Genomic DNA, 144,179 nt, shown 5'->3' on the forward strand with positions numbered 1-144,179 from the left:
GGCACATCTACAAAGGAGGTGGTGTTTGTAGGGTTGAGATGGGTTTGGGTCCCTCTCGGGAAAATGGAATGCCTATTTTCTATTGTGCCGGATGTAAATTCTTGGTGGTTGGCACATTTGAGCAAGGGTGAAGAAGTTAGAGTTGAAATGGAGTTGGTCGAAATGATGCTGGCGTCGGTCTACTGACCGGACGCTGGGTCACTCAGCGACCGGACGCTGAAAGGCTACGTCCGGTCGAGCTGTCAGACGGCACAGTGGCTAGGGTTGAGCACCGGACGCTGGTCTGTGTCCGATCAAGGTGGACCGGACGTGTCCGGTCGAAAAAATATGCCTCAGGGAGCGTACTACAAACGATCGGACGCTGGGGCTTCAGCGTCCGGTCAGTTTTACCGGAGCGTCCGGTCAGCTTCGTAGCCGTTGAAATCTGACGAACAACGTTTGAAGCCAGTGACGCGTGGCGTCCATCGGGCGACCGGACGCTGAGGGCTAGCGTCTGGTCAGTGTGACCGGAGCATCCGGTCAGAGTGCGTTTTGCCTAGTGAAGGGGTATAACGGCTCTATTTGATTGGGACTCTATTTATAGCCCCATGGCCGGCTCAAGGGGTCTCTCTTGCACATTTTCATTGACATAGCAACCTTGTGAGCTTAGCCAAAGCCCTCCCACTCATCTCCATCATTGATCCATCATCATTGTGAGATTGGGAGAGAATCCAAGTGCATTGCTTGAGTGATTGCATCTAGAGGCACTTGGTATTCGTGTTGCGCTGCGGATTTTGCTTGTTTCTCTTGGTGGTTGCCACCACCTAGACGGCTCGGTGCAGCGGTGGAGGATTGGCACGAGTTGGTGATTGTTCGTGGCCATCTCCGGTGATTGTAAGGGGAGTTGTACCTTCCCCGGTGGAGTGCCGAAAGGTAACTCTAGTAAATTGCTCGTGTCATTGAGTTACCTCACTTGTGGGTCGGTTCTTGCGGTGTCCTATCGTGTGGACGAGGTTTGTGAAACACCTCTTAGCCACCGAACCACCAAGTGTTGGTCGACACAACGGGGACTAGCGTGTTGGCAAGCACGTGAACCTCGGGAGAAAAATCGGTTGTCTCTTGTCATTTGGCATTCTCCCGATGATTGGCTATATATTCATCTTGTGATTGGTTCATCCCCTACACGGCGGTATAATCACCCTACTCACCTATTTACATTCTTGCAAACTAGTTGATACAAGCTCTTTAGTGTAATTAGAATTGAGAGCTTGCTTTATTATTGTCATTCATCTAATTGAGCTCTTTAGAGTAGCAAGATTGAGAGCTCTTAGTGAGTAGTTACATAGCAAGTTTGGGTGCCTAAGTAATCATTACAACTAGAATTGTCGGATAGGTGGCTTGCAACCCTTGTAGAGCTAGAGCAAGTTTGCATTACGCTATTTGTCATACTAATCAAATTGCTCTAGTTGATTTATAGATTTTTAAATAGGCTATTCACCCCCCTCTAGCCATATTAGGACCTTTCAGAGTCGTCGGGGCTCACGCTGCCCTCCATGTGCAAGGGTGGTGGTGGTGCGGCAGCGAACCGACTGCCGCGCTCCTTCAACCCGTCGTCGTCGGAGCCGGGATTCGAGCCGGTGTCGCCGGCCAACTCGCCTCCACGCCGCGTCCCCAAGCAGATGCAGCACCCGCATTACGCCGCGTATAGGCTCACGGGCTACTCCTCGAGCTAGACGTGCCGACGTCCACGCCGAGCAGGGCAACGGTGCAAGTGCAGGCTACGGCAGCGGTGCGCGAGTAGGGCGGTGGCGCTCGAGCAGCACGACACGTGTGACGCGCGAGCTGGGCGACGACGCGAGCAGCATAGCTGGCCAGTTGCCGATGAGCCATGGCCGTGAGGATGGAGAGGGAGGGATTGAGTCGATGACATGTGGGCCTCACATGTCACTGAGATGGAGGTTGCGTGTCAAAACCGCTCAACGTCGGTCAAAACAGCCTCACCCCCGCCCAGGTGTTAAAAGTGCATGGTTTTGACAGTTGGGGTACCGGTACTAGACGGTTTTGTAGTTGAGGGTTAAAATTAGACCGACACAATAGTTGAGGGGCCAAAAGTGGACTTAATCCTTATAAAAAATAAGGGTTATGTACCGAGGCTTGCCTTGGGCAGGCGCGGTGTCAGCTGAATCAGTCGTCGGTGGCTCTGGGACCTCCCCCCTCACGAGGATCTCCTCGTATTCTTCGACGATCTCCTCGAACTCGTGATCGTCTGTGGTCACTACCTCCATCAACTCGTTCTCTACATGCATGCGATGATGATGCAACACTTAGCATTTAGGCAACAATAACTCTTAAAATAAGAATACGCATACTAAACTACTAAGCTAGCTCTAATGACTAAGATACTAAGCTAACTATCATCTTCATCAAGCAAAGTGTTGGGTTCAACTAACAAACCCATAGCTTGGCAAATTAAGGATATATCTTTATTTCTACTAGTGATTTAATGTATATTAAGACAAAGATCATTTAACTACCCTAATACTTAGTCTATTCTAAGGCAACAAAAATTACAGTGAGCAAATAATAATACAATGAAGCTACTATAAAAATTTCAGGACTAAACCTATCACTAATTTACCACAAAAATTTCTACAATAATTAACTTAATATTATGAAGCACTTTCAAATGATTTAATAGCTCCTAGTGTCAACACATATAAACATGAACTAAATACACCAACAGATAGATCACAATTTTATTAACCTAACAAATTTTGTTTCGTAATTTTTGGACACCCACACGAATTTATATTAATTACCAAAGATCAGCTCAAAAATTAAATTAGAAAACCATTTACTAATTCCTTATGAAAAAGAAAACTAAATCTCCCGCGTGGCCCACATAGGCGGCCCACGCGATGCAACGTGCGCGCGCAGCGGCCCACTTCCACGGCCCACGCGCGAGGCACCCGCTCGCTGGCGCTTTTGCAACCACGTCCTCGGTTTCCTCCCGAATCACACTGAAGTTCTAATACTATTTCCCCCACTCACAGACCTTTTCACTTAACCCCTTGACCTTTCCCTAATTCACCTACGCGCACCCCTAGCGACTCAGCGCATGGCGGCGCAGCGGGCGGTGAGACGGCGCGACCGCGCCAGCCACCAGAGGCTCGCGCTGGCCCGTCGGTCGGGCCGACCTTCAACTATGGTCCAACCTCCTACACTAAGCAGCAACGCGGGGCGGCAGGACACGCTGGAGCGAGCTGCAGTGACGCGCGGCCATCCGCTACGGCAACGCACCCGCTTCGGTGAGCTAGGGATGCTACGAACCTAATTGGCAAGCGAGTGAGCATCAGGAGACTACTGTGGACCAGGATGAGGTGACGGTTGGGGTGGAGGATGGCGGAGAAGGGGTGGCCACGTGCGGCCGAGCAATGCGACGGCGCACCACTGTGGCACGGTCACGTCAGCGGTGACGGGAAGGCAGTAGCGGTTCCTCTAGCGTGCGCAAGGTGGAGAGGGAGGCAAGGCGAAGCTAGTAGTGTAGGTGAATTGGCTCGGGGTGGTGGTAGGAGGGCTGCCCTCGACCACGGCCAATCGCGGCGGGGAAAGCTCCAAATTGGAGTTTAGCAGTGCGTGCTCTATGGCTAGGTGGGGTTGGACAGCTGGAGAACTCACTAGTGGGGCCATAGATGGGCGGAATTGATTGGAGATGACCTCTCGCTGTCTAATGTGCTGGCGCGGCTCCGACGGCGGCAACAGAGGGAAAGAGGGAGACGGGTCCGAGCTTTGGCCGTCCTCACCTTGGTAGCTAGCGGTCGGCTAGACTCACGATTGTGTCTGCGCACTCGCTACGCGACACGCGACCAGACCACGTGTGCACACAGGGAGGCAAGTGGGGGCGCGGCCTGTGCGGCCATAGCGCCATTAAGGTGAGGCGATGACGCGAGCGCATCCGGGACAGCCCATGTGCACGCGGTGGCAGAGAGAGCGGCAGCAGCGTAGCATGACATCGTGGTGGCATCGGTAGCGGCAACGCGAGGCAGGGCAGCAGTGCGTGGATGCGACAATGAGGTGATGGCACCGACAGTGGCTTCGTCGCGCGGGGCGGGGCAGGTGGCAGCAGTAACGGCTCCACGCAGTGGGGCCAGCGACGACTGTTCCACCGCTAGGCCAGAGGCAGCCACGACCAGCCACACGTGACTATCGCGGTGACCCCGAGTGCCTGAGCTTGGTGACCGCGTCCACTCGACGAGCCAGTCCGAGAACGTGCTGTGCACAAAATTTAAAGCGCATATAAACGGTTGCTTCTGGACCTAAACCATCTTTACCATGCTCAAGATGGCATATGAGGCTACCAAACCAAGCTAAAACATGACACCTTTCCTAAACCTGATTTTACAAAAGAAATTTCTAAACATTGCATTGTCTTGCTACCTATGAACTTGAAAATATTCTAAGTATTTGAGCTAAACTTGATTCCAAGTTGCATTTCTAGGCTAATAGAAATGTTGGTTAGCAATGTTAATTTTCCACGGCAAAAATTTCATTGTCATCTACAAAGTTCATATTCCAAACTTTATTTAAGCACCACATATATGTTCTATAGCATTTTTGTTCAATAAAAATTAGTTTTAAACCCTACTTGATACATATGAGTTATGGAATAGCTTATCATTTAACATTTTTATTGATCATCTAAAGTTACAAAAATGTTATCTACATATTCCATCACATGTATTATCACATAAACATGATGCTCATGACATAGTTTGGTAATTTATTTAGGACGTAACACCGAGGGTCTTACAGGCAATATATATTTTAAGACTTTGAGGATCTACTTGGTGAGACCTTCAGACAATTTTGAGACCCGTAATTCTTGGTATAGGGCGTTCGTCCACACCGGACGCTCCCGATGGTGGGTCGCTCATGCCAGCCCAACTACCGCCTCTAAAAAGCAGGCTAAAGCGGTGGCCGGTGTGGCCTTATCCATTCGAGCGAGCTAGCCTCATCCATTATTCACTGAGCCAAGAGGTGGGCGAGATTCTGCTAAAAAAGGAGGTGGGTGAGATACTGACCTAGCTCACTGGAGCAGCAACTGTGGCAAATCGGAGATTCGGTGGCAATGGCGTGGGGTCAGCGATGCAGCCGCAGAGGCAACATCATCCACCTTGCGCACGACAGCGCATCTCCATTCCCCAGCGTCGCGATGACAGGGATAGATCTAGTGGCTGCCCTCAGGCAACCACTGAGCTTCTAGAGTCTGGTTGCCGGCTTGTGGCCCTTCGGTGCTCTTGCGGCCCGCATCTTCGACGACCACTGCGCTTCCCACGTTCGACTGCCAGCTGCCGGCGCGCAAGCAAGGCGATAACAGTTCCGAGGCCCGCGCGCATGGGAGGAAACGGTGGCTCCAGAGGCCCACGTGCGAGCGGGGCATGTGGAGTGTGGGAGACAGGCACGGCGACGGAGACTCACCGTGCCGCGTGGGAGGGAGGCGAGGGTGGCTATCGCGTGGAGCTGCTAATCCGCAACGGCCTTCCTCTCCACCGGAGCGACGATCTCCGCGCCATCGACGAGCTCTACACCGGTGAACTCCATGCGCCAACGAGCTTCCATTCCGAAACAACAACGAAATATTGCGCTCAAAGCCCATGTTGTAAGCGTATGTTTCAAGTGTTTTATATGTATGTAGCAGGTGCTTCATGCGGATGTTGCAATAGTAGATCAAGATGTTGCATATGTTGTAATAGTTGTACACGTATGTTGCAAGCTTCTGTTTCTAATGTTTCATCTGTGTTTTTTTCAGACATATGTTACAAGTGTGTTTATTCGGATGTTGCATATGCTTCACGCATATGTTTTATCTGGATGTTGCGTGTGATTTACGATGGTTTTCAAGTGATTTTCATGTGTTTTTGCGAGTGTTTCAGATGCATGTTTCAAGTTTTTCATTTGTCTTCAGACGTATGTTGCAATTGTTGCATCTGGATATTTTGAAAGTAGACCGAGTGCATCTCCTTTCTCGCATTCTGTTGTCCACCTCGTTGTCTCCTCCTCCTCCTCCCGGCGTCAGTTGGGCATCCGCCGCCCCGACCCCTCTTTCTCGATGCTAGTGATGTTCGGAGAGGCACGAACCCCACATGGGCGTGTGAAACTACGCGGGAAACGGCTGTAGGCGTGGACGTCCGTACGTCCTGTCCGTCTGGACTTCCGGGCGCTAGCCAGCACCTCTTGTGAACTGCTGGTAAATTATACTCATCTAGATTTGCCGCGCACTTTGCACCTTTGTCGATGGAACTGTAACACAAATATATCTCATGGTTTTGTACCCTACTACTTAATTTCAGCTCTATCGTTCCATGGTTTTTTTGGTGGCATTTATTTTATTTTGTTTAATTTACAAAGAGATGAAGAAAAAAATCGATCATACAGGCGCTCTGTTCATGTACGCACGACATTTAAAAAAAAACAAGCTTATGCAAGATATGCTGCCGCTCTGACACGCATCGCCGCCGTCCCCAGCGACCCGTGCACGACGTCGATCGCTCAAGGGCTCAAGGCGCGGGCCTGGAGACGCCAGCGTGGCAGCGTCAGCGTGCACAAACACAGCGAGGCGAATGGACTGGCCGGCGCTAGTCCCGTCTCGCCGTGCGCCGCTCCGCTAGCCATGGAGCTGCCCAAGTTCGTGTCCCGCATGCAGCCGTGCCAACGCTCCATGGATCAGGATAAACCATGGCAGTGATTTGTAGTATTGACCCCAGCCCGGCCCAGTCCAGCAGTGAACATCTACACTTCTTATAGGAGGAGAAGAAATAAAACCCTCGCCTAAACCTGCCAATTAGGTTCCGATGATGGCCGCCGGCGCGGTTCCTGTGCCGGTGCGCGGCGGATCCTCCCTCCGCGTCCATCCCTCCTCTTCCTCTGCCAATGCCGCCGCCTCGTCCTCGTCCTCTTCGGCGCGCCCCATCTTCCGCGTCTTCTGCAAGGGTATGGTGATCAACGACGACGACGAGGTCGTAGGCCTTGCTGACGAGGACCCCGGCTGGGTGCCGGTGCTGGCGGTGGCCGTATCTGGACCGCAGGGAAAGGTTGTGCTCAGGGGGCACAAGCCCGTGCTGGGGTTCGTGGTCGGGCATGATGACGAAGATGGCCAGGTGCTGCTAGAGGCGATGGCGCTCGTGGAGGGCCTCCACACCTCGATCAGACTGGGCATCGCCAGCGTCGAGGCCATCACCGATCACAGGCTACTGCACAACTATATACGTTTTTTTACATTGATTGGCTCTGAAAGCCATTGTTTGAACATTACAAGCTTTCCTTGGCGCACACATCGCGCTGCCTGAGCAAACTGAAAAGTAATAACTAAACAAACATAACATAACGAGCGTAGGTTGTTACATTGCGTTTGAAAAGATCGAGCACCAGGTTGTTGCGATGTGTCTATCGTCAGGTTTTAGCCACGCTCCCCAAATGTATGCTGCCGATTTGTATGCTGAAAGGGCACCCGTGAGAGCATTTGCTGCTTCCTTGCGATAGGCCACAACTATGTACGTCATTGTTGATTGTTTATCTCATCTCAAATGAAATGCAAGATCAAAGACCGCTGTGCACTTGCAGAATCAGATATTGATCGTATCTGCATGCTTTCATATATGTTTATTATTATGGTGCTTCTCATTGTTTGTTGCAGTATGTTTAAATTCATAGCTTTTATTATTGGAACCTCAGATAAAATTTCAGTATCTAACTAACAGAGCCCGATTAATACATCACAGTTAGTTACATGCCAAGTTCACTGCTGGTTTTTGCATTGGTGTCCTGTGCACAGATCATTTTCTTTCTTGTTTTAGTCAGTCAGTCAGTCATCAGTTGTGATTTGATAGATGTAAATTCCATTGCTGATATCAGCCTGATGATTGGTATCTCGTATCTCCCTAAACAGATGTGTGCTCCGCACAAAAATACAGTTAAAGCATTCTTGCAAACATTCCTGACACCATCTTGATTATTGCAGATGCTTGGGCTTTCACGTCCAACGGGGGAGAAGCTTGCAGATATGATCAGTCAGGCTCTATCAGTGCGGAAGCAATTCGAGCAATGTGAAATATCACTCGCTAAGCAAGGCCAAGTCGGCAATGTGGTGAAGCTGGCAAAAGAGGGACTAGATGTTGAGATCGCCAGATATCTTGCTACCAAGGATAAAAGAGAGAGTTGCAAGATCTGCTTCGATGGCGTTGACACTACAAGAATCCATGCGGTTGAAGGCTGTTCGCATCGTTTTTGCCTCCCCTGCATGAAGAAGCACATGGAAGTTATGCTACTCCGTGGAATGGCCCCACGTTGCCCACAACTTGGTTGCACCACCAAGCTGACCGTGGAGGAGGGTTCAATAGTATTGTTACGGAACCGTCACGGCTTTTGGGGATGATGGCGCAGCGCGTGAAGGAAGAACATATCCATCCAAGGCCTTGATGTCCTTGAGCGAAGTGCAAGCGGGATCATCGTGCTCAGAATACATGGCTCATAATAACGCTGCGACATTGAGAAAGTGCGTCAAGTGTGGAAGGTGGCATGGCATGAGAGGATGAGCTGCCTTGAGTACCAGAGGTGCTACCCCCATGGTGGTCCTGAAGGTGAAAGGTTGCAGAAGCTTGCGAGGCAGCGGCAGTGGAAGCAGTGGGAGAGATGCAACCACATGATCGAACTCGCAATGGGTTGCGCATACATAACCTGCGTGTAAGTTACAAGCACAGTGTCTTTTGTACCCGATCTTTTGTTTGCACTTGCATACACACACACACACACACATATATATATATATATATATATATATATATATATATATATATATATATATATATATATAATGATATATCTTGTGTCGTAATATAAACATCAAGTGTGTGGTTGTAGGTGTGGTAATCATTTATGCTACATATGTGGGAAGACATTGACGGATGATGGTGATAACATTTATGCTACCTCTAGGTGCAGATCAGTGGGTATAACTTGACTTAGACAATAGTGATACCTTGTTAAATACCTCATCGAAAGGCAGTCGTGGCCATGGCGCCGCCGCCGAGGTAGCAACGACGTGGAGGTGCGGTCCAGTGGTAGCGGCGAAGGCGATGGCGCTTCCCGTCGCTCACAGCACACCCTCTCGATCGGTCTAGGGTTAGGACATCGGTGGGGCGCTGGCGGCTGTGGTTAACCCCGTACCTTGCACCCCGGCCACCACCTTTCTCTTTATAGTGCTGCACGACGGGGGCCCATTAGCCAGGAGAACGGCTGGGTGCCCCCGATCAAAGCGCGGATCAAGAGCCCAATTGGCTGTTGGGCCAACTAGTGGAGATCAATCTAACATTCTCCCCCTTGATCTCACCTTATGACTTAAACTTAACTTACTTTATTTTTTTTCCATTCCATCGCAGATCAGTGCATAGAGCGTGCCTCATCGTCACGATCAGTTGCCATTAGATTAAACAGCTACAATGCACCTCTCTGTTTTGAAATAGATTCTCAACTAGGCCCTTAGTATCTAGAAATCATAGGTTTTCCCGTAAACTCATGTCGACTATGTGTTCTCTAAACGCACTGGGTGATTAGTCTTTGGTAAGCGGATCCGCAAGTACTTGCTTGGTACTTATATGCTCAATGCTTTCAAAATGACTCTAGATTTTCTCCTTTACAACATATAACTTAATGTCAATATGTTTGCCAGTACACTTGACCTGTTATCTTAAGAGTTAACTACTTTAAATGGTTATTGCTGTTGTCTACCATTGTTAAATCTGGGTACATATTCCCTTAACCACTTTTGCCTGTTCCTGATGCCTCACGACAAGTTATACTATGGTATGCATCATTGATGACACCATAACTGTTTTATTGGAGCTTTTCCACAATAATACTCTAACTGTGAGTGTTAGCAACTACTGTAGATTTCACTACACATCTCGTCAAAACTTAACATTTGTACTCACAACTATTTGAGAGTACTTATTCTTTCTTACTCAGCATGATGCCTATGATACTTTGCAAAAATTGCAAGATATTCTTAACTCCATTCCAGTGATCTATATCTAGACTGGACTTCTGCCAAAATATCCCGGATACGTAAGCTACGTCAGGGTAAGTTCTTACTTGTACATTCATTAAGCTTCCAATAGCTGAAGCATATGGAACCATGTTCATTTGATCGATCTCATATCGGTTCCTGGAACACTGAAAGTTCCCAAATCTATTACTCTTGACTATAGGAGCAGTCATAGATTTACTCGCATGCATACTTTTTTTCTTTAGAATCTTTTCAAAGTATGCCTTTGTGATAGTCCTAATACTCATTTTCATCTATCTCGGTGAATTTTAATTCTTAAAACCAATGAAGCTTCACCAAGATCATTCACATTAAAACTTGAGGACAAAGACTTCTTGTTCTCCAATGGTAGATTAACATTGCTACTAGTGAGTAGGATGTCATCTATACATAGGATGTGGAAAAAGAATTTTTCATTCTTGAACTTCGCATAAACGCTAATGTCATTCTCATTTTCTTTAAACCCAAACTTTCTTATCGTTTCATCAACTTCAAATACTACTGTCTAGAGACTTGTTTTAACCCATAAATGGATTTCTACAGGCGGCTTTCCATACGTTCTTTTTCTTCCACGATAAAACCTTTGGGTTGTGCCATGTAAACGTTTTCATACAAATCCTCGTTGAGGAATACCGTCTTTACATCCATCTGATGTAACTCTAAATCGTAATGTGCTAATAACACCATTATGATTCTAAACGAATCCTTGCATGAGACTGGAGAGAAAACTCTCATTGTAATCTACAAGTCATGCTTTATATCTTTTCACATTCCCTTTGAAGTCATATTTTGTCTTATAGACCCTTTCACTGCCTATTGTTTTGGCTCAATTAGGAATTTCTTCTAAGTCCCAAACATCATTGGTATTCATCGAATTCATTTCAACTTCCATAGTTTCTTGCCATTCAAATGAGTAAACGCTTCTCATGGCTTCTTCAAATAAGGTGGGATCACCCTCCATTTGAATTTCTTCACTAACATAGACTTTATAGTCATCAGAAAACTGGTTTACTAATTCTTTGAGACCATCTAGGGCCTCAGCTATTGGTACTTTCATGTGGGGCTGTTGTTGCTCTTCATTATCAAGAGGCAATTGATTCTACAGGCTCCTGTATCACAAGATCCTTGTTTATATTATTCATCTTCTTCGAAGAGCCAACAACAGGTGTTGTATAAGTCATACAACATCAACAGGTATCGAGAAATTCGTTGTTTTGAATCACTGAAGTGGGCACACAGTCCCGCTTTTCTTCAAATCATAGGTCTCAACATATCGTGCTCCCCTAGATCGTCCCATCTTTTATAAAGATAGTGTATCTTCCAATTTTTTATTTGGGTTTAATCTGTTAAAACATTATATGACGCTTTAAGCACCGCTTTAATATCTTTGATGGTGACTACACTATCTTCCTCTCAGAACTTAAAAAAATCCAGGAATTTAGTTGTTTCTCTGCTTAGGGGTATCATTGTTTTGGCCGACGATCACATTCATCAAAATATTTATCTCACTCAGTTTCTTATAAAATTTGTATCTCACTCTTAATAAAGAGTACACATTCATCAACATTGTTATCTCACTCTTAATGAAGAGTAATTTCTTAATTGATATTAATTCTTACTCTTAATTCATCTCACAATTCTCCCCCTCAAAATATGGCATGAACTATACTGCCATAATTTTGAGAACTATTTAAAAAACTATGAACAATGAGACACTTCTGACTTACTTCATTCACATGATTATGACATGCAAATAAAGTTATTTCTAGTACACTTTCCTCATTCCACTTCAAGAACTCGACAAGGTCTTTTATTAACTGTACTTTTGTAAATCACGCTTGCATCTTTTTCTTGTCCTTTGATTAGTATTGACCATGACGGTGCATTTCTATTATGCCTTGGTCAATACTAGGATAGCATAAGAGCTACCTAAACTTCTCTCGCTATGGGCGATACAAAAACATATGAGTCATCATAAAACTTCTCCCGCCATGCAGGATTGACTAGCATAAGTACTATACCAAACTTCTCCCCATGCAGGATAAATCTATATACAAATTACCGTAACGAAAAATTTAGTCATGATGGCTAAAACATTCACTTATACCTCATTTTCCAATTAAATCTTCCTGTTGGTTCTAATTTAATCAGAAAATTAGTAAACTAACAAAAAATTATCCTGAACTGACTTGACTCAAGCCTTTTCATTCACATACCCCAGCATTACAGCCCGTTGGCATGCAGCCGAGTGATCTCGTCGGTTAAAAAATAAAACTTATAAGATGCATCTGCATCAATTCTACATCAACATTGGGCAGAAAATAGAATTAATACATAAAACTCATAAATTAACTTGAAAGACATATAACTACTCTTCAAAATTAAATTCTCCCGTTGGTTCGAATTTAATTAGAAGATAATCAACATCATTGCAGCGAAACACGATAATAAAATACATTCTATTAGTTCAGGAGCATTTCTTGGTCCTTATCTACCCTCTGAAAAATAGACCACGTTGATGTAAAATTTATCAGAGATTTAAACCTCAAACTTAAACTCATTATAATATTATCATCATCAATGTTGGTTAGAAAATGACAATACCATAATCTGACTTAAACAAAATTGAACTACTCCTCCAATTTAAATTAGAGGATAAACATAATTATAATTTACTGAACCAAAGTCAACTGTTCTTCAAATTAAATTCTTCCGTTGGTTCGAATTTAACTAGAAGATAATAAACATAAAATTTACAGCGGAAACATGAAAAATTGTTTATCTACTTTTTAGAAGCATTTTACTATACTCATTACTCTCTGAAAAAATTATTCCGTTGGTTCAAATTTTGACAGAGATTTAAACTAAAAAATTGCTTCTGAAAATAATAAAACAAAACTCAGTGTGTATAGTTCACTTGGCCCAGCCCGGTGAAACAGTCCGTGGCCCATCTGTTATGCGTCTGCGCGCTCGCGGCCCAGTGGTGGCAAAACCGGCCCGCGGTGGCCGCTCACGCCGCGCTCCCCCGCGCCCAGGCCGCAACTTGGGCTTGGGCCAGGAATTCCCATTCCCACCTGGGCTGCTTTCGGTCTGAGCTCTGCCGACCATCGGATGTCATCGGACGGTTCGCCGTGCATTTCGTCCGATCAAAATCGCGCTGCGGCCGCTTGCGCCCTAACCCTAACTTCATTTGCGTTCTCTCCCGTCTCCTCTCCTCTCCTCGCCGCGGCGGAAAAAAGAGGGATAGCAGAGTGGTGCCGCCGTCGGTCCCCTCGCCGGCGAGCGCGCTCGCCCAAGGCTGAGCGTGCCACCGTCGAGCGGTCTGGGCGACGGTCCCCTTGACCCCGCGCGGCTCCACTCCCCGAACCCTAACTACATTTCTTTTCTTCTCCTTCTCCCTCTACGCCACCCACTGTAGCCGCCGCAGCCGCTCACACCTGGGAAAACTCCGACGGCGCGGAAGGTGACGGCGCCACCGTGGTACCCCTCGCCGGCACATGCGTGCGGCCGGAGCTGCGCGCGGCGCCATCGAGCGGCTCTGCGGTGGTGCCTTATGGCCCGAGGCGGAAAACGAACGGCGGCGAGACTTTGCTCTTCCCGCGCGGTGTGCAGACGACGACCAGTGGTGGCGACGGGACGGCCGGGCCCTAGGTAGGAACCCCTTCTATCCGTTCCCTTCTTCTTTCTCAGCTTTTCTTCCCGCGCTGCGTCCAATCGACGGACGGCGGTGGTGACGGGACAGCCGGGCCCCAGGTGGGAACCCCCCTCTCCATCCTTGCTTCTCTCTCTAGTGTTAGGGTTAGGGTTAGTGTTAGGGTTAGGGTTGGGGTTTCTGATCCGATTTGAATCACTTCTTTCTTGATTTCTTTCATGTTTTCTACCCCAAACTGGATCTACTCACTAGAACATGGTTCTGATACCATTGATAACATTTGTACTACCTCTAGGTGTAGATCAGTGGGTAGAACTTGACTTAGACAATACCTTGTTAAGTACCTCATCGAGAGGCAGTCGCGGCCATGGCGCCGCCGATAAGGTAGCAGCAACGTGGAGGCGTGGTCCAATGGCGGCGGCGAAGGCGATGGTGCTTCCCGTCACTCACAGCACACCCTCTCGATCGGTCTAGGGTTAGGACATCGGTGGGGCGCTGACGGCTGCAGTTAACCTCGTACCTTGCGCCTCGGCCCCCACCTTTCTCTTTATAGCGTCGTGCAACAGGGGCCGATCAGTCAGGAGAACGGCTGGCGTCCCCGACCAGGGCGCGGATCAAGGGTCCAATTAGCCGTTGGGCCAACTGGTAGAGATCAATCTAACAGATGCATGTGCCTGTACCGAATTAGCACGCAGTAGAGGACGAGGCTGTTTTCCACTACTAGCATGTTGGGGAGGCATGCGTCGCTAGTTTCCTTGGAATGAATTAATTTAATTATTTCAGTTGTACTCCGATCCATTAGCTAAGAATAGGATGCTTGGTGCCGGTAGATTTTGAGCTGGTAGTTGAGCTACTAAGACCTGTATGCACATTGAGTTTGAAGCGGAGCAGGAATGACTTCTTCCATAATATAGTATCGATTTTGCGTTGCTTGCTCCAACAGATTGCATTGATTGGTATGTATGGAGACATTATTGAAATGACAGCTGATGTTGAGAGAACCAAATTGAAGTTACTGTGCCACATCACTACTGTGCATACATGGGTAGGGTTATATGGGTGAAAATGAAACTACTCCCGAGTCCCAAGTTACTACTGCTGCTTATGTACGTGTAGCTGACCCTGACAAAGGGGGCACGGCCGGTGACATTGTCGTTCACTGATCTTGCAGCAGTAGCAGTTGTTGGAGTTAGAGGAGGTGAAGCGAAGACACCTGCAAACCTGAGGGGCTCCTGCATCGTCGACAGCTCTTCCTAAAGAGTCGGATGGTGCCGGTGATGCATCGGCATCGGCATCGGCTGGCCACCAGCACCACCTCGTAGGCGTCGGCGGTGCGGACTTCCTGAGCCAGGGCGTGCAGGAGTAGCAGCAGAGCCACTGCATGCAATCGGTGAGGTCCGGCTTGCCGCAGCAGGCGCGGTTCTCGGGGAGACCAAAACTCCTGCGCATCTGGATCCTCCAGAAGCCGCCGTAGAGCGGGCCGAGCACGCAGAGGAAGATGCCGGCCAGCCCCAGCGCGTCCCTCCACGCTGACGGCCGCCAGGTCGAAGATGAAGAAGGGCGCCAGGCAAAAGAGCACGAAGGTGGCAACATGCACGTACATGTTGCCCAAGCCGAGCCTGCTCATGTTCCAGCCGAACACGCAGCAGCTGCAGAACACCGACAGGTAGGCCAGCAACATGTCGTCCCACATATCCTGGAACAGCCCACCGACCCACTGCGGCTCAGGGGAGCTGCCAGTCTCGCCATGGTCTTGTCGTGGCGCCAACGAGTACCTCCTCTGAGTCTCGGGCGTTTTCCGTTGGAGCTGTGACTCTTTGTCTACCTCTGGTTGGGCCTCGTAGTCTTTCCCAAGAGGGCTGCTGCATGTTGTCTAAACTCACAGGTACATGCATTGCTTGTATCCAAATTGCGGTGCAGACATCTATTATTTAAAAAAAGTTTCTCCAATCCAATTAATATAAGGCTTCGTTTCCATTTGATTTAGAATTGTCGTGCACTGCACCCTTGTCAATAAAACTGTAAAACAAATTATATTTATATCTTTTGTACTCTTAAATTTCAGCTTTATCTCATGGTGGGTGGTTTTTTTTTTGGCAGATATCTCTTTTTTGGTTGTATTTATTAATTTGTTTTTTAATGTCCTATAACTAAAAAGAATAAAACATGGACATTTTTTGATGTGACATTTATTTTGGTTCGTCCGTCTGCCCCCACGCCTACAATCCCGCACCCATCGCTCCCTCAGTCTGCCTTCCCCTGCGATCCCCTGCCGCTCGCCGCGCGACCGCGTCCACGCCGCAGAAGGAAAGCCCGATCCGTACGATCACCGTGAGTTACCGAGCCGACGGCTCCCCCTCCTCTCTCTCCTTCTCCCTCCCTCTCCCTCTCTCTCCTGGAGCGGCGGCGCCCTCGGCACGCGGTGCGTGGACAGCCGGTGACCGTCGCCGCGGCTGCGCTGCATCCTCATGGTAGTCCGCGGCCGTTTGACGAAACCCTAACTGCCTCTTCCTCGCCGCCGCCGATAGCGGCTCAGCTCGGTGGAAGCAGAGCCGTCGACGGCGCTCCCTGGCTAGACCTCGCCCTTGCCTATCTGCTCATCTCCACCCGTCCTTCCCGCTGCAACTACCTCTATTCTATGATTGCCGTGGATTGATGTGGGCTGCCTCATTTCAGATTTCTTGCGTAGGGTTTATGGATTGATATATGGGTTGCTCTACTTTGGCATTTTCCCCTTTGATTTTGGGTTTCTATATTTGATTTGTGATTCAAATTCACGGATCTGGTGTATGTACCTAGAGATTTAGCCATTTAGGCCTTCAGATGTGGAGCGTCATGTCCTTATCTACATTTTTTTGTTTTGCTTCATTTCCTAATCCTATTCCCGTTTGATTTATCCAGATTTTTTCTGGCTGCGGATGGATGGACCTGAGGTCTCATCTTTGCCTTTCTGATTTTATCATTGGATCAGGATTTTTTTTTCTTGTGCTCATGTTCATGTTGTACTATTTCAGTTTCCTTGCTTCCTAATATTTTTTTCTTCTTTTCTCTTGGTAACTGCACTTCTTGATTTCCTTTTGTTGTGCAAGGTACAAACTTAAACTATGCGTTCCTCTGTACAAATTGACCTACGCTAAAAAATCTGGGACTAAAAGGTAATCCATTGATAGTTGCATTGAATTGAGGTTACCAGTTTTTAGTTACAACACAAGTCACTGTCTTAGCTTACTTTTCTAGAAATTGTGCTTTTGGGTTCAGCAAGTTGAAAAAGCTTAGGATTGATGTTAGTTAACTGAAATTTGTTATGCGGAGAAGGCAACATGCTTCCTTTTATTTCTACACTTCACTCATGAAGTAATGCAGGTAATTGTTTTTTCATGTCTAAGTTTGATTGCAGGAAAGGGATAGAGTTTACATCCTCCTCACAATATTGAAGCCCTTTTATGCTCTCAACAATTTAACCGTATCTTATCTGCTGCTAATTCAGGGTCATTTCGGTGCGTAGGTGATTGAAAAATTCTTTTCTCCTTACTTTAGCTCCATGAATATTATCTGAAAGGTACCGTATTTACTCCTTCATTACAATCAAGGGATTTCATAGCATATTCACTCTTTTCTTACTCGAGGATTAGAAGTAATGATCCATATCAATTGACATTAAGAGATAAGATAGTGTCCATCCATAAATTAATATTTGTAAGCATGCACAGGCAAGCTATTTGTACACATAATTGTTTTAACTATTTTTCATACAACACTTTTTTTAACAGCATGTTGTTACATTTAGGTCTGCAAGAGTGTTGATATATTTTGTAGAACTTTCTCTAGAGTCAATTTGGCTGAGTATATTACCTTAGGTACCATTAGGTTGTGATAAAAATGATATGCTTCTTGTGATTGCTTTTCATTTGATGCTAGCAAATTTAATTTAACCAAATCAGTCTTCATCTATTGCAGGGGTGCATGTGTGATGATTAATGCTAGAATGATTTTTGTGATCCTACCCTGTGCTCCTGGAGGTAATGGTCCTTCCATTAATTTGTGATGTTTCATAAGTCAGTTCTCTCCTGTCTCCTACTACAATAGACCTTTCTCCAATTATAAAAAATGATGATAGGCTTCAAATCATATATTTGTTTACTTTATGGAAACAGAAGAACAGAAGCCTATGGTACTTATCAATTTGAACATGCTCACGCACAGTTTGTCCAGTATTCAGTTTGATTAGTAGCAGCTCCTTTTTATTTTTTCTCAGTATATTTAGTTTGTTCTTTTGGATTAGGATACAGAGCATTGATAAGGTTTCATATGGGTGTCTTTGCTTCTTCAGGCAGCGCACTATATCATTTGTAGATCTTTTTGCAGATTTCAGATAAAGGTACATATTCTCAATTTACCGTTCTTTAAGTTTTGTCAGCCTCATTGAACCATACTTATGTGCTTTTATGAGCCACAAAAAGTGTAAATCTCTGTGCTGTTTTTTTATATATTGTGCTAGGTAAGTTGCAGAGCTATCCCATTAGATGATCAAATGAGCAATTATTGTGTAGACTGCTATTAAGAAATTTTCCATGCTCCAATTACAATGTCTCTTTACCCAATGGAGCGACTGAGCAAAATTTGAATACCATTTTTACAGCTTCCTTCTCTAGCCTTGCCGATGCTACTGGATGCTTCAGGGTTCCTTGCTGGTGGTTGTGCTGCTGTTACCATGGTTAGAAGAATAGATAGAGCACTGCAATTTGTGCACTCATGATACTCTTTCAGGATTTCAGATTTTTTTTCCCAATTTTCCTTCGGTCTCTGTTTTCTTAAGTGAGGCTCATCTCCGCTTTCTCGTCTCTCCAGACATTGTAGTTCTAAACATTGTTTTCTCATCTCTCGAGACAACCTATCTTAGTATTCACAGAGAACTTTCGTAGGCTAAAAAATCTGACCCTCTGTGTTATTAATTAGGAAGCTAAAACTTAAAAGGCAATAATAATGAACGGGGTACCTGCTGAAAGAAAGAACAAGAGACAATGTAGGGTGTATACTTCATTCTTAAACTGTAGAGGTCTGTACTGAACAATATTGGTGCCTACTGTACGGTGTATACTTCATTCTTATTTTTAAACTGTGCGTGAAAGAAAGAACAAGAGACACTGTAGTTCGATTTCTGTAATTTTCCTCCTTTATTCTGTCTGTTTCCTCCTGATTTAGCCTAGTTCAGCTCCATAGAGTTTCCCTATCTTCTGCATTGCCCTGAACTCACCAGGTCATATTTTCTGCTGCCTGTGTCAGCTGGTGCTCCATCTGTTTGTTTCCTGCTGAGGTTGCCACCTTTTCCCTTTTTTACTTTCCGATTCCTATTTTTGTGTTCGTTCAGTTAGTTCCATGTTTCCATATTTTTATAATGTGTATATTCCACTACTACAAAAAGGATTTGTAGCAATGCCTCCCTTTTTTTTTTGTAGGAGTGGCTCTATACAAATGGTGCCCAAACGAGCCGCCGCCCTTACGAATGGCTCGATTTATAGGGTCGGATTTGATTGAGCCGCCCCTACAAATAGACGTCGAATAGTAAAAATTAAGCTATAAAATTCAAATTTTTTCAAACGACCTCGGATGGAGAAATAACAAAAATAAAAGTTGTAGATCTCGAAAAGTTATGGAATTTTGTTGTTTATAACTTTTTGATTGGAAATCATTTACTGTTTCAAAATAATGTTTAAAATTTAATTTTGAAATTATTGAAGAACTCTAATTTCTCTTTTTAATCTCTGGCTATAACTTCTAACTAGACAACAGCCTACGGGATATAATGGGCCGGTCAAACCTACCATTTGGTGGAAAGACTGTTGTCCTTGGTGAGGATTTCAGACAGGTCCTCCCTGTTGTGCGGAAAGGATCCAGAGCTCAAATAGTTGATGCTTCTCAACGAAGGTCATATCTTTGGGAATCCATGCGCCACCTAAAGCTCGTCCGCAACATGAGGGCTCAGAGTGACTCGTGGTTTGCAGATTATCTATTGCGCATTGTTGGTGGAACGAAAGAGGTTAACGGAGATGGTAATGTACGTATTCCAGACGAGATATGTGTCCTGTACTCTGGCGATGCCGAGAAAGATCTTCATACATTGATCAGACATCATCTTTCCAGATCTAAATGTAAACATGGCGGACAAAGACTACATCACCACCAGAGCGATTTTATCTACACGTAACGATTGGGTGGACATGATCAATATAAAAATGATTGATATGTTCCAGGGCGGCGAGATGGTGTATCACAATTTTGACTCCGCGGTAGATGATCCACATAACTACTATCCATTGGAGTTCCTTAACAGTTTGACCCCCAACGGGCTGCCTCCACACGTCTTGAAGCTCAAGCTCGGGTATCATGTCATATTGCTTAGGAATATTGACTACCAATGGGCTATGCAACGGTACAAGGCTGGTGGTGCGGGGGTTTCGAAGAAATACAATCGACGCTGAAATCGTGGTGGGGCAGCATGCTGGGAAGCGGATATTCCTTCCTCGAATACCGCTATGCCCGTCTGATGATGAGATGTTCACGTTCCAGTTTAAGAGGAAGCAGTTTTCTATCGGGCTGAGCTTTGCCATGACTGTCAACAAGTCACAAGGCCAAACTATCCCGAACATGGGTATGTACCTACCCGCACCGGTGTTCTATCACGGTCAGTTGTACATTGCAATGTCTAGAGCCATGTCAAGAACCAATATTAAGATCCTTACCCTCCCGCCTGATGCGGAGGCACAAGAGGAGGAGGCCAAAAAGACAGAAGAAAAATGCTAAAAAGAATGCCGAGAAAAAAAAAGAATGCATCAAATAAAAAAGATAAGGATAAGAAGACACCAATAGCGGATGGAACTTTCACGAAGAATATTGTATTTAAGGAGGTTCTAACGCCATAGGCGAGGTAACAGAACATTACTAACGTATACAATGCATTTTTTTCCTAGGTGTTTTTAAATGATTTATCAGACTCTATATGGAGATATTGTATATACACTTGTGTGATGGCATAATAAAAATTGAACATGTGTTATATTATTGTTATAAAAATGACACTTTGAGTGTTTTGTTCATAATATTTCGTTTTGTAACCATTCATAACTATTACACATGTATGTTCTCAAAACCATGAGTTTTATCGACTTTCCCCACTTTTCTCATGTGCCAATGTATGATCAACCGAATTAGCACATCCATAATTACAAACATAAATTAGTTGAATAAAACCAACGAAGCAAGTTAGCGATAATAATGAAAAATAGTGCTAAACAACACCATACCAGTGGTCGTGGGATGGTACGATCGTAGTGGCGTTGGTTCCGCGCATTCAGGAGGATAGCTCCTTTGTATTTTTCATTGTTGCACCAGGGTCATTAGTTTGTGAGCACGAAAGAAATGGATATTAGAGATTTCTTTCTGCCAATATAAAACATTATCTTATCCACATCACGAAAAGGTCTATAAAGTAGCGTTTGTGAGCGTGCGACGCCACGCACTCCGTGACTATGTTAAATTCATAAACTTTGCTTTTTAGATTAAATGTTATTTTAACATGGATATTTAATTTTTACAGTATTATTATTTTATTGTACGATCCTATGTTTTTAGTACCAGACGTTAGCTATTCTGTGCCGACGCACGGACAAGGACAAGAAGGAAACAAAAAAATCGAGCACGCAGGCGCTCTTTTTTGGCATTGGCGCTGCACGCGGCGGTCTGCGCATACCGCCGTGGCCGGGCATTGATTGAGCCCCGACCCCCGGATCGGAGCCTGCCTTTTCTTTTCCTATAAACAGAATGTGATCTAAATGTTCACCGTAGCAGTGATTTTTTGTATTGACCCGGCCCGGCCCAGTCCAGCGGTGAGAGGAGGAAATAAATTATAGAAAACCCTCGCCTTTGCCCTCTGATGATGTCCGCCAGCGAGCGGCGACGACCAACCCGGGGCGGTGCCGGTGCCGGTGCCGGTGCGCGGCCGAGCCTTCCTCCACATCCATCCCTCTTCCGCCTCGGCGCGCCCCATCTTCCACGTCTACTGCAAGAGACGCGTGGTGATCACCGAAGGGGACTCCGATCCGGCACGCCGGTGCTGGCTGCTGAGGGGGCACAAACCCGTGGAGGATTCGGCACCGGATCTAGAAGAGTATTTTCGAGTTGCTGCAGGCGCCGGATCTACGAATACAAGTTTCTCCCGCGTGGTGTCCAATGCGCTGCGCTAACCAGAAATGGAAGTTGCGGGACAATGATTAGATAAATTTCCTAAAATAGACTGTGCTTCCGGAAGCCAAAAATAGTGCACATCCGTGTGAATGAGTTGCCTCTCCACACGGGTACAATGATTACACACGGGTGAAATGAAACTACTCCCAAGTCCCAGAAGTTGCTACTGCTACCTATGTACGTGTAGCTGACACTGACGAAGGGGGCACGGTGACGCCGTCATCCAGTGACCTTACAGCAGCAGCTGTTGGAGTTAGAGGCAGCGAAGCGAAGACGCCTGCAAACCTGAGGGGCTCCTGCATCGTCGATAGCTCTTCCTGCAGAGTTGGATGGTGCCGGTGTTGCAGCGTGTCCTGCACCACCAGCACCACCTCGTAGGCGTCGGCGGTGCGGACTTCCTGAGCCAGGGTGCAGGAGTAGCAGCAGAGCCACTGCATGCAGTCGGTGAGGTCCGGCTTGCCGCAGCAGGCGCGGTTCTCGGGGAGACCAAACCTCCTGCGCATCTGGATCCTCCAGAAGCCGCCGTAGAGCAGGCCGAGCACGCAGAGGAAGATGCCGGCCAGCCCCAGCGCGTCTCTAACTGCCTCATCGTCCACGCTGATGGCCGCCAGGTCGAAGATGAAGAAGGGCGCCAGGCACAAGAGCACGAAGGTGGCGATGTGGACGTACATGTTGCCCAAGCCGAGCCTGCTCATGTTCCACCCGAACACGCAGCAGCTGCAGAACACTGACAGGTACGCCAGCGACATGTCGTCCCACATATCCTCCAACAGCCCGCCGACCCACTGCGGCGAGCTGCCGGCGGACTCGCCATGGCCTTGTCGTGGCACCAATGAGTACCTCCTCTCAGTCTCGGGCGTTTTCTGTTGGAGCTGTGACTCTTCGTCTACCTCCGGTGGGACTTGTGCCTCGTAGTCTTTGCCAAGAGGGCTGAGGTTGTTGTACAGCCCAGCGACGGCCGGCGCGCAGATGGCAACCGATATGGTGAGGGCCACTCCGATCACCGGACGCTGTGGCCGTCGGTAGCCAAGGTTGAGGCCGCAAAGCGCATACTGGGCGAAGCAGTTCAAGTGGAGCAGCAGGATGACAACCATCATATGCTTCCTCTCGTTGGGCTTGCAGGTGCCGTCCTTGCAGTATACTTGCCGGAGCTGATGCATGTCGCCGGCTCTCCACCGGCACAGCAAGGCGAGGTGGTAGAACCTCATCGGGTGCTGGTAGAGGCACATGAGGGTGAAGAGCGCGTTCAGGATCTGGTTGTTCACCTCGAACCACGTGTCTCGCTGCGGCTTGTTTGGCAGCACGCGGTTGAGCATCCCCGTCATCACCATGAAGAGGATGGCGCCTGAGACGCCCACGGCGAGGATCCAGACGAACAGAGCCATGTTCATGGGGTTCCGAATCCATTCCTTGGACTTGTCCCACAGAGAGCCCCAGTCGATCTTCTTCACAAACGGCACCCTGAAACGTCGACTTGAAGAAGAAGAAGATGATGGTCTCTGAGTCTGAGATGATGCTAACGACGAGCGGAAAGACGACCCATTATTTCTGTGCCCATCTCCAAGCATTTGTCGGGTGGAGGAAGAGGAGGGTGATGAGGTGGACTGCCAACCGGACTCGGATCCTGCATCGTAGTAGTACTTGTATGCATCGGAGACTGAATCCTGCATGTGGTCAAATGGGTTGTGCCCATTTCCATTGTCATAACTGACATTACTGGGTTTATCCGGTAATCCTGCTGTATGTTGTTGGCGTGAATGATCAACACTGTCACCAAGTTTATGTCTGGGATCATCGGTGACACCACCCAAAACGACCATCTCGTACCAGCTAACTGATGAGGAGGAGCTCCGATGAATGGAAGCAGCAGCTGCTCCTAGCCTCCCTCAATCTAAAAGTAAAATGCCAAATAATGAATAATCAGTGCCAGTACAGCAGAGTACAGGAAAGCACTAGTACTAGGTAACTTGTCAATTTGTAGAACTTGATCTGAATCGAGTTTCGTGAAACGAAATGGCCAACGGTGCATCATGATGTTACAAGACATTCACTTTGTAATTCTCTGTTTTCGTGGTGTGTGCAGTTAGCCAGTTACTACATGATTAAGGATTAACGCAATTATTAAAAACCAATAGTTGAATGATGGCAGACATTAAAAAACACCTTCCTTTTCAATTCGTGGTGGATGAGAAAATTTTGCACAAGAAGAAAAAGACACGGCCAATTCTGCTCAGAGGGAGGAGTTGCTTGATTGATGAACATATATATGCAGTATATATAATAACTGAATTAAGCACACGGATTCCATTCAGCAGTTCAGTTTTACGCTAAGACAAGAACTATTATGCTAATTTTCTTGGTAATATCTAGTAGTTACGAACTATACTCCTACATAAATAAATAGATTTTATTTATAGGAGAAGAAGAAGCAAGCTTAAGGGATTTGGGATGGAAGAAGAAGCAAGCTTAAGGGATAAGGGATTTATAGGAGAAGAAGAAGCAAGCTTAAGGGATAAGGGATTTATAGGAGAAGAAGAAGCAAGCTTATACCATAAATCAGGAGGGGCAATTCCTCAAGACCTCTCAAGGGTAGGAATTATTTACTCACCTAGCTTGATGGAAGGGATTTGGGATGGACGGAGCTGAGCACGCCAGGGCCCAGGCCCCCGGAGCGAAGCGTAGCCTAGCTGCAGGGGAACCCAATCCAAATCCGAGTCGACGGAGACGCAGGGAGGAAAGGATGCAGTGGAGCTGGATCGCCTTCTCGCCTCCATCTAACTAGAATCGGAAATGGAATTTGGGAGGCGGCCAGAGGCCAGAGCTAGTTTTCCGAGAGAGAGCTGATGGCAATTGGCAAACAAGAAAGGTTGCTTGGACGCCTCACCTCCGTCGACAAGTTCAAGGTCAATCTTGTTGGGCTGCGCCTTCGACCGAGTCCACCTGGAATCAATTTTGGCTTTTTCATTCAAACAAAACCAGCCAGCGGCTTTTAAAATGGCTTTGCCTTTCCCCGTTGCCTTGCGTCCTACAAGTCGGGTCAATTTAATTTGCAAAAAAAAAAGGTTAGTATGATCAAAAGAGGTTTCACTACAGTACACTAGTGCTAGTATATTTTTTTATTAGCAAAGTTCAGAAGATAGAATATTATGGTCATGGAAGGCTACAATTAGAAATTCACTCCAATTCCTCCTTATTTATTCCCCTTGTTATTCATTTTCTCCAACAGATAACAGTGCAAGGACTGTCTTCAACATTACATTTTTTTTATTTGTTCTACTTATCACTTTATTAGTCTGTTTCAACCACCAAAAACAATCAGGTCAAAGCCATTGGTAACCAGGGCAAGTACAGCAGCAAATTTACATCAGGTTTAACAAGGCATGCTATGGATCATCCTTAAACAACAAACAAGAAGCGAGCTGTCCTGTCCAGCAAAAGAACAGCAGCTCCAGCAGTGCCTCTATCCTCTAGTCCTTTTCTCGTCTACTGTACTATACAGCCATCTCAAGGCCTACGGGGATGGAAATTCGGCAAATTTCCATCGGAGGGGGAAATATGACAACCTAAAAATTGGATTCACAAGGAAGGTGGCAGATGTTCTATTGCTTCACTGCAATATGGACGGAACATTTCCTGTTGTGTGGTTTCAGTTTCTTTGCACCATACATGTATGACAACCTAAAAATTGGATTCACAAGGAAGATGGCAGGTGTTCTGTTGCTTCTCTGCACTAAATTTCCTGTTGTCTGGTTTCAGTTTCTTTGCACCATACATGTTAACCAGGTGAAAGGTAGGTTATCCTCTGGAACCCACCATGGTTTTCTTCTCCTCTATTGATTCTCTGGACTTGCTCTCATCTTCGATCATCGCCTTCTTGGCAAGCTCGTAGCCTGCAAAGTTCATTGCGCCAAGAGGGGCAATCCAGAAGAAGTGGGGGATCGCGCCCTTAAAAAGCCCAAGTGGACCCTCATTTCTAAGGATGGAGAAGACTATCATCTGCATAGACACTGGTGTGCCTGGAGGGGCAGTCATCATCCGCGTCTTCATCACGTCAAATGGAGTGGTCACTATTGCCGCAAGTCCTCCAGACAATGCTCCCACTGCCACTGTTTCCCATGCATCCAAGTCTCTCTTCAAAACATGCTGTGCTGCCTGCAAAACCAAGGCGGACATCATTAAGCCCTTGTTTAGTTGGATCCCAAAATCCAAAAAGTTGCTACAGTATCTGTCACATCGAATGTTTACGGCTCGTGCATGGAGCATTAAATGTAGACGAAAAGAAAAACTAATTGCACAGTTTGGTGGGAAATTGCGAGACGAACGTTTTAAGCCTAATTAGTCAATGTTTGGACACTATTTACCAAATAAAAACGAAGGTGCTACAGTAGCCCCAAAATCCAAATTTCGCGAACTAAACAAGGGCTAAATATGTCAATAAGCAAGGCATAGTGGTACTGACATGACAGATACAGCTATTATTTACAAATTATGACAATCAAAACCACTAGTGGCACTAGTAAGTGGTAACTGACTAAATGAGTGAAAATTTCTACCCCTAACGCAGCTCCATTTGGTACCAACTTTCATGTGTAACAAAGAAATAAATCAAGCCGCAGGTATTTACATAGGGTGAATTGGATTCTTGCTCTTACAATTTTCAGAAGTTGGAGATTTGTCCTTATAATTCGAGGAATTGGAGATTTGCCCTTCATATTCTTGCCCTCCCTGAGCTTTGGCCTTTTCTACGTATGAAGCCTTCTTGGACCCACTTGCAACACTTGTATGTCTGTATTGGACCAAAATGCCCCCCTGGACAAGAGGAAAAGGGAGAGGCGAACGGCTGAAGCCACATCCATCCATCTCCCGTGCTTTTCCCTTCTCCCTCCCGTGTTCTCTCTCCCTCCCGTCTCTCTCCCTCCTGTGTTCTTCCCCTTTCTTCCTCAACAAACCCTAGAACTGGAGAGTGGAGACAGCGGGCGATTGGAAGCCGACGCGCGACGATAGGATCTGCGGCTGCGACGAACCCTAACCACCCGTGCGTGTCCAGTGGTGGCGATGGAGGCGCCCTGATGGAGGGACCGGAGTCGGGCGCGCCGATTTGCCGCACTGGTGCGGCAACGATGGAGAACACTGCTCCTAGGTAATCTTTCCTCCTCCTTTCCCTTGTTTAATTGTGGTGACCACAGTTCCCTTGATTTGGTGGAATCGTTTAGCTGTGCATGTATACACTTTGATTTGGAGTTTGATTTACTGCATGGTAGGGATGGGATGTTTGTGCTAGAGGTTAAAGTCCAAGGTTTTGCTTCCAAAGATTCTGCTAGTAGGAAATGTTACACAAAAGGCCATGCGTTTAAGTGGGTTGTGGAGTATGGGTCAATGTTACTGGACTTACTGTTGAAAAATCTGGCAACTGAATTGAATCTGAGCAGTAACCAGACACCCACTGTTTGGTTCTTTGACAAAAGATTGAATGAGTATGCCAGAATAGTGGGTGAGATTCAAATGCTAGATTTGTTTGAAATGTATAAGGAGGAGATGAGCTGTGAGGTTGTGGTAGGTGTATTCGATAGGTCAATTTGTGTGGAAGCTGAATTTGATGCCATGGAGCCTATATGTGTGGTTCCTCATGATGATGCAAATGTTCAATTAGAGGCAGAGGCAGCTGCCAACATGTCTAAAGAACCCACTAATGCTGCTCCTGATAATCCAGAGGCAGCTGTTGATGTCGAGCCAGATAGAGAACCCGATATATTCGATAGGTCAATTTGTGTGGAAGCTGAATTTGATGTCATTGAGCCTATATGTGTGGTTCCTCATGATGATGCAAATGTTCAATTAGAGGCAGAGGCAGCTGCCAACATGTGTAAAGAACCCACTAATGCTGCTCCTGATAATCCAGAGGCAGCTGTTGATGTCGAGCCAGATAGAGAACCCGATATATTTGATAATGCTGAGGAATATGTGGGTGTTGATGATGAGGCCATGTATGGGATTGTGCCGGTTGCTCCTCAATTTGCAAAGCCAACTGACAATTCTAACACTAATGTTAGGGCTGAGCCAACTTATGCTGAGCCATCTGATCCATTCTTCCATGTTAGGTAGAGGCAGAGGTGGATGATGCTGACCCTCTCGAGGTCCAAGTACTGCATGATCCAAACAACCCAAAAATAGAGGTGGGGGCGTTGTTTCCTGATATAGTTGCATTCAGAAAAGCAATAAGGCACTATGCTGTGAACAAGGGGTTTGAGCTTGTTGCTGGGTACAAATCAGATAAGTCAAGATTCACAGCTAGGTGTGCTGCTGAGAGATGCCCTTGGAGAATACATGCTTCCACCATTTTTTATAAGAAAACTGTACAGGTACATTCTTTGTAGTTGTTGTTTTGTATTTGATAAATGTTCTTGTTTATATTTGCAAAAACATTACCATGTCTATCTGTCTTTCTGTAGATCAAAAAGCTTCCTTCAGATCACGATTGTCCTACCACCAAGCTTAGAGTAGGGAGAATGGCTTCCCAGGGCTGGTGTGCAGATAGACTTGGAGATTGGGGAAAGAAGAATCCAACAAAGAGAGCAAAGGAAGCAAAAGAGAAATTGGAGGGTGACTTTGGAATTAAACTAAAGTACTCAAAAGCTTGGTCTGGATTGAAGGTCGCCTTGGATAAAGTTCATGGTACGTATGAAGAGAGCTTCCAACTTCTTTTCAATTGGGCTGCTCAACTAAAACAAAGTTCACCTGGAAGTCATGTAGACATAGAGTTAGAGAAGATTGGTAAAAAATATAGGTTCAAGAGGGTTTTTGTTGCTTTGAAGCCATGCATTGATGGATTCCTAGCTGGTTGTAGACCTTTCATTGGTGTAGATGCATCTTTTTTGCATGGAAAGTACACTGGACAGTTGGCTGCAGCAACAGGTGTTGATGGGCACAACTGGCTATTTTTGACTCAGAGACTGAGGATAACTGGACCTGGTTCCTAAAAAATCTGCACAAAGTCATAGAAGACCCACCAGAACTAGTTTTGTGTTCAGATGCTTGTAAAGGACTAGAGAAAACTATGGGGGCTGTTTTTCCACAAGCTGAAAACAGGGAGTGCATGAGGCACATGTACAGCAACTTCATGAAACACTTCTCAGGGGATGTTTTCACTGACCATCTCTACCCTGCAGCTAAGAGCTATACTGACTATATGTTTAAGTGGCATATGAACAAAATTTTTTAGTATGCTCCAGCTGCACTTAAGTACCTTGACCAGCATCATGGTAGAATTTGGTACAGAAGTGCCTTTTCTGAAGAGAGCAAATGTGATTATTTGACTAACAATGTTTCTGAGAGTTTCAATTCTCAGATCAAGCACTTGAAAGGTCTTCTCATCCATGAGTTAGTAGACAGGTTAAGGGAGCTGATAATGGAGAAAAGGTATATTAGAAGGAAGATTGGACAACAGCTGCAAGATGGGATCCTACCAGGTATTTTGAAGGAACTGAATCTTATAAGCACCAATCTGAAGGTTGTCAAGGTGAAAGTTAGTGATGATGACTTTGCTGAGGTGACACTACTTGATGATTGGAACAACCAGAGAAGACATACTGTGGATCTAAAAAATCAGAATTGTTCATGTAGAGAATGGCTGGTAACTGGCAAGCCATGCAAGCATGCCTTGGCATGGATACTGTCTAATAGAGGAATGCAAATAGCTGACTTCGTGCATGAGTGTTACTCAGTTGCTAAGTTTAGAGCTGCCTATGAAGGAAGGGTTGAACCAATGACAGACAGGTCCCAGTGGCCAGAAGTTGATCTTGGGTTCAAGGTTCACCCACCGTTGTTGGGAAGACCAGCAGGTCGGCCAAAGGTGCAAAGGGTTAGGAGTTATCTAGAGAACAATCCCAACAAGAAGAAAGTGAGATGCAAACGGTGTGGAGGTTTTGGACACTTCGAGAAGACCTGCAAGCTTGACATGGTTGGAGAGGATGATGAACTTGCTAGACCCAACAAAAGGCAAGATTTTATTTGAATTATTTACTGTTATATGCATTTTACTAGTACTGTGGTTTAATGAAAAGTGCATTTACAGGAAGAGGACAGATGATGATGCTGGACCATCCAAAACTGATGATGCTGGACCATCCAAAGGGAATAAAAAGAAGGCTTCAAAGAAAAAGACAACTTCTAAGAAGAAAAAAACACCGTTGAAGAAGCAGAAGAAGGATGCTGCTGCTCCTTCAGCAAAGGTTATGAGAAGCCTGATAGACATGTTCTGTGGAGGACACTGAGACTGATGGTGCATTTCCAGATATTTTGTGACCTTTGTTTTGTAATATAATGTTAGTGAATTGTCAACTACATGCCTTTGATGGCAGCAAACTGTGAACTGTGTGCGATCTGTGATGGAAGTGAACAAGTAATATAATGTTAGTGAATTGTCAACTACATGCCTTTGATGGCAGCAAACTGTGAATTGTGTGCGATCTATGATAGAAGTGAACAAGTTGAAATGCTTATGTGAATGGGTGAATTGGATTCTTGCCCTTACAATTTTCAGTAGAAGTGCCCAATGTAGATGTGTATACTGTCTAGGAATGTAATATAGTAAAAAAATATACAAAAGTGGACAGCAATGTGCCTGTGTCTTCCTTTTTATTGATAAGCATATGCTGAAGCTTATAGGGTGTGTAAATTTTGTAAATGCACTGATCACAGGTAGCTCAGATGGTGGGAATGCCTGGAAGCCTCGCTGTGACCAGAACCCTTCGATCGGCTTCTACGACCAATTTGAATGACCTGATCACAGGTACGTACACATAGTTTGCTTACAGTATTTCCTTTCATCCCTGTGTTAGTTGTTGAACTGCATTTCACAATTATGAATTCAGAATGGGAGATGAGAACTATGGTTGCAAAAAGCAACCAGTGTCCAGGTCATTCAAATTGGAGATGACAAGAGCATTGCTCAATTAGATGATAGAATGACAAGAGCAAAGCTCAATTATATGACAGCATACACCACCAGATTGCTTGTTATGGTCGGCAAGACCTATGCTAGGAGAAGTGCCAAGACCTATCAGACCTAAGCATTGGCAAGACCTAAGAATTGGCTACAGCCTCAAGAGCCTAAGCTCTAACATTGCTCAAATAGATAACAGAATGGCAGCAAGGCTGCAAATTCCAAACTCAATTATTAGCAAATAGCTATTGTCATACATCTGATAGGCAAAAGCCACACACACGGCTACATCACTTCCAAATTGTGCTCAGAATACAACCAATGACTACACCTACACACACGGCTACAATAATGACATAGTCCTTCTTTAGAATCTCTACTTGCACCTTCAACTTCGAGACATCATTCACAGCATTGTCAAGTTTTGCCTTTATTTTATCGAAATCTTCCTTGAACTCTAGAATAGGGTCGACAGACCCATGTCCACCATCTGCACAACTGGGAAGGATCGCCTTCTTCCACCAAATTGGATGCTGCTCTGGATTACGTAGGACATCTTCATACTGCGTCTCGGACATGATGATGCTGCATGTAGTTGGGTCATCCTGCAACCGATGAAACCATACCTTCATGACCACCATCCAAAAGCACAAAATTGAACAAAAAAATTTGACTTACTTTGATGTTGTTCGGACACTTGACGAAGGTCTGGCCAAAAGTGGCCTGCTGCTTGCTTCGGATCCGTACTAATTTCACCTTGCAGTGTGGGCAGTCCACGAGTGGGGCGAAAGCCGAGCTCTGGATGCCCCCCGAGCTGGAGCCAGCAGCACCTCCTCCCATATACTGACTGCCACTCATCTGGGCAACAACAGGCACCATATGCACATGACAAAGACAGGCGGGCGTCAACGGCGATAAGAAGCAGATGCGCCAAAGGTCGGGCCACGACGACAATGGGGTGTACCAGGGAAAAAAGGAGAAGAATGGGGCACCTCCAATCGCCGTTGCCTTCAATCGCCGGCGTCGCCTTCAATCTGCGCGGCCACCGCCTCTCGCCGCTCGGCCGCCTCCAATCGCCGCGCGCCGACCTCAAGGAGCCGCGCGCCCAGCTCCAATCGCCGCGCGCGCCCACCGCCTATTCCCCGCGCGCGTGCCTCCAGTCGCCCGTGCGCGCCCCCGCCTCGACCAGTCACCTCCAGTCACCCGAGCGCTAGCCTCCAATCGATGGCTAGGGTTCTTCGATTGAGGTAACGAGGAAGAACATGGGAGAGAGAAACCGGTGAGGGAGATAGAGAGAAGACCGTGGGTTCAATACCCGTTCGGTTGAGTTAAAGATTGATGGGACCCAGGGGCATTTTGGTCCAATACAAAAATACAAGTGCTGCAAGTGGGTCCAAGAAGGCTTCATACGTAGAAAAGGGCAAAGCTCAAGGAGGGCAAGAATATGAAGGGCAAATCTCCAATTCCTCGAATTGTAAGGACAAATCTCCAACTTCTGAAAATTGTAAGGGCAAGAATCCAATTCACCCATTTACATATGCAAGTAACAAACTTCCATTAGGCTACCTTTCTAGAGTCAGAGGAATGGTAAATTTTTTGGGGGGTTTTCCAAACTGTAGAACTGATAGTAAGCTCAAAATCAGCCAAAGGTAGTATCTGACTTGTTAACAACATAGGGATTTGAGAATGCCACTTGAAGGTCTGGTGAAAACATAGAATCAATAAAAAACTGAGGATACCTTCTTAGCTTCCGCATAGAGGCACATTCCAGCGACATAGAACGGAACCTCGCGACAGAGTGTGGCCCTAGTGCCACGAAAAAATCCCTTTGGGCCATCTTGTCACATGGTGCCAACAATTGCCTCCCCTACATTGTTGAAGATTCCAGCTTGCAAACGCTGCTTAAGAACCTCACAAAGTATACCAGTCCCTAGGACTGTGCTGCAGAAGGAAGCCATTGATTGCACCTATGGAACAAAAAGCCAATCATCAAGCAATTCCACAAAGCACAATAATTATTGCGGAGACCAGAAAGTTTCTGTTACAAATACTAAGTTCTGTTCTATCATGAGATTTATAAGGTGCTCCAGGTCCCTTTATTATAGAGAATATAGAGTTTGCACAAGTACTGGAGTAGTAAATCGTACCTGAATCTCTGGAAGTGTCGGAGCGACATTAATTAATACAAGCTTGCTTGCTTCAAAGATTCCTGTCCTCAAACCATGGCTGCAAATGACAGGATTTGAGTTTTGTAGCCTACAAAGAATTTTGCATATAAACCAATTAAATAGCACAGACCTTGAAAACTGGCCGAGAATTGCTGGGATAGAACCTCGATACAATCCCTGAAGCCCAATTTGTGGAAGCTTTGAAATGATCTCTGGGAATGAGAGTGTAGATGCTTGGACACGTGTCTGATACAGCAAAAAAGATAAAGAATTGAATTTGGGTATTTTGGTCAGTAGACTGAACTGTTATCTTAAACTAATCCATGAGGTTACAGATAATGCCTTGGCAAACCACATGCTTATTGATTTGTGATGGGCAATCATAGTCATGTGCTTTATTGAATCACTTGTTTGAACTAAAACGGTATAAACAAGCATGGTACTGTACCTTCATTGAATCAATAGGATGCAGCAGAGAGGTAGAGAGCGCACTTGCAAGACCTCCAGCTAAAGCAGACTTCAAAACACTTCTTGTGGATATTTCTATAGGTGGGGGAACAGCAACAATAGTAGCAGCTTCAAACAAGATGTTCCTGAATGCATTTGTAAGTGAAGAAAAGGTAAGATGGAAAAGAGAGCACCATATAATGTTGAAAGATAGTCAGAATTGGTGATAGTTGCAGAGTCACAATTCACTAAAGCCAATTCAAGCACAAGTTTCTTCTAACAGGATACATCAGACATACCGAGGATCATCCTCAAGGCGTTCTGAAGGAAGTAGAAGCATGAAGTTCCGGAAATGGCCATAGATTGATGCTTCTGAATCAGAATTTAGATACCGTAGCATGGCAATGGCATTATCTTCATTGGCCGGAAGTCCAGCACCTTTCAAGGAAGTCAAAATTTGATTCTTGTGAAGTGTTCCAGACTTGCTCAAACACAACGTGGTATATGCTTGGAGAATGGTTGCCTCCTTCTGTTCCATCAAGGATAAAAATTGCTTCCACCCAATTGATTTCGAAAAGAAGTTGCTTCTTGTATGGCGGAACAATTCTCTAGCATACCTCCTTGGAAACCGCCTCTTCCTCATTGCAATTTCGAGATCTTCTAGAGTGACTTGGCCATCACCATCTCTATCTAACTGTTCAAAGAATCGCTTTCCTGCAGCAGCAGAACATCAGCTACAAATATCACCTTATGATCTAGCTAATACATAAAAAGAGCAACCTTTTCATAAGTATCACTATGTTATGCAGAATGCTGAATTGCTGAGGCACCGATTAGAGCCATAGTTTGAAAATCCTATGATGGATATAGACCATAGCCTGACCAAAAGTGTACTAACAGGAAAAATAACAGATGGATCAATTAAAATGTCTGATAGGCATATCTTTGATAGTAGCTCACCTAAATTTTCTAGATACAGTGGTACAATAATGGATAACATCAGTACAGATTTTAGAATCTGCATATTTGAATAAGTCTAGTGATTAAATTATGCACAATATAAGAACTTCGACATAAAAACTGGCATTTCAGCCTTCTACAGAGGACTGACGGTCACTGACCTAATTTGGTGATTCCCCCGACTGGTGCCATATGGTAAAATCGATGCATGATTGGCAATTGCAGACCATGAGCCTACATACTGAAATGAGGACACCTATCTGTTCGAAAATGAAAAATGATGTTACCTTCAATTTCTGCATATCTGAAGAAATCTTGCACTGAGAAAAGCTTCTTCTTGTCAGGATGTGCATCTGCCAATGTTGATGATCTGCTCACCAGCTGCGGGACTAATTCAATGAGTTCTGTCAGTAAAACTGCCGACAACGTAGACCGCAGACGCTCCACATTCGACAAAGGAATGTTAAGCAGCCAGGCAGGCAATCTCTGTGCTGGTTGCTGTGTACCACTAGCATTGTCCACTGCCTCGCTGTCCCCAATTCCACCACAATCCTCCTGGTCGCTGTCCCCAATTCCACCACCATCCTCCTGGTCGCTTACTGGTGCTGGTGCAGGGACAGGGGACGCACCACCCATGATCCTTGCTCGTGGCGGCGGTGGCCCAACCTTTGCAAAGCCCAGGTTGGAAAGGAACCCATCGAAATCGGCCCTCTTCCCATCGATTATCTTCCTGAGAACCACAAATTGCTCGAGCTGTCGGGTAGCCAAACCAAATTCTTCACCTTTCTGCCTGCAGGCATCCTCCAGCAAGTGCAGGTTGTGGGCGAAGGCGTCGAACGCAATGCAGAGCAGGAGCTCCAGTTGCTGCTGCGGGGTGGCGCCATTGCTGTGATCCCAGTGGAGCGGCAGGGATTGTTTGCCTCCCCGCCGCTTGGGCTTGAAGCACCTGGCGAATGACTTGAGGGGCTTGTGGAGGAAGTTGGTGACGACGACGTGGAGGTGGAGTAGGCAGTCGGCCTCGGGTTCCTTGGGGATGGGATTGGGACCGGAATGGGATCCGGGGATGTGGATGACGGGAAGGTGAAGGTGCGCGATGGCGCCACGGGTGGCTGCGAGGAAGGCTTCTAAGGGGCGGTCGGGCGCCATGGGCATCAGGGACAGGCACTAGGTGGTGGTTGCTGTCCGGTGGCGGTGGACTCCGGCGAGCGGCGAGGAAGGCATAGCAGCAACCAGCAAGGCGAGTGAGGCTCGCCTCACTCAGAGGAGTTCTGAGTGGGCGACAGCCGGGTTCTTCTTCCAGTGAGGGAGACGAGAGTAGCGAGCGGTGGGCAGGCGGCGGTGGAGGCCGGCGGTGACGACTGACGAGAGGGCCGAGGTGGAGCTGTAGCAGTTGCAGACGAGACGGGAGGTGGAGAAGCGGCGAGCCACGAGACCATGAGAAATTGAGGAAACTGCAGAATTAAATTAATTTCTTGAGGGAAATTGAAATGAATTACGATATTCAGATGGATCTGCTTTTTTGGTATTTGTTTGTGTTCACTTGTTCAGGATAACTGGGAGAATGTGCTTTGCTTTTATTTTTGAAAGATAGAGTACTTTTAAGAAACATTTTAGAAAATTTCTAAATATTTTTAAATTGAGAGAATTTTTGTTATGCTACCTAATTGACCGCAGCAATGCCAATAGGTGACCAAAAATAAAGGTCTAGCTTTTATTTTTACAAAAAAATAAAGGTCCCTCTTCAAATCTGTATTAGGATAGCTTGTTTTTAAGGTTTATACTATGTAAAGATGTCAAACATTTATTACATTAGATATAATTTGAGGCTTATTATGCGCCATCAATAGATTTATTATTAGGGTAAGAGTACCTGCCTTATTATGCGCCATCAATAGATTTATTATTAGGGTAGGAGATATTATATATAGATATTTACTTGTACGGCCTTCAAAAAATGTGCCTTCCTTCTATAATCTTTTTTTTAACTCTATAATCTTTTTTTTTTTACTTATCTGTATGGCTCGAGAATAAAAATCTCTTTCTTCGCCTTCCGTTTGCGTCTCCGGTTAGCTTTGTGACCTTCCGTCAAGTTTGTTGGGTCTCCGGTGAGCTTTCCCACTCAGTAGACACGCAAAATGACTAAAACACCCTTTTGCTTATTTTGATCTCTCTCTGTTTCTACCGCAGCACAAGAGGGTGGGAAAAAAACACCGAGCGAGCGAGTACGGAGGAGGGCGCCGACGGGATCTCCGGCCAGGGGCCACCGCCGGATCCACGGCCAGCCAGCCCCCCTCCCACCCTTGGCCGGGGCCTCTTTCGCCTCGAGGTGCTCCAATCGCTCTCCCTCGCCCACAGCAAAGTCTCCGGCAACGTCCCCGCCGAGATCGCCGGCCTCCCGGCACTCCAGACGCTGGACGTCAACGCCAACGCCTTCGCCGGCGCCATCTCTCAGGGGCTCTTCGGCCGCTCCGCTCCCTACGCGACGTCTTGCTCACCAGCAACGCCTTCTCCGTCTGATGGCTGAGCAGGTGCAACTGCTGGAGCAGAGCTTCGAGGCGGTCCCATGCATGGCCGAGCGCTAAGGCCTGTGCGCCCTCCCCGTGCACACACGCACGCAGGTGCGCTGCTGTGCTTGCGCCGAATCGAACGTGCGGCCGAGCAATGCCTATGGTGAACACGTGATGTCATCTGGCCGTTTTTTCTCAGAAAAATAAATCCAAAATACACCAATACTATGCATACCTGTGGACCTGAGCCATTCATCTTCTGATATGCGGTCAAGATTAAAAGGGTCCCTACGTTTTCACCCAGTCCACAGACCAGTCCATGCAATCTTGCATTCTAACTCTGGAAACGGGAGGGGCAGCGACGCCATTTTATACCACACTTAACACCGTCAATAGCCTGAATTGGACGGAAGACCACAGAAGAAAGAGATTTTCGTTTTCGAGCTATACATGTAAGCTCAAGAAAAAAAGACCATGGAAGGAAGACACGTTTTTTTTAAGGATTATTATATATCTCCTTGTTGTTACAAGGATAAAATGGATGCGTGGCTAAACAGATAACTTCGTAACACGCAGATGTAAATGCTAACATTAATGGTAATAAATAATATAATTTTTTTACATAAAAAAGTACCAGTACCAGTTAAGTGGGCCTTTTTTTCTAAGAAAAAGAATGGACCCACATCAACGATATGGATAAGCATGGTGATGAGTCGGATGTTACTGCTCCTTTCCCATACAGCTTTTATTTTGAGACAAAATTAGTACGTACATACACAATGATGTACGCATTAGCTGAAAGGAGTATGAGAGGGAAACGTAGCGAGAAGTTGGGGAGAACAGGAAGGAACACGGCAGAATTCATGGGACGGGTAGTTAGGACGGATTCAGCTATTCTTGGATGATTGTTCTGTTTACAAAGGCTCAACTTATAAGCACCGCTGGCCAATCACCGACTCCACGCTTACACCAACGCGCACATACGCGGCCCACTACGCTGTACCAACCCAAGGCCCATGAGCTATAACACTCCTCGCTTGAAGAACAGCTTGTGGCTTGTGCTCAAGCTGTAGCAGATCCGATAACATCACACTTGCATCGACAGCAGGTTGTCCGATTGCATCGTGGCGTCCTCCCAAGTCGCCATCTCAGATGGCAAGTCACTCTATTGGATGAGATGCTGAGGGACCACCGAATCACCGCGTCTGACAGAACGCTTCTCCAGAATCCGCCGTAAGATCAGAACTAACAGAGGAGAGATCTGAACTTACTGACGCAGTAGCTGGAATGTGCTGTTTAAGCTGAGATACGTGAACCACGGGATGTATCTTGGCATCAGTCGGAAAGTTAAGCTTGTAGGGCACCTGACCGACACGCTGAATGATCTTGAACGATCCATAGAATCTGAAAGACAGTTTCTGACTGGACCTTGAAGCCACCGTCGACTGAACATACGGTTAGAGCAACACTGAATCGCCAACAGCAAACTCCCTTTCAGTCCTGTGTTTGTCGGCTTGAGACTTAATGCGTTGCTGAGCCCTCTGCAACTGCTACTTGATCAATTGAGAGAAGAACTCCCGGTAGTAAGCCACTGCTCCAAATCAGGTATGTTGCAGAGCTCGAGATTTTGGATATTCCCAACTGACGAGGTGTATAGCCATAGAGCACCTCAAATGGTGATTTGTCCAAAGCTGAATGAATAGAAGTATTATACCAAAATTCAGCAACCGAGATCCATTTACTCCATTGGCGAGGGCAAGAACGGACAGTGCACTAACAGACAAAACTATTAACCTGACGAAATCTAATTTATATATTGACACAAAGACAATTAATAATTCATAATTTTTTATGTAGTTAGACAAGGACAAAAAGGTAATATAACACAAAGACAATTAACAAATTATAAACAAATCACAAGAGAACAAATACAACGTGGCTATGGTGTCACACTAAATAAGGGTCTTAAATATCATATCAAATTCTCCGCGATCTTTTGATGAGCCTATGATACTTTGCTGAATGGATTCATAGAAAGTTAATTCGTAGGAGTATAGATGAAATGTCTACATTTTTTCACACCGGTAAACCGAATTTCATTACCACAGCAGCGAAATTACATAGTTCAGTTTGTGACCGTCTAACCACCCGACATAAACCAGACTTTCCGTTCGAACATATGAACGCGCAGGGAACATATGCAAGAACGCACTCTCCCAGAAAACATTACAAAAGCGCCATAGCTAAAAACCCACGAACAAAACAAAGAGCGTCCCATTACAGGGGCACTAGCCCAAGACAACGATGCAACAAAGCACCCTCTGGAGCCTGCCCTAAGCAGCAAATGGAACCAACTGATTCTCCTCCTGCGGCTGAGACTTCAAATCTTGCTTGTGAAAGAAAAGCGCCGACGTCTTGATCGCCTCCGCTCCTAGGGACACCTGATTCTTCAAATCCTCCTTCAGAAGCCCTGCCCAGTATGTAAGGAAGGAACATATCATACAGACAATCTCAGTAGTAGATTCGATTCTTTTGTTATCAAAGCACACTGCATTTCTTGTGCGCCAAATAGCCCAACAAACAGCTGCTAAGCCAACAGCATGCATACTATGTCCCTGAGGCATGATGTTATTAACCCAAATCCAATACTGGTCCAAGCTACCAGGTCTACAGTCAGACCCCAAAGGGTAAGCTAACAGGCTCCACACATATTTAGCTGTAAGACAACCAAAAAACAGATGATGCCCATCTTCCTTTTCTGTGCAAAACGCACAAGAAGTGTTGCCTTTCCACTTATGTTTAGTTAGGTTATCTCTAGTAAGAATGGCGTTCTGTGAAACAAGCCACATGAAAATTCTGATTTTCAAAGGAATTTTGGCTTTCCAAATTTTCTTAAAGCTAAGACCAACATCATGTCTACTCAAGTACTTGTAAGTGGATTTTACAGAGAAAACACCAGACTTCTCCCAATCCCACTTAGCTCTATCATTACTGTTGTTAGTACTGAAACAGTAGATAGTGTCATACAGCCTTCTCAATTGGTTCTGCAGGTCCTCATGTAACCATCTTCTGAAAGAAGGACGCCAGTTTTTCTTCTTCATATATTCCACCGAACAATCTTGTTCATCACTTATCTCATATAGACCTGGGAACTTGTCTGCCAAGGAGACAAGGCCACACCAGCGGTCATGCCAAAAATTGGTTGATTTGCCATCACCCACTATCATGGACCTACCCCTGGTGTAAACATTCCTCACCTTCAACATATCATTCTATACTGGTGAATTCTTTGGACTTTTCTTCAACAAGGAGACCATCCCCTTTTTAAGATACTTCCTTCTAATGATATCATGCCAAATACCACTCCCATTTTCAGCTTTCCACCACCATTTACACAATAAGCTGATATTCATTCTTCTTAGGTCTTTAATCCCTAAACCCCCTCTGTTCTTAGGCTTTGTGATTCTGGTCCATTTAACCAAATGGTATTTCCGTTTCAAATTTCCCCCTTGCCAGAATTTTTTTTTCTAGCAGAATCCATTTTATCAAGAGTTGAAACAGGAAGCCAGTACATGGACATGGCATAAACAGGGAGATTACTCAGGCAAGAGTTAATGAGCACAAGTCTACCTCCCAGACTTAAGGAACTACCTTTCCACCCATCCAGCCTTTTCATTAATTTTTCACAAATAGGCAATCAATCAGCCACATGAAGCTTGGAGCCAGACACAGGGACCCCCAGGTGTAAAAACTCGGCCTGCGAGGGGTCAAGACCGCCCCCAGGTATTGTACTTAAGAAGAAGATCTTCTCACACAGATCGAGAAAAATCCCCGAACCCTGCCCCATCCATACACAGGGAGCCGTAACCTGTGAGTTGGCCGGCTCTTAACCTATGCTTTGGCTTGGGCCAAACGACGTGATTTTTTTAACCCTAGCCTGAAATTCGCTCCCACGGGGAGTCGAACCCAGGACCTGAGGAGTGCCGCTGAGACGCTCTAACCAGTTGGACTAGAGGCCATTTGGCAGGACCCCCAGGTATTTAATGGGCCAATTACCAATAGCACAATTGAACATGTTAGAGAATTCAAGGCTCTTTGAACTATCCTGACTCACCATAATAACTTCACTTTTTGAAAAATTGACTTTAAGCCCAGACATAGCTTCATAGAAATATAACAGCAGTTTTAGATGGGATGCCTGCTCCTTGTCATCTTGGATACACAAAATTGTATCATCGGCATATTGAAGGACAGCAACTCCATTTTCAATGTATTCAGGCACTAACCCTTTGATTAAGTTGATCTTTTGGGCAAGAGAAATCATTTTGGCTAAGGTATCAGCAGCAATATTAAACAGAAAAGGGGACAAAGGTGCTGACACCTCTACCAGACTTAAAATAGCTCCCATTTATATTATTCACCTTAACACTAACCGTACCCGAACTCATGACCAGCTTGATCCAATCGCACTATTTTTTACAGAAACCCCTCTGCTTGAGACAATCAAAAAGAAAGTCCTAGTTTAGCTTGTCATAAGCCTTTTCAAAATCAAGTTTGAGGATGATACCATCTTTTTTTCTAACTCTAGTGTCGTGTAGAATTTCATGAAGTGCTAAAATCCCATCCATGATGTTTCTATTCTTCAGGAAGCCAGATTGGCTTCAATTAATAATCCTTCCCATAACTTTGTCTAGTCTTAACATCAGAGCCTTTGTGAAAATTTTGTATATGACATTTAACAGACAAATAGGTCTGTACTGCTTGATGTTATTAGCCTCTTTAACTTTTGGAAGCAGAGTTATAATGCCATAATTAAACCTGCCAATGTCCAATTTCATATTATGAAAGTTAGAAAAGAGAGCAACCATATCCTCCTTGACAATATCCCAACAATGTTGATAAAACTCAACAGGGAAGTGATTAGGTCCAGGAGCAGTGTTTTTTTCCATGGAAAACACGGTTTCCTTGATTTCAGATTCAGAGAAAGCTTTTTCTAACTCAACATTTTCTTGCAAAGTAACCATCTCATAAGGGTCCCAGCACCCAGGCTCCATGTGGAGACCAGAAGGTGCATAAGGACCAAATAGCTCCTTATAGAATTGAGTAGCATGGTCCACTAGGGCACCATCCCCTTCAATTGTTTGATCATTATGTTTCAAAGAGAAAATCGTGTTCTTCCTTTTTTTCATTAGCCATTCTATGAAAGAAGGCAGTGTTGTTATCACCCTTCAAGAGACACATGCTATTTGATCTCTTATTCCTGTAACTCTCCTCCTCCTCCATCAGCCTTAAGAGCTCAGTTTGAATAAAGGTTTTCCTATTCAGTTTATCTGCATCAAGAGCAGAACACGATTGATGAAATGTCTACATAACATTGATGAACCTCATTTTTAATCTTATGATATCTTAGAGATTGATAGGAAAACAATAAATGTAAATCTTAGCACACAAATTAACTTCAAATATCCATAAATGTGTTGGTATTCAACACTTACGAGACTCGTTTAATCATGATATATCAGTTCTGGTACACAAGTAATAATCCTAATAAATGAGAATCTTGTTATAGACTCTCATTTATTAGACCCCTATAGCTTTACTGTATTATTAAATATTTTTGAACAATGACATGTTCAATTAATAAGACTTTTGTTAAATTTTATTTTTACCAGTTCAAAGGTTTCCGGAAGGCAACCCTCTCCCTTAGTCTCGCCAACTGGAAGATTAAGTCAGAAGCCCTCTGCCTACTCTAGCACAAGGTGCCTCGGTGACGGTAGCAGAGGTATCTATCCTGGTCACACACATAGTCTCTCTCTCCCCCCTTCCAAGATTGATAAGGGATTCTGCAGTAAGTGAGCCCCACCACATTTCTTAGCAAGTAATATTATTAGACAATTTAGCATCACATGATACTAGAGACCTGAAACTCTACTAGAACACTATTCAGAAAATGCTATAGGACACATGTGTATTTTGTGGTTTGTTGGCACGTGAATTTTCTAGCCGCGGGATGGAGAATGGAACGCCCGATCTATGCTAGTTTTCTGGCTGTCTTTGTGTCTCTGTCATGTGGGGTCTAGATGTCGACGCCACTGCTTGATTTTTGGGAGTCGCACCTGGAGTTGTGTGTCAATTCCCCTCTTTCCCCATTCTCATTTCGTGTCGTCTTCCTCCTAGCGACTCCCTGTTCCCCACGGCGACGACCGGCGATTTAGGATTTGGCGAGGTACGTTGCTTTTGCTTCCTACTACTAGTGAATCTTTGTTGTTTGCTTCCTACTGTTTGTTTGGATTTGTTTGCGGCACGGGATTTTGGCAGTGTGAACTCGGTAGTGGCCGTGGGTTTGGGTGTGGATGTGGATTTGGTCGCTTGCAGGGGCTGTGGCTGTGGATTTGGTTGCGGCATGGGCGGCGCCCGAGGGTGCGTGGTTGTGGATTTGGTCACGGCAGGGGTTGTGGCTGTGGATTTGGTTGCGGCATGGGCGGCGGCCGGGGGTGCGTGGCGCATCGGCTCTGTGCGCAGGGTTCGAGCAGGCATTTTGCGTGGATGTGGAGGTTGGATTTGTGTTCTATTTTGCTGCTTTGGTTTATGTCTTTGTTGATGTTTGTTTGATTAGTGATCTGCATTATAGGATTGTCAATCCCCTATCCTAGTATGCAGGATAGCAACTTCCTCTCGAATTGTCATGTTCGAACGAACAGAGACCCAAGGCTTTGTCTGTCTCTGCAGAATAATTGGGCTAGCTGGCTGCTTTTGGAGCACATGGCGTTTGCTTGCTCTCTCTGATCTCCTAGCAGCAGTGTTCTTCACTAAACATTCATTTCTCTGTTTCCAGTTGGTCTGAATTGCCTAGTGCAGCTAAATGGCTAATTGTAGATATTTTGTTTTCTTTTCTTTTTATAAGAACAATTTGTAGTCATGTGGGCTGGCACTGTGATCTTGTATTGAGTTAAATGTCCCTATCACTCTTAATCGAATGTGCTAGTACTCTTGATATGCTTGCATCTAAGGTTAGAGTAAAAATATATTTCTAAAATGCCACATGTCATGAATGTTCAGTGCCACGCACTTTGTGGTAGGCTAGTAGCATGCTTATAATATCTTTGCAGTGGTCGGCTTGCATGAACATGTAGTGAGTATTTACCAGTAATAATTGGGTGTTGTCTTTGTTTTGATACATTCAGTATGACATAGCAAGGGAGGGGGGGGGGGGCAAGTGTCTACCTCTGAAAAAATCTGGTAATGATTTTGGCACGTGTCCTGGTTGCAGTAGCACATATTAGCTTTCTTGAAAAATTCAGTTACAACTCTCTCTTAAATCTTCCTCCAGGGTGTTAGCGTGGGGAGCTTATATAATTCATGTACTATGCTCTGTTAATGTGTGGAGAACTGGACAGAGGAATATCAGTTCAGTGCCAGAATCCATAGAAAACATTTGGAAAGTTTGTTTATTTTGTATAATTTGTCATTAGACCGGTTAATGGTGAGATCTTTCTGTTGATCCTAGTCTCTGTGCAATTATGGCTATATATCCTAGTCCCTTGGTGTAGTGTACCATATGCTTGCAATTAGATTGGATTGTTTTTAAATTTATCTCAGAATTGCATTTATCTCTAAAATTTTTGATCCACAGTTTGAGTTTGTGCAGTGTTGTGGTTGTGCGCTCTGTTCGCCTAGTCAATAGAGGAAATCGGTGACATGTTTTTGGTTTTACATTGTCTTTTTACTATTCTTACAATGTTCTCTTACTATATTTACACTAGACTGTTCAGTGTAATTTCCTTGACAGGTTGATGTAAGTTGGGGATAAGGCAACTTCTATTCAGTTGGTCTTACATGGTCCCAATTTTACGGAGTGTCAATATGTGTAAGTTTCCTTGTCCACCTTTCTTGTTCCATTTTCAAGCAGTTCTTTTTTTTGTTGAGCTTGTAGTCATTTTCAGATGCTTTGTTACTAGGTAGTGTGAGCTTGAAGAGGTGTGTTTTGAGGTTGCTTTTGTGGAATGCGAGTAGGAAAGGACAATGAGTAGGTAGATAATGTTTTGTTATAGAAACTGAGAAATACTAGGTGCCTCTATTTTCTGAATCCCTTCATTTGTGCATAATGTGGGACATTTGTTTCTGTTATCTGCATTCCATACAAAATATTTGGTAATATTGTTTATTTTGAAGAAATTTGTTTTGCATTTGTGAAGTATGTGCCATATTTCTCTCTGATATCTGTCTTCCATAGAAAATATTTGGATATTGTTTTTTCTGAAGAATTTGGCATGTGTCTTTTTAAATTCCTTCATTTATCTCAGAATTCCATTACCTCAAAAAATATTGTTTTATAGTTTTCAGAGTTTTGTGCACTACTGTTGTTGTTTGCTCTATTCATCTAGTCGATAGACAAAATCAGTGACATATGATTGAATTTATATTGTCCTTTTACTGTATGTTCAGAGGGAGTGTGTTGGTGCACATATATGCTTCTGCAACAGCGACAGCGTATTGTCATTAATTGGCTGTCTAGAGGCGTCTTGTGCCATCAATGAATGCTATTTCTTTGAGATCTAAGGGCAAGTTTTTTACTTACCTTACTCATATATACCCATTTCGGATTTCTTCTTTATATAAACATATTTGAAGTTTCATCTGCCAGGTTTGCCTCTGTTAGTTTGATGTGGGGTTCTCCTGCATTCCTACCATTATTTTAGATTGATATTGTTTTTTTACTCCCTTTTATTCCATATGAGGAATTGGTTTGCCCAGAAATTCATGTGGTATTATAGTACCTTTTGTTTCTTGATATACTTGTTTTGTTTCTTGGTAGTATTCGTGTTTCATAATCCAGCTGTGGAAACATAGTAGCTTTAAGCCTGATGGTGCTCATATCATAAGGGCATCTCGTTGTAATCTGTGTTCTGTTTGAGGTCCAAGTGGGGTAATTATTACAAGTTGTAATTCCTAAAGTGCATTGCTGGTTTCTCTATTGTGTTCATACTAAAGCCTGGTTAGAGGCAGAGAGAGATACACTTACTGACAGATGGTCACAGCCATGCAGTGTCCCCATCTTGCTCTCCTACCTCTTCCTGGGTTTGTGCTTGCACGATCACGATTACGGTGAACCCATCACATAATGAGTGGATGGATAAATAGATCATCTCGGATTTGAGTTCCACGGGGTGACAGTATATGTTTTTTGTTTATTTCCCTTTTTATGATGTTTTCATCTCCCTGAGTAAAGATCTTCATTTGGTCTGGTTTATTGTGGAAACCTAGATGCCATTCTCTAATGGAAGTTGGTCATATGTTGTAAGATGTAACTTGGTAGGCGTTTTGTGATCGATTTTCTTTCCATGTTTTCATGGTTATGCCCCTCTTCAATGGAGCTTTCCATTTTCTTATGTTGCTTTCTAAATCTTCATTGTGCAAAATTAACTCCTTATCAGTGTTCTGTTGGAAGTTCTCTTGTTTTTCAGTATTCTTTGTTGTTTGGTTCATGTTTTTTGTTTGATTCATTGATTTCTGTTCAACACTCTACTTGATGTATTATTGCAGCATAGCTAGTGCAAAATATATATTGTACACCATTGTTGCATTTACAGTGTCTTTATAATGTATTTATAGTGTCATATTACTATATTTACAATGATTTATTCAATGTAATTTTCTTGTCAGAGTGATGTAATTTTTTATCTTTGTCGATGTAATCTGTTATTTGAATATTTAGTGTAAGTTTTACACCTGAGATTTTAAGTAGTATGTGTGCTGAACTCTGTGTAGTGTGAGTTGTCATTTTTTGGTTGAGTTTGTAGTCATATTGAGATTCAAGTGCCGGGTAGTGTTTTGACTTATCTTTTTGGCTTATGTTTGTTTGATAGTTGGATTTAGATCACAGGTTTTGAAATTCATGTGTTTACATTGTCTTTGTACATCATGTGACAATTGGTCTTGCTGCCACAACTGGTTTGGGAGTACTTGCCTACACAGAGGTAACTCTTGGAGTGTTTCTTTTCTTCAGGTGTTGCTTTGTTTCCATACACATCATGTGTGATCTATCCTGCAGATTAATTGAGACTTTGCTACAGTTTTTGGGGTCAGCTGCTGTTGTTCAACTAGTGGTAACCAAGCTCTTGTATGTCGAGGTACATATTTATTTCCTCTCTTCTCTTGTTCAGCTAGTATGAACCATGCTCTTGTATGTCGAGGTGCATATTTATTTCCTCTCTTCTCTTGTTCAGCTTAAATGAGTGAATATTTATTAGGATGTTGCTGTTGTCAGATTCAAGGTTGTTTTTTCGCATTTGTTTGTTCATGATTTCCTTGTAAAATTAAGTTCACTGATATTTTTTGCTTGATCTTTTAGTTGGTTTCTCTCTGAATTTGTTATTCAAGCTTTGAATTGAATGTACCGACTCTGGTTTCTAGGTTCAGTGTGACTCAAATTCTTGGAATTAGATTCTCATTTTTTTTAATTTACAATGTATTTTTTAGTGTAAAGTATTTGCCTTTGTAGATACTTTTTTTAATACTATTGAGAGTACCTCAAGGCCGATGACTACGAGTTGAAAATTTAGCGTACTCAACTGAAGTTTTTCACTTAAGGCTGTTCACCTTATTTTTAGTAGCACCTGAAGAACATGTAGTTGGTTTTCAGAGCTTCTCTTTCAGTTTAGTGTATCAGCTTCATTTTAATCTTTTTTTGATTTAGCAACAGTTTGCTCTGCTTGTCTGAAGGAGTTTCTATCTTGCATTGGCCTGGCTTCATCGACAATCTGTTACAGCTTACTTCCTGTCTCCTCTGTCTCCATCTGTTTTGCAGGTACCAAATACCACTAGCAGCAACTAGCATAGTACAACATTGGTCATCATGTTTGAATTAGAAAACTAGCAACATGTAAATCGTCACTTATGCAATGTCCCTTTCTTGATACAGTTCTATCTAGTATTCATTCATTGCAAAATGGTAACCGTGCTTGGGCTTGTTGTTTTCTTGTCCACTGATCTATAGTAGCCTAAAGTTCAGTCTCTGTCCAGATAGTTTCAATAGAGCAGCTTGTCTTGTTTTTCATATTTTTTCTTCTTCTGAAGAGTATTGTATATGTCTATGTGAATTGTTGTGGTTGCTTGCTCTCTTCATGTAGTCAATAGACTAAATCATTGATATATGTATTAGTTGTAATGCAGTTCTCAATCTTCATTCTTGTGCCGGTACAAGTATGGCAATAGTTCCTTTTGAGTGCCTGTACAAGTATGGCAATAGTACCCTTAAGATATCATTTTTTCAATTCATAGTTTCTTCTGTGATTCTGGCTGCTGCTACAAAGTGTACACCTCTGATTGCTCATCATTTGGAACCTTTGTTGTTATTGCAAGAGACTCAATGTTTGATTCGCTGAGAGAGACATCAGTGCTCCGGTGTGGCCGCAGCATGCACCTGCAGTGGTTCCACAAGGTGTTGAAGCCTGACAAGTAAGTGCCATGCCTACCCTGGTTTTAGATTTTGGAGTTATCTTTATCCTTTGTCATTTTTGTTCAGCTTGTAGTCATATGAGCAGCTGCTCTGTGTTTCTATCATTTAGTGAGCTGCAGGTTTAGTTAGGGTTTGTTCTATAGATCTATCAGAGAGAAGCAATTTGTTTTATGTCAGTATGCTGCTGTTCTGTGACTATATATTATTTGTAGTGAACTATGTATATAGGTCAATATTAGTCTTTCTAACAAGTGATGACAAGTCAATTTTCTGAAATTGCTCCTGCTTATTTGCATGTTTCAGGTTACTCCTCACTGACAAAAGATAGATACTGTTTCCTGAAGCAAAAGTTTGAAAGAATTGGATTGTACATGCATGCAACAACTATTTCACACATCTCTTAGAGCAGCAACTTTGAAACTATAGAGGTACTCTGAGCTGAACATGTGAGCTATTTTTGACAGAATGCAGGGTTCAGTCTTGTATTGTTTTAGGTATGATATTGTGATGTAGTGAACATGTGTCATGCAACAACTGTTTGGGTGCTTTGTATTAGCCGCGGCTGCTAGTTCAATGCTACAGAAAAATATGAGTAGGGAAATAGCTATAGCAGCAGTAGCTTCATACAATTGAGTAGTTTTGGTCCATTAGAAAAATGTGGCTTGTCTCCAGGAGTTGCTATACCATGCGCCTTATATGAATTTTGGAAACTCACATTCATTTCTTTTGTGTGTTGTTCTTGTCCATAGCTGATGTAGTTCACTATTGCTGTTGAACTCTCCTGTTCATGAGAAACAAACAAATTAAACACAAATATAAGTAGTTGCAATTAGGAATAGTGTAAACTGCAAGTATGTAGCACGATAATTATAGTTGTCATAATGTGCAATAAGTGGAATTTTTATTTACCTTATGAGTACAACTGGGATTTACATTGTTTGAATCAAATTTGTAGTAACTTTCAATGCTAATTTTGAAATCTCTTGTCAATTCTTGAAGTCCTTGCTTATGCACCAGCACATGGACATATTGCCTCAGTTTTTTGTTATAACTGTGTTGTCTTAGTGCTTACAAGTTTATATGATCAATGCAGGGCACAAATACTGAAATCAATGAAAAGATTGGTGCTGCTAGTGTATTTAGCCAGGAGTGCAAGAGTGTTGTTTGTCAATATGGACAATAAATCATACATCTATTGTAGAAATGACAGCATGATGCTTGTCTTTTAGCCAAGGAATGGAGAGGTGGTAGGGCTGCCAGCTTTAACACCATTCCTAGCAGCACTGGTGCTACCAAGGTATATGATAAAACTCACAATGTTGCATACAGTGGAATCTGTATTGGTTGTTTCCGCAAACTAGTAATCAGTCAGTGGTGCTATGTTTTTTTCATTTGTGCCAACATACACCTCTTTTTTGTCCTTGTCCTTTTATAGAAAAAAATTGTCTCTTGTGATCTGTGCTAAGACATGTTGAAATCTAATTTTGTGATTTGTGCCAACATACACCATGTTTTTGTCCTTGTCCATTCATAGAAAAAATTGTCTCTTGTGATATGTGCTAAAACAAGTTGAAATCTATTTTTTTGTGATATGTGAGTAGTTGTTTTTATGCTTAGCTTATCCTGACTTAAGATAACTTGCTATTTGTTTTCCTGAACTCATAATATTTTAGTCGCTAGTGCCTTTGTTCCACCCTAGGAAATCATTTCTTAGATTTCTTATGCCTCCAGCGAAATGTGCCTGTGTCAGGCACATTTCTGTGTTTTAGCATCTCTATGTTTATACTACATCTCTGTGTTTTAGCATTATCGACTTGCAGATCAGTTAAGCCTCTGTAAATGGTTTTTGAGGTGCTAGCAGACTTCTCTGAATGTTCTACTTTGTCAGCTTGGTCAAGCAATGTAGTACTCATGCCCAGTAGAAAAGGGATGTGGCGTAGGAGCTATTGAATATCACCACTATGTGTTATATTCATGGGTGCCATGAATGTTGATGCCTACTTTGTCAAATTTTTATACCTGAGACATGATGGTTGGCATCTGTACAGACCATGAAACGTCAGTTGCATCTGTGTATGTCATGGAAAAAAGGCAAGTCTTTCTCTCCTGTATAAATATTTGCAGCCATTCTAGCTGATTTGATGATCTAAGTGCATGTTTTTTGCCAGGTGACTTCAAGGCCAACCACAACCCTGATGACCTATCCCATCCTGCATGATAACATAGGCTTTAACCCTAATGACCTGTAGGAGGTGGTGCATTCGCTGTCGTATGTGTAAGTATACCAAGCAGAGGCTCGAAAAAAACTTTTAGTGTTCAGTTGTGATTTTTGTATGTTTGAGCAGCAGCTCACCATGTCTATGTATTTATTATTATGATTTGTGCTAGCACACAACACCCTGGCATCCACACAAATGGCATACTTACAACAGCTATAATAGTACTGGTGATGGCTATTTTTTGTTTGTAAGAGAATTTTCTCACATATAGAATACTCAATTGGTCACAATGAACAGGATAACAAGTGCTCTGTTACTAATAATATCTGCTGTTCATGAAAACTAGACAAATAAAACATTCAGTTACACAATTGAAATCACCAATAATGTAAATTATAGCTATTGGGCACTGCAATTTTTGTTCTCATCATTTGCAATTGTAGTTCTGGGTATAAATTAATTTAAGCTTGTAACAACCTGTTCGTTGAACAAATTACATAAATTAATTGACCACTAAAATTGACGGCATCCCTCTTTCTGATTGATAAATTTCGCTTCCATCTGTTGATCATCTTTGATTACCATGTCCTCAGTGTTTTGTTGCTTGGTGATCAATGCTACCATTTGTTGTTTCCTTCCTCTTCTTTCTTTTTGGCTTCACCGGGGAGCCTACAAGACATTATTAGTTCACATGAATAAGAATTTTTGTATTTTGATTCAAATTGTATTTGTATGTACTGAATTTTTTTCTGAGCTTCTTTGTTACCTGCACTGTCTGTGTCATTTATTTTCTTCTTTTTCTTCTTTTCTGCTGCCACCATCTTCTTCTTTATTTCTTCTATATGTGTCTTCATTCTCATAGGTTTAGGTGACCTTCTCTTTCTCTGAATCCTTTTTGGATCATCTATTTTAGTATGTGGATCTCCAGTTTCTGCTCCTATAGTCTCTCCTTCTTCATTCCATTGCTGGTCATTTTGTGCTTCACCTATTTGGTGAGCAGGTAACATTCTATCTAAATTGCTTTCCATCTTGTTGAACTCTGCCATAAGGTATTCCATGGCTTCCTCATTTTTTGATCCTTTTGAATTTAGTATTGTTGACTTTCTGGATAATATGTTGAATCTCAACAATGAGCTTGTTGCAACTGTTTCTTCTTCATTTCTTTCAACATGTACCTTCACATCCTTTTTCCTCCACCTGTCTAAGAAGTACTTCTTTGAAATTGTGTTGATTTCCTTTTCAATGACTATTTTTAGGATATGAGAGCAGAGTATCTCATCTTTGCTGAATTTTGCACATATGCAGGTAAATTCTTCTTCGCCTTCTGTTAGGTCAATGTTTACTGTATATCTTCTGAACCTATGAACCTCCTGAATCTGGTTACTTTTTTGCCACACCTTAAATGTTTTTTATCTTCGGTTTTCCTATAGTTCAGCCTTGATGTTGCCTTCAGTTGTAGCTAGAACTTTTTGAATATGTTTCTGTTGTATAGCTGTTGTGCCTGCTGCTCTATTCTGTAGCCAAATATAAATTCCTTTGGCCTTTTCTGCTTGCTATAACTGTCCTCCAGCCTTTCTGCTCGATTTATGGTATCAACAATCTAATTGTACTCTTTCAGAAAGCTAATGATACTATAGGTTGGCCCTACATTGTCTTTGAACCTAGCATTTGTTACCTCACTCCTGGATGTGGTTTGTATGAAAGGGAAGAAATTATTTTTGTAGTAGACCGGGATAAACACCTTGACATTCTTATTGTAGCATTTGGTCTTTAGGTGGAACAAGCAATTTATGTGCTTTGTGTTTATGAAGACTTGCTCTATTGCTGATTTCATCGCCATGTCTTGGTCTACGATGATCGTTTGATGGTGTTTTCCTCCCATTGCTTCAAGGAAAGTTTGAAATACCCACTTAAAAGTGTCCACTGTCTCATCATGCAGGAAAGCACATCTGAAAAGGCAACTTTGCCCATGTCCTTTGATTCCAACAAATGGTGCAAAAGGTAAGTTGTATCGGTTGGTCATATATGTCGTGTCAAAACTTACACATTCTCCATAATCTGCATAATATTTCATAGAAGAACAGTCTGTCTAGAATAAGTTTCTCACTCTCTTGTCCTCATCTAAATCAAACTTGTAAAAGAAAGATAGATCCTAAGTTTGTTTCTTTCTAAAATAATCCAGTACTTGTGTCATATCTGATCCTTTAACTTCTCTGTTCATCTTTGTCCTATAGTTGCTGATATCTTTTTTTTCATCGGTAGAGCTGTAAGCCCCCCTCTCAAATACGATAGAATAGAAACCATCTTCCTATTCGGAATATTGTTATCGTTCAGAGTCTTGATAAGTTCTTTTTCCATTTCTGTCATATACTTCTAACTAGAAAATAGTTGATCCCTGTCTCTAGGGCATAGCTTGTGATTATGCTCCAAATCAAGAGTTTTAATCTTCCATACACCTTCTTCTTTCACCATCATAACAAAAGGACAATCTGACTTCTGCTAAACATTTGTTTTCCTTCTTCTTACCGGTTTCTTTCCAACATCCTTGTCTACTTCAGCTTCTTCTTGCTCTAAAGATTTTTATTTCTTTTCTTTGACGATTGCATCTCATTGTTACTTTGACTATCTCATTATTTCTCTTCTTACTTTGAGTTCTTGTCGTATGTGTTATGGCAACTTGAAATCCTGCTAGAAATACATAGAAGTTGAAGAAATGGTGAGCATCATGTCTAGTCTTAAATTCTATCAATAGCTGTGGGGTGTACTTGCTGTTGATTGGTGCATTGTTGCCTTCAGATGCTGCAACCTGCTCATTTTTTACGAATTGTTCAATCTCTTTCTCCGTCAGTTCCTAGCTGTCATTTACATGCTCATTATCATCTGTTATAGCTAATGTAATATCTAAACTTGTTGGTTCTGTTGCTATGATCCTCAAGTCATTTTCTCCCATTGTTGGTTGATCATCTTGATTTTCATGCTGCATCTATAAATATATTAGCAGCAGTCTTAGTTTTTGAGTAATGTCATTTATAATACAAACAATTTTTTTTCAGTGTGGACTGGAATAGTTGAAGAGATCATTTTTTATGTACCTCGTCAATGTCCATGTTATTGAATACATCAGTTTGCCAATGGTATTGTTGAATTTCAGATCTATCATCATTAGCTATGCTTGTCGTTGCTCCATCATCATCAGCGACGATTGCCATTTCTCCATCCTATTTTTGCAAAGATAAGTTTTACTTTGATGCCAGTACATATTTGTATTGCTTATAAATGTAACCAAATTGACTCAGCTGTTTGTATCTACCTCATATGACAACCTTGACTCTGATATTGACCAGTCAGTTTGTGGTCCAAAGAATTCCATCCAAATCTTTAAGGCTCATATTCTGTTTTATTTGTTTGATAATGAGAATGGTTACCATTTATAATATAACACAACTAGTTTGACAAGCATATATAATATAGTTTTATCTCATTCCTGTCATTTTCATGTATCATCTTTGTTAATAATCCTTGTATCTCTTCATGTTGCTGCACAGTTTATAATGAAGCATTGAAATTACAGTCCTTTTATGCTGAATTTACATTGCACATATGTGTGTAATTTGCATATGTTTGAATTGTAATTTTTGTATACTGGTATTTATAAATTTTACCTGCGTATTCTAAGAGTTCATCATCTGTTCTAGCATAAGTTCAGTATAGCCTCCCTGCATTGAAATATATTTTAGTCCAAAAACAACCTTTTTATCTTGGCTTTCCTGGGAGTAAGCAATGACTTTGCTCACCTTTTTGTATCTGTAGAAACGGTTAGTGGAACAATTTGTGCCTCCAAATACTTAATATGGAGCTGACTGCACTGCCTTCATTGCTTCTGTACCATGTGAGTTCATTGATGTTGGATAATCATCAACTCTGCTTGTTGTCATATACTTACTATTCTGCTTCATAAAAAAGAGAGCACCTGAGTACTTATTTTGCTTTTTATCAGATCTTCTTAATTTTTCATTGCATCTATGAAATGTGTTTTTACCTCAAGTAATTGATCAAACTGGACTGGTGTTTGTATCAAATGCATTAGGGAACCAAATGAATGCTGCAGCAAAATATAGAATTCAGTAGTTGACATATTTTCATTGTTTATGACTGCATTTTAAATTAGGAGTTATTTTACCTCATACATGTCCTTGGTGTTGACATCATTGTTGCTGTATCCTTGCACTTTCTCAGAATTCTGAATCTGATATTGTGGCTCTGACATTTGCTTCTGTCTTGTACCCTTGGTTGCAACATCCAAAAATATTTTTTTAATCAGTATAGTTGCATTAGCAACAAATACCAGTTGCACTATTTGAAATGTGCAATTTGTTTTTCGGTATTATGTATTTTTGTTTCCTGAGTTCCTTAATTTGTGAATCTGTAATTCTGATTCTTGAATTTGGTTGCAGCAAATACTAGCAGTCTTGGATTACATCTTCATGAGAAAGTCGGTGTGCTTACCTTGGCTGTTGAGGTTAGTGGTTCCCCTTCAATCTGTTGGTTGCTTGCCCCTTTTCTCTGCTCTGCTTGCCCCCACGCACGGGAGATCTTCATCTTTGATCTGCTGGTTGTTTTCTCCGTTCCCCTGCTCTGATCTCCACGCAGAGCAGATCTGATCTCCACGCAGATCCTTTCCCCTGTTTTCTTTGCTTCTTTCTCAAATATACCTGTTATATTCCTATGGAATTCCAGTTTATTGGGCTTAAGGGCTGCTACATGTTTAGTGGGCCACTCTCTTTCATCTTAGTTATTGGGCTTTTCAATTGCACAGAACTTATATCTAACGAACAACAACAGATCTGGTCTACGTGGACCTTTTTTGTCTGATGAAATTTGTGTGCTAGCTTCTCCTAAAACACATGGGTTTTTTTCCTGTTGTAATTTGTGTGTTTTTTAGGCAGCCAACAACCATATGCTAGCTTTGGCTGAAACACATGGTTATATAGTAGATAGACTCAACACAATTATTCTTCTCCTCCTTTGGCCACATTTCTTCCGGAATTCTCACATATACACTGCAGACAGTGGTTGAGGCACAGTCCAACCTGACGAGTACAGTTTGAATCATATTCGGCCTGTTCGCTGGTTGGTTTCTGGGCTGGTTTGGGCTGGCTGGTGCTGGTTTGTTGTGAGAGAAAAACACTGTTGGCTGACTGGTTTGGGCTGGCTGAAACCAACCAGCGAACAGGGTGATTATCTTATTCACATTACACAGCGAAACTATAAAAAAAACAGCTTCAACAATTATCATGTGGTACTAACATAAAGTGGTGGATTTTTAAATGTATAAAGATAAAATTTGTATTACATGACTTACTTTCGCATTTGCTACCAGCAGGCAGCGGCTTGTTGCAATCACTTGCAAGATGAACAAGCTTAACCGTGCTTATTGCAGTTTCGTCCAAGGAACTGAGCATGCAACATACACAGACCATGTCTACTACTCCGACAAGTTGACGACATAAGTCAGTAGGAGGGACATACTTGCCAACATTTGTGATGGTTTTAAAGCATATATCAATTCACATGTGCTGTCGTGGGCTGCGTGGCGGCCGCGCTGTCGGTCGTCATCATCATGGGGCGCCGCTACGATCGACCAGGCTCCCATGGCCTTCACCATCACGCGCCTGGTGGAGACCTTCATAGGCATCTCCTGTGCCGTCCTGGCGGACCTTGTGTTCCAACCAGGAGCGAGGCCGTCGGTGCAGGCCAGGGAGCAGCTCGCCCGGTGCATCGCCGCGACTATTGAAGAGGGTGCAGCAGGAGCTGGCCCTCCTGAGGAAGTACGCCGCGGAGGCCGGCAGCGAGCCCACCTACCTGTGGCTGCCGCCGTTCCAGGTGGCCTGCTACGACAAGATCCAGGGCAGCCTCGGCAGGATGGTGCAGCTGCTGCAGCTCTATCACCAGGCACGCCGGCACCAGCAGGTGGACGTGGACGATGACACCAACACCAAGACCAAGACCATCCAGCAGCAGCCTCGCCTCCACATGCAAGCCAGGTCGTCGATCTTGAGGCTGGGACTGCGGCTGGTGGGCTGGTGGCGTCGGCTGCAGCCGCTGCTACAAGGATGACGAGGTGCTGGGCTCCTTCCTAGCGCAGGCACGAGAGGCAAAGCTGCTGCTGTTGAATGACGACGACGACAGCGTGCAGCAACCAGAGGAGAGATTGTTGCTAGTGTGCGGCCTGGGCTCCATTGCCCTGTGCATGGGAGAGATCCTCAAGGAGGCCCAGCTGCTGGAGGCGCACATCCTAGACCTCAACAACCTGCAACTCGCCACTCACTGATATAGAGTTTAGTTTAAATTGGTAGATCCATACATATGCATTCTTCTACAGAATACATAGTAAAATCTCACAAATACTCCTTTCAGCTCAAGGGATTATCTACGAGTTGAAAAACAGAGACAGGTTATCAAGCAATCAACAATGCCACAAACTCTGGCAACTCGTGCGAGACCCGACTGACTTGTCCCCAGGCTAACAAAATAATCATGCAGTTGAACTGCACAGCGGCGACATCCAACATGAAATGTGACAGAATATCGTTACCATGCTGTATATACTCCATTACCATCTACAAGTTTGTAACTAAGAAGCAACCAAACCTACAATGGAACAAGCGTCAGCTTCCTCTCACAAAAACACCTCATCTCGCAATTGCTTCCATCCTCTCCATTTCATCACCCAACATGTTCACAATGCAAATTGACCTTCCAGATTAATACACCCGCTCATGATCCGATACATTATACTATGGTCAGCATCTATTCCTACAAAATGAGACACAGGAAGACATACTGGCCACTGCCCACCACGAATGCTGTGCCAGAATCATTTAGCTGGTTTCCATTGCTGCAGCATGGTACTTGTCCAAGTCTGCGTCCAGATCTTCAACAGAAACTTTCTCACCACGACCCTCTACCCTCCCCCTCCCCCTCCCCCTCCCCCGCCCACGCCCACCACGCCCACCAAATCCACCTCTGCTCTGAGGCCATCATCCAGCACCACCTCTTCCAGGCCCACTGCAAAATTTCAATGCTGGTTTCTTACTCCAGATCTTTATAGAAGAGAAAAAAAAACACACACTAGGGTGCAAAGCATAATCAAAACTGTTGATTCACATGACAATGCAATCTTAGATTTAGCAATCACAGTAACTGAGACTCGGTTCCGATTCCATCACAAATGTCAGATTTCGCACACACTCCCAAACCACTCGTTTATCATGTGGAGGCAACATTTATGAGCATTAGTTTCCAGGAGATTGTCAAATGTGAACAAAAAGCTTTTAGTATCATGGGTCCTATATATACTTCTGTCACTAATCTGAGCATGTGACTTATATCTAGTTATTCCCCACATGACATAAAAGAGATGTAGCTTTTTGTTTGTTCACCCGGGAGTCTTAATATGAGTCCCCAGATAAAAGACAAATAATCCCTGCTCTGCTTGCACTATCAGCACACCTGTGTACTGTAGAAACCATGCTGCAGAGTTGAAAAGAGCATGCATTTGTGGAATGATAGTGAAGCTAATGACTGAAAAGCAGCACAGTAGTCTTGGAAAGCAATGTTTTGCAGGTGCTATTTCATCAGGGGAGAAAAATACACTGCATATGGCAAAGAACGATGGTACTAACTGACCTTTTGAAAGGCAAATTGAAGTTTCCAGCTGGCGGATTGAAGGAGAAGATAGCAGTTGGTGGCGGTGGCGCCTCAATGTTTGTCCCAATGATTTCAATCTTCATAGGTTTGCCATCAAGCTGCACATTGTTGTACCTCTTAATGGCAGCTAGAGCATCAGACCTTCTAGAGAAGACAACCTCTGCAGTTCCCTGCCAACGTTGAGCCACAGTAATTAATGAGCATTTGAGGCTGATGAGACAGAAAAGAGTAAAGAGGATGGGCATCAAAATTCAGAAGTAATCTACCTTTGATCTTCCACTCCTGTCATAGTTGATAGAGTAACGCTTGATATCACCATCATCAGAAAAGAGTTCCTGATCAGGAAAGGGAGGATGAGAATGGTGCCTGGGTAGGAATAGGGAAAAAAAAAAGAATGGTGCAGCATAGCAAAATAGGAGGCCAAAAAATCAATACAGAAATTCGTTTGTTTCCTTGCCGTAATAAGCAACACCGTACTATCAACTGATGAATCAGATGTACCAGCACTGTTTATAGCAAGAGAAGAAGAGTGACCTTGATGTCGTCGTTGGAGACGCCGTAGTCGAGGTTGGAGATGTAGAGCTTGGTGGGCTCGTCGAGGGCGGACACCATCGGCGGGCGGGGCTGGGCGGCCCTATATCCAGCATAATCCATAGGTCGCACAAGTGGCTACGATTCGGTTAATCAGTTCAAGTGATTAGGGTCGGTTCGTTCAACTTCAATCAATTAGGAGCAGCGGCATGGAGAGGGTGAGGAGGAAGGGATCTCCGACACTCACCTTGAAAGAGAAGGTTGCGCGGCGGAGGTAAGGTGCTGCGGCAGCGCGGGTGTTGAAGCGGCGTCGCGGCAACGTGGGTGCGGGGACTCCGCCTCTGGAGGCTGGGCGTCTCCCGCCGGGGTGTTGGTGGGTGCTCCTGCTCTTGGAGATGAGGTCGTCGAGAGACATGTCGAGGGCGTCGGCCATGCTCTCTGTCTCTCTCTTCTCCGGCGGCGGCGGCGGCGGCGGCGGCGGCAGCGGTAGGAGGGAGGGAGGGAGATGAGCCGCGACGACAGACAACCTAGTTGCGTGCGTGGGCTGCTGCCTGATGTAAGTTGTTGGATGGGCCCCATGGCTTAAGTTGGGCCTGGTCTTCTTTTTCCGGGAACCAGGCAGCCCAGCCCAGCCCAGACCAGACCAGCTACAGCTTCAGCTTCAGCGCCCCTTCCTTGCTTCCTCCTCTTCTTTCCTGTTCATCCCCCCATCGCGGCGGCCGATTGGAGACGGAGAGCAGAGGAGATTTCATTGACGGACGGAAGCAAAAGCGATCGACGATTCGATACCATCTGATCCGCCATGAAGCCCTTCAAGCAAGAATTCAACTTCGGTCAGTAGCTCTCAGTCCACATCTAACTCTGCAGTTTACTCAATTGAGTAATTCGATGATGCATGCATGCTTGGTGTCGGGGTGCAGATGAGAGGCTCCAGGAATCCGCTGCCATGATCGCCAACTACCCCGCCAGGATCCCCGTATGTGGAGTCTCTCTATTCCCTTTCCTTTCTCCTCTCTCAGCTTGCTTGCCTCTGCCTTCCAAACCCTAGGCGGGCAGGGCCTGAGCCTGACTCAGCTTCTCTCCTTTTTGTTCGCGTCGCTAATCAATTATTGCTATTATTACTACTATACTACACTAGGTGATACCTCGCATGTTTGAACAAATTAAAATGGGAAATGTTTTTGGATGAAATAAATTGCATGGCAAATAATAAATTATAATACAATTAAAAATAATGGTATTATACCACATAATTATGCCAACCATCGTACATCAATGAGCAGAGTTCGTACACACTGGCTATATAACTAACATGTGCTTCTTATATTCAGCATAGTATAGTAGCCTACTTAGTCCAACTCTCGTTACATTTTTTTTACTTCACCTGGGAAAGAGAAACAGGACAGTGTAATAGTATAAAAAGAACCAATAATAATTATCACTAAAAAAGGCTGCATGGACCCTGCAAAGAAAGACCTAACTGATTTTACAATAGATAGACATTAGTACTCAAGTAGCTCCCTATTGAGTTTGATACATGATCTTAGCAACTGAGAGAGAACACGCTAGAGAGGGAGGGAGAGAGAGAGAGAGAATGCTAGACCTCTGATGCCACAGCATGGCAGCGTGTGCGTCCACCGATCTTACGATTGAGTCTTACTGTAATAGAATGTAGATTAATTAATTACTAAGAAACTCATCAATAATCCACTACAAAAGAATAAAGACGTTGACAATAATGGCGGAGAGAGTGAACGTCAGGCGGTAAACCATAACATGCATGCATCAGTTAGCTATTGGATTAGAAGTGCATATAATGAGGAAAAATAATGGATGTCATGATTGCTTAGCACTTTAGCTTGTCAATTTAGTGGATGAATTGGCAAAATGAAAAGTGAGGAGACGATTTGAATGAATCAGAATAGACAGCAGTGCTGGGAAGCAGAAGAAGATGAGGGCGGCATCGCTGCATTGGGCTGGAGAAGTGATCCTAGGTGATGACGTGGATCAACATGGTTACAAAGAAATAGAAGTATACCCTTAGTGGGTTCCATCTATATAGGTTACGTAGATAGATTACTACTCGTAGTCTTAGTTGATACTGCTCTGTCCTCTCCTTTTCCACATCCATTCATCCTCTACACGTTAATCAACCATCATCATGTGTATGTGGATATTGATTTACAGAACCAAACAGCACAGCTGATTTTAGGATACAGAGAATTCCTTTGTTGCTCACGCAATTCCTAGCCTTTCGGATTTCGGAATTCTAAAAGAAATCCATGTCTTTCTCATGCTGGGGCCTGGGGGTTCCTTCAGGGTTTCATCTTATTTTGTTTATAATTGTGCTGGTCTATTCAGGGTTTCAGTTATGTCCACCATACTCCTTGCAAATCAATTTTCTGATGCTCAAGGGTTCTTACATTCATTCATGAGTGTCTTGGAACGTTGTAATTTCTAATCTAAAATCATTGATAAGTTTTGGGTACTCAGAACAACCGAACTGAAATTGATCATATATATCAACCTAAATTATCACCTACATTTTTCTCTGCATTCCCCTTTTGCCCTTTATCTCTGTTTGGCATCTCTTGCTTGATGAACATGGCAGTCCTGAATTAGTAGCTTCTATTTGCAGGTCGTTGTTGAAAGGTTTTCAAGGAGTAATTTACCACAAATGGAGAAGAGAAAGTAAGTTGTTACTCCCTTTTGCCCATTATACATTACTATATATGGATTTGTGTGTTTCATTGGCATTGATTCCATGCTGCTCGTAACTGAAGTGTAACAGTATCCTCATTGACCATTCTCTTTGATTGAAGATTGAAATGTAGCAATACAAATTTATTTTTGGTGCAGGTACCTGGTTCCCTGTGACATGCCGGTTGGGCAGTTTGTTTTCATACTACGCTCCAGGCTGCACCTATCTCCAGGAACAGCTCTCTTTGTGTTTGTAAACAACACTTTGCCCCAAACAGGTGAGATTGTTGTTCATCAATATAATATGCTGTCTGTCCTTTGATAACTCTCTGATCCCTGCTGAAGCTCTAGACATTTTGTCCGTTGGTTGTAGGCTTGTATTACGGTAGGATCGTTGTTGTAAAAGGTATTAGGAGCTAGAACTTTAAGATGCAGAAGGTCGAAACTAGACATTTCGCATAAGTAGAAATGGGTTGAGCTGAATTGATAAGTGATGATGCAATTTTTTCCCACAGCTAGCCTGATGGGAAGTGTTTATGACTCGTACAAGGACAAGGACGGCTTCCTTTACATGTGCTACAGCAGCGAGAAGACATTTGGCTGACCTGACGAGCTCTAGAAAGTTTCTTTGCTTTGCAGCCAGGTAGCCCATGCTGCATGTGTAAATGTGTTGTCTTTAGTCTGTGTATAAACATTGTGCATGTTGTTAACTCTGTACATATTCATATTGTGCTACTCTGTATTTATGTGCGTACTAAAAGAAGTACGTCTACCATTATCATTCTGGTGTGCCTTTCAAAATAATAATAATAATCATTGACACCTCGGATGCCGGCTTCTTCACGGCGGCAGCGATGATGCAACTCCGACGAGACGATCTTCAAAACGTGGTTGCCGTGCAGTGCATGGATCGCAGCCGCAAAATGATCGGATCCCCCCTTGTGGATTTTAAGTAAAAGACTACAAAATGATTGGATGACATGGACCACGGTGATCGAGGGGCACTTGCGATTTCGTTGACATACATATACTCGGAGGAGCTAGGGAGCTCGAAATGGATGCAACTCAGTTGCATCACCAACAGGGCTAATCCTGAATTATATTGTGGCAGGACAGATTCTCAGGGAAGGGTCAGCTGCTTTAACACTGCTCATATTGGTTCAGATTGCAGCAGTAGCAAAAAAAAAAAAGAAATATTGGTTCAGAGACAACAGATCTGTTCAGATTGCAGCACTACCCCCCCTCCCCCCCCCCCCCCCCCCCCCCCCCCCCCTCCCCCCACCACCAAAATGAAATATAAACACTGCTCATATTCAGTACCAAATAGCATTTCTAATTGTATTGCAGCAGAAGGAACAGATAAAAAGGAAGAAGCTTGATAAGAAAAATTTTAGTCTATTTACACTAAAATTTATCCACAGTGAACTGATGATAAGAGCTTCTATACTGCAATCTGAGGCTTCTATACTATATTTTTTGCTGAATTGATGAATTTGGAAAATGCTATGTGTGTGGATGCTTTTATTAGCATACAGCTTATTTTGCATACAACTCATGATAAGAACTGAATTGATGAATTTGAAAATGCTGGGAATTCATAGCAGTGTATGATTTCTCCATCAGTACGATAATATCTTAGCCGCATCACGAGAAAAAAAGACTATGAAAGATACAGTTATGAGAACTTTTCTATCGTACACTCGTTTTTGTCACTCTACGGGAGCCACTCTTACTAAAATTGATGCTTATTTATTCGAATATGTCTCGGTCTCTCAGAATAGTATGATTTCAAGTTGAGTTGAAATTTATTTGTCTGTTGATTTTTACCCACTATTTTTTTGCGTCGAAAATTTAAAGACTCCCGAAGCAACGCACGGGCAGTTGCTAGTAGAGTAAAATATCGAAAGGCAAAAGGTCTATTTGTGCAATGCTACAAAACCTCAGTAAGAATAGCCATGATTATTGCTCAGAAAGTTAATGATCAAACAATATGTCAATACTCTAGAAAGAAAAATGATAATTGTCATGTGCAAGGAATTGTGTTTCAACATATTGCTCGTACAACGATAAGTGTATTGAAACGAAACAGGGTAAGGTCAACCAATATAGTCATACCATGGTTTCATACATAGTTTTACAGGAAAAATAAAGACATGTTAGTGTTAGTCTGATCACATACATAAGAAAATAGCTAGTACTTGAAACAATAATTGACATTTTACCACTTCCTGCTGAGCAAATTATTACCGGCCTTAAAACCAGTTAAGCTGCTATATCTAGCGTGCACAAATGCCTTAAAACCCCATGTGCGCGCCTTTCTCTCAACCCCCTCTATTAAATTGAAAGGCAAACATTTCAGAGACTTTTTATCTGATATGCTTGCTTTAGATTTTGGTAGAACTATGTTGATCTAACTTAATTCTTCTGCGGTTCGTAGACCACCCACAACTATGAGCACCCACATTTTTTTTACTGAAGCTGCCCAAATGTTTTTACTGAAAGGCAGTCACAACTATGACCACCGACATGTTTTTTTGTTCCCATAATACACTACGAATTTGGACAAACGTCTAAGAACCGAAACCAGCATGATGTCTTTTGCTCACACATTCCATCAAACGCCTCAAGGGCAAACAAGAAAAAGGGAAAAGCACACTGCACCAGGAACAATGGACCTCGACGAGCTTACCAGCCTGCCAAGTGGAGGCCAGTGGCGGAACCAGGGGGCACGCCCCCCTACAAATACTAGGATTTACAGTACAGCAAAGTACTATATATATATATATATATATATATATATATATATAGAACTACTATCATGTAGCTGGCTACAGAATAACTTATTCTGTAGTCACTTTGAGTTATGATAATTACTATGTTAATTTATGAGATTATAGTAACTCCTTACTAAGTGGTTTAATATAACGTTATGGTAAATATTCCTATGTGTTATAGTAACCCAACTATCGTAAATATGTATTGATATTATGGTAAATTAGTATATAAAATTATAGTAAATGGAGGTGGCTACAGAATAACTTATTTTGTAGCCGGCTACTGAATAGCCTCTCCCTATATATATATATATATATATATATATATATATATATATATATATATATATATATATATATATATATATATATATATATATATATATATATATATATATATATATATTATCACACTTAAAGATGTCATCGTATTTTTGTCCGACCCCTCTTAATCAAAAGTGTTGGTTCCGCCACTGGTGGAGATGGCGGAGAGGTCCCGAGGAGGCGAGGACGGTTCAGAGCTTCCGCGCCGAGTTGAGAGAGACGAGGGAGATGGTGGAGAGGAGTGCGTCGGGACTGGGGGAGGAGGGCGGCGAGGTCGCAGCTGATCGGGAGGTATCGGAGAGGCAGCGGAGTCGATAATCTTTTAGGGGTAGAAAAGAGAAGTAGAGATAGAGAAAGAGAGCAGAGAAAAGAGAGCACCGACTAGGAGTGGAGGCTACTATGATGGGCGACGGCAGTGGAGAAAACTGGAAGAATGAATGTGATATACTAGATGAGAAAGAAAGCAGAGAGGAACATAGAAGACGTGAAGCTCTGCGTCTGCGTTGGGGAATTTTATTTACTTTTTGACAAAGCAGGCAGGGTGTCAAGTCAGCTCAGCTGGAGTCTGGAGGAGGGAATTCAAAGAACCATGCACACACACCATGACCATAAGTATGCATCATCTATTTACTTACAGAAAATAAGTAGGTCTTGTGAATTACTACCTCTATCTCCAAAAGGATGTAACTATGGTATGCGTGTCAGTTTAAGCGCTTCACGATTGATCAAGTTTCTAGTAAATAGTATTCATATTTATAACACCAAATCAATTTATTATGAAAATACATTTTGTAACTAATCTAATGATATTTATTTGATATTATAAATCTTTATATTTTTTTATCTATAATTAGTCAAACTTAATATACTAAGATATAACACTATTTCAGAATTACATTCTTTTAGTGACGGAGGCAGTATTTTACTAGTACAGTAACGATAGAAAAGAGGGATGTATCCACTTTGGTTGGCTGGGACAAGACGACACATGGTCTCTCGAATTTCCCGTTAACTAAGCTCGCTCGCTCAGATTAGTACAATGTGACACTTTGATTGATGCGGCTGGCACGGGTGGGAATCGATGTAGACGTACTTACTCCCTCCGTCCAGAAAAGAATGTAACTATAGGATTTGTGCTGATCAAATTAGCTCAACTTTGACCAAGTTTATAACAAATAGTAGTAGTATGTGTCTCTAAATAGATTTATTATAAAAATATATTCTATAACTAATCTAATGGTACTTATTTTGTATCAAGAATGTTAGTATTTATTTATATAATTTTAGTCAAAGTTTAACCTTTTTGACTTCTCGAAAAACGAGAATTGCATTCTTTTGTGGACGGAGGGAGTACATCTTTGGCGAGGCTGATGAGGCAGATAGATATTTGGCGGATGGCAGTGGCGGTGGCGGTGCCGGTGCCGGGACATGTCAGACACACAGATGGCTGGCGGCGCGGAAGAGTCAAGAGATGCTGCTGCTTGTATGCCGTCGCCGCAGGCCCTGGCTGGGGCCGAGATGAGATGAGGGGAATCTCTCTGTCTACCTGCCGCCCTCCCAGGTGCGGAACCAGAACTTTTGATAGGGGGGTCGGACAATATGATGACACATTCTAAATATGATAAATCTATACAACTTAGTGTATATCTTAATAGCTTTTCAATGTTTTTACATATATATTTAGTACTCACAAGAAAAAAAAACACAATATTATCATAAAAAGAGTGAAATAATAATTTTTTGCTATGTAATTGATTTTTTTATAGGTATTAAAAAATTCAGTGTGGTTTGTATTTGCATCAGACTTGATTCATGCTACAACACTAGGTAGTAAACACGCGCACATGATTTGGATCATCTCAACCAGTAATTTTTGCTAACATTAATCGTAGTAGTAATAATAATTTAAATTTTACATTTAAAATACTACTACTACTACCAGTTATTAAGTTAAGTGGGCCTGAAAGAAAAGAAAAGAATGGAGCCCCATCAACGATATGGATAATTCAAGCATGGTGATAACACACGCATGTTTCGTGTCCTCCAGAGTTCTTCTATCTAAAGGAAAATTAAAGAATTTGAGTATCAACTCTGAACCCATCCCAAGCTTTATTCAGATTCATTCCTGCGGAATAAGCTACAAGCAGTAGCAAAATCATCTCCAGAATTCCATAAGTAACAAACAGTCCATTGCCCTGTTCGTTTCACTGAAATTTGACTTATGCTGATTTATTGTGAGAGGAAAACACTGTTCGTTCGCTGAAAAGTATTTCACAGTTTCAGAGGACTTGCTCAGTCGATCTGCTCCTTCTTTCCATACAGCTTTTTATTCAGACAAGACAAAATCAGTACATACATACACATTGATTGATGTACGCAAGAACTGAAGATGGGCGTAAGGCAGGAATATAATGGGTGCACTCTAGTGATCTAGTCTACCATACATACACACACACTATTGCTAACTCATACTACATAGTGCTAGCTTGATTTCCCTGTAATAAACACACACACAAGTAGATGTAGAAGAAGAAGAAGAACACTGTGCCTGACTGTCTGAATCTGAATGTTTTTTGTGCAGGCAGGCCGCTAGCTAGACAAAATCGAAGCGCATGAGGAGCCTGACAGACTTGTACCTGTTGCCCTTGCGGTCGTGCAGGGGCACAGCACGGATGCCCTGCTTCAGCTCCCAAACCGGCAGGCACGTCTGCCCCCCAAAGTCGTGCTTCTCCGACATGTCGTACTCCTGCACCTCTATCCTCAGGAGGGCCAGCTCCGGCACCCTCAGAGGGAATGTGAACTCCTCGTCCCACACTGGCACCCACTGGTCTTCGATCACCCTTGTCTTCTTCATCACAGTGTCCACGTTCACTCCAGCGATCCCTACCTGTACGCTTAGAGCATGTCGATTGAGAACCACTAGTCACAACTTCATCCCAGCATGCCATTTTCATGTCACTACTATTAACCCAAATGAACATCTTCGTGCCTTACCCTGGTATAGAAATCTGGAGGTGAAAAGGCATCGAAATGAGTCTTGCTGAAATCCATGCGCCATCCATCTCCCATATATACCTTTACCTGCTTGGACAACACAATAGATTTAGGTATATGCTGGACTAGCCCGATTGGAACATTTTTTTTAGCAAACTCAGTTGTCAAAGTTTGGGAAACATACACCTACCTTGAGAGTTTTCTTCACTGGCAAACTATCTTTGGGGTCGAATACTTCCCCATTTGGACCTGTCCTTAGCAAGAAGTCAGGTTTTTTAACATACCCACAGCCCCCATTGGCTCTGAAAAATCCTTGCATCAACCGGAGTGCTTTATCATACCCCTGAAAAATGAAAGCCCAACGTATTATGCTTTAATGCTCTAGGCAGTCACACATATTAATACTATGCGAGTATAAAAGCACGAAGAAAGTGGAAATTAGTGGCTCACAGGGCAGTTAAGAACTGAAACCTCACCTGCATGTTGAATGCAACCATCTGAGCACCATGAGTCCAGGCATTCATTGGATCATAGTTTGAAGAATTAACTCTCATGCCCTTTGGATACACACGGAGTATATTATTCTGGGTGAACCTGAACAGAATTCAAATTTTCCTCAGCAAGTGTATGACTATGGTAACTACCTTAAAGAGATGCAATCTTATGACTGGTTAATGTTGATAATTTCAGGAATAAATAATTTTATATTTTAAACTAACAGATAGCATGTGTTGCCTATCTTTTGTACGGAGCTATGGAATTCAGCCTTTTATTGAATTATCATGTGTGTCCTGTAACGTTGGCAACACTGGCAGTTCCTTTTTTTCCCCATTTTTTCACATTACATAATGTAAGACTACAATATAAACCTGCTGAACCCCTATGGACTAAAAGAGAGGAATAGATTCAATGGCATAAGCAACACATTGAGATTATAAAACCCACAACAGCGATCTTATAACAACTCAATACCAAATCTTCTAGTATTCTTGTGCACTGAAATGAATCACATAAATTACCTTATGACTTCAGCCCCATGAGAAGTTGTTGCTTTAGCTAACTGTGTCTCACTCAAAGAAAGCCGCCTGACTTTTTCTGGATCCACCTTTAGCGCATCCCGCAAATGGCCTTTTGGTTTGCCAGCTTGGATGGTGATCAGTTTCCTATACTCACAGGCAGTGTCCTGCTGAAATTTGGGATCATCCTCGTCGGAATCTTCCTCATCTTGCTCATCCAGTTCATCCTGTTTATGGAAATAAGTTTATCTCATTTGTGTTAAATCATGGGTGCGTGTCTAGACAAGACAGTGATATTGCAGACCTTTCCATCAGATTCATCGGCATTTGAAACTATTCTTCTTAGGCTTCCTGTGTCTACAGCTAGATTTCCACTGCCATTTTGGTTATCAGCATTTGAATCTATTCTTCTTAGGCTTCCTGTGTCTGGCAAATCAGCTATGTTTCCACTGCCATTTTGGTTATCCTTAACTTTGAGGAACTCCTTGTACTCTTGTGGGGGTTTAGTCGAGATGATTATTCTCCTCATCAGAGCTGCTGGAGAGGGGAACTCTTTCATTGGGTCTGAACTAGGTATGAAAAGTAGATCTCCGAATGTTTCAGTGAGCATCTATGATAACTTAAAGTCAGAATTGAGGTTTTAAACAGGACAAGTGCAAGGAGTTGATATACTAAGCAAACTTTACCTTAGCTACTTTGGCTTGGAGATCTGGTGTAAGGTGATCCTCAAGAGTGATAACAAGCGGATATGTTGATGCACAAAAGGCATATTCTTTAATGGACTTCAAGCACCTGATCATTTCTACCGGCGCAGTCAATGTCCTTTAAAATGCCAAGAAAAAAGAAGAGTGGGGGGGTTAATTTTTGCAAAGCCAGAGAGAACAAAAAGGATGGTTGCAAATTCAAGCAGCATGGATTACTTATAACAAACTGGCTTATATAAATATAGAACTACGGTGCTGGTTCAGAGGAAATTATACTTCTTGCTACACTGTAATGTGTAGGGAAAAAGAACTAAATTTATCCTTTGGCTTGAAGAAATGGTGATATTTGTTATGCCATGGATGTGATTTCTTTTCAAGTGTCCCGTAATGCCATCTAGTGTGGGGGTTTTGAGAACTGTGAACATTGCAGCCATAATGCCATACTCACACGTATGCAGTTGTTTTTATACGCAGATGTTGCAGTAAATCCATGGGAATAAAATAGTGAATGTGTTTTGAAAACAGAATGCATACCCGCCATGAAGAATATCGACATTTGTCTTTGAAGAATTTGGCCACATATCAAGTTCAATGACTCTAACACCTCTCTGCAATGCTTTTATAATTGGGATGTCGCTGGAGTCACTATTGAGCTGGTTCCCAGTTAGGTAGGAATTATGTCCGGTGAATACGAAATAATGAGAGAATGGGGCAGACATGTCCTGGTGAACCTGAACAAAGAATTTAGGTAATGGTGAGACAAGAGGCAAAAAACAATTTATTTATTGGTATTGATGAACAATATTTTGCATTTCTTTTGTACAAGAGGCTAAAGCACACCACATTCACAAACAGTGCAAAGAGTTATGGTTTAGGAGCTTTGAAATGAATTTAATAATTGATAGTAGTAGTAAGTAATCCAAAGGCGCATCTTTTGTACCATTTCGAGAAGAAGACTGTTGGTATTCTACTCGGCTATCTATTACTAGTATTTGGTGGCTGCAATGTGAAGGCAGAGTACAACAAATAGTAGGAAATGCAGCAGTAGCGTCCAAAATTGAATTGGATAGCAGCACCCCTACAGAGAGAGGAGGAGAGTGACAGGCAATGACCGGTGTTGGAGAAAAAGACAGGCAATGACTGAATGAAGCATTGAAGCATGTTCGGGGAACTGAATGAAGCTCCCATGTCCTCCGACAATTCCATGGATTGAAAGACAGAGACAGGAAAAATTGGATTTTTTTTTCTCCTCTATTAAAATATTTGCCTGGCAGAAGTTCTGCCGGCAATCTTCGAAAAAAATTGGAATCTTTTTGAGGTGGGTGGGAGGGGGGAGTTGACAGTTGACCTCGGGACAGGGTACTGCAATTGCAGTCAACCATTAGTGTTGTAAGACTGTTAATCGTAGCTTAACACCAGACAGAAATGGAATCATGAGCATGGAGGTAGCTAATAAATCATGTAGCAGGCAATCAATCAGCATCGATGATGATTGATAAAAATGGAGGTACAGTATTAAGTAAGCAGTGATTAGTCGTGGGATTTGGTAGAGAGGAGGGAGAGGCAGGAGCCAGCAGGCGCCAGGCAAGAGGCAACCAACCTGGTGAGCCATGGGCGGGTTGAGTTCCGGCGAGAAGAGGAAGGCGAAGAAGTCGTCGAGCGTGGGCATCGCCGGCGCCGGCGACCTGGTGACGAGGCGGGCGATGCCATGTCCCCCCGAGGCGGCGGTGAGCAGGGCGTGGATGCGGTCGACGTCGGCGGGGTGCTCGGCCTGCGCCTGGGAGAGGAAGCGGCGGAGGGCGTGGAAGTCGGAGTTGAAGGAGAGGTAGGCGGCGCGGACGTCGGGCGGCGGCTGGGCGTCGGGGGATCGGAACTTGCGCGTGAAGCACATGCAGTACTTGTACTTGTAGCTGCCCATGGGTGATGGGTGGTGGAGGACGGATCCTCTGTTCCTTGCTCCTCTGCTGGTAGTAGTAGTAGTACGGTGGTGATTGTTGAGCGAGCTGGGTTGCTCCGAATCTGATCTGCCTGACGACGAGTGAAAAGCTTTATTAGGCGGCGCTGGGCATTTCTCTTCGCGTGGAGGCCGCGTTGGGCGTTACCTTGACTTGACGAAGAGATTCGGGGGAAGTAATGGTGGAATAGAATCACAATTCACAGCTGGGAGGAAGGAAGGAACGAAGAGGAAGGGAATGGGGATGGAGGCGAGGAGACAGACACACACAGACACTTAAGGACTCCACTTCCTGACCTCTTCTTGTCCCTTAATTATGTAAATATAATAATTGATAGCAATTACCCTGCTCCTGTGCTATGCTAATTGCTTACTCAAGCAAAGCAAACCACATGGAAAATGAGAGAAAATGAACGAAGACGAAGAAGCAGCAGTGCAGAGGCACCATTTGAAAAGGCGGGGACCGGGGAGGTTCTTTTCCATAAAACTCCTAGTTACTATCAAAAATGAACTATTCCTATCCCTATCTACGAGTAGGGCGCGCACAGCACAATTTTTTTTTTGTTCCCATCAAACTACTACTTTGCCTGTTGAATGGTTAATTGTTGGTCCTTGTACTTATCATCAACATGATTCTTTACTCAATTTATCTATATATACTCCATACGGAATTTTTTTTTTATCTTCCCTCTACTCTACCGACGAGTTAGAGCAACTCTAGCAGAGGCCCCTAAATCAGGGCTCCTACTTTTGATTTGGGTGACCCCCCTATTTTTGTTGGCCTAGATTTTTACTTTCACTCCAACACCAGCCCCCAAATTTAGGCCCCAAATCCATTCAGATAGACAATGACAAAAGAGGCCCACTCATCATTCTCTGTCCTCTCAGCTATACGATTGGGGAAGAGAGAAAGAGGGGAAGCAGCGCTGGAGCTCGTCGCGCGGCGTCGGGAAAGCGGACCCGCTCCTCCTCCAAAGGCGTCGGGTCCTCGTGGGGAAGGTTGCACGGCGGCCTATGGGTGCGGCTTCCTCGTTCGTCGCGATGCCTCGGGGAAGAGGCACCACGGTCGGTGGACGCGGTTTCCTCATTCGCCGCGACGCCTCGGGGAAGGGGCGCGGCAGCCGGTGCCGGCGCTGGCGTCGGTGTCCGCATCGGAGTCGAGTCTCGGCGGCGGTGGCTGTTGCGGGCCGCGCTCGCCGAGCCGTTGGAGCCGTTGGGAAGTCGCGCCGTTTGACTCACCGCTGGGATGTCGCGCGCGGGGAGAAGGTGCATCGCGCTGGGGGTGGAGGTGCGACACCGGCGTGGGTTCCATAAGAGCGCGGGTCAAAAAGACCGCAACAGCCGGATGGGGGCTGGGGGATGAGCCCCCAGGAATTGGGTCCCTGGCGAGGATTTGGGTGTCCACCCCAAATATGAGGCTCTAGTAGGAGCCCTGCTGGAGCTATGTTTTTTGTTTGGATATCTATATTTAGCTATAGGGGTTTAAATAGGGCTGGAGTTGGTCTTATAGAAGAAGAAACAACCGTGTACGTAGTCATAGCATACGATGGATGTATGTTCCTTCCCTTGAAAAGTTTTCTACAATGTTCCATCCCTATGACGACTGTTCGGTTCATTCAGCCTGTTCGTTTCGGCTTATTCGCTCGTATCTGGCTTATAATCCACGGCTTGAACAGTATTTTTCTCTTACACCAAACCAGCCAGCAGTGCTTTCAGCCATGGCTTATAAGCCAATTCAGCTGAAACGAACAGGCTGATTATCCTCCTATTGCATTGGACGCCAAAATCAAGGGTAATAATTGGAAATCGAGTCCTTGACACACAGGACATATATGAAATTAAGTCATGAAACCCAAGACAATCCACGTATAATTACTAATATCTATTCATTCATGGCACTTTATTAGTTGTTTTAAGTAAAGAAATGCAATAACTAGACTCATTAAGTATGTGCATATACGCTAGTAATATAATAATTTTTTACAATTGAAAGCTTGGTTGAGTTAAGAACATAGAGGGGTTGAGCGGCTCCACGCCTCCACCTGGGTGATTTTCCATTCACTCATGGCACTTTACTCGTAGTGTTAGTTAAAGTAATGCTCCAACCAAAAGTAAGGCTAATATAATAGATTAATAGTCATATTATGCTGTCAGTGGCCATAAGTAGACATACCCAAATTTTGACTTTCGGGCGTAGCATTTTCTCGGAACCACGACAACGCACTAACCATATTCGTTTATGCATCTAATTTTGTAAATGTAATAAAAGTTTAAACTCCAAATATCTATTCATTTTCGGTTCTGAGATATTCTATACCAGAATCTCTCTACTCCACCCACACCCATAAAAATATAGCTACGACCTCTATAAAAGATAGAAATTTAACTGAAACCAGTCCATTTCCACAAGAAAGATGCAAGATAAATTCCCGCGTACCAAAAAAGAGTCATAGCTATAGTATGTGTTTATACACTAATATTTCACGTGATAAATGACCTGTGTTGTATATGTGTTTGTTGTCTCACAAAAACAAGGATTAAGTTAACTCGCCCACAAAAAAGAAAAGATTGACAACAAACGACATTAGGTGGTTGTACCGTGTTCACAAAAAAAAAATCAGTACCGTATATATCAATACACCACAAGTGAGGGGTTCATGTGCAAAGGGGATGGTAAGTTAAGCCTTTTCAACATACATACAAATACAGCGCAGGTGAGCTAGACATATGGGGAAAAGCTTATTTTTACACGTCAAGGTCTTGGGAATGAAAACAAAATTAACAAATACGTACGTACTGCTCCCTCCGCTTTAAATTATAAGTCGCTATGACTTTTTTTTTGATACATCTATTTTGTTATGCACCTAGATATAATATGATGTCTAGATACATGACAAAATGAATAAATAAAAAAGTCAAAGCAGCTTATATGGAACAGATGGAGTACGATGCAACAACTTGTGCTAGGAATGAAAACAAAATTAACACAAGACGTGGACGAGGCGGATAACACCAACGCAGATGGCGTCAGCTTATACTACATCATATGAGAATTTATTTTATTTTATTGTATTTTACTTTATTTTATTTTATTTTACTTTATTTTATGACTCCACCGAGGTACTACAACATAGGCCCTGTTCGGCTTACCCCATATTCTGTTTGTTCGGCTTGTTTTTTCAGCCAGAACAGTATTTTTCTCTCACAAGAATTCAGCCAGAACAGTGTTTTTCAGCCAGTTTCAGCCAAGTTTCAGACCAGCGAACGGGACCGTAATTAATACAATGTGAACAAACTTGACCTGACCTGACCTCGGATGCACAGCCAAGTCAACCATCACCATCAGAGCAGAGCGGGGCGTTGGGCTGTTCTTGTTCACCTAGTACATTTGACTTTTACTGTGTCCCTTGAATATTGGTCCACAGTGGTAGTACTGTACTCAATGTCTAAAGTTGCGCATTTTCAGTGTTTAAAGGTTTCACCCCATCAAACTGTTAAATGGTTGCTAATGAGCTCGTTCGCTACAGCTTATGCCGCAATTTGTGAACTAAAAACACTATAGATGACAACTGACGCAAGCTGCAGGTCTGCAGCAACAGATCTATACTCCTTGCGTCCGATAAAAAAAAATGTTATTATCACTTTTCGAGAAGTCAATATTTTTAACTTTAATGAAATATACACAAAAGATATTAATATTGATGGTGCATAATAAATATTATTAGATTAATAGTTGAATATATACAAATATTGATGATATATTTTTAACAAATCTAGTTAAACTAAAGAAAATTTGATCTACACTAAACCCTATGCGACATTCTTTTCGATACAGGGAGTACTCTCTCCTTTTGTTTTACATGCCATATTAGGTTTGTCCTAAGTCAAACATTTCTAATTTTAACTATCAATTTAAAAAAAATAATTTAGTTTCATAACATGTGAACTATATATTATAAAACTATTTTTCATAGTGAATCTAAAGCATAAATCTTATGTTATTAACCTATATAATTTTCAAAAATTAGTAGTTAAAGTTAAAAATATTTGATTTAGCATAAGCCTAATACGGCATGTAAAAACAAACGAAAGGAATACTTATCAACATGTGGCAATCGCAAAGCTAGATGCAAATGGTCCGAGAAAAATAAAGTTCCAATGATGTTGCACTTCCATTAGAGTGAGGGACTGATTTGCAAAGATACTACTAATCCTTAACAAATGATGAAGGTCAACTAGATCAACCGAAACAATATTGCATTGCAGTTGGAAATGAACACAAAATACAAATATCATGACTCGAGATGACCGACCGATCGAGTCCCCTAAAATTATACGCTATTAATAGGACCCAGGTGTCCATTCGGACGCCGTGCACCCATTCCGCCTCGTTGCTGCCGCGCGCCCTATCCCACACCTCTCGCCCCCGCCTGTCGCGCATGCCGTTTGCTTCCTCCCGTCGCTGGCGCTGGTGCTGGTGGTGCTCACTCCGCCCGTCGCGTGCGTAGCCCGCCAGACCAAGCCAAGCTTGGTGCTGGTGGCGACGGCGGCGGTGGTGCTCTGAAAGGTCCTAATATGGCTAGAGGGGGGTGAATAGCCTATTTAAAAATCTACAAACCAACTAGAGCAATTTGATTAGTATGACAAATAGCAAAAAAACAAACTTGCTCTAGCTCTACAAGGGTTGCAAGCCACCTATCCAATAATTCTAGTTACTATGATCACTAGACACACAATTCACTAAGTCACTACTCACTAAGAGCTCTCACACTTGCTACACTAAAGCGCTCCACTAGATGAACTTAAGCTACAAAGTAAGCTCTCAATTCTAGGCACACTAAAGAGCTTGCTATAGCTAGTTTGCGGGAATGTAAATGAGTAAGTGAGGTGATTATACCGCCGCGTAGAGGAGTGAATCAATCACAAGATGAATATTTAATCAATCACCAGGAAAATACCAAAGGACAAGAGACAACCAATTTTCTCTCGAGGTTCACGTGCTTGCCAACACGATATGTCTCCGTTGTGTCGACCAACACTTGGTGGTTCGGTGGCTAAGAGGTGTTGCACGAACCTCGTCCACACAATTGAACACCGCAAGAACCTATCCACAAGTGAGGTAACTCAATGACACGAGCAATCCACTAGGGTTACCTTTCGGTGCTCTGTCGGGGAAGGTACAAGTCCCCTCACAATTACCAAAGATGGCCACGAACAATCACCAACTCGTGCCAAATCCTCCTCCGCTGCTCCAAACCGTCTAGGTGGTGGCAACCACCAAGAGCAACAAGTGAATCCCGCAGCGAAACACTAACACCAAGTGCCTCTAGATGCAATCACTCAAGCAACGCAGTTGGATTCTCTCCCAATCTCACAAAGATGATGAATCAATGATGGAGATGAGTAGGAGGGCTTTACCTAAGCTCACAAGGTTGCTATGTCAATGCAAATAGCCAAGAGAGTGAGCTTGAGCCGGCCATGGGGCTTAAATAGAAGCCCTTATGAAATAGAGCCGTTGGCTCTTCAGTTCACTGAAAATTGGGGCGATCGGATGCGCCGGTCAGATCGACCGGACGCAGGACCCCAGCGTCCGGTCGTGCGATACACGCCACGTGTCCCCTGCTTCAAACACTGATCGCCCGATCTCAACAGTCATCAGTACATTTAAGTTGTGACCGGATGCGCTGCTTGAAAGTGATCGGACGCAGGACCCTAGCGTCCGGTCGTTTTCAGTAAGGTTCCACTCACGATCGGACACGTCCGGTCACCACCGACCGGACTCACCCAGCGTCCGGTCACTCACTGTCTCCTCTGTGCGCCGCCACATCAGCACGACCGGATGCTGAACAGTCTTCAGCCTGAGTTCGGTCGCCTACGTCCTGTCAAGAGACCGAGGGTGGCCTTCACTGCGCGCCACTGACCAGACGCAGACCCCAACGTTTGGTCACTGCGTGACCAGCATCCGGTGCACTCCGTCGGTGAAGTTTCGAACCCTTGATCCCAAGTGCTAAACCCGTATCACCTTTGTGCATGTGTGTTAGCATATTTTCACAAACATTTTTAAGGGTGTTAGCACTCCACTAGATCATAAATGCATATGCAATGAGTTAGAGCATCTAGTGGCACTTTGATAACCGTATTTTGATACGAGTTTCATCCCTCTTAATAGTACGGCTATCGATCCTAAATGTGATCACACTCTCTAAGTGTCTCGATCACTAAACTAAAAAGCTCCTATCAATTTCTCCTTTGCCTTGAGCCTTTTGTTTTTCTTTCTCCTTTTCTAAGTCCAAGCATTTTATCATCACCATGCCATCACCATCATCGTCATGTCATGATCTTCATTTGCTTCACCACTTGGAATGTGCCACCTATCTCATAACCACTTTGATAAACTAGGTTAGCACTTAGGGTTTCATCAATTTACCAAAACCAAACTAGAGCTTTCATGCTCGCACGCCGCCACTGGTGCTGGTGCTGGTGGTGCTCGTGCGCCGTCGCTCGCCGCCGGCTCCGACCTCAATGGCTGGAATCGGCCCGCCCCGGCTTCCCCCATATTTCAAAACGCATATTTTAAATGTTTCATAGATATGTTGCAAGTGTTTCATATGGATGTTGCAAAATTAGATCGGGATGTTGCAGATGCTGCAATGTTTGTACTCGTACGTTGCAAACTTCTATTTTCGATGTTTCATCTATTCTTTCATACGTATGTTGCAAATGTGTTTACCTAGATCTTGCATATGTTTCACACATATATTGCAAGTGTTTTATTTTGATGTTGCTATGTTTATAGTGGTTTCAAGTGTTTTCAGGTGTTTTGTAAATATTTCAGACGCATGTTCTAAATGTTTCATTTGTCCTCAGGCGTATGTTGGAAGTGTTGCATTTGGATGTTTTAAAAGTAGATCAGGTGTTACATATCACTCCTTGCCTTCTGCCGCCTCACCTCGGCGTCAGATGCAGGAAGCGAGTGCAAACGGAAGCGGTTCCCGCTGGGCGGGCGGTCCCCACGCGCATGCGCAGCAACAGGTGTGGCGCGCATCAGGCGGGCATGCGCAGCAGCAGGCAAGCACGCGTAGCAACAATAGGCGTGGGTGGGCAGGTGCAGCAGGTGAGGCAAGCGCAGCAGCACACACAGTAGGCGGGGCCGGCGCGGGTGTTCAGATGAGGGCTAGCATCCGGACGTCCGAGCACCGCTGCGCTAGCCACCCCAAAATTATACTCAGTTGGGTTTCATAATTCTTTTATTTTGGACAACTCGACATGGTCCCAAAGAAAGATTTGTTCATACATCTGTCATATAATATGCAAATCTCAAGACTATAATCAATACATGCAAATCTCAGTGTGGTCAAAATATTTATTTTTTGATTCACTGATAATTAAAATTTAAAATTTTTAACTAGAACCTTACCAAAATGACAAGAATTGTACGTCCGGAGGGAAAATCAACATTAACTAACTATAATATTATGACTCCGGTTGCCAGCCTATTACTTGCATTGAGTGCGGTGTACTAGTGGTAAACAGCAATATTGGATCTACTTAGTGGTCGTTCTACAAGACCTTTATTCATACAGCTTTTAGTTTGTTTAGTATTCGACCAGATCGTTTCTTTACCAACCAAGGATCTTCTTTATTGATTCGTTTTTCTATTTTGTTTCCAAGCGTTGGTAATGTGAACAGCCTTGACGTGACCAGTTAGCTGGGGACGGCACTGCAGCGATAAGATGGAACCCAATTCCAACCACCAAATTAAGAATCACCATGGACACAGGTTGCAAAAACGCACAGAGCGGTCTCTGCCTCTCTCTCACACATTTTTGTACTTTTGTAAAGATTCGCAAACTGAAGGTCGATCCGCTCCGTTCACTATTTAAATTCATATAGTAGTATATTACAGATCGACAAGAAATTAAATCACTTCAAGCTTTTTGTTCCCTAATTCCTTTCCCTTTTAGCTGTATAGTCGTTTAGTTGCTTTGTATTTCTTTTCAGAACTGCTTCTTTTTTTTAATAAAGCACTGTAGGGGTGCAAACCCCTCCAGTTTCCCTTAAAAAAAAAGCACTTCATATGTACTGTATATATACAATTTTTTTTCCACGGAGGTAAACCTGTATATACACACTATATATACACTTCTCAACCGACTAACGCTTTGACCATTACACGTATGCTTGGTCTCTCGAGGAAATAAAACGAAGTCTACGTGCGAGCACAACCGTAGACTACTCTAAAAGGTTTCGTTGCATATATGTTAATTTGTTTAGACACGAAACATTTAATTTGTTTGACTCTGACTGCATTGCAACAGACACAACGTTGACACTCCTCAACGCCGCGCCGCTAACCCATGGGCCTCCCCTGACGCCAGCACCGCCGACGTTGCAGGGCCTCTCCGGCACCCATGCTGCTGCCACATCGAGGTGCTCTCTCTCCCCAACCTCCCTCTCAGATCTGTTTCTATTTTCTTGTCTGCAGGGGATCTATGTTCACAGTCTCGTAAAACTGATGATGAGATGCAAGAACTAATAGGTCAGTTTGGTTTCCCTTAATTTTGCCTCTATACATTGTATAGAAATTCATCGTTCTCAATTGCAGCAGGCTTCAATATATAGCTTAAGTGGCACTATAACACATTCTTCAGTTTGACATGCTTCAATTTAGGATTACACCCACCGCCTTACATTCTAACTGCCAATATCCTGCATAGGCTTTCCTCATTTTATCACTAAAAAATTTCATTTTATTATTTCAGTGCACCAGTCAAATTATGATTGCCTCATCTTTGTGTTACAATCTTAACACTGAAACCTGACATTAGCTTCCTGTCATGGCTGTGAATAACCCTAACACTGAAACCTTGACCAGCAAATGGGTTACTTCTAAAATTAATCACTGGTTGAATGCAAATTCATGAAAATTGGTTCAATGCCGTATGATATTCTCACAGTATTAGAAGTTATTGTGAGCAAAAGGATGTCTGTATTTTCTGTTAGTTCAGTTGCCATATTCTTAGGTGATTTTATAGATTTATCATATTTAGTTGTTTTCTTGTAATGCTGGAGGCTGAGGCTTCTATTTGGTGGCTGGTTTTTACTTTGCAGATTGATACCTAGTATTTGGCGGTCACTTCAATTTCAATGTAAATTACCCTTAACTTCAACTCCTAGTATTTGGTTTCCATAAAGAAAGTAACCTTGGCTAGGACATGTTAGGAATTTTGCTTTGTATTTTTGCTTCTTGGGGTGTCAATTCTGTGCTCCGTCATTTTTGAAACAGTTTACTTTCTCAGCTTCTCAGCTTTTAGTGACCAAATTTTCTCATGATTACTTTTTTAGTAAAGAAAAAGAAACCTGGAAACTAATGATTGTTCTTTGCATTACCAAAACATGACATTATTTGTATACAGGATTACAGGTGTTTTTTGTTTGTTAATTCTGAATCATCTTTTCCTGTGTTATCTATATTTTGTTGATGCCAATTCTCTTTCCAGGGGCTACTAATAAACCTCACTCAAGAGTTGGGTGACGCTGTTCTTCGAAGACTGGTAAGATCTATTCTAACATATATGTGGTGTGGTACTGTTTTTGTTGGGTTCAGAGTGTGTTCTTCGAAGACTGGTAATCTAGTACACTGTTGGTTGAATATGTTGTGAAACAAAAAGCATCTGTCCAGTAGTATATGCAGTATACGTGATCTGTGACAGTTCCTTTCCAAACTCATATTTTTCTACCATTTTGCTATATACTAGTTTCAGGATTGCACACGCTGCTCCTTTCTACAATTTGCTTGCCTAACTAGTGATAGAATATGATGCAACGGTTAAATAAAGGGGTGCCCACCGCAGTACTACTTGCTTTGCTGCAGTCTGCAATTTGATCTGCTGTTTTTTTGAACGCAATTTTTGATCTGCTGCTTGCCTGCTGCTATATGGTTTGCTCATTCAGTCATTTGTTGTTGCAGGATAACACTGCATCACCACGGGGGAGTCATTTAATGGCCACGGTCACTGTATATGGATGGTTGCATAGATTTTCATGGTTCTATATAGGCCACCACAACTCTGTCCATGTATGCAGATTGTACACGTCAAAGGCATTTACCATGACTGAGATTCTAACTTAGGTAGAAATCCTCAGTACCAACACCTTCGTGAGACTGAAAGGCTAGCTCTAGGCCGTTGATAACAATGTGTATAGAATTTGACATTGGTCTTACCTTGTGGGACGGTTTGGACTTGTGGAATGAATTAGACTTGTGAATTATGTCTATTTAATGATGGATTGTATATATTCTTGTGAATTGGATTTGTAATGGTAGTTTATATAATGCTCTTGTGCTTATGGTCAGATTTGAATATATATATGTTCTGGTCGAATTTGAATTGTAAATTTAAATTTTTTTGATGGAAAATGTACTGGGGCGGCTGATACTACACTACATCCGTCCCTACAAATCGATTTTGTAGGGGCGGCTGGTGTGTTACCAGCCGCCCCTATAAATCGATTTGTATGGGCGGCTGATAACACCAGCCGTCTCTACAAATCGATTTGTAAAGGCGGTCTGTGAACCGCTCCTACAAATACATGATTTGTAGAGACGGTATGGTAGGGGCGGCTGGCCGAGCTACCTCTACAAAGCCTCACCAATCGCCCCTACTAATCGTGTCTGTGGTAGTGATTGTCTGAGTCACTTAGGGAAAGGACGTAGGAAACGGAGTCATGTACTACGTAGGGAACAGAGAGAAGAGTAACCGTCGTCCAGTTTTTCACGTAGGAGACCGAGTCACGTTTGTAGGGAACATAAGTCGAGCGGGGTGATTTTTTTGCAGCTGACGATACCCTTAGGTATTTTGGAAAACTAACTTATGAGTGTGCACTCGATGGAGCTCCAGCGCGCACACCCCTGTGGCCGTCCGATTAGTGCCTGCGTCTTCTTCCTCGCCGCGCCCGCTCCCGCACCGCCGCCCTTCTTCCCCACCTCCGGCGGCCGCGCCCCACTCTTCTTCCCCAACTCTGGCGGGTTATAGAAGGGCCGGCCGGGGGAGGTAGGTAGGCCAGGCGGTGGGGAAGGTCGACGGGCAGTTTAGGGGAGCTGGCGGCAGTCGTGGTGGCCAGGCCAGGTCAGGGCGGGGGCGGCATGGCCAGAGTTCGTCGGAGCTCGCCGGAGTTTGCCATGGCAGCATGTGGGAGGGGGTGAGAGGGAGGGGGGAGGGAAGGAGGAGGTCGCCGCCGGCGGTAGGGCGGTGGGGCGGCGGGAGGTGCTGGAGGCGGGGGCTTGCCGGATCTAGAGGCTGGGGCACTCGCGTGGCCGGGGGCGGTGGGGGAGGCAAGTCACTGGCGCGGGAGAAGAAGGCTGGAGCGGGGAAAGGAGAAGAAGAACATACGGGGGGCGAAGAAGAAGGTGTGCGAGAGAAGATAAGGATGTGGGTGTGGGTGGTGTGTGTGTGGGGTGGGGTGGGGGGGGGGGGGGGGGGGGGGGGGGGGGGGGGGAGAGGCAGGCGCGCAGGTGTTTTGTACTCGGCGTGCGCGTACGGGCTGTAGTGATGTCCTAGGTATTATTTATGTGTAGTAGAAGATCTTTTATTAGGAGCAATAGTTTATTGGAACTGTTGGTGCATATTATGTGCATATGCATGTCATCATTAGATATAGATGACGTAGGAGGCCAGGCCGGGCAAGTCGGGTCTGCATGCATGCAACAACCAGTACGTCCATCGGTTAGGCTAGGCGTCGTGAATCGTGATGGCTCCGACTCTGATCCATATCGGTACGTACGTTCTGATCCGACTCGAACAAGGCATATTATGCCATGCATGCAGCCATATATGAACTCGGATATGATTGATCCCTTCTTGTCTGATTCGTTGGTATCGGAATCGGAAGAGGCAGCCACCGCCTTCCCCTTCCAACAACCGGCCTTCTTGTGTTTCTATATTCCATTATATATATTGATCGAGCCATTAACAAAGGAATTAATTGTGAGCAGCCCCGGGCGGCCGGCCCTTTGCATTGCTGCTCGCTGTACGTGTTTGCCTAGCTTGCCAGCCCCGATCGATCGATCCACCACTGCGTGCTCAGCTCTTGTCGCGCCATGCACCGCCACCGCCACCGTGCTTACATACCGGCCGTCGGTGGATCGGATCCACTTGCATTGGGGAGAGATGAGCTATCAGCCTGGAGGATCGGCGGCATGGGGGCTTGAACATGACCTAGACAGCATTGATCCCGTGGACTTGGCCTTGGCCCCCTATCGTCCTGGTAGTACATATTACCATGAAGCATCTCGGCGTAGGAGGCAAATTTATCCTCTACTACTAGTCCGATCTCGACATCGATCTCCATCGCCACCCCCATCGTCCCTCCAAGCCGCTATCTCTGGTCCTGCTAGCCGGCGCCAGCGCAGTCCCATCAGTAAGCGTGCTTGCATCCCTGCCTCCAGCAAGGCCATCCGGGGACTCAAGGAGGTGGTGCTGCTCACCACCACCACGGACGACGACGACGACTGTGCCATCTGCCTTAAGCCTTTGGCTGATCCTGCAGATCAGGACAAGGAGGAGCCAACAGCAGCTGATGTAGGGAACATGACAAGGCTCCGCGCCATGCCCTGCTCCCACATCTTCCACCAGCACTGCATCTTCCAGTGGCTCCGCCGCAACGCCGCCTGCCCTCTCTGCCGCCACCGGCTGCCCACTACGGATGATGATGATGACGACGAGGAGGAGGATGACTAGGACTACCGGAGGAGGAACGGGAGCATGCAACAAGACGATGACAATGGCCAAACACTCACGGAGGCATCATATCCTTGCTAGGGTTCGACGACTATGAAAGATCCGATGATATTTTCACATCATCATATATCTAGTATAGATTATGAAACATATATGACGACCCAGCAGCATCTTGTTCTCTTGTACCTACCTAGCTACCTTAGGTCCAATGCAATGCAAGGTGTGATCTGTAACATACATATATACGTACGCATGTGGTACGGTGTCGTCGGTGTGATTCATTCAAGGATTATTATATGGACAAAAATAAATAAATATGGTTTGGCAATTACTGCTCCTCAACACATTGACATGCATATGGACTCATCGAATGATCTTACATATGCATGGTTTGGTTTGGTTTGGAAATGAGCAAATCCATCCCAGGTACAGGTAGGTACAAGATTAATTAGTTTCCCAGCTAGGTACAATATTAGTTTGGGACATGCCATACTCAGTTTAGTTTGGGGGGGCATGTGCTCCCGGCCCGTCGATGCCAGCGTATCCATTTACTCACACCAATAATGCATGTGGAGTTAGTTGCTGAAAGAAATTAGTTTGGGACCTCATGCACTTTTAACAATATATAAATGTATTAAAAAAATTGGACTAAAATAATAACAAATCCCAAACAAGTAGATAACTGCAGAATCCCCTAAAAGTGGACAACTACAGAATATGAAACACATCAGGATACTGGATATATACAAAATGCATGTATGTATAGCATCTAAATTCATGGCTTACAAATAAGATAATTATTAGTAGATTTACGGTTTGAGTATATATGCCTTTTCAGGTTTCAATCCTTTTAAAGATACTCTGGTATAGTAGCAATTGTATTATGTGGAGAGCACATGCACCTTCTGTTGACAAGCACGAGACTCGGTGGTGAGTGGTGACCTTGCAGCATAGTGGAGGTTGACTAGTTGTGGAACGAAGGAAAGACAACACCATGGGCGCGTAGATAGCGTGTTTGATCTTGTGGACAACACCATGGGCCAGGGCTCGCAAGGGCCTCGAAGCAAAGGATGGGCTGCATCCAAGAAACGAAACTCACCTTCGTTTCTTCCAGGCTCGATCGGGTTGCATACTGCAGCATCGGACTTCGTGAAAGGACAGCTGTGAGTGTAGAAAGGTAGGATCCATACCATGTACAAGCAAACAAACAAAGGGTGTGTTTGTCCAGGCTAGCTAGTTGATGCAAGTGGACCAAAGCACGGTTAGTCTCACCCATTCAACCTGCCACTCCACAGCCTGACGTCACTCCCACAGTACACGCCAGGGTTTTCAATTTTGGTATTGCAAAAATTTCGGCCACCACCGAAACTACCGAATTTCACGAAATTCGGCTGAAATTTTGGCGAAATTTTTTTAGAGACTAGCACATGAAGTATGCTTTTTCTAAAAAAACATTTAAATCTAAACAAATATTAGTATGATTTATGACTACACATCTCCATTGAATATAAAAATATGCAATATAAACAATAAAAAATTGAGTCTAAAGTTATATAACACATGTATTAGTGTACTATAAAATTTCGGATTTTTCTTTCGGTCACCACCGAAATTACCGAATTTCGCGAAATTTGGCTAATGTCTTCTCTTAACGGTTGTTAATTTACCTGGGTTGCTGAGGCCTTAATCCGTGAAGTCTACTCGCCGGAAAAGTCCGAGAGGTGTTTAAACGTAACAGGCTACCTACCTAGGGAAATTACATAGCATAGTAAGAGCAAGACGCGAAAAAATTTAATATGCATTTTATAATGTCTTCTCTTAACGGTTGTTAATTTACCTGGGTTGTTGAGGCCTTAATCCGTAAAGCCTACTCGCCGGAAAGGTGCGAGAGGTGTTTAAACGTAATAGGCTACCTATCTAGAAAAATTACATAGCCTAGTAAGAGCAAGACGCGAAAAAAATTTAATATGCATTTTATAATACTGGGACATACTTCCAACTTGATATCTTGTGTATCAATTATTACATACTTTCGTATGATTACTTTGCAGGGAACCATTTTCTGGACCACGTCATCAAATAAGGAGCTCGCCCACCGCTGGCTGCCTTACTTGGCCACTACTTCGTTGGGTGAGACACACGTCCCGTGCTGTCCTACTCGGTTGCTGCTCTACAAGTCGCCAGGACATCCGACTACTCGGCCGCGGTAATTGACTACTCGGTTGGGGTGATCAACTACTCGACAGCCTTGTTGTGGTGATTTGGAAATTCTAAGGTGGGGGTGATACGGGGTCTCCGATGAGGGGATTGCCCACCCGAAGCCTTTTGACGGATTATCTAGGTTGCCTTACTCGGATCGGATCATGGTCGAACGAGAAGATTTTGCATCAGCAAGATGAGCACGAATATGAGGATGCACGTGCATATTTATATGTACTTTCATTACTCAAGCGAAACAAAGAAAGAGGCATGACATACAGCAGCATGCAAGAAGACATCAAGCATGCAAGCTAATTATGGAAAGTACTCAGTAGCGCAACTGTGTTGACTTGCAATGGTATATGGATAGCCTACTGCAGTTCGTGGGTTACTTGGATACACCCTTGAGAATGTCTACAAGATCCTACATATCCTCAGAAGAGGTTTTCAGTTCTTTGAACAACTCAGATTCAAGACCTTCCAACTTTTTGTTCCAAATAGCAAGAGGCTCGGGGGCTACACTCAGTGAGTGCTCTTTTTCTTCCAAAAAACGCACATCACTCAGAAGACTTCTTCAAGATAGGAGTTTTCAAACAACATAAGATTCAAGACCCTCCAACTTTTTGTTCCAAATAGCAAGAGGCTCGGGGGCTACACTCATTGAGTGCACTTTTTTCTTCGAAAAAGCGCACGTCACCAAGAAGACTTCTTCAAGACAGACCACTTCAAGGCCTCACGACAAAAAGAACTCGGACCGAGCTATATCCGAGTTCTTTTTGATAAAGAACCCGGGTATATACTCGGGAGCCATTCGACGAAGAATAGAGCAATTTCAAGACAAGACCCTCCAGCTCCTTGTTCCAAATAGCAAGAGGCTCGGGGGCTACACCAATATGGGAGTACTTTTTCTTTAAAAAAGCACACACCACTCGAAGATCCCAAGAAGCGCTACATGGTTTCACTCAAGAAAGCACTCGGGCGACGCTTGTTCCTGCTCGGCAAGACCTGGAGGAACAAGACAAGGCTTCCGGAGTTCAACCATGAAGTGCTCGGGGGCTTGTCGATGCGGGACCCATGGGATACACCGCAAGAAAGAGAGGAGATCTAGTTTGATTAGGATTCCTCCCATGTAATCCTAGTAGTAATACTACCCTGTAATCCTACTAGGACTCTACATTGTAAACCTACTAGGACTCTGGCCTCCTGACTATATAAAGGAGGGCAGGGCTCCTTAGATGGGGAGGTCGGAGGGGGAGGTGAGAGAAGACTTTACAATCAATCCAACACAAAGGCTAACGCCGACTGGACGTAGGGCTATTACTCGATCACGATCAAGGCTCCGAACTAGGATAAATCGACTGTCTCTTATGTTTACCGTCGAGTTCTGCTTACGCCGAAGCCCGAACAAACTGCCCTGGGTACCCCCATGGTAGGCTATCGGTGGTGAAACATCGACAGTCGTGTGATCCAGTCGTGGATGTTGCGTGACTCCGTGGTCTGCCTGGCTCGCTCGTCCTGACGTCGCGTTGTGATCCACTCACGGCCAACGCGCGACTCCGCGGTCCGCCCGGCCCGCCCTATTGTTGACCACGTGCCGTCGGTCCTGTTCCCAATGGCGAACGACGATGATGCCACGGCCGCGGCTGCCGCCGCCAAGGCGGCCAAGGAAAAGGAGGACGCCGCCCACGCCGACGCAGAGCGCCGGGCCGAGGAAGCTCACCTCCGCGCCGCCGCCCTCGATGAGGATGAGAAGGCTCACAAAGCTCTCTGGGCACAAGCCATCGCCGGTGTCAACGTCAAGGCCCTCATCCCCATTGTCCTGGACAAGGCCACGGACACCTACACCAAGTGGCATGGCATCTTCCTCACTGTGCTTGGCAAATATGCCCTAGCACACCATGTCCTCGAGGACGAGGCTTTCCCCACGCGCTCGGCCTGGGTCCAGGCAGACTGCTGCGTCCTGACATGGATCTACGACACCATCTCCGGCGACTTGTAGCAGTCCTTGATGATGCGCCAAGGTCCAGCACGCAATGCATGGTGCTACCTCGAGGATGAATTCCTCGGCCAGAAGGAGTCCCATGCCCTTCTCGAGACGTAGTTCCGCAACTTTCGTCAGGAGTCCCTGAGCATCACCGACTACTGTCGTCGCCTCGAGTCCATGGCTACATCCCTCGCCGAGTTCGGCGACCCCATCGGCGATCGCCAGATGGTGCTCACGCTCCTCCGCGGCCTCAGCGGCAAGTTTCGCCACATGGTGTCCATCCTCAAGATGCACCAACCGTTCCCGACGTTCGCGGAGGCCCGGACACACCTCCTACTGGAGGAACTAGAGATCGACGCCCGCCCTTCGTCCTAGCCGGCCGCCGCCCTTGTCGCTGCGACGCCATGTCCAGCGGCACCCGGTGTACCTGCACCTCCATGTCTAGGAGCAGTCCCTCCTTCGCGCCCTAACGCGCCCACCGGCAGCCAACGCAACAGCCATTGTCGTGGACGTGGTGGACGCGCTGGCACCTCAACCACCACCAACGGCGCCCCCTCAACACCTCCCGCTGGTGCGCCCCACGGTGGACAGGGCAGCTCTTCACCAGGCATGCACCCGTCGTTCACCCATCCCTGGTCTGGCACCATGCTCATGTGGCCGTACAACCCGTTCGGGCGCCCGACACCGCCACCTGCGTTCCACGCAGTGCCGCACTACGGTGGCTTCGGCGGCCCTCCCAGCGTCTACAATGGTGCCTACAGTGTCCCACCCCCTCAGTACGGTGTGTACTACGGGGGAGCTGCACCACCAGTGTTCCAGGCGCCCGCGCCTGCGTACCAGGCGGCGCCCTAGAACCCCACTCACAGCGGGTCATGGAACTAGGACTCCTTGACGCACTCCTTCAACACCATGACATTGACCCCGCCGGCCTCGACCTCTGAGTGGTATGCCAATTCTGGTGCTGGCTCGCACATGACCTCGGATGCTGGTAAACTCTCCACCATTTCCCCACCCTTTTCATCTACTCCTTCATCTATCATCGTGGGAAATGGTGCTTTGCTTCCTGTCACTGCCACTGGATCACACACTTTTTCTTTACTACATCGTAATCTTGTTCTTAATCATGTTTTAGTGTCTCCCAACATCATTAAGAATTTGATTTCTATTCGTCGTTTTACCACCGACAATAACTGCTCCATCGAGTTTGATCCTTTTGGCCTTTCTGTGAAGGATTTGCAAACTAGGAACGTGATCGCCAGGTGCAATAGCTCCGGTGACCTCTACCTGTTCTATGCACCCTCCACCAGCACCTCCGCGTTCCTTGCCGCACCCACCTCCCTTTGGCATCACCGTCTCGGTCATCTTGGGCATGAAGCCTTGTCCAAACTTATTAGTTCCAGTGTCATTTCATGTAATAAAGATGATACTGATCACATCTGTCATGCATACCAACTTGGTCGCCATGCACGTTTGCCTTTCAGTCTATCTAGCTCTCAAGCCATTCATAATTTTGATTTAATACACTGTGATTTATGGACATCTCCAATTATTACTGTGTCGGGATACAAATATTATCTGGTCATTCTTGATGATTGTTCCCACTACATTTGGACTTTTCCGATCCGCTTCAAATCCGAGACATTTTCCACTCTTTCTAATTTTTTCGCTTATGTTCGCACGCAGTTTGGCACCACCATCAAGAGCGTCCAGTGCGACAACGGCTGTGAATTCGACAATTCTCAGGCCCGCACGTTCTTTCTCTCCCATGGTGTTGCCCTCCGCATGCCGTGTCCATATACCTCTCAACAAAATGGGAAAGCAGAACGCTCTCTTCGCACCCTGAATAACATCCTACGCTCCCTTTTGTTTCAGGCAAGTCTCCCTCCGGCATATTGGGTTGAGGGTCTTCACACTGCGACATATCTTGTGAATCGCCTCCCCACTAAAACCCTTGCCTCCTCCACACCATATAGCGCTCTAATTTCCACCCGGCCTTCCTATGATGACCTCAAAGTTTTTGGGTGCGCTTGTTATCCTAACATGTCCTCCACAGCGCCTCACAAACTTGCCCCTCGCTCCTCCCTATGTGTTTTCCTCGGCTACTCCTCGGAGCACAAAGGCTATCGATGCCTCGAGCTTCAGTCGAACCGCATTCTTATTTCTAGACATGTCGTTTTTGATGAATCCTTTTTCCCTTTCTCCGACATGTCTAGCACACCCATGGCACCCTCCGTCCTGGACTTTCTCATCGATGATCATGATCTTACCACTTTAGTTCCTAGAGCTCGTTTTGTGCGTGCAGGTACCGCAACTTCCTTGGCGGCACACCCCGTGCCCGAGGCCACCCCTGTGCCGTCGAGCCCTGGTGCAGGACCATGGTCGCCTGGGTCCAGCTCTGCTGCCCATGGCGCCATCTCCACGCCACCGTCCGCGTCGTCCGGTGCCGCTGCCCCTGTGCACCCCGCATAGGTTGCTGCCAGTGGCACCACGCCGACCACGAGTGCTACCGGTCCTGCTGCCCCTGCTGCTCGCGCATAGGTTGTTGCCAGCAGTACTGGCCGCATAGCTGCCACCCGACCGATCGTCGTCCCTCCGGTCACCAATGCACACTCGATGCGCATGCGCGGCAAGGCTAGCATCGCACAGCCCGTGGATCGCCTCAACCTCCACGCTGTGCCCATGTCGCCTCTTCCTCGCTCTGTTCGTGATGCACTGTCAGACCCCAATTGGCGATCTGCTATGCAGGCTGAATATGACGCTCTAATTGCCAATGACACCTGGAGTCTTGTGCCTCGTCCTCCTGGCGTAAATGTTGTGACTGTCAAGTGGATTTATCGACACAAATTGCTCGTCGATGGGTCTCTTGATCGCTACAAGGCTCGCTGGGTACTACGGGGTTTCACACAGCGGCCCGGTGTTGATTATGATGAAACTTTCAGTCCCGTTGTCAAGCCTGTGACAGTTCGAGTTGTTCTCTCCCTGACATTATCTCAGAACTGGCCCATTCATCAGCTAGATGTGAAGAATGCATTTCTCCATGGCACTCTCACTGAGACAGTGTACTGCATGCAGCCCTCTGGTTTTGTGGATTCTTCTCGCTCAGATTTTGTCTGTCGGCTCAACAAGTCCTTATATGGTTTGAAGCAGGCTCCTCGTGCTTGGCATCACAGGTTCGCCTCTCACCTCATGTCACTTGGATTTGTTGAAACAAAGTCAGATACTTCGCTCTTTATATATCGACGTGGTCCAGACACGGCCTACTTACTGCTCTATGTGGATGACATTGTCCTCACCGCCTCCTCTGTCGGATTTCTCAAGCACATCATTGAGGCTCTCCGGCGTGAGTTTGCCATGATGGACATGGGTCAACTGCATCATTTTCTGGGCATTTCTGTGACACGCTATGCAGATGGTCTGTTTCTTTTTCAGCGGCAGTACAGTCAGGATATTTTGGAGCACGCCAGGATGAGTGTGTGCAAGCCGTGCAGCATGCCTGTTGATCTACACTCCAAATTATCTACTGATGGACCGCCTGTTGCTGACGCTACACAGTACCGCAGCCTAGCTGGCGCTCTACAATATCTGACTTTCACCCGACCAGACATTGCCTTTGCAGTTCAGCAGATATGCCTCTATATGCATGATCTCAGGAGCCGCACCTCGCTGCTCTCAAGCGGATCCTGCGCTACTTGTAGGGCACACTATCACTTGGGCTGACCATGCGCCGATCTTCACCTGCAGGTCTTGTTGTTTACACGGATGCCGACTGGGCTGGCTATCCTGACACTCACCGGTCGACCTCTGGCTACGCAGTATTTCTCGGGGATAACTTGGTGTCCTGGTCTTCCAAGCGTCAGCATACGGTCTCCAGATCGAGTGCCGAAGCTGAATATCTTGCTGTGGCGAATGGTGTTGCTGAAGCTACCTGGCTGCGTCAGCTGCTTCTTGAGCTTCGCCACCCCCCTCACCGTGCCACCTTGGTCTATTGCGACAATATCAGTGTTGTATATCTCTCCGGCAACCCAGTGCAGCATCAGCGGACGAAGCATGTTGAGATTGATCTCCATTTTGTTTGAGAGAAGGTCGCCCTCGGTCACGTTCGGGTCCTACATGTTCCTACGACATCGCAGTACGCCGACGTCTTTACCAAGGGCCTTCCTACCTCATTATTTCAGGAGTTTCGGTCCAGCCTGAATGTTAGCGATGCTCCCGATTAGACTGCGAGGGAGTGTTAGCCTATTATAATTATAGCAAGTGTAATTATAGTTGGTTGCCCTTGATTAGTGGCATGTACCACGCCTGTGCGGTTGGCTTATGAACCACCCCGGCCTCCATATGTACTGATGCATTGACATGGAATAGAATCAATCATTCCAGAGACACTTTCAGCTGCTACCCCCAAATCAGCCCCAGAAACCGTCCCTTGCTTAGATTGATCATTGCCAGGGTAGTTTTCCAGTTCACCTGAATTATCTGTCGTCTTTGTACTGGTCTCAAGTATCTGGGAAGTAGGATCATCTCGGGGACTCCCAGGACATTCCCAAAAGGACAATCCCAGGTCACCAAAACCTTCTCTTAATGCAACAAATGAGCTTTCTTTTGGGCATCCACCAGTTTGTTCGCTACACACTCCTAAATTTTCAGGTGTGTTGAGTGGAAACAGATTTCCAGTGTCATGCGTCGAGCCACAGTTCACAGCACCAGGAGACAACACCATGACATCATCATCATCTGAGTCACTCAAAACTATTATATCCTGCCCTGTTGATGCTGGAGGACCATTTTCATCTGAGGATGAAGAATCAAGATCATGGACATGGGCCATAGGATCACCATTTGTTGCTGGCTCTAAATTAAAGCCTTCATTTGCAATGTTTGTATCACCAATGTTGCTTGAGAGAGTGATACAGTTTTTGTTTTCATTGTATCTTGAATGGTCATTACCAGAAGACGGCACCAGATCAGCATCCCCTATCTTGCTAATTTCCCACTGGCCGTTGTTTTTTTTTCCTAAGTCCCAACTTAAGACATCCCACCTCTTCAGACAGTGGCTCTTCTTTAACCTCATGCTTTACAAAGCAAATTTCAGGTTTGGCTGCTGTATCTGTGGCCACAGAGAGAGTACCATCTGGTTGATGCCACTGTATAAGGTCCTTCAGTTCAGCTCTGCCCTTAACTCTCCAGGAACCATCAGGCTTGACATCAATTTCAGACGTATCATCTCCGCAGCTTTTGATCTGTATCACCAATAAGCAATAAATCAGCAATGATGCACACCAGAAAATGTAGACATGAAAAGTTGAAAACATTATTTCATCGCCACTATAAACTCACCAAAGAAGTGATGCGATTGAAGTAAGGATCAATTATTATGTTCTCTAGAGAGTAATTCTTCAGGCAAATTGGACATTGCCACTGCAAGCAAGGAAACGAAGTTTGATTTAGATAAAGATGAAACAAGATTCAATCAATATGGTCAAGAAGATGAGGTAAAGTTGTATTGAGTCCAAATAGTCAAACCTTCCGGGAACGTTGGTTTATTTCAATAAAAGCTTCTAAATCAAAACAACCCATGTGAGCACAGGGCTTGAACCTACCAGCAATCTGGATCCTTGAAGCAGTCATCTGTCACAAGATTAAAAAAACAGATTAAAAGAAAAAAAATTTGGGTGACTTTCTGTGAAGGAATGCAAAGAAAACTATGGCCCTGTTTGGCACAAGCTTAAACTCATGCACAAGTTGGTTTATGGAAAAAGCTATGAGAAGCAACTGCTGGGGAAAAAACTAAATGTTTGGCAACCTTTTCACTGATACTTTCCTATGGGACCCACATATTGACTTTAGTAGAAGGGGAGAGCTCATCCTCGTCGCCGCTCTTGTCCGTACCCTCTCGCTCAACCTTGGTCTCCACTGTGCACAGCTGCCTTGACACAGCGTGCCCTATGGTGGCCAGCAGCGAACAGGCATGCCTCAGCTCAGCTTCTTCATGTTGTTCTCCATCGACCAAACCAGATCAAGACCACCAGCCTCTGCATCTCCGTTTCTTTCCCATCGATTCAAGCAGCAACTCCTCCACCACCTCTTTTTGAAAGTAATAGCAGGAGCTCTGCCTTTCAATTAAAAAGAATAGAATTGGCTTAGTTTATAAGGAAAACCAGGTCTGAAAACCTTACATAGGCATAGATTAAAACACCACCTCATCTCTTTCTCACCCAAGCTTAAACTCCTCCACCACCTCATCTCTTTCTCACCCGGATAGGCAAAGTACCAGGCTGAGCTGCACCCAAATCAAGTCCGACTCCACTCCCAGTCTCATACAAGCTCTATCCTTCCAGTCTTTGCTCCTTTCTTCTTCCTAATCTGCAGATCGACACCACAAACACCAACCCACAACTTGAGCACAACCACCTCTCAATTTTTCCTCCCTCCGATCCAAGCTTCAGCCCCAGGCACCAGCTCCTGGACCTGGACCACAGCAGCCAGAGTTCCAAGGTGCCCCCTTCTAGCCGCTGAGCCACTTTATGGCTGGGACGCGCCTCTGAGCTGCTGGTTGAACCTCAACACTGGAGGTGTGGCAATGTGCAGAGGTGGTAGAGGGGAGGCGCAGAGGGGAAGAAGGAGCAAGGCGGCCAAGAGGAAGTGGATGCGTAGCAGGGGGGGGGGGGGGGGGGGGGGGGGGGGGGGGGGGGGGGGGTTGCGGTGGAAGAAGCAGGTATAATTTTTCTGCAAGCTGCTCGCGAACCATGGCAGAGAATCAGGCTTTTACATGCAACAAAAGCAATGGAGAAGCGCTGCCCTGAAAAGTTTTGCATTTGTGAAGAGAAGCGGCTTTTTTCTGAGAAGCGCTGTTGCCACACAGGGCCTACCATCAAACATATTGTTCCAAGTATGGTGGTCACGGAAAAAGCGTGTACGTTAACAAAAATATAACATATATGGTGATCTTAGGATAAGTCCTAAGCCTAAAAGTCATCAGCTCACAGCTGCAGCATAGAGAATAACTTCTGGTGGCAAATACTAATAATTGAACAAAATTTTGGCTTGAACAATATTACAATGTGTTAGACAGGCAGATGGACCTAGAGCCCAGTATACACGGGCTTGTGCTGCCGCGGACCCTGAGTCCAGCGCACACCTATAGGTTGAGTCGAAACAGGCAATGATATTGGTGATTGGTTAAGATCCTATATAAGCCAACCCTAGTTATCCTTGCCTATATGAACATGAATCATGTTCTCCCATATCTACTAATTCCATCAATCTCGCTTTCATTTTTGTCAGGTTTAATAGACATATCAGAGCAATTGGCCATTTTTATAAGCAGTCCATTAAGGATCTAAAGCATCCACAGTAATAGCCAGACTGCTTACAGGGCACCGAAGATTCACGGAGACAGAATCAGCCACAACTTCGATATCACTATCACTGTCTGCATTATTTGCCTCAGCTCCACCAACAACACAGCGACGCACACGAGCAAGGGCATCATCAAAATTTTCACCATCTTGTTCCTTTCGCACCAAATTTAGGACCTGCCCACTATCAAAGTTTCAAAAACTAGAAACAATAAAAATGAAACAGGATTCAAGATTCAGGTGTTCAGCACTTTCTAGGTACCAGCTTGTGGCAGTAGTACTGTAGCAGTAATACAACCAGCCAGTTTATAGTATTTTCCTTTTTTTGTGTGTGTGGGTGGGGGGGGGGGGGGGGGGGGGGGGGGGTGCATGGGTGGGTGATCATTCTCTGATTAGTTTTTTCACTACAAAATACAGATCCTAACAAAGGGCAACAGGGAATTGGAATTTTGCTATAACACCAAACGTACAAGTTCCACATAGAATCTTTCTGGGCATATAAAACAGCTATCCTCCCAAGGTGGCAAGGCCTTACAATGGAATTCACTTGGAAGATAATCAAAAGTCTAAGACTCCAAACATGGTAAGAATAAAAAAAAGAACAGAAAGAAAAGCATCTCAATATTTGTGGTCGACAGAGGAGGGTAAAACTTCTAATATATTAAAAAGCACTGGACATGCCTAAGAATAATAAAAGCCATCTGAAAGTGTTTGCCGATGCCTATCCACTTTCTTAAAAGACGCACATGAAGCACGGCTGAGGCCTTGTTTAGATTGCAAGTTTTTTCACTCTCTCTCCATCACATCAAATCTTTGGACACATGCATGGAGTATTAAATGTAGATAAAAAAATAACTAATTACACAGTTTGATTGTAAATTACGAGACGAATCTTTTGAGCCTAGTTAGGCTATGATTGGACAATAACTACCAAATACAAACGAAAGTGCTACAGTGCCAAATCTGATTGCTAACCCCAATCTAAACAAGGCCTGATTCACATATCCTTGCCCAGTAAAATATGTGTGTCTTGAATCTTGAGAGTGTAGTGCTTAACAATGGACTATATACTATAAATCCCACCTATCCTAGAGATCTCCTCTTGGCAATTCTGATACCCAAACAGAAAGTACGAGAGTCATTTCTCGATAGAGAAATCTTGTTAGGTCCCTCCTTCAGGTAATCTGTTGACTGGGAATATAGAAATGTTCAGGATCAAAAGGAGATATAATATACAAGAGAAACTGTAGCTGATCAATGCAGGAAGATGATGTAAAAAAAACGTCCAGTGCCTTAGCAAAAAATAAACAGAATAGCAAGCTTCAAAACAAAAAAGACTTACCAGTGGACCATCGTCTCTACCATTGGCCCCTAACTTTTGTTGGGGTTGCTGTTAACCATCCTAACATAAATACGTGACAAAGTAAGAATTACCAACAGGAATGTTAGCCCACAAGATCACCGGCTCAGGTGAGTCGACCACTCACCAGTCTTGCCGACCACGGCCGAGCACGACAGACGTTGTCCGACCACACACTATGGCTAGAGGTAGAAGAAGAGAGGGAGAACAGAGCATACACACACAGCAGAGACACCAGCGTTGGCCAGAGCCCTGTATAGGAGATGATAAATCTAAACTCTCTTTACTGAGTTGCAGTGGCAAACTATTTATACAACTATATCCATCTAGTCCTAGTACAGTTGTCATGCTGCTACAGTGGCTAGATAACATAGCAGGACTGACTTCTGCGTCTGTCCCTACTGTGGCTACAGTGAGACAGGTGAGCCGTTCGGCGCCTGCCTTCTACAGTGGCTACAGTACCACAGCAGGGAGCCTTTTCGGCGCCGCCTTCCCTTGTTGTGTGTTCATACAAGAAAGCAGTATAGTTCAGATATAGTATAATTGAACTTACTGTCAGAATAGCTTTTTTTAAACTTACTATCAGAATAGCTACCAAAGCCTATTTGATAACTACAGCTAGAAGGATGTAAAATACTATTTTTGCTAAACTGCAGGCATAAGTACAACTACAAGCACAAGTCATAAACCATAGACTGAGGTGCATATACAAATCAACCCATAACAAGCCCCCCAAGAAAAGGAGAAAAGCATCACTGACTGTGCAACAAAAGATGAATCAACTGTTATTTGGACTTAATCTGATTCAGACTGGGGTGTTTGGTTCTGCCTTTTCCTTTTGTTATACAGAAAATAGCACTTGGCATCCAACAAAGCAACACAACTGCCAGAAGCGTAGGTTCAGGCTCAAACGTCCAAGTAGTGGCAACATAATAAAACCAACCAGGTGTTATACAAGTATTCAACAATTTACACAACATATCAACTCATAAAGAAGAACAAAAAAATAAAGAGTATCTTCCATTCTTTCCTTGTACACATTGTGAAAAATCAAATAGGTGGCACTTAACTAAGTTTTTTAACTCAATAAACATGTACCCAAATCCAATTAGAAAATATGACTCACTATACATAATAAGCCACTGCATATACCATTAACTTGCATGTCAGAGTGTAAAGGCCAGTGCATCCTAAAAGGTACTTTGTCACTGAGAAGGATACACCAAACCTGCATAAGAAAAAAATCGATTCGAAGTCTAAGTAAATAACTAATATGTATAGGTTGAACATAGTGGCTGCACATGAAACCCAAGGTAGGAAATCAATACACACAGGTAATGGTGATTATTCCATGATGATCCCAAACCTGCACATGAAAGCTCTTTGCAGTATACTGTACAATATATGACCTGGACATAAGCAAGAATCACAAAAGGCTATGTATATTCCTACTTAACTTTTATAACAAAATGAAGCAATTTGTTCAACCATTTTGTTGCTCAGGACTCATATATCAACATTGTTATCCAAAGTACAATTATCTCACGTTTCTTCCTATAAATAACATAAGGAGTAAAGATGACTGCACAAATCATGTAAGCTACAGCAGCAACACACAATGGAGGAGGCTGTTAATTTTATGTCATCCAGCAAACAAAAGTAAAGCTCACATCATTCACATGTATTCTTGCAATTAACAGATGTAAGAGCATCTCTAGCAGTTCCCCAATCCCATCCCTCATCCACATAAAACTGCCATATTGGGGGAGATGTGGTTGATTTGTTGCTCCGGCAGCTCCCCAATATGACCCCCTTTTTTTTGGTGGTTAGCAATAAACTCCTCTTCTTCCCTCAAATAAAGGGGGAGTTGGATCTCCCCAAATATAGTGGGGCCCACAATAACTGCCACTTCTTCGGTTCTTCCTCTCTGCACAGCCATGGCGATCGAGAAATCCGGCCGGGGCAGGGCTGGGGGTGGCGCGGCCGGGCGACGCGGTGGCAGGGGCCAGGGCTGTCGCTTGCCGCGGCGGTGGCCGTGATCAGTGAGCGCCTCTACGCAAGAGCAGGAAGGAGTTCGACCACGCGAGCACCTCTACGTATGCGGGAAGAAGACGACGTGAGGGAGGAAATGAAAGAAAAAAAATGTAATATGACATGTGGGTCCCATATATTGGGGGAGATTATTGGTGATCTGCTGGAGCATCTTCCCAATAGTCTGAAAAAACAGTATTGGCGATCACCAATACCATCCTATTGGGGATGAATGGTGAGCTGCTGGAGATGCTCTAAAGCAACACGTGTAAGGCTTGTTGGGGAAAGGGTACTCAGAGCAAAGAATATTGTCATCACACAAACAGAAGATAAAGCAAATGATTAACAGATAAGATCTGATGACGACTTGATAAAAAATGTTTTCTAAAAATATTCAATGATTTTCTTAGCATTGCCATCCTGATTACAATATGGATATCCATTTCTAAAATTCTTAAAAGAATTAAGTTGCAATTATAGCAAAAATGCCCAACCATGATACAATACCTTTTTCATGCTTTATCAAAGTAAATTTATCAAAGGAAGTTATTTTACTTATTAGAAAATTAGACAACATGGGGGTCTAGCAGTAACGATCAAAAAGGTTTTAACAGATAATTCAGAGGACGCAAGACAGAACTGATTTGTACCATCCAAAAACATCAATAAGTGTGCATTGTGATGAAAGAATGGATAGCTCACCCGTCTGCTGCTACGGTAGAGGGTCCTATTAAGACAGGGAGTAACAGATGGTTCAAGGTGACCCAAAAACTTCATGTTACAGTAGGAAACTATGTCAGAAATAATAGGTCACCTAATATTAGGACTAAGAAAATAATGCTTAAACAAGTAGAACAAGGAAGCACACAAAAAGGTCGAAGAAGAACGTTGCAAAGGATACAGATTGCTCAGATTTAATTTCTAGGCAAGGAGATTTTCGTAAATCGTAAGTGATTGATGCCACAGAATAACCAGCGCAGACAAATGGCATAAGGTCACAAACTAAAAGCAGTTAATCACATGATGTGTGTGTGACTCGGTCTCTTTGAGTTCAGGACAATATTGAAGTTTAAAACAACTTACGGATCAGCCCTGCTAAGTCGACACAGTTCACAATAAAAGCAGGAAGGTAATTCAGGAGAAATGTTGTCCACAGACTTCTCAGTATCAGGTATGATAATGCAGCAAACATGTTGCCATATGTTGCATTGTGGATCAATACACTACAAGGAGCAAACAAATGATCAATGAAACAGAAATATGTAGTGTAGCACATCTCATCAAGCACAAGAGCTACAAATTACAAAAGTTTCCGAACAAAGCAAGTAATGCTACATTTCACAATAAAATCTACAGGCTTCCAGTATAAAAGTGAAAGACTGAGAGTGAGCTAGACCATCAAATTGCTTTGAAGTTTCAGAATATAAACAGTGAGATGCTTTGGTGATTCTGAATGGACCAACAACAAATATCTGAAACCTTTATGGTTTGGCTGCAGGACATCAAATACTGTAGAAGAGTTAGAAAGGCATATTTATCATGAGAATTTTACCTTAATCATGGAATCATTTGGCTTGGAGTCACCACAAGGGCAACGAACCTTAACTTTCTGAGCAGAATCACCTGGTTTCTTTTTAGGCTTAACACTGTGTCCTGATTCATGGCTCTTTGAGACTGCAAAAGTATTTGTAGGGTCTTGCATTTTCTTGAAACAGGAAGCAAAAAAGCGATAGTTTGCCAAGGTTTCATTAGAGCCAATCAGGTAATCTATAGTTGTACAGACAAGTCAATGTGAAAAAAAGAAATATGGACTCACCTAAAAGTGTCCTCCACTATTTTCACCACCATTTTTGCCTTTGGTAAACCATTCGTTTCTGAGGCTACAAGAATAAAGATAAATTATTTCTCATGCTTGAAAAATAGTAATGCAAAACAATAAGAATGGAATGTACCTTGATCTTGCTGACTCAACAATACTGCCATAACCCTGTCCACTAGATCCTGCAAACAAACCGGAAACAGCAAGACCACCTGGGTCATAAGTAATAACATCCAAATCCCCCATGAAAGAATACTAAAAGGCACATAGATGATTGTGTTGGTGAATTTCTGCATATGCTTAAGCTATTAAAGATAGCGGCCTTAAGAAACCGATGCCATTCCGACTTTTTTAACACAATAAAAGGGAGTACTGGGCAATGGCTGTTGATTGTGAATGCAGTATGTAGAGGAGCTTGCAGTGGGCAAACCTGCTTCTTTCCTTGCTTTGAAAGTCCAAGCTTATCCAGGACATCCTTGAGCTCGTTTATTCTGAAATGGCTCCATTTGTGCTACAATGAAGCATTAGTAGAGCAAATGTTAGCAGGGCACATTATCTCAGGATCAAGGAATAGCAACGTATTGGAATCAACCAAACCCTATCCGGCCAGCAAGCAATTTGGAGATAGCTAGATACCAGCAGTTGATTAGGACGAAACAAAACATGGCAACCGTAAATGACATGGTGAAACAGTTTGGCGGGGACACTAAGCAGCTAGTACATTACTTGATTCTGGGCAAAACAGTGAGGCAGTGTTGAGGGGGCTGAATTTGGGTAGTGGTACAGAGAATGAGCAGGCGAGTGGCACTAGGGTATGGGAGGGAACGTGTCGGTGCGAAAAGTGACAGACTAGTAAATATTTATCGTTTTGCCGTACGTTGTGATCGGATGTGGCCTAGCACTCAATGACACAGGGTTTACACTGGTTCAGGCAACGTGCCCTACGTCCAGTTTGAGTCGGTCGGTGACTTTATTTCTGAGTCCAGGTGCTCAAAGTTTGCTGTGGGGTTACAAACGAGAGGGGGTAAGATGGGGGGTATCAGAGGTCCGGTCGGACTCCGGACCGAAGGGCCAGGAGTGACGGGAGCTCCGACGTACGCTAGGTGTTGCTCTGTTCGGCTTTAGAGTTCTAGAGCCGACCAGAGAGAATCGGAATAATTCGTAGGTTGTTCGTTTGCTGTTTGAATCGTCCGAATCGATCGTCCTCCTTTTAGAGAGAGCGCATCCCCTTTTATAGATGAAGGGGGCGGCTTTACAAGAGAGAGTGTGTGAGAGAGAAAGAGAGTGTGTATGTTACCTAATCTTGTTGCCCACGCCGTCGGGTACAAGGTGGTTTGTCGGCGTCCACAATACTGTTGATCGTTGGATGCATGTGGTCGGTTTCACTGCGTTCTTCTGGTATTGCCAATGTCGGCGCCTACCATACTGTAGGATAAATGTCGACACCCACAACACTGTTCATGTTCTGACATGTATGGATGGTTGCGATGCATCCTTCTGACACGACCTGACAGTACTGTCCTGCAGGTGTGCTGGGTACGGTCCTTGATATTGCGGTTGACTGGAGCGCCCTGCCTTACTTGCTCTATCCGTTTCCTGGGTCTTCACCGAGCGGGTGTCCCTGATCGGTCGTTCCCCAGTCGGCTCCGGCCTTCCGATCGGAGAAGAGCTGTAAGCAGAGGTTCGATGTGCTCCTGGTTGGAGAAGCAAGTTGGAGTCGGAGGCGAGCATCGTTCCTTCTCGGCCAGGCCTTTCGATCGGAGAGGCGAGTCGGAGTCGGAGGCTAGCGTCGTCCCTTCTTGGCCAGGCCTTCCGGTCGGAGAGACGAGTCAGAGTCGGAGGCTAGCGTCGTCCCTTCTTGGCTAGGCCTTCCGGTCGGAAAGGTAGGCCGGGGTCGGAAGCGAGTGTCGTTCCTTCTCGACTAGGCCTTCCGATCGGAGAGGCGGGCCAGGGTCAAAAGCGAGCATCGTTCCTCCTTGGCCAGGCCTTCCGGTCGGAAAGGTGGGCCAGAGTCGAAAGCGAGCGCTATTCCTCCTTGGCCAGGCCTTCCGGTTGGAGAGGTGGGTCAGACTCGGAAGCGAGCGCTGTCCTTCTAGCTAGTCGTTAGGTATTTGGGCCGACCCAGGAGTTGCGCGTCATCCACAACATCGTCTGCTGGGTCGAGCTTTTGTTGGGAAGTAGGTCCATTAGAGACCCCAGGTTTATGAACCCGACAGGAGCCCCCGAGCCCCCGAGCGATTCAAGTAGAATCATCTGGGGGATTTTTGTTTTGAAAGCAGGTGCACGCGAGCGCACCCACGGGTGTAGCCCCTGAGCCCCCGGGCGATTCAAGTAGAATCGTCTAGGGGGGGTTTCGTTTTGCCAACGAGGGGATTTTTCGAGCAACTTGGTACTCTTTCCTGGGGCCACAGACTACCATTCGAGGCGTTTGCCCGTGTTTGTCCCGCCCACGACCTGCGCGGTCGGTTGATTTCCTGAGTCAGTGTCGGGCGACCTGATCCCCTAAGCCTCGTTGGGCTTGGTAGGGGTTGGTCTAGTTCCATGCATTACCCCATCCGTGGTTTTCACAACCGGAGGGGCTGAGCTAACGTCGCTTGCCTCAATGGCTCGAGTGACGCGCTTGGTGAGCTCGCTAATAGGTACGTTCGAGTGGAATCTGGGTCCATTGTTCGTGACGGGGTTGGCATAGCCCTCATGTGGCATTCCATTACTCCTTAACCCGTGTCCTAGTAGATGCCCGGGTCATTCCGGAGACCGACTCAGGTGGCCCGCTGGCCTCCCCTCCATGGAGATTCTGTGGGCATAGCTTGAGGTTAGGATCGAATGAGAAGGTTGAGATGACCCTGTCTGCTTTAGAGCAGATTGGGCTAGGGCCGCTGGGGCTCATCTGCGTTTTCTCCCCTGGCTCTGTTTGACGCAAGGCGGCCCTGAGCCCTTCGTGGGCCGGCCTTCGAACCCCGGTCGGTCGTTAGGCAACTACTGCTTCGTGATGTAACACGGAGCATTGTGATGCATCAATTGCATATGCTACGCTTCGAATGTATGGGATGAATGAATGAATGTGTGAATGAATGTGCAAATGCATGTATGCGAATGGATGAATGAATGATCATGCATCAGGAAAAAAAAGTAAGAGGGATCGATAGAGTTACCTTGTCGACTCGAGTGACAGGCTTGAGGAGTTTTTATCGGATTTGTCTGAATGGGATCCGTGTTTGTTGTTCATGACGGAGTCAGCGTGGCCCACATGGAGTGTCCCTTTGCTCCTTACCTATCTCTCGGTGTTCACCTGAGCTGTCCGATCGACTCAGGAAGCCCGTTGGTCTCTCCTGGGCAGAGATCCCATTGTTGGGCCATTCCAAGTCCTGCCTAGGAAGGCGGAGGGCTGCCTACATGTGGTTGCGCCTTGTTCCCCGTGCCTAGCATGTGGTAGTGGTGGGCCATGCCCAGGCCACATTCCGTCTAACCAGGCGTCATCTTGTCGAGCAGGGCACATCCCATCAATCAGGATGTGTCCCACCGCATCCCATCCACATTGAATGGGGGAAGGGAGAGGGTTTTTTCGCCCCAATCCTTCGCCTTACCCCAACTGCTGCGCCTCCTCCTTAAATAGGGGAAGGGAGAGGGTTTTTGTCCCGTTGCTTCACCTATCCCCAATTGCCGCCTCTCCTCCTTCTTCCTTCTCGCCAAGAGCGTTCGTGTGCCGTGGCGGTTCCTAGGAAAAAACAGGGTAGAGCGAGGGAGAGGAGAACTCACAGATCTATGTGCGAGTCTAAAGCGAGATGTCGAGTTGGAGGCCATCCAATGTGGATGAGACAGTGTTGGTCGCCTTCGCCGAGAAGGGGCTGCTACCGCCAAAGGAGGTGGCGCACTGGAGGGCTCCGGCGGGGGAGGCTTTCCTGCGACCTCAGGCCGGTGAGGTCGTCTCCTTCCTCGCCTTCCATGAGCGTGGGCTAGGGTACCCCACGCACTAGTTCCTATGTGGGCTCCTCAATGAGTGGGGTCTGGAGCTATAGCACCTCAATACGACTGGGGTGCTGCACGTCATCGGATTCATCACCATGTATAGCCTTCCTCGAGATGGAGCTACACGTGGACTTCTTCTGGTGGATCTTCACCGGGCGAGCCTTGTCGGAGGGGAAGCTGGCTAGGATCGCGCCGGTTGGTGGCTTCGCCTTGTAGAAGAAGTCGAGTTCGTCGGGCTCCTACCCCGCGTACACCCCCTGTGACTCCAATTGGGGGTGGCATGGGGAGTGGTTTTACATCAGGAATTTGGTGGAAGCGCCATTAATGTTGTTCACCGGTAGGAGGCTGGAGAGGTGGGAGAGCTAGTCATGGGGCCCCTCCAACCGACAGAACAAGCTAGAGATCATCGGGGCGGAGCTCCAGAAGCTGTTGTAGCATGGCCTCGATAGGGTGTGGGTGTTCCACACCTTCTTCCACCATTGGGTCACCCCATTGGTGGAAAGGACGTGGCCGATGTGGCTGTACTCCGGCCTGACAAACCTCGACCACGCGTCGCCAGTGGAGTTGGTGAAGGATGAAGTCTGGAGCCGATGCGACTGGGTGCTGCAACTGAAGGCCCGAGAGACCCTCGAAGGAAAGCACGGACCTCTCCATGCCCGCAAGCTGCCCAATCTGGTACATTCTCCTCTCCTTATTTCGTGTCCCTTTCGGTCTTGCTTTCCTGTAATTTGACATCAAGTCGTTCGTCTCGTAGAGACTCACTAGTTATAAATCTCGGCCACACCTCCCAAAGGGGCCTGAGGGCGTGGCTCGGCAAGCTGCCCTGAAGGAGGCGGTCATCGTGAAGAAGAAGAAGAGAGCTGAGAAGGATCAGAGGAAGCACGGGAAGGAGATGGAGATCGCCCGGTGGTTGTAGGCCCATAAGAATTAGAGTGACGTCGAGGCGGAGCTCGAGTCAGAGGATCCCACGGAGATGTGTGACGACATGATCTCCTCCGAGGATGAGGGAGGCCAGGAGGTCATCGCGACTTCGGTGGAGCATCATGAGCCTGTGGCCGCATTTGCCGGCGGTGGGCAGGAGGCAGAGAGGTGCGACGACGTTCCTGTGCCAAGGAAGCACTCCGCGAGCTCGAACGCCGTCGACGAGCGGGAGGCAAAGTGGACGCGGTCGCCGTGATCTTCGGAGGCATCGTCAGCCTTGTCCCCACCTGCTCTGGGTGCGACGGGGTAGGCCAGGTGGTCGGAGGAGCGGGCTCACACCCCCGCATCATTAGGGCTGGCACCGGCGCACGACCCATAATGGGGGGATGACCCGCTAGCTACTCCAGTCGGCACGCCTTGAGTTGGCAGAACTGAGCAGGAAGAATAAGGAGAATTCATAGAAAGTGACGAATCCTCATCATCTTGGCTCTCGTGGCTATGCCAAAAAGATGCCAGAATTTGAAGCAAAACTTCAAAAGATGGATCGCCTTGCTGAGGAAGGCGTTGAGGTTGAGACCGCCAATTGGGAGCCCAGATCAGTATTATACTGTATGGGGAGAAATGTACGGCATGCCGAGGACGGGAGCTTTAGCTCCTCAAATCAACCCATGAGTGAACTCATCTAGAGGATCTCCCAGGTAACTGAGGAGGTGAGGCAAGGGACTCGCACTTCTAATAGGGAGAAAGACATGCTCACCTAAGCACTCGGAACCAAGGAGCACCCTGGTCACACTAGAGGAACTGGTGTTGTTCCTTGGAAACTAGCATTCCCCTAAGAATCTAACACTTACCGAAGCCGCTCGAGGGATAGAGCGGAACAGGAGGCAGAGTATTTGAGGAGACTAAAAGAGGTGGAAGACAGAATGGAAGCACGGATTGAGGCGACCATTGAAGCGCGAGTTGAGCAAATTTTGCTGTCCAAGGGGTCAGTAGTACCACAAAACCCTACTCCTACTGCCTTTAGCCCACAGTTTAGGGGTCACAACAGCTACGGATCGACCCCGCTCGACGAAGAAGAGGCGAATGTGCCTCATCCGGTGGATGACATCACTAAACCCGTCAATATCAGGTTGTACATCCGTCAGGAATGGACAAAGGACAAGGTGGCGCTCAGCCAGGCCTAGCCTATGGGAGACGAGACAATTAATGGCCGCCCAATTCCACTGGGGTACGCTCGCGTCACCATTGACAGAATACTTGATAAGAAGTTTAACAAGATACCTATTAAGTACCCCATAGCAGAAGACAGGCCGAAACTTGGTCACAACAAGGGCTCTCAAGTGGCCTGGCACAAGCGCTTCATTAAGCTTGACCATCAATTGTCCTCTGATGATGTGGACGACTGTGAGTCTTCGCCCACCCACGATGATTACTCACCATCTCCCAACAGAGATCACTCCACTCTTCATCTGGAGCCATCACCCCCAAGAAGATAGAGGTCTCCTATTCCTCCTCGTCCGACTCCATCTTCATCAGCCCCGAGAAAAGAGACTCCTCCTCCTCCTCCCCCTCCTCCTCCATCTTCAACAGCGTCAAGAAAATAGAATTCTCGTCGTCATCCTTCTCCTCCTCCTCCACCTCAGCCCAAAATAAGATCAAGGACATCCTCGTAGTCGCAGGAAAGGTCCTTGGATTCGGTCGCTAATGCTCCCAAAGTGGACCAATAGAAAAGAAAAAAGTCGTTCAGTGCCAGCGTTACCACCTTGATGAAAGAAAAATTTACAACACACATCTCAAAGGAAGATTGTGTTAGTTTCTTCAATCTCTGTGCCTCACTATCTTCGTATTTACTGAAGTCCAAATTCGAAAGGCAAACAAAGAATAAATACGCTACAAGAGACGAAGAAATACACAATAAAGATTTAAGGAACATACAGAAGTACGTCGATGAGGCCGTGACCATCTATTATGATGTACAAGGGACGGCAACACCGGCAATGAAGTATGAAAGGGGCAATCTTTTGGTTCCCGATGAGGAGTATAAAAATTTGACAACATATATGCGCCAGTTGCATGAATATTACATGGCTCAAGCAACAGAGACGGACGACTTTGGTTTTGAGGTTATTATCCGTTCGCCACATATTTTCCATTATCCTGAAGAAGAGAAGTTCGATGTCGAGTGGGAGTGCTTGTTTTAGCTATACCAGAAACGCTCTCTCGATGTTCAAATGTTGACGCTGTGCACTATATAAGTACCCTACACGCACGATATTACAATTAACTACTCTCTCGAGACAAATTGTTAACTTTTGAGCACTTTCCATGATTTTATGTAGGTGTATAGCAAAATTTTGTATTCTAAAAAGCAAATGGGATTACATAGGCTTCTTGGACCCCTTGCGAGTCAATGAGAGGACATGTCTAGGCCTCTATGGATGTGACATGGAAGACCTAAAACAGAGATTGATTGTTGTTTTCGACGAATTCACGATGAAGAAGAAAACCCACATACTTCTAGCGTACAACTGCGAGTATGTGTTCTCGGCTTTTAATTTTATGCTTCTTTTTTTTGTCAAGATTATTCGATAACTAGGATTCTGTGATTGTAGCAACCATTCCGTCTTCATTTGTGTCAATCTTGTCAAAAATCTGATAGAGGTGTGGGACTCGAAGAAAAAACCATTTCATCATCTGGATGCACCGGTGGCAGTGCTAAATTAGAAAGCGATCCTAATAACATATTATTTTCTAATCACACATACCGCTTTCTAATGTTTCTCCCTTTAATGTTGCTCAGTGTTCGAAGAAGACATATCGGTGGGACGCCGGTCCCATTCAAGGTTGTCGAAATGGAGGGAAAGTACCTGTCACAGCCGACGGGAAACAATGAATGCGGGTTTTATATAATGTGGGCAATGCTTCGCTACATCGGCAGAAAATCGGAAGAAGCCGATAAGTTGGTGTGTATAATCCCCGTTTCATTTATGTCTGTTAATAATTCAACAAAATGATTTAATGTTCCTCTTTGGATATCATCTTTTTTGAACGACAGCGCAAGAAATATAACCACCAAAGGCTGTTAGACATGGAGATCGTCACACTGCAATCAGAGCTCGCAAAATTCATCTTAGCCGAGGTATTGAAAAAAGATGGAGTATTTTCCATTGCACAATCCATGAGGTACAAGGACCAGTATGGCCTAGAGCGGCTCGCCAGATTATTGTAAGAAGTTTGAGAAGCATTGCACAATCTGTGAAGTCCGAGAATAATTTTTTTTGAGGGATCGAGATCTGGATAAGAACATTTGAACTGTAACCGTAACATTTGTAATGTTTAATATTGATGGACCTATCGTCTACGTGGCGTATATAAAGCGAAACTCGATTCTACGAAAAATATAAATTAAAATCAATTATAAAACAATAAAATACGAATAGGCCATCACTGCCGGTTAGCAACGAACCGACAGTTTTGTCTTGCAAAACACTGCCGGCTTGAGCCATGAACTGACAGTGTTGTCTTGTTCAACACTGCCGGCTTGAGCCATCAACCAATAGTGTTGTCTAGATCAACACTGCCGGCTTGAGCCATGAACCGATAGTGTAGGCTTGCTCAACACTGTTGGCTTGAGCCAAGAACCGACACTCTTAAAGCAACTATCACTGTTGGTTGGGACTACAAACCGGCAGTATTGTTCAACTAGACACTGTCGGGTGGAGCCAGAAACCGACACTGTTTCTTGTAGATCAGTGTCGGTTTTTTAGAACCGACAGTGATGTCAACCCCCCATCACTGCCGGTATGCCACTGTCGGTTCAAAATCCAGCAGTGAAGGGGGTTTTTGAACCGACAGTGATGTCTAGATCTGGGGTAGTGAAAATGCAATCCACTACAGCATTACCTGCAACAACCTGCTCATCACCAATAGAGGCTCCAGGAACATCCTCTATTCTTGTTTTTTGAAGAGATAGCCTGATTTCAGACGCAGTTGGCACATCCTGTTGGTTTGGTGGTTGTTGAGTGCAAAATATTGGGTCAGCTGCATCTGTTGACTCTTAAAACATTGCATCTGTTGGTTTCTAAGATTGGCATTCTTTGGTCCATGCCACATGCCATGTAATTAATCTAAGTAACTAGACAGATAATTCAATGGTTAGTGATAAAAATAATAGATTGAGATGCATGTAGAAGACTGAGATGATATGCAAATATGAATAACAATCATGATGACATATATTGGAATGAGACAAAGGTGAACTATGTTGACATTGAAGACTGTTCGAGAAAAATGTTGACATTGTAGACTATCTTCAATTCTTCATATACGGCATTATGAATCAAGTGCTAATACTTGACTCAGAATCAGTCAAAATACATCTTACCTTAAGAACAGGAAACCATCAGGAACACACCCAGGCTTGTAGGAGAGCCTTATCGCCTAGGGAACAACACCCACGAGGTGATAAACCTTGCAGTGGTTAGATGAAACTATGCATTGTGTTCTGGTAAGTAACTCGGATTTACACCAACTCCCATGTCCCTCTAGAATTTCCTTCACGTTTTTAGCACCAGTATACTCGGAAGTATGCACTGGTCTCTTCTCATCATTCAGGCATTCAAGTATGGCAGGAACAATGATAAAAAACAATTCATCATCATCTTCTTCTTCCATCTGTATGAATTTTCTAATTTTCTCCTTCCTAGAGCCCATTATCTAAAAGTTGCAAATAGAAACAAGCTGAGATATTGGCCTACTTACGTATTTATAAATTTAAAAATTAAGCTAGCTGACATAACTAGCTACAATCTGCAACACAAACTAAACTGCAGAGAGGTCAAGTTAGACTCCATCTGCAACCAGCAAGAACTAAACTTAACTAGCGCAAGAAGAGACAAGTTAGTTGTTGTTTCTAAAACTATTGTTTCAAGTTGCTGCTGTTTCTGAAAATTGTTGTTTCAGAAACACCAAACAGACGAGAATGCATAGTCTTAATTTTTGCAGAAATAAAAAAAATGCAGAAATCAATAAACAAAGAACTCAGCACAGAGAAATCAGTGACCAAGCCCTTTAAATAACAACTCAAGTTATATAATAGCACCTAAATGATCAGGTTGGCTAGTTAGTTTACACATGGTACTTTTAGTTCTCCAACAGCAACCAAAATAACGTGTCTAGGAAATATATACAGTGAGTGAAGTACTGCTGTTTCAGAAACACCAAACAGACAAGAGCACGACTTGCTAAAGAAAATATTAATTGGCATGCATAGTCTTAGTTGTTGCAGAAATCAGCAGCCACTACTAGTAATGAACACAGAGCACATCAATCAGAACTGAATTACACTACTAGTATTCTAGTAATGAACACAGAGCACATCAATCTGACCTTGGCCCTCTCCTTGGTGCACAACGAATATCACTTGGTGAGCTTCACCTTCCTTTGGTTGATCAGGAACACGAAATTAATCTGTAAAAGTGCACAGGAAAGCTGTCACATTCAGCTAGCTTGTACACAAACAAGATCCACTGCTTTTAATCATGATCAATATGTGGCAACATAACAAATATGTGGCAAAAGTTCTTAATAAGTCAATTAATGTAATTTCTGGGACCCACCATCTCCTGCTGCCAAAGCTTGCAAATTTCTCCACAAAAAGCTTACTAACGCCTGACTAAGGTTTTTTTTTTTAAAAAAAAAGAACCGTAGTGACCAAGCCTTTTTTGTGCTCTCCTACAGTCCTACATGTGTACATGTATTGGACATATGTTGTCAGACTGGAAGGACCTTAGCCAGCAATCACGCAATGCAGTAGCAAATCAGCACTTGGAGCGACTCAATAAAACCTACTGGATCAGACTGGGGTTCCTAATGATAGTGTAAAAAGGAAAATTTTGTTCAAGATAGACGCTTGCTTGTGGACTGTTTAATATATACTAGCCTGCAATAATTGATCGATAGCTAGGCACACATAAATTAGTTTGTTCAAGATAGTTAGCAGAGGATGACGGCAGGTATGTAACGATAGAAAATGGTACTGCTAGAAATAATAGATGGACACTATTCAGAGGGGACAGTACCACAAGCAATTTGCTCTTTCCAGTGAAGAAAGCTTCAATCTTGCGGCTTCTATCTTGTCAATTTGGCTACCATATTAGTTCCTGCAGTTTTTAGATTCTTTGTACTCTACTATTCTTCTCTCTATGTTTGTTAACAGCGAGCATATATATGTTTGTTAAGCAGCTGTTGCTTGGTAGATTTGCAGGGGTCTTCCAACCATGTGGCAGCAGTCTATTTTTTGGCTATTTTTGCCATCAGCTGCTGCTCTATGTTTGCTAAGCAGCTGTTGCTTTTTTTTTTGCCAAATCTTCCCTCTTCTCTCCTCTCCTCTTCTTTGTTTTGCCGATGATAAAACTGTCTAAGTCCATACATTATATGGAATATGAGTTGATGATCAAGAACTTATAAGGAACTTGACATCATTACCAGTCGCCCCTACATTATCTTCACCTCTCTTCTCTGTTATGATGCCTTGATGCTCCAAGTTCATGATCAAATAATGATTGACATGTTTCTGAGGCCTCTACTACTGCTACTACTCGTTTTTTATATATTGTTGTTTTATAGGACTACTTTGGTTTGTAGACATTTTTGATTTCTTATACATTCTCACATACCTAAAGCACACTTTCTTGCATCTATTAGAACAAAGCGTGAAATAATATCGCGGACACCAGACAGTGCAGCCCGATGCCCCGAGCATGATGAGCAGCCAACCTATGAGGAGCAAGTACTAGAGGACCAGCTTACTCAGGAGAAGTTCGATAACGAGTTAGAAAAAGATTTAGAAGTAATGCTTACTTAGGAGCAGTGTGACGAGGAGGAAGGGGGAGCAGAAGGAAGAGCAGGAGAGGCTGCTGAAGGCGAAGAAGAAGAGGATGATGAGGAGGAGGACTCAGAAGAGGGATATGTAAGTCCCGAGGATCCTTTCCCACGTGAAGTTAGAAGGAGGTCAACGGAGAAAGATTTGGACAAGGATTTTGACCTGAACGAGGAGGTGGGGATAAAGCCTTAGCTTGTAAATTTTGCTAAAGTTTTGGTTGTGTTACCTTTGCTAAAACTTTGACCTATCGTATATACAGGTCTCTCCTGAAACTCAGAAAAGACGACGTCGACGTCTGCGACATCTCGCCGGATAAGACAGAGTAGAGGAAAGGAGAGTAGAGGCAACAGCCATAGAGACGAACATTGAGACCACTACTCCGCAACCTCAAGACACAACCACGAACACGACTACCAATCCAAAGAGGAAACGAGGGGATAGAAAAACAAACCAATATCGAGATAAGGCATGCTATGTGATAGCGGAGGTCGGGCCAGCAAGGGAGATCCTTGAGTCGAAGGAATTCAGAGGACGATTCCGTAATGCGATCGGGGCCCTAGTAAGAGATAAATGGAACCCAGCAATCCCTAACTGGAAAGAGGTACAAGAGAAGAAAAAGGATAAACTATGGGATGTGGCAGAACCGCCTAATCTAATGCCTCACAGGAGTGCTCGTCTTCCATTTGACACTAAGCACTCAAGGGAGAACACTAAATTACACAGTTCCATCGGGCACACCCCAGGGGAGAACCTGAAAATCCACATTTTGGCATCAGGATCACAAATGAGAGAATAAAGCTTACATCATTCTTAACCATTTCTTACATCACTTTAATACAACATCAGAGTATAATATTTATTTACTATAACAGCGGAATATAACTATATTATCAGAGTTATGAATAACTTAATATAACAGCGGAATATAAAAATGTTAGCAGAATTACAGCGGAAATAAATATCTAATCATGACATGATGAAGTATTAATAAATAAACTACGACAATAGATTATGAAACTTTCATTTATAAAAGCATTTGACGAGAGTTATAAATAGCAACTACGATCGCAGCGTAAAGGAAATCCTCTCTGAGCCCACTAGGAGGAATCCACACACAAAGGTCAGCTTTAGCATCCACCTGTCACCTGCAACAGGGGGAATAAAACCCTGAGTACTCAATTATACTCAGCAAGACTTACCCGACAGGAGGAAAGAAAAGACTCCAAGGATATGCAAGGCTATCTGGCTTGTGGGTTTTATTGCATTTGCAGGAAGCATTACTAAACGTGCATCCTTATATTCGATTTTTATTAATAGCCGCATTGGTTCATTAACTAACCATTCTATGTAAGCACATGTGCTACTTTCAAGCAGGTGGTAAGCAATCAGATTCCCCTCTTCCATCTTTCATCTTTCATCTTTCAGTTCTTACTACGATGCTAAACCGTAGACAAACCGTACCGGATCGCCCGGCGATTCACGAATCAATGACCCCAGCTGGGTACCCCGAAAACACACACCCCGCTTGTACCCCAGGCACAAGCAGGACCAACCCATCACTCTCCTGTCCCAGGTGTTCAAGTCCCCGTCCAAACTGGGACTCCAAGCCCCCGCCCCTGAGTCCCGGACTCAGTACGGTGCAAGGACCTCCTCCACCAAAATAAAACCCTGACAGTCGGTCCGGAAAAAGCCAGATCCACGACAAGAGAGCAAGAAGTCTTCCAAGCGCCCATACCCAAGTATGTGCTCGGGATAATAAGTCTATGACTTGCCTAGAATCTTATGCAATGAACGATCCTTAATCGACCAGACAGGGAAAGCAGTGTAACCAAGCTTTGCCCCGTGTCCACGGCGACACAACCTCTTACACCCACCAATACCCAAACCATATCATTGCCCGGTCACCATTTTCCTTTCCACCATTTATATTTTCCAAGTGATAATGATATAGTAACATATTTCCTATCTCTCGCGAGTGACAGGCATTCACTCGACTTCTACCGGAGTCCTATAGCATAGCATTCTACATGATCCTGTCATACTAGTAAGACTCATAGGATAACGATATATATGCAAGTGGGTTTCATTGAACTCCTTAAAACTTAATGCATATATATAATTTAAACTGCAAAAAAGTAGGGGTTATGCACCGGGGCTTGCCTGGGTAAGATATATATTAAAAGTTAGTATCTACATCTTCAGGTCATCCACCATCAACTGGATAACAAGCCCATCTCATCATCTCCTAGAGAGAATATCATTACACCATCTTCGAATTCCCAATTATCCTTCGATTGATCCGTTGATCCATCATTGTACCTATATGATATGCATGCGATGCAATGCAAAGATGTAATTAATCAACTACAATCGTGACTCGTAAAATACGACGTACGCCTCTTGAGTTAACGGGCTAGTGCTACGATGACCGTACTTAGGCTACATATACACATTGTCGGATAAGGCGTTATTTCCCCCACAATCGTTTTAGTTATACAATCCCAAGTTGTTTCTTTATTCTATTCTATCGATTTAATCATTATTCGCAATAGGACATCATTATCTATTCAGCAAACTAGTTATTCTGGTGCTATAAACATTATAGTGAGTACCTAATATTGTCCATAACTTACTGTACAATTTTTAGATTCAACAATATTACCAATTTATCATGAAAGTTCCTACAAGTTTATCTTTCCATACTCTTAAGTACCTCAATTTAATTATATAGCTTCCAATAATATTATCCAACTACGTGAACAAAATCTACTAACAGGTAGCTCATAATTTTAGGAACTCAACAAAACTGGGTTCACTATTTTTGGATCCCTATAATATTTTATATTGATTTTACAATTTTATTCCTGAGGCTAAATTAGCAATCGCTTACAACTAAAGGGCCAACAGACATCAGCTGGCCCAGTGGCGGCAGGCGGTGGCCCAGGCAGATGGGCGCGCGGCGGCCCAGCGGTAGGCAGTGGCCCAGGCATGGGGCGGCAGGCCGGCCCACCGCGCGGCAGCGAGTGGCCCAGACACGGCGCCAACAGGCCGGCCCAGCTGGTAAAGCCCAGGGCGCGGGCACGTTTTGCAGAAAACCCCTTATTCGTTTTGCTAATCGCCAAACCCTATTTACACTATTCATTCGAGTCGTGTATTTTGCAGTAAACACCCTGTGTATTTCTATTTCTTGGATTTCTCACCTTCACGTCATCCACCAAAAACAGAGCTCATCACCGAAGCAGGGGAACTGGTCGGCGGCGGAAAATAATCGGCCGCGGGGCAGCGGCGGCCCGACCGGGTACGCAAGCACCGGCGGCGTGGCTCTCCACGTGCTGGGCGGGGTGTTGCGGCTTCGGCCACGGAGGCACCGATGACGCCCGCCTAGGGCTGCGCCGGTGGAGGAGCATGGCCGCGGTCCAGCAGGGGAAGGCAGGGGCGGTGCATGCTTGCTCGCGGGGACAGCCAGCACCGACAGGGTGAGGTGCGAGGTGAGGTGCTGCGGACCTCGACGCAAGGAGGTGCGTGGACCGGTGGAGCTACGGCACCGGCAGGACGGCTCCGGGCAGCAGGCAGAGCACAGGCGCGCGGGCACGGCGCACGGGACTAAAAAGGCGGGCAGCGCAGCGGGACTGAGGGCTCGGCGACCGATGAGCGTGTAGAACCAGGGCGCGGGCGGTCGCGGTTCATCTGGCTCGGCTTTGGCCTTGGCGGGCGGTGCTGGACCAGTGCGGGTCACGGAAGAAGGCAGCTGGGCACGGGCGCATGGGAGAGCAGAGGGGACGCGCGGGTGCAGCGGCTCTAGCGTCAGTGGTTGGCCACGGCGGTGCGCGGGCAGGGTGCGGGTCATGGTGGCTATGACGCCGGGGAGCGCAAGGGGGAAACGGAGGGGGCGCGGAGCCACGCATGGGCACGAGCGCTGCGGTGGTGTGCGCTAGAAGCAGCCACAGCGGCGCGGAGGTGCGAGGCGAGGTGCGGGGCAGTGCGGTACAACACGTAGCAAGCCGAGGGAAGGAAATAAAAGCAGTAGCGGTGGTAGCAGCGCGAAAGAAAAAGGCGAGGCCTGAGCGAGTGTAGACGAACACGTGGTCCGGTCGGTCAGATTCATTGCACTGCCACTGCACAGTTGCTGGTGCTTCCATTAAAAATAATTGGACAAGACACTCCCTATCACCAGCAAGAGAAACGTACAAGCAGCACGGACAGCAGCAGCAGTAGCCCGGTCAACTTCCATTAATTAGGGACCGCGCGACGTGCCCCGGCAACATTGCAGAGCGACGGGACAACAGAGGCAGGTAAAAAGTAGTACGCAGCAGTAACAGCGATGAGCAGGGAGTACTGGCATAAAAGACAAGCAGAGTCCGAGAGAGCGAACAAGCGAGCAGACAGGACTGACTCAGCTTCACTCTGCCATGGCGTGACATTAATAATTTGGATGACAGATTTATTCAGAGCAAGGGAGATGCACCACTGTACTCAAACGTCCATAACACAGTGCAGCAAGGACAACAACGCTTTTAAATATAATCTTAGATGTTGATGCAAAAAGCTGGTTTTTATTTATTTTATTTTAAGTTTTAACATGATTAACTCCTAATTTTTATTTCAGTTCTAATTACAAGTGATATTTTAATTTTGTAACAAAAATTGTTTCCATGCTCAATCCAACAGAACATGCCATTCACCGTTTACTTGCTAGAATCGCTAGCGGATATTTTAAACATACTTTAAAATTTTAAAATCCGACAGAATTGTTTCGGTAAATTTTATTGGGCCTAAAACACGGTGCTAAATACGATCGTAACACCAGGGTGTTACAACCAACCCCCCTTAAAAAGAATCTCGTCCCGAGATTCGAAGCTAGAACCAGAAAAGGGGGAAAACACAATTACATTTCGTAGATCGGGGATTACACGAAAGATTACACAACTTCGAATACTAAACCACAGGGATCTAGGGATACATGGTTAAGAGCAACTTGGCACAACCGAGACCTACTCCAGAAGTCGAGATAGACGAGAACAATGGAGAAACAACAAGAAGATGATTATCCAAAACATGACATAGCACCATATGGTCCAGAAACAAGACTCTCATAACTCAAACATTGTGAACCCTAAGACCAACTAACCAAAGGGAACTCGAACTTCTTCGAAGAACAAAATCCTTTCTCCTCCTCAGATTACACCATCACCTCCGACTGACGAACCTAGCTTCACAATGGCGACTGGATCTCATAGCTATGCTCCAAATGCGAGGGGAATGGGGATGAAGAAGAAGAGCAAGGACCAAGGGAATTTTATAGAGGCGAACGGAGGTGGGGCGCAACACACCGGAGGCGGATGCGGCGGGGATGGGATACACATATGGTGCATGCTGTGGAGATAAGGTCGGAGACATGGTTCGCTTCCTATGCGAGCGGCAGAGGGGAAATAAAGGAGAGGAGAGGGGGTCTGCTTGACGAGGCAGGCGTGCGGTCGGTCATGTCACCAAAAGAAGAAAGAAAGGAGAGGGAAGGGGAAATGGGGGGGTTCGGTACGGGGAACGACGGTGCAGGGTAGAGAGCCGACCGGACACCAGGAAAAGGAAAAGCACACAGTGCACATGGACGGCGAGCACAGCACGGTGCTGCGCCCACGCGAAAATGGGATGATAATGGACCCGACACCGACGGCATTCGTAGGGCATGCAGCGAAATAACCCAACATACATAGCGTGGTCAACTAAACATAGGGCTTGGGACATGACATCCACTTAGGCTTTTACAAGTACTCCCTACTACTCGAGACTATCCTTCCTTACTACTCTTATTTTTCTTTCCTTTACTCGACCACGTCTGTCTTTCATGTAGACTGAGACCATGTCACACTTTCTTCCTCCAAAACCATCTTCTCTTGTTTACCTTGAGAGAACACTATGTCATCAACCCATTGTGGATTTCCCATTTGAACACCTGAACATTTCCAAGGAGAAATTTTTTTAAAACAAAACGGTACGGCGGTGTAACTTGGTAAAGGTACTTGGTTAATAACCTCGATACCAGCGCGTGCCGAGCAGCGTCACATATGGTAGTTGTTCCACCAGGAGCCCTTGGTGTCGTCGCGGCACCATAAGCTATTAACCAGGCAACTACTACCAACTTACACGCCATGAAGGCGGTGGGGTCATAGACCACAGAATAAGAGAGGTATTGCAAGGGGAAAATTCAAACAACAAAGGTTCCCTCCACAACAAGGGACAAGGAATTCAAATCCAACGACGGATTTGTTTTAAGAGATTCAAGTGTTCTGCGGGGACATCCACAATTAGTCAATACAGTGTCCTATAGTATCCAATCACGGCTGATCTATTGGCATCCGAATGTCAACTTCTCTTATAACCCGCTTAATATCGCCCATGAAAAACTTTAAGCATGTCTAACGAATTGAGGGTAGATGAACGCAATAAATACAGCGAAATAAACAAAATGCATATTCCAACGATCTTACACGGGTACAACGTACCAGCATTCAGGCTCCCATTCACAACACAGCATTCACCTATGGTCGGATGATCTCAGCAACTACGGACGACAACCATGGCAAGAGTACCATATGGAGGACAGCGACGAAAATCACTACTACTATAGGTACAGTATTCCAAGGCAACTAAGCTACCCTAGCCACGCATCTTCATTCCTGGGCTTGACGGATTCTTCTACCACCCTGGCTACGGATCTGCATCTTCTCGGGGTAGTGGCTGAGTGAGAGGAATCAAGGGCTCTGCTTCTAACACTTCCGAAGTTGGAGGTGCTGATGGTTCTGCAACACCAGTTCTTCTTCTTTCTGGCGGGTGGATAGGGATCCTTTCCAAGATCAGGGCATCCTGCCTATCAACAGCCAGTGTCCTCCGCCTGGCCCTAGTGAACAGATAGGCCTCACCCAGCTAATGGACATGCCGATCTTCAGCCTCCTTCAGAGCTTCCTCCATGGTAGCCTCCCGGCTCTCAGCAGCTGCAGCGCTAGCATGCGCTTTGGCGAGCTGCACCTGGAGCATCCGGTTGAAGATCTTGGCTTCCTTGGCGCACTGAAGGCACACCCCTAGTTCCAAGGCTTGACGGTCGTACTGCTCATCCAGAGCGAGCAGGTACATGGTCAAGTGCACCACGGTGGGACTGTCCTCTTGCACATCTCGTCCTTGCAAAGCCTCCAGGCGGGCCCTCCATGCCCGCCGATTCTTGTCCAAAGGAGGAAAGAACCGCATGGGGGTACGGGCAATGGGTTCCTCATAGATCTGGCAGAGGTACCGTAAGGCTTTGTGGGCCACAACCTGGTAGGTGTCGACGAAGCAAAACCTGGTTGCGGTCACACTCCAGGCTTCAGTGATGTCGGGGAACTCTTCACTCTTCCCGATGTAGACGGTAACCTCACACCGCTCGGTGCCATGATCCTCATACTCACGGCCCTCATACTCAGGACGATCTCTGACTCCAAGCTTTTGTAGGGTGGCATGCAGGATTCTGCGAAAACCCTCAACGTTTAGGCAGTAGGTACTAACCTAGGCTCCTGCCATCTCTAGCAGTGGTTGCAAGGAAGGCTGAGCGAAAAGCTAGCTCAAAGGAAAAGCTAAGCGAGCTAAAGTGCGCCGAGTGGTGGTACCAATGGCTAAGCCAGGCTCTACTTATAAAGGCGGAGCATTCAGTGGTCCTAGCGTGGTTCACCAGGGTTCCCGTGCGAGATCACTACGACGAATCGACCAAATTCCACGCGTTCGAGGTGAGCGACGTGCGATGCCATTACTGATTAGTACGACTGCAGGGCAAGGGTCCAACACGAGCGCAGAAAAAGGGGTATGGGGAGACGTGGGTCACGACCGGCGTGAACCATGGCAAACTCGGAGCACGAAGCCATAGTGCAGACCTAACTCTAGAATAGGAACGAGTCCGTCGTGCACAAAATGACACACGTGATGCCTATGGAGGGCGTATCTACAAGCAATACGAGCGCTACAATGCACCAACAGGATATGCATGAATGCACGTCCTATACGTCCTTCCACTGTTGCCAACATATAGGGTAACCGTTCTCAAATTTTTGGCACACCATTCTCTCCCTGTAGCTAGTCGATACTATCGGACTATGCCCGAGTCAGTGTACCTACAGAAAACTTGATTAAGCCTAGCTAAGTCAGCAGAGTGCCATCTATCCTGGATACATAACCATAGTGATAGGGCTACTTATATAACTTCGCATGTAAACGTCCTAACTTTTTGCAAAAAGAGGTGGTCAAATTTTAGTTTAGAAAGGTTTTCGAAGCCATATTTCCTCATTTGCGCTCTGATACCACCTGTGCCAGAACTGCCTAATCTAATGCCTCACAGGAGTGCTCGTCTTCCATTAGACACTAAGCACTCAAGGGAGAACACTAAATTACACGGTTCCGTCGGGCACACCCAAGGGGAGAACCTAAAAATCCACATTTTGGCATCAGGATCACAAATGAGAGAATAAAGCTTACATCATTCCTAACCATTTCTTACATCACTTTAATACAACATCAGAGTATAATATTTATTTACTATAACAGCGGAATATAACTATATTATCAGAGTTATGAATAACTTAATGTAACAGCGGAATATAAACATGTTAGCAGAATTACAGCGGAAATAAATATCTAATCATGACATGATGAAGTATTAATAAATAAACTATGACAATAGATTATGAAACTTTCATTTATAGAAGCATTTGGCGAGAGTCATAAATAGCAACTACGATCGCAGCATAAAGAAAATCCTCTCTGAGCCCACCAGGAGGAATCCACACACAAAGGTTAGCTTTGGCATCCACCTGTCACCTGCAACAGGGGGAATAAAACCCTGAGTACTCAATTGTACTTTGCAAGACTTACCCGACAGGAGGAAAGAAAAGACTCCAAGGATATGCAAGGCTATCTGGCTTGTGGGTTTTATTGCATTTGCAGGAAGCATTACTAAACGTGCGTCCTTATATTCGATTTTTATTAATAGCCGCATTGGTTCATTAACTAACCATTCTATGTAAGCACATGTGCTACTTTCAAGCAGGTGGTAAGCAATCAGATTCCCCTCTTCCATCTTCCATCTTTCATCTTTCAGTTCTCACTACGATGCTAAACCGTAGACAAGCCGTACCGGATCGCCCGGCGATTCGCGAATCAATGCCCCCAGCTGGGTACCCCGAAAACACACGCCCACTTGTACCCCAGGCACAAGCAGGACCAACCCATCACTCTCCTGTCCCAGGTGTCCAGGTCCCCATCCAAACTAGGACTCCAAGCCCATGCCCCTGTGTCCCGGACTCAGTGCGGTGCAAGGACCTCCTCCACCAAAATAAAACCCTGACAGTCGGTCCGAAAAGAGCTAGATCCGCGACAGGAGAGCAATAAGTCTTCCAAGCGCCCGTACCCAAGTATGTGCTCGGGATAATAAGTCTGTGACTTGCCTAGAATCTTATGCAACGAACGGTCCTTAATCGACTAGACAGGGAAAGCAGTGTAACCAAGCTTTGCCCCGTGTCCACGGTGACACAACCTCTTACACCCACCAATACCCAAACCATATCCTTGCCCGGTCACCATTTTCCTTTCCACCATTTATATTTTCCAAGTGATAATGATATAGTAACATATTTCCTATCTCTCGCGAGTGACAGGCATTCACTCGACTTCTATCGGAGTCCTGTAGCATAGCATTCTACATGATCATGTCATACTAGTAAGACTCATTGGATAACGATATATATGCAAGTGGGTTTCATTCAACTACTTAAAACTTAATGCACATATATAATTTAAATTGCAGAAAAGTAGGGGTTATCCACCGGGGCTTGCCTGGGTAAGATATATATTAAAAGTTAGTATCTGCATCTTCAGGTCATCCACCATCAACTGGATAACAAGCCCATCGCATCATCTCCTGGAGAGAATATCATTACACCATCTTCGGATTCCCAATCATCCTTCGATCGATCCGTTGATCCATCATCATACCTATATGATATGCATGTGATGCAATGCAAAGATGTAATTAATCAACTGCAATCGTGACTCATAAAATACGACGTACGCCTCTCGAGTTAACGGGCTAGTGCTACGACGACCGTACTTAGGCTACATATACACATTGTCGGATAAGGCGTTATTTCCCCACAATCGTTTTAGTTATACAATCCCAAGTTGTTTCTTTATTCTATTCTATCGATTTAATCATTATTCGCAATAGGACATCATTATCTATTCAACAAACTAGTTATTCTGGTGCTATAAACATTATAGTGAGTACCTAATATTGTTCGTAACTTACTATACAATTTTTAGATTCAACAATATTACCAATTTATCATGAAAGTTCCTACAAGTTTATCTTTCCATACTCTTAAGTACCTCAATTTAATTATATAGCTTCCAATAATATTATCCAACTACGTGAACAAAATCTACTAACAGGTAGCTCATGATTTTAGGAACTCAACAAAACTGGGTTCACTATTTTTGGATCCCTATACTATTTTATATCGATTTTACAATTTTATTCCCGAGACTAAATTGGCAATCGCTTAGAACTAAAGGGCCAACAGACATCAGCCGGCCCAGTGGCCCGTTTGGCCAGGCCCAGTGGCGGCAGGCGGTGGCCTAGGCGGATGGGCGCACGGCGGCCTAGCGGCAGGCAGTGGCCCAGGTGCGGGGCGGCAGGCTAGCCCACCGCGCAGCAGCGAGCGGCCCAGACACGGCGCCAACAGGCCGGCCCAGCTGGTAAAGCCCAGGGCGCGGGCGCGTTTTGCAGAAAACCCCTTATTCATTTTGCTAATCGCCAAACCCTATTTGCACTATTCATTCGAGTGTGTATTTTGCAGTAAACACCCTGCGTATTTCTATTTCTTGGATTTCTCACCTTCACGTCATCCACCAAAAACAGAGCTCATCACCGAAGCAGGGGAACCGGTCGACGGTGGAAAAAATCGGCCGTGGGGCAGCGGCGGCCCGGCTGGGTACGTAGGCACCAGTGGCGTGGCTCTCCACGTGCTGGGCGGGGTGTTGTGGCTTCAGCCACGGAGGCACCGATGACGCCCGCCCGGGGCTGCGCCGGTGGAGGAGCATGGCCACGGTCCAGCGCGGGAAGGCAGGGGCGGTGCATGCTTGCTCATGGGGACGGCCAGCACCGGCGGGGTGAGGCGTGAGTCGAGGTGCTGCGGACCTCGACGCAAGGAGGTGCGTGGACCGGCGGAGCTGCAGTGCCTGCAGGACGGCTCCGGGCAGCAGGCGGAGCATGGGCGCGTGGGCACGGCGCACAGGACTGAAATGGCGGGCATCACAGCGGGACCGAGGGCTCAGCGACCGATGAGCGTGCAGAACCAGGGCGCGGGCGGTCGTGGTTCAGCCGGCTCGGCTTCTGCCCTAGCGAGCGGTGCTGGACCAGCGCGGGTCGCAGAAGAAGGCAGCTGGGCACGGGCGCCTGGGAGAGCAGAGGGGACACGTGGGTGCAGCGGCTCTGGCATCGGTGGTTGGCCACGGCGGTGTGCGGGCGGGGTGCGGGTCACGGTGGCTGTGACGCCGGGGCGCGCAAGGGGGAAACGGAGGGGCGCGGAGCCACGCATGGGCACGAGCGCTGCGGTGGTGTGCGCTGGAAGCAGCCACGGCAGTGCGGAGGAGCGAGGCGAGGTGCGGGGCAGTGTGGTACAGCGCGTAGCAAGCCGAGGGAAGGAAATAAAAGCAGCAGCGGCGGTAGCAACGCGAAAGAAAAAGGCGAGGCCTAAGCCAGTGCAGACGAACACGTGGTCCGGTCGGTCAGATTCATTGCACTACCACTGCACTGTTGCTGGTGCTTCCATTAAAAATAATTGGACAAGACACGTACAAGCAAGAGAAACGTGCAAGCAGCACGGACAGCAGCAGCAGTAGCCCGGTCAACTTCCATTAATTTGGGACCGCGCGACATGCCCCAGCAACATTGCAGAGCGGCGGGACAACGGAGGCAGGTAAAAAGTAGTACGCAGCAGTAACAACGATGAGTAGGGAGTACTGGTGTAAAAGACAAGCAGAGTCCGAGAGAGCGAACAAGCGAGCAAACAGGACTGACTCGGCTTCACTCTGCCATGGCGCGAAGTTAATAATTCGGATGACAGATTTATTCAGAGCAAGGGAGGCGCACCACTATACTCAAACGTCCAGAACACAGTGCAGCAAGGACAACAACGCTTTTAAATATAATCTCAGATGTTGACGCGAAAAGCTAGTTTTTATTTATTTTATTTTAAGTTTTAACGCGATTAACTCCTGATTTTTATTTCAGTTCTAATTACAAGTGATATTTTAATTTTGTAACAAAAATTGTTTCCATGCTCAATCCAACAGAACAAGCCATTCACCGTTTACTTGCTAGAATCGCTAGCGGATATTTTAAACATACTTTAAAATTTTAAAATCTGACAGAATTGTTTCGGTAAATTTTATTGGGCCTAAAACGCGGTGCTAAATGCGATCGTAACACCGAGGTGTTACATGGGATAAGCAGCTGAAGCTCAATTTTAGATTTCCGTAGGGTAAGCAAGAACTAGTAAAAAATGCTTTCAAGATCATGGGAGGGTCATTCCGACGTTGGAGGTCGGAGCTCAACAAGAAGTATATCCAAAAGGGGTTAACTCCCTTCAACGAGTTCGGCAACATAACTCCTAGTCAATAGGAGGAGCTTGTGGCTCAGAAGACTTCACTGGAGGCATTGGAGCTCAGTGCCCATAACATTGAGCTGGCAAAGAGGAACAAACACCACCATCATCTAGGCCCCGGTGGCTATTATGCCAAGGAAGAGCAGTTTAGGAAGTGGATGAAGAGGCCGCAGCTTCTGGAAATATCGATGTGAAGAATTTAAAGGCACGCTCAAGGAATTAGATATATGCGAGGAGTACAGAATCATCCGGCGGTAATCTTAAGTTAGATAAGTCGAAGACCCAAGAGGCTATATCAAAGACACTGAAATATGCTGAAGACAAGGAGAAGGGCTCATTCAATCCTTCCAGAGAGAGGGATGAGCTTAGCCTTGGCTTGGGAAACAACGAGCACACAGGCCGTACAAGGGGGCTAGGGAAAAGGACGACCTGGAAGCACGGATTAGAAGAGGACAGGCACATGTACAAGAAACATGGTAGAGATCAGGAGGCTAATCTTGAGCTCCAAGTGAAGGCTCTAGTTGTGAAGGCGCTGGAGGAGCAAGGACTGTCTACAGAGCCACGGACATTAATGGCGCCGCCAGGAGAACTGGCATTAGTTGGTAGCTCTCCGAAAGTTCCTAGCAGCCAAGGTTCCACTGCAGCCACAACCTCCGTCGATCGTATATGGGAACCAACTAGTTGCACCTTGGTGTTTCTCAGCGGCCGGTAGAACATTATGATGGAGGTGGCAACGGGTGTGGCGCATCCTCCCAATGGCTTATACCATAATAATAAGATACCGCCAGACTACACTAGGTTCAAGGTGCATACCGTGAAGCCTGAGTTCATGCAGTGGAGGATAGACTACGCAACTCCCAAGGGGTTGGTGTTACTCGGAGACATAATGGGGCAGTTCATCCTCTGGCACAAATAGGACATTATATTGACTGCTTCTTTGTCGCCTCCCCCTCTCTCAAATTTGGAGTGAGTTGTTGACAACGGGGAGATATTTTCACCGTCTCGTGACCACCACATTCCTAAGATGCCACATTCTTCCTCGCCTCCTAGCGAGCATATGTCTGATAAGCCACAACCTTCTCCAGCTCGTACCGAGCAAGTGCATGATGAGATGCCACAGTTTTCTCAACAAGCGCAGCCGATACATGAACAAGTGCCTCCTGAAGAAGGTGATGCATAAGAAGATGAGGACGTGCCTGAATGGGTACTTCGAAAGAAGCATCCAATCACCATAAGACCAATTTATGTTCCAATGAAAGACATCTTTGTTGGTGCACAAGTGGTATGCCCATGACCAGTTCAAACCTGAGAACCAAGTTAAAAGAGTCCCAACACGGGCTTCTGAGGAGGCCGTCACTAGCAAAGTCCACCAAACAGCAAAGAAGTATCCAAATGTTGATGCTATCAAATGGTCAAAGGATTGCCCAAAAACATATGAAAGAGGCAAGCCCTTTTACCAAACCAGGACATCCAGCGCCTACCACTTGGAATGAGAAGGTTCCATGATTAGTACTTGCGTGTTCTCCTTAAGAGCATAGACCTCGTACAAGCATACTTCCCCGTCGGCACATTTGAAAGCCCAGCCGGGAAAATTATCTTTGACTTCAATGACATGCAGACATGCTTTCACCTCAGAGCAATGAAAATGAATCTAATTCACACGTGGTGTCTATAAGTTCTTGCCCTCCCGATATGATATGAATGTAATGTTTGGATTTTATTGTAACTAACCAACGCCATGATTTGTAGAATGCAAGTGCACATTGTAAAACAAATGCAAGTGTGAAAGCCGGGTATATAGACCCTCAAGCTATAGCACAAATAAATTTTAATTACCCTAGACAGTGGAAACTAGATGCCAAAGAGCTAGCTGCTGGAAAGACCCTTCGGGAGAAAGAGGACATCTGTGCGAAGAAATTAAGGCAAGAGTCCCTTAAGGTTTCGGCATACATTGCCCTGGCTTTTAAAAATCTCCAACAGCACTCTACTATATGGCTACCATACAACATCGAGTAAGTTCAACTCTATACTTAAAGCTTTGTTCGATATATTTTATTCGATGCAAAAGAGCTTATCTAGTTCTATGATTAAATTCATGCAGCAACCACTGGATTTGTATAGGCGTCGATGTTGGGAGGAGCATGGCATTTGTCCTATTCGCTTGTCTTATAATCCGTACTTTTCAGCTTATTTTTTTAGCCGGAACAATATTTTTCTCTCACAACAAATCAGTCAGAACAGTGTTTCGGCTTGTTTTTTCAGCGAAGCGAATGGGGCCATTGGTCTTTGATTCAATAGATAGGGACCCGATGACATACAAAGACTTCATATCGATTCTCAAGACGTATACATATTGACAATCCTCATTAGCTTATATGTTTGTATACATACTTGTAACGTTCACTTTTGGATACTAACAAGTTGCATTTGTTAAAATAATTCGAACAGGGCATTCAGGTTCTATGTCAATGAATATCACGGAAGGCGTGATCCAGTAAGGAAGCAAAGGCTGGCTATAAAAATACTATGTGCGGTAAGTGTAACTTACTTTAGTACTCCATTATATGGCTGTCAAAAGCATCACTTAATATTTTCATATGCAAAACACACAGTGCCCCAAGCAGAAGTCTGGGAGTGTACATTGTGGATATTATGTATGTTCTATGATGAGTAACATCGGTGCCTACAGGAGACACCCCTTAAGGGTAAGTTTGAACCTCTTCACCCGTAGTATAAAAACTTCGCACATAATATAAAATACTAAACCAAAACTTATTCTCTTATAGTGGAAATAAGAGAAAGAAATGAAAAGAGACCCATACAAGGATGACCAACTCTTAGAGCTCGTCGGCGACCTTTGCAACTTCATATTGGACCAGATTGTACACGTCAAAGGCACATACCATGATCGAGATTCTGACTTAGGTAGAAATTCTCAGTACCAACATCTTCGTGAGACTGAAAGGCTAGCTCTAGGCCGTTGATAATAATGTGTATAGAATTTGACATTGGCCTTACCTTGTGGGACGGTTTGAACTTGTTGAACGAATTAGACTTGTGAATTATGTCTATTTAATGATGGATTGTATATATTCTTGTGAATTAGACTTGTGAATTATGTCTATTTAATGATGGATTATATAATGCTCTTGTGCTTATGGTCAGATTTGAATTATATATATATATATATATATATATATATATATATATATATATATATATATATATATATATATATATATATATATATATATATATATATATATATATATGTTCTGGTCGAATTTGAATTGTAAATTTGAATTTTTTGGCGAAAAATGTACTGTAGGGCAGTTCTAGACTGAACCACCCCTACAAACAGGTATTATAGGGGCGGCTGGTACTACAGCTGTCCCTACAAATTAATTTTGTAGGGATGACGGATAACACTAGCCATCTCTACAAATCGATTTGTAAGGACGGTCTGGGAACCGTCCCTATAAATACATGATTTGTAGAGATAATATGATAGGAGCAGCTAGCCGAGTCGCCTCTACAAAACCTCACCGGCCGCCCCTACTAATCATGTCTGTGGTAGTGGGTTTTCCCTTTATTTCCACTGTTAGTAAAAGCTTGAAAGTGGCCGCGGCGGCAGCACAGCACAAAGGGTTAAGTGGTGGTGGGTGATTGATCGATTTGTAAAAAAGTTACAATAAGTGGTGCATAGGAGTGAATTGCAGAGATAAATGATACGCATCGTATGGCCCATCACATCATCACCACCTTGATGACAATCTCATTCTCATCTCCTGTGTATGCTTGCTCATCTGTGTGGACTTGGTTCCTTGTTCAGCTATAATATACTCCCTCCATCCCAAATTGTAAGTTATTCCAAGAATCTTGGAGAGTCAAAGCATCTCAAGTTTGACCAAGTTTATATAATAAGATAATAACATTTATGATACCAACTAAATACCAATAGATTCTTTGTTAATTATATTTTTATAGTATACCTATTTGATGTCATAAATCTTTGTAATTTTTTTTATAATTTTGGTCAAACTTGAGAAGCTTTGACTCTCCAAGATTCTTGGAATGACTTACAATTTGGGATGGAGGGAGTACATTGATTGTGCATGTATGTAGGAGTAAGTTGTTCAGAGTTCCTTCAATGGAATATGTAATAGGTCCTGACGCCAGGTATTGATTACTTTATTATCGTCCTTAATTTGTCACTGATAAAAATCTAGACGATCCGATGACCATTCGTCATCAGGAAAAAAAAAGAGGATCATATGGCGTGTCAGTTAGAGTTTGGCATCCTCTCACTTTCTGTCATATCCATCGTCATGCTACGTGCATGCATACATGGGATCCATTCTCGCCTTCAATTATTTTGATACAAAGATATGCGCTGTCTACCTGACCGTATGTACGTGATGTAGCTAGGTGTCCTACTATACCAATGCAAATACGAATTGAAAATTCATCAGGTTTATTCACTACGTCAAAAAGGGTTTTTAGGGGCGGCTGTAGACCATTTGTAGGAGCGGTTTGCCTAGCCGCCCCTATGCAAGGGTCTCTATAAATCATGCATTTGTAGGGGCGGTTCCTAGGCCGCCCCTACAAATCGACTTGTAGGGGCGGCTCGTATTACCAGCTGCCCCTACAAATAGATTTATAGGGGCGGCTTGTATTACCAGCCGTCCCTACAAACAGGTATTTGTAGGGGCGGTTCTATCTAAAACCGCCCTTACAGTACGTTTTCCCGCAAAAAAAATCAAATTTATAATTCAAAATCGCGTTACCGAACGTACCACGACCAACGTTCTGAACCGCGTTCTGTCGGGTACCACGAGAAGGGGTCCCCTAAGCAACAATCGAAAAAATCGTTTAGACACCGTCAAAACCAAAGCCAAGGGACAACTGTTGGCCAAACCCCGGCCATGTTCGAAGCCACCCACTCTCTGCCTCGCTAGAGGCCTCGCACGGAAGGCCTCGGCCGGCCTACCGAATCTCCGCCTCGCTAGAGGCCTCGCACGAAGGGCCTCGTTCAGCCTATTGATTTTCCGTCTCGCTCGAGGCTTCGCGAGAAGGGCCTCGGCCGAGGAACCAATTCTCCGTCTCGCCCGGGGCCCCGCGCGTACAGCCTCGGACGAGACGCCGATTCTCCGCTTCGCTCAAGGCCGGCTCGGCAAAAACAACCCCGTCGCTTCCGCCTCGACCAACTTCCCGGACAAGACGTCACGTCCGACCGGCGCGTTCAACTGCTCCCGCGATATCAGCCGAATGACGGCTCGACACAGCGGCGTGGCCGACTGGACGCCAGTCACATCGAAGCCATGCCGCCCGAGACAGGACTGGACAGGGGTTACTAACCACTATGCTCGGTACTGTGCCCACGACCGGCCCCTGTCCTGCACTGTGCTACCTAACCCCTGCTCTAGAAACAATGCGACGTGCGGAGTCAAGTCCAGGTTACTATAGCCTCAGAATCAGTGCACAGAACCAACTGCTCCCTCCACGCCTTGGCAGTCTACTTCGGGGTCTCGGCAACCTCAGGATGCGCGCCTACCGAGCCCCCTACAATGGCTCGGCCTCGGCACCAACTGGGCCTCGGCTCTTCACGCAGTCAACACACAGCAACTGGCACGTCGCTCACCAGGCCCTGCGTCCAGCAATCACTGGAGCTCCCACGTCGCCCAAGTTTGGATGTGACCGGCGCATTGCTCCAGCACTTCAAGGGCAGGACCACTCCATCAACCATACCGCCATAGTAATAGGCTATAGGGCTCGGACATGCCGCCTCTGTTCGCACAACACCGCATAGCTAACACATGTATCACCCCTGTCCCCCCCTTCAACTATAAAAGGGAGGGATTTGGGCCATTTCGAGGGGGTTCAGAGGTTCACGAGGTAGACGAACACACACTCGACGTTCTGTAACACGTGCACTTCTCCACCGCCTGAGATCAACATCTCAAGCAATCCACGCCGCTCCACGCAGAGATCTGGGACTAGCTCCCTCTCTCGCCCTACTTGTAACCCCCTACTACGAGCATTTCGGTGCAAGGAATACAAGATCGATCTCTCGGACTGAACGTAGGGCACCCATTGCCCGAACCAGTATAAACCTTGTGTCTCTTTGCATCACCATCCGAGATTAGGGGCACGCAGTACGTTTTTACTAGTTGGTTGAGGGCCCGCCGGTCCAAAACATCGACAGTTGGCGCGCCAGGTAGGGGATCTGTGTGTTAGCTTCATCTCCCTAACAAGTTCCGGATGGCAGATCCCGTACGACCACTGCGTCTTGGCACGGTGATCTGGTTCGGGAGCCTAGAGTTCATGTCTCTAGGATGTGAGTACGATATGGTACTTCTCACACCCCGAGCCCCACCGACCGATGACGACATCACGCACCCGCAGCCTAGGCGCAGGCGGCGCTCGGGCGGCCGCTCTCGTCGCGCTCGCCAGGCACGACGCGAGCGGGGCCACCCCAACACCACGCGAACTCAGGGCAACATGCCGCTCTCCACCGGTATCCCACGCCTAGCTGTTGGCACAAGGTCCCTGGTTGGGGACCTGTCTAGCCTGAGCCTGGACAGGGGAAAGACGCCGGCGGCGCACGACGACGCCTCGACATCAAGGTCTGCCCCGCCACGTCCTGAGGAGTCGACTTCGGCGGAGCAAGGCTCGGTGATGGTATCATCCCCGTATCCCTTCGGGTTGAGAAATGCCACCGCCACCAATGCTTCCGCCTACGCTTTTGCTCACGCAGAGCCCTCAGGACGTCACCAACGCTTCGCCCTCGATTTCGGCACCACGACTTCGACTCACTCCCACGCCGACTCCTTGGAGGAGGACGAGGCGTGGGCCAGAGTGGACTTCTTCGGACTTCGCGACCCTAAAGCCATGCGCCGCTTCCTGGCCGCGAGCGACTATTGCTTCAGCTACTCCGACTCTGACGATGAAGGCACTTACGATCCCACTTGTGAGTGCTTCCACGTCAGACTTGGGATGCCAAGCATGGGCGATGAGGACGAGGGGGCAGGCAGCCGTACCCCGCTTCACCAGGGAGCGGGCGATGCCACGCCCTCATGCATTGTCCCACCAGCAGCGCGGAATGAGAACCTTGCCCTCGGACAACTTCGACGCCCGGACCTAGAGCAGCTCCGTGAGCTTCAGGCCAAGGTCAAGCAAGATCGACTCCTTCTACAATAGCTCCAAGACACTCTCGAGCAGGAGCAGTAGGGTCACGGTGATGGCGGAGGAGCCTGGCGGAGGGCCCGTGACGTCCACCACCGCATCAACGACGATGAAGGGGGTGAGCAACCCTCGATCTTCAATTGCGCTAGCCAGAACATCATGGCTGCGGCAATGCTAGTTCAAACGATGCCCGAACCCTCTACTATGGAGGGGCGATGGGTCCGCGGCGAGCTCCGGGACCTCCTCGAGACTGCCGCGGTATAGCAGGCCAAGAGTTCCGCCTCCTGACAACATGGGGGTGCCTCAGACCTTCCCACGGCACTGCCTCGGTAGGACAGGGATGCCTTGGCTCGTCCCGAGCCTGCTCGCGCACCAACGATCAACAGGGTCCCCTTGCTGCATGACCGCCTCAGCAACCAGCGCGAGGCACAGGGCGACCATGAAGTGATCAGTAGGCGACGGCGACACGACAATGAAGGGCCCGCTCGGGGCTACCATCCACATCGAGGCGGCCGCTACGATAGCAGGGAAGACCGCAGTCCTTCCCCTGAGCCACCTGGCCCTCGAGTTTTTAGCAGAGCCATCCGTGTTGCTCATTTTCCGGCCTGGTTTCGGCAACCGGCCAACCTCACAAAGTACAGTGGTGAAACCAATACTGAACTTTGGCTGGCCGATTACCACCTGGCTTGTCAACTAGGTGGCACGGACGATGACCTGCTCATCATCCGCAACCTCCTGTTATTCCTGTCAAACTCGGCGCGAGCCTGGCTTGAACACCTCCCTCCCTCACAGATCCACGACTAGCGTGACTTAGTAAGGGTCTTCGTCGGTAACTTTCAGGGCACATACGTGCGCCCTGGGAACTCCTGGGGCCTCAAAAGTTGTCGCCAGGGCCCAGACGAGTCTCTCCGAGACTTCATCCAGCGCTTCTCCAAGAAATGCACTAAGTTGCCAAGCGTCGGCGACTCAAAAATCATCCAGGCTTTCCTTTCCGGCACCACCTGCTGAGACCTGGTCTGAGAATTGGGCTAGAACGTACCAACCTTGGCGGCTGCACTCCTCGACATCGCCACCAACTTCGCCTTGGGCGAAGAGGCCGTTGGGGCCATCTTCCCCGACGACGACGCCAAGGGGAAGCGGAGGGACGAGGCCCCCGGGGCCTTGGCTCCCTACCTCCCCAAGAAAAAGAAAAAAGGTCGCCAGGGGAAGCAGGAGGTCCTCGAAGTCGGCCTAGTCGCAGCCATAGAGCGCAAGAATCCCCGAGGCCCTAGAGGCCCCGGGCTCTTCGATGACATGCTCAAGAAACCTTGCCCTAACCACCAGGGTCCGGTGAAGCATGCCCTCAAAGAGTGCACCATGCTCTGGCGCTACTACGCCAAGCTCGGGCTCCCCGACAACGATGCCAAGAAGAAGGGCGCCGGCGACAAGGACGACGGATTCACTGAAGTACACAACGCCTTCATGATCTTCGGTGGGCCTTCAGCGAGCCTCACAGCACGCCAACGGAAGAGGGAACGCCGGGAGGTCTTCTCGGTGAAGGTGGCCGCTCCCCGGTACCTCAACTAGTCTCAGGAGGCAATCACCTTTGATTGGGATGACCATCCCGATTACGTCCCGAATCCCGGGCAGTACCCACTTGTTGTCGACCCCATCATCGGCAACACCCGGCTCACTAAGGTATTGATGGATGGAGGCAGCGGCCTCAACATCCTCTATGCCAACACCCTGGAGCTCCTAGAGCTCAACCAGTCATAGCTCCGGGGAGGCGCCGCGCCTTTCCACGGCATTGTGCCGGGGAAACGCACATGGCCCCTCGGACGCATTGACCTACCCGTCTGCTTTGGTACTCCCTCCAACTACTGCAAGGAGGTCCTCACCTTCGAGGTGGTTGGGTTCAAGGGAACCTACCACGCCATCCTGGGGCGGCCGTGCTATGCCAAGTTCATGGCGGTCCCCAACTACACGTACCTCAAGCTCAAGATACCGGGCCCCAACAGCATCATCACTGTCGAGTCGATGTACGAGCATGCATACGACTGCGACGTCGAGTGCATTGAGTACGCTAAGGCTATCGAGGAGGTCGAGACCCTCATCGTCAACCTCGACCAGCTCGGTAGCGAAGTGCCCGACTCCAAGTGTCACGTTGGGACTTTCGAGCCCGCGGAGGCCGTCAAACTCGTCCCAGTTAACCCCACTTGCCCCGACGACCGGGCGCTGAGGATCAGTGCCACCCTCGACATCAAATAGGAAGCCGTGCTCATTGACTTTCTCCGCACGAATGCCGATATGTTTGCATGAAGCCCCTCGGACATGCCGGGCATACCGAGGGAGGTCGTCGAGCACGCCTTAGACATCCGGGCCGGCTCTAGGCTGGTGAAGCAGTGCCTGCGCTGATTCGACAAGGAAAAGCGCAGAGCCATTGGCGAGGAGGTGCAGAAGCTTTTGGCGGCCGGATTCATCAAGGAAGTGTCCCATCCGAAGTGGTTAGCTAACCCTGTGTTAGTCGAAAAGAAAAATGGGAAGTGGAGGATGTGTGTAGACTACACCAGTTTGAATAAAGCCTATCTGAAAGTCCCTTTCGCATTACCTCGGATCGACCAAATCGTTGACTCCACTACGGGATGCGAAACCCTGTCTTTCCTTGATGCGTATTCCGGTTACCATCAAATCAAGATGAAAGAGTCCGACCAGCTCACGACTTCTTTTATCACGCCGTTCGGCATGTACTGCTAAGTAACTATGCCATTTGGCCTCAGAAACACAGGGGCCACATACCAGCGGTGCATGACCCAGGTCTTTGGCGAGCACATCGGGCAAACCATCGAGGCCTATGTGGACGACATCGTGGTCAAGTCCAGAAAGGCCGAGGATCTCATCGATGACCTGGAGATAGCCTTCAAGTGCCTCAGAGAAAAGGGCATCAAGCTCAACCCCGAGAAGTGTGTGTTCGGGGTTCCCCGAGGCATGCTCTTGGGATTCCTAGTCTCGGAACGCAGCATCGAGGCCAATTCGGAGAAGGTCTCGGTCGTGACCAACATGGGACCAATCCGAGACCTCAAGGGAGTGCAGAAGGTTATGGGATGCCTTGTGGCTCTGAGCCACTTCATCTCGTGCCTTGGCGAAAAAGGCTTGCCTCTGTACCGCCTCTTGAGGAAATCGGAACACTTTTCGTGGACCCCCGAGGCCGAAGAAGCCCTCGCCAAACTCAAGGCATTGCTCACTAATCCTCCCATCCTAGTACCGCCAGCCAAGGGTGAGGCTCTCTTACTTTCTGTCGCCGCAACAACCCAAGTGGTCAGCGCAGCCGTAGTAGTCGAGAGGTAGGAAGAGGGGCATGCTCTACCCATCCAACGACCTGTTTACTTCATCAGCGAAGTGCTCTCCAAGACCAAGATGCGCTATCCCCACATCTAGAAACTAATCTACGCCGTAGTCTTGGCTCGACGCAAGCTGCATCACTACTTCGAATCCCACCTGGTAACCGTGGTGTCGTCTTTCCCCTTAGGGGAGATAATCCATAACTGGGAGGCCTCGGGTAGGATAGCCAAGTGGGCCATTGAACTCATGGGGGAGGCTCTGTCCTTTGCGCCTCGGAAAGCGATTAAATCCTAGGTCTTGGCCGATTTCGTGGCAGAATGGACCAACACCCAACTGCCACCTGCCCTAGTCTAGGCGGAATGTTGGACCATGTACTTCGATGGGTCCCTGATGAAGACCGGGGACGGCACGGGTCTGCTCTTCATCTCACCCCTCGGAGTACACATGCGCTCTCTCGCTCTCTCTACCTCGCCTCTCTCTCTCTCTCTCTCCTTCTCCCCGGCGCTCTTTGTTCTAGCAACGGCTCAAGGGCGGCAAGGGCAAATGCAGGCAAGGTAAGGAGGGGAGGGGCGGGGCTCATTGCGTATTTATGCAGGAAGAAGGTGAAATGGGCGGGCGATGAAATCGGGAAAGTTTCCCCTAGATCCGGCACAATTAATCCAGATCCAATTTTACCACCCACGTACCCACCTTTCCCTCATTAATCGTGTCAACAGTTATGTTCCATCCGCTGACACGGCGTCGCGTCTGACCGCTGCAGTGGCAGACGCCGTTCCGCCTCCCCGATAAAATCACCTCAAAAGGCACGCCTGCTGTTGTCGAACTGATGGGGGGAGGGAGTATCCCCCACCTAGTTCCTTTCAGATGAAGGAACTGGGCGCCGAGCCCGCTACAGTCTAGGGGTTCGAAGGCTGGGCCCCAAGGGTTTCAATGGGCCGTCCCAGGGCAACAGAGTCAGGGACGACTATGGGCAAGCCCATACAGGGCTGAGACCCAAGCAAGCGAAACACTTGGGACGCACTAAGTCATGTTCGAGACCGGCAGGGAGGTCTCCGAATGGGATCCCACCGTAGGGAGGCACCGAGCCATCGGGGCCCAGCGAACGGCCCCGGCACCCACTAGAGAAACCCTCTGGTACTCTTGGAGTGCATCTCTGGACCGCTAGCCGACCCCTAGCGAACAGGGTACGGGCCTCCACTCGGACTTACCCGATAATAGCTCGCCAAAAATGCCACCGCTCGCGCCCATTGAGGGTAGCCTGGCATATTCCACCCCTCCTTCAGAATAAAAAGGAAGCGCGAGGGTCGTACAAAAAGCTAGGGGAACCCCTGATGGCCCTCTAGCTCCGTGCAGAGGCTAAGGGGCTCTCCCTGCAACCTTGCCGAGAACCAGCGACCTAGGCTCACGCTCGAGGGGGCTCGACAAACAAACCCCTCCTTCCGAATGAAAAGGTTGCGCGAGAGTCGTACAAAAAGCTAGGAGAACTCCTAATGGCCCTCTTGCTCCGTGCAGAGGCTAAGGAGCTCTTCCTGCAAATATGCCGAGACCCCACGACCCAGGCTCGCACCCGAGGGGGGCTCAGCAAACAAACCCTCATGCACGAGGGGCGCACAAAAGAGCTAGGGGAACTCCTGATCGCCCTCTAGCTTCGTGCAGAGGCTCGGGGGCTCTTCCTACAACCTTGCCGAGACCCAGCGACCCAGGTTCGCACTCGAGGGGGCTTGGCAAACAACCCCTCTGTCCGAACGAAAAGGACGCGCGAGGTGGCACGAAAAGCTAGGGGAACCCCAGACTGCCCTTTCGCTCTGTGCGGAGGCTCGGGGGCTCTTCCTGCACCTAGGACGAAGACAAGCAACTTAAGCTTGCACTTGAAGACCTGAAAAAACACGATAAAGGGCATCGAGCCCGTTACGGTCTAGGGGTTCGAAGGCTGGGCCCCCGAGGGTTTCGACAGCCGCCCTAGGGCAGCAGAGTCAGGGACAACTATGGGCGAGCTCGTGCATGGCCAAGGCCCGAGCAAATGATCACTCAGGACGCCCTAAGTCGTGTCCGAGACCAGCAGGGAGGTCTCCGAATGGGATCCCACCGTAGGGAGGCATCGAGCCACTAGGGCCCAGCAAACGGCCCCGGCACCCACTAGAGAAACCCTCCGGTACTCTTGGAGTGCGTCTCTGGACCGCTAGCCGACCCCTAGCGAATGGGGCACAGGCCTCCACTCGGACTTACCCGATAATAGCTCACTAGGGGTGTCACTGCTCGCGCCCACCGAGGGTAGCATGGCACCCTCCACCCCTCCTTCCGAATGAAAAGGATGCATGAGGGTCGCACAAAAAGCCAGGGGAACCTCCAACGGCCCTCTTGCTCTGCGCAGAGGCTAGGGGGCTCTTCCTACAAACCCTGCTAAGGCTCAGCGACCCGAACTCGCACTCACAGGCCCAGTAAACGCAATAAAACCCCTCTCACAATGTAGGAAAAGCACCTAGAAGAGTGAAATCACTCCTCCAGGGCCTCGGGGGCTACACCCGACGGGTGCGCTCGCGCGCACCCACTGAGGCCTCAAGCACGGAACACCATCCCGCCAGGAGCTGCTGCAAGCCGAGTCTCGACAAAACCTCAAAGAGAGCGCTCACACTCTCCCTGAGGCTCAGGGGCTACTGTCGGGTACCACGAGAAGGGGTCCCCTAAGCAACAATCGAAAAAATCTCTTAGACACCATCAAAACCAAAGCCAAGGGACAACTGTTGGCCAAACCCTGGCCATGTCCGAAGCCACCCACTCTCTGCCTCGCTAGAGGCCTCGCACGGAAGGCCTTGGCTGGCCTACCGAATCTCCGCCTTGCTAGAGGCCTCGCATGAAGGGCCTTGGATGGCCTATCGATTTTCCATCTCGCTCGAGGCCTCGCGAGAAGGGCCTCGGCCGAGGAACCAATTCTCCGTCTCGCCCGGGGCCCTGCGCGTATAGCCTCAGACGAGACACCGATTCTCTGCTTCGCTCAAGGCCGGCTCGGCAAAACAACCCTGTCGCTTCCGCCTCGACCAACTTCCTGGACAAGACGTCATGTCCGACCGGCACGTTCGACTGCTCCCGTGATATCAGCCAAACGACGGCTCGACACAGCGGCGTGGCCGACTGGACGCCAGTCACATCGAAGCCATGCCGCCCGAGACAGGACTGGATAGGGGTTACTAACCACTATGCTCGGTACTGTGCCCACGACAGGTGCCTGTCCTGCACTGTGCTACCTAACCCCTGCTCTAGAAACAACGCGATGTGCGGAGTCAAGCCTAGGTTACAATAGCCTCGGAATCAATGCACAGAACCAACTGCTCCCTCCACGCCTCAGCAGTCTACTTTGGGGTCTCGACAACCTTGGGATGTGCGCCTGCCGAGCCCCCTACAACGGCTCGGCCTTGGCACCAACTAGGCCTCGGCTCTTCACGCAGTCAATGCATAGCAACCGGCACATCGCTCACCAGGCCCTGCGTCCAGCAATCACTGGAGCTCCCACGTCGCCCAAGTTTGGATGTGACCGGCGCGTTGCTCCAGCACTTCAAGGGCAGGACCACTCCATCAACCATACCACCATAGTAATAGGCTATAGGGCTTGGACATGCTGCCTCTATTCGCACGACACCACATAGGTAACACATGTATCACCCCTGTCCCCCCTTCAACTATAAAAGGGAGGGATTTGGGCCATTTCGAGGGGGTTCAGAGGTTCACGAGGTAGACAAACACACACTCGACGTTCTGTAACACGTGCACTTCTCCGCCGCCTGAGATCAATATCTCAAGCAATCCACGCCGCTCCACGCAGAGACCTGGGACTAGCTCCCTCTCACGCCCTGCTTGTAACCCCCTACTACGAGCATTTTGGTGCAAGGAATACAAGATCGATCTCTCAGACTGGACGTAGGGCACCCATTGCCCGAACCAATATAAACCTTGTGTCTCTTTGCATCACCATCCAGGATTAGGGGCACGCAGTATGTTTTTACTAGTTGGTTGAGGGTCCACCGGTCCAAAACACCGACACGTTCGCGTTGCCGAACGCCCCGCGACCAACATTCTGAACCGCGTTCAAGTTGCTGAACGCCCTGCGACCAGCGTTCCAAACCATGTTCGAGTTGCCGAACACCCCGTGACCACGACTACAAGCACAAGAGTATTCTATAAACTACAATTACAAGTCCAATTCACAAGAATATATATAATCCATCATTAAATATATAAATTCCATACACATTGTTATCAACGTCCTAGAGCTAGTCTTTCAGTCTCATGAAGGTGTTGGTACTGAGGATTTGTACCTAACTCAGACTCTCGGTCATGGTAGGCGCCTCTAACGTGTACAATCTGGTCCAATATGAAGTTGCAAAGGTCACCGACGAGCTCTAAGAGTTGGTCATCCTTGTATGGGTCTCTTTTCATTCCTTTCTCTTCTCTCCACTACAAGAGAACAAGTTTCGGTTTAGTATTTCATACCATTTACGATGTTTTTATACTACGGGTGAAGAGGTTCAAACTTACCCTTAAGGAGTGTCTCCTATAGACACCGGTGTTACTCATTATAGAACATATATAGTATCCACAATGTACACTCCCAGGCTTCTGCTTGGGGCACTGTGTGTTTTGCATATGAAAATGTTAAGTAATGCTTTTGACAGCCATGTAATGGAGTACTAAAGAAGTAAGTTACACTTACCGCACATAGTGTTTTTATAGCTAGCTTTTCCTTCCTTGCTGGATCATGCCTTCCATGATGATTAGTGACATAGAACCTAAATGCCCTGTTCGAATTATTTTAGCAAATACAACTTGTTAGTATCCAAAAGTGAACGTTACAAGTATGTATACAAACATATAAGCTAATAAGGATTGTTGATATGTATATGTCTTGAGAATCGATATGAAGTCTTTGTATGTCGCCGGGTCCTTATCTAATGAATCAAAGACCCATGCCATGCTCCTCCCGACATCGACGGCTATACAAATCCAGTGGTTGCTGCATGGATTTAATCATAGAACTAGATAAGCTCTTTTGCATCGAATAAAATATATCGAACAAAGCTTTAAGTATAGAGTTGAGCTTACTCGAAGTTGTATGGTAGCCATATAGTAGAGTGTTGTTAGAGATTTTTTAAAGCCAGGGCAATGTATGCCGTAAACTTAAGGGACTCTTCCCTTAGTTTCGCCGTACGGATGTGCTCTTTCTCCCAAAGAGTCTTTGCAGCAGCTAGCTCTTTGGCATCAAGTGTCCACCGTTTATGGTAATTGAAATTTGTTTGGGCTATAGCTTGAGGGTCCACATACCCGACTTTTACACTTGGCATTTGTTTGACAATGTGCACTTGCATTCTACAAATCACGGGGTGGGTTAGTTACAACAAAATTTGAAGATTACATTCATATCATATCGAGAGGACAAGGACTTATAGGCACCACGTGCGAATTAGATTCATCTCCATTTCTCCCAGGTGAAAGCATGTTTGCATGTCATTGAAGTCAAAGACAATTTTCTCGGCTGGGCTTCCAAATGTGCTGGTGGGAAAGCATGCTTGTATGATATTTATGCTCGTTGGGAGAACACGCAAGTACCAATCATGGAACCTTCTCATTCCAAGTGGTAGGCGCTGAATGTCCCGATTTGGTAGGAAGGGCTTGCCTCTTTCATATGTTTTTGAGCAATCCTTTGACCATTTGATGGCATCAACATTTGGATACTGCTTTGCAATTTGGTGGAGTTTGCTAATGACGGCCTCCTCAGAACCCCGTGATGGGACTTTTTTAACTTGGTTCTCAGGCTTGAACTGGTCATGGGAATACCACTTGGAGACCGACGAGACGTCTTTGATTGGAACATAAACTGGCCTTATGGTTATTGGATGCTTCTTTTGAAGTTCCCATTCAGGCACGTCCTCATCTTCTTGTGCTACAGCTTCTTTAGGAGGCACTCGTTGTTCATGTATCGGCTGTGCTTGTTGAGAAGACTGTGGTATCTCATGATGCACTTGCTCGGTACGAGCTGGAGAAGGTTGTGGCATCTCATTAGGCACATGCTCGCTAGGAGGCGGGGAAGAATGTGGCATCTCAGGAATGTGGGGGGTCGTGAGACGGTGAAAATATCTCCCCGACCTCAACAACTCGCTCTAAATTTGGGAGAGGGGGAGGCGGCGAAGAAGCAGTCAATATAATGTCCCATTTGTGCCAGAGGATGAACTACCCCATAACGTCTTCGAGTAACACCAGCCCCTCAGGAGTTGCTTAGTCTATCCTCCACTGCATGAACTCAGGCTTTACTGTATGCACCTCGACCCTAGTGTAGTCTGGAGGTATCTTATTATTGTGGTGTAAGCCACCGGGAGGATGTGCCACACCCGTTGCCACCTTCATCACAGTGTTCTACCGGCCACTGAGAAATACCAAGGTGCAACTAGTTGGTTCCCGTATGCGATCGATTGGGGTTGTAGCTGCAGTGGAACCTTGGCTGCTAGGAACTTTCGGAGGGCTACCAACTAATGCTAGTTCTCCCGGTGGCGTCTCTAATATTCGTGGCTCCATAGACAGTCCTTGCTCCTCCAACACCTTCGCAACTAGAGCCTTCACTTAGAGCTCAAGACTAGTCTCCCGGTCTCAGCCATGTTTCTTGTACATGTGTCTATCCTCTTCGAATCCTTGCTTCCAGGTCATCCTTTTCCCTAGCCCCCTGGTGCGGCATGTGTGCTCCTTGTTTCCCAAGCCAAGGCTAAGCTCGTCCCTCTCTCTGGAAGGATTGAATGAGCCCTTCTCCTTGTCTTCAGCATATTTCAGTATCCTTGATACCGCCTCTTGGGTCTCTGGCTTATCAAACTTAAGATTACTGCCGGATGATTCTGTACTCCTCGCATATATCTAGTTCCTTGAGCGTACCTTCAAATTTGTCACATCGATATTCCCAGCAGCTGCGGCCTCTTCGTCCATCTTCCTAAACTATTCTTCCTTGGCATAGTAGCCACCGGGGCCTAGATGATGGTGGTGTTTGTTCCTCTTCACCAGCTCAGTGTTACGGGCAATGAGCTCCAATGCCTCCGGTGAAGTCTTCTGAGCCACGAGCTCCTCCCATTGACTAGGAGTTATTTTGCCGAACTCGTTGAAGGGAGTTAACCCCTTTTGGATATACTTCGTGTTGAGCTCCGACCTTCAACGTCGGAATGACTCTCCCATCATCCTGATAGCATTTTTTTTGCCAATTCGTGCTTACCCTCCGGAAATCTAAAATTGACCTTCAGCTGCCTATCCCATAGTGCATTCTTTGTGTTCTCTGGTACCACTTTCCAGTTAGGGATTGCTGGGTTCAATTTATCTCTTACTAGGGCCCCGATCGCATTATGAAATTTTCCTCTTAATTCCTTCGGCTCAAGGATCTCCCCTGCTGACCCGACATCCGTTATCACATAGCATTCCTTATCTGGATATAGATTTCCTTTTCTATCCCTGCGTTTCCTCTTAGGCTTGGTAGTCGTGGTTGTGTCTTGAGTTTGTGGAGCAGAGGCGTCGTGATCCATCTCTATGGCTGTTGCCTCCACTCTCCTTTCCTCTACTCCGTCTTGTCCAGCGAGATGTCACGGACGTCGACGTCGTCTTTTCCGAGTTTTAGGAGGGACCTGTATATACGATAGGTCAAAGTGTTAGCAGAGGTAACATAGCCAAAGCTTTAGCAAAATTTACAAGCTAAGGCTTTTTCCCTACCTCCTCGTTCGGGTCAAAATCCTTATACAAATCTTCCTCCGTTGGCCTCCTTCTGGCTTCACGTGGGAAAGGATCCTCGAGACTTTCATATCCCTCTTCTGAGTCATCCTCTTCTTCTTCGCCTTCAGCAGACTCTCCTGCTCTTCCTTCTGCTCTCCCTTCATCCTCGTCACACTGCTCCTGAGTAAGCATCACTTCTAGATCATTTTCTAACTCATTATCGAACTGCTCCTGAGTTAGCTGGTCCTCTAGTGCTTGCTCCTCATTGGTTGGGTGCTCATCATGCTCGGGGCATCGGGCTGCACTGTCTGGTGTCCACAACATTATTTTGCGCTTTGTTCTAATAGATGCAAGAAAGTGTGTTTTAGGTACGCAAGAAGGTATAAGAAATAAAAAAGGGCTATAAACCAAAGTAGTCCTATAAAACAACAATATATCAAAAAAGAGTAGTAGCATTGGTAGAGGCCTCAGAAACATATCAATCATCATCTGATCTTGAACTTGGAGCATCAAGGCATCATAACAGAGAAGAGAGGAGAAGGTAATGTAGGGGCGGCTGCTAATGATGCCAAGTTCCTCACAAGTTCTTGATCATCAGCTCATATTCCATATAATGTATGGACTTGGACAAT

At 45.7% G+C, this 144,179-nt stretch overlaps 6 protein-coding genes and 5 pseudogenes across 10 annotated transcripts; 5 read left to right on the forward strand and 6 right to left on the reverse strand.

The window, feature by feature from the left end:
* Positions 1 to 6,833: 6,833 nt before the first annotated feature.
* Positions 6,834 to 8,722, forward strand: LOC136487309 (E3 ubiquitin-protein ligase RSL1-like; annotated as a pseudogene).
* Positions 8,723 to 14,919: 6,197 nt separating this feature from the next.
* Positions 14,920 to 16,200, reverse strand: LOC136487310 (uncharacterized; annotated as a pseudogene).
* Positions 16,201 to 19,533: 3,333 nt separating this feature from the next.
* On the forward strand, positions 19,534 to 20,209 carry LOC136487313 (ATP-dependent DNA helicase PIF1-like). The gene is made up of 2 exons (XM_066484469.1): positions 19,534 to 19,780; positions 19,872 to 20,209. Exons 1-2 carry the CDS (start codon positions 19,534 to 19,536, stop codon positions 20,207 to 20,209), a joined length of 585 nt encoding a protein of 194 aa, XP_066340566.1.
* Positions 20,210 to 22,144: 1,935 nt separating this feature from the next.
* LOC136487314 (uncharacterized) lies at positions 22,145 to 23,791 on the reverse strand. The gene has a single exon (XM_066484470.1). It carries the CDS (start codon positions 23,789 to 23,791, stop codon positions 22,145 to 22,147), a length of 1,647 nt encoding a protein of 548 aa, XP_066340567.1.
* Positions 23,792 to 24,580: 789 nt separating this feature from the next.
* LOC136486036 (uncharacterized) lies at positions 24,581 to 35,909 on the reverse strand (annotated as a pseudogene).
* Positions 26,636 to 30,488, forward strand: LOC136486039 (uncharacterized; annotated as a pseudogene).
* Positions 35,910 to 39,113: 3,204 nt separating the features above from the next.
* Positions 39,114 to 59,423, reverse strand: LOC136486040 (THO complex subunit 4A-like). 2 transcript variants are annotated; one of them, XM_066482810.1, is made up of 5 exons: positions 59,160 to 59,423; positions 58,916 to 59,050; positions 58,648 to 58,716; positions 58,361 to 58,551; positions 39,114 to 39,464 (listed from the first exon to the last, which is right to left on the reverse strand). In XM_066482810.1, the coding sequence occupies exons 1-5, from the start codon at positions 59,343 to 59,345 to the stop codon at positions 39,272 to 39,274; spliced, it is 774 nt and encodes a 257-aa protein (XP_066338907.1). In that variant the 5' UTR covers positions 59,346 to 59,423; the 3' UTR covers positions 39,114 to 39,271. The 2 variants fall into 2 exon arrangements, with proteins under 2 accessions (XP_066338907.1, XP_066338909.1); XM_066482812.1 differs by lacking the exon at positions 39,114 to 39,464 and adding an exon at positions 57,659 to 57,739.
* A 126-nt stretch (positions 59,424 to 59,549) lies between these two features.
* LOC136486041 (autophagy-related protein 8D-like) lies at positions 59,550 to 62,410 on the forward strand. Its single transcript, XM_066482813.1, has 5 exons — positions 59,550 to 59,745; positions 59,833 to 59,888; positions 61,551 to 61,603; positions 61,772 to 61,890; positions 62,128 to 62,410. Exons 1-5 carry the CDS (start codon positions 59,715 to 59,717, stop codon positions 62,214 to 62,216), a joined length of 348 nt encoding a protein of 115 aa, XP_066338910.1. The 5' UTR covers positions 59,550 to 59,714; the 3' UTR covers positions 62,217 to 62,410.
* A 4,608-nt stretch (positions 62,411 to 67,018) lies between these two features.
* Positions 67,019 to 71,776, reverse strand: LOC136486037 (phosphoinositide phospholipase C 2-like). 4 transcript variants are annotated; one of them, XM_066482808.1, is made up of 10 exons: positions 71,527 to 71,776; positions 71,025 to 71,448; positions 69,959 to 70,155; positions 69,407 to 69,542; positions 69,025 to 69,330; positions 68,724 to 68,947; positions 68,181 to 68,298; positions 67,895 to 68,047; positions 67,705 to 67,791; positions 67,019 to 67,604 (listed from the first exon to the last, which is right to left on the reverse strand). In XM_066482808.1, the coding sequence occupies exons 2-10, from the start codon at positions 71,340 to 71,342 to the stop codon at positions 67,182 to 67,184; spliced, it is 1,962 nt and encodes a 653-aa protein (XP_066338905.1). In that variant the 5' UTR covers positions 71,343 to 71,448; positions 71,527 to 71,776; the 3' UTR covers positions 67,019 to 67,181. The 4 variants fall into 4 exon arrangements, with proteins under 4 accessions (XP_066338905.1, XP_066338903.1, XP_066338904.1 ...); XM_066482806.1 differs by having other exon boundaries at positions 71,025 to 71,452; XM_066482807.1 differs by having other exon boundaries at positions 71,025 to 71,470.
* An 11,772-nt stretch (positions 71,777 to 83,548) lies between these two features.
* Positions 83,549 to 88,676, forward strand: LOC136487318 (uncharacterized). The gene is made up of 3 exons (XM_066484473.1): positions 83,549 to 84,110; positions 87,987 to 88,015; positions 88,437 to 88,676. Exons 1-3 carry the CDS (start codon positions 83,549 to 83,551, stop codon positions 88,674 to 88,676), a joined length of 831 nt encoding a protein of 276 aa, XP_066340570.1.
* Positions 88,677 to 91,649: 2,973 nt separating this feature from the next.
* On the reverse strand, positions 91,650 to 119,764 carry LOC136487319 (E3 SUMO-protein ligase SIZ2-like; annotated as a pseudogene).
* Positions 119,765 to 144,179: the final 24,415 nt, after the last annotated feature.

The sequence above is a fragment of the Miscanthus floridulus genome, chromosome 10 (assembly GCF_019320115.1).
Source record: "Miscanthus floridulus cultivar M001 chromosome 10, ASM1932011v1, whole genome shotgun sequence".
In the NCBI taxonomy this organism is placed as follows: Eukaryota; Viridiplantae; Streptophyta; class Magnoliopsida; order Poales; family Poaceae; genus Miscanthus; species Miscanthus floridulus.

Bases quoted from the DNA above. Each gene is read 5' to 3' on its own strand.
- LOC136487313 (XM_066484469.1), top strand. From the start codon at position 19,534: ATGGGCCGGTCAAACCTACCATTTGGTGGAAAGACTGTTGTCCTTGGT. The intron at 19,781-19,871 runs GTAATGTACGTA...TCATCTTTCCAG, and splicing joins GAAAGAGGTTAACGGAGATG to ATCTAAATGTAAACATGGCG.
- LOC136487314 (XM_066484470.1), bottom strand. From the start codon at position 23,791: ATGGTCGTTTTGGGTGGTGTCACCGATGATCCCAGACATAAACTTGGT.
- LOC136486040 (XM_066482810.1), bottom strand. From the start codon at position 59,345: ATGGCCGACGCCCTCGACATGTCTCTCGACGACCTCATCTCCAAGAGC. The intron at 58,717-58,915 runs GTCACTCTTCTT...TTTCCTGATCAG, and splicing joins TCTCCAACGACGACATCAAG to GAACTCTTTTCTGATGATGG. The intron at 58,552-58,647 runs GTAGATTACTTC...CAACGTTGGCAG, and splicing joins ACAGGAGTGGAAGATCAAAG to GGAACTGCAGAGGTTGTCTT.
- LOC136486041 (XM_066482813.1), top strand. From the start codon at position 59,715: ATGAAGCCCTTCAAGCAAGAATTCAACTTCG. The intron at 59,746-59,832 runs GTCAGTAGCTCT...GTCGGGGTGCAG, and splicing joins CAAGCAAGAATTCAACTTCG to ATGAGAGGCTCCAGGAATCC. The intron at 59,889-61,550 runs GTATGTGGAGTC...TTCTATTTGCAG, and splicing joins ACTACCCCGCCAGGATCCCC to GTCGTTGTTGAAAGGTTTTC.
- LOC136486037 (XM_066482808.1), bottom strand. From the start codon at position 71,342: ATGGGCAGCTACAAGTACAAGTACTGCATGTGCTTCACGCGCAAGTTC. The intron at 70,156-71,024 runs GTTGGTTGCCTC...TTCTTTGTTCAG, and splicing joins ACCCGCCCATGGCTCACCAG to GTTCACCAGGACATGTCTGC. The intron at 69,543-69,958 runs GTATGCATTCTG...GGCATTTTAAAG, and splicing joins GTCGATATTCTTCATGGCGG to GACATTGACTGCGCCGGTAG.
- LOC136487318 (XM_066484473.1), top strand. From the start codon at position 83,549: ATGAGCTATCAGCCTGGAGGATCGGCGGCATGGGGGCTTGAACATGAC. The intron at 84,111-87,986 runs ATGACTAGGACT...GCGGCCAAGGAA, and splicing joins TGATGACGACGAGGAGGAGG to AAGGAGGACGCCGCCCACGC. The intron at 88,016-88,436 runs GCGCCGGGCCGA...AACTTTCGTCAG, and splicing joins GCCGCCCACGCCGACGCAGA to GAGTCCCTGAGCATCACCGA.